General features: G+C 34.5%; 2 protein-coding genes across 3 annotated transcripts; one reads left to right on the top strand and one right to left on the bottom strand.

The window, feature by feature from the left end:
- Window positions 1–8,745: 8,745 nt before the first annotated feature.
- Window positions 8,746–57,383, top strand: LOC105214260 (protein kibra). Its single transcript, XM_011187586.3, has 9 exons — window positions 8,746–11,721; window positions 51,097–51,398; window positions 51,469–53,173; window positions 53,237–53,417; window positions 53,486–53,912; window positions 53,984–54,316; window positions 54,383–54,503; window positions 54,575–54,784; window positions 55,130–57,383. The coding sequence occupies exons 1-9, from the start codon at window positions 11,486–11,488 to the stop codon at window positions 55,545–55,547; spliced, it is 3,933 nt and encodes a 1,310-aa protein (XP_011185888.2). The 5' UTR covers window positions 8,746–11,485; the 3' UTR covers window positions 55,548–57,383.
- Window positions 57,384–61,054: 3,671 nt separating this feature from the next.
- LOC105214248 (putative mediator of RNA polymerase II transcription subunit 26) lies at window positions 61,055–84,637 on the bottom strand. 2 transcript variants are annotated; one of them, XR_008472549.1, is made up of 5 exons: window positions 83,984–84,637; window positions 64,157–65,311; window positions 62,406–63,528; window positions 61,983–62,135; window positions 61,055–61,909 (listed from the first exon to the last, which is right to left on the bottom strand). XR_008472549.1 is itself a non-coding variant. In XM_011187574.3 (4 exons), the coding sequence occupies exons 1-4, from the start codon at window positions 83,990–83,992 to the stop codon at window positions 62,065–62,067; spliced, it is 2,358 nt and encodes a 785-aa protein (XP_011185876.2). In that variant the 5' UTR covers window positions 83,993–84,637; the 3' UTR covers window positions 61,055–62,064. The 2 variants fall into 2 exon arrangements, 1 of the variants encoding a protein (XP_011185876.2); XM_011187574.3 differs by having other exon boundaries at window positions 61,055–62,135.
- Window positions 84,638–104,035: the final 19,398 nt, after the last annotated feature.

The raw sequence follows: 104,035 nt of genomic DNA, 5'->3' as shown, positions 1-104,035 counted from the left end.
AGTCCAAAAATGGAGGAAATCGGATTATAACCACGCCCTCCTCCCATACCAAGGTTATGTTGAAAACTACCAAAAACGTTTTAATTCAGTTAGGGAAAACACTAGATATCTTAAATTTCATTTCGGAAGAGCTGCACTCAAATTGATTTCCACAATTTTTAATGGGTTAGGCTCTGCTCACTTATGGGTCAAAAACCATATCTCCAAAACTGCTCGACCACTTTTAATGAAATGAAAAATTAAAATAGGTCAAATCAGTTCACAACCACGCCTACTTCCTATAGACCAGAACTTTGATGTCGATATGAATCGTTTACTTTACATGATATAAAGTAGGCACTAATGAACATATCGGAATATTAGGGTTTCCAACTTTCAATGGACTTTATATAAATAAAATTAAATAAATAAATTGCGAGAGTATAAGACGTTCGGTGACACCCTAACCTTACTTGTTTTACATTATCATTAAACGATTTTATTCAATAGTGTATAAAAAACTTACGTGTTTTTACAGGGCAAAATAATTTATCATAACAGTTTGATAGCATTTGCTTAGATACTACAGTGCCCGTAAAACTGTATTTACAGCACCACTTCATCTACAGCACATTAGATGTCGCAAGGAGAACGCAAGTTATTGCAGAAACACACCAACAGTAAAAAAAAAACATCCGTGAAAATATAATTCACAATATTTGATTGAAGTAAAATATTAAGTTTTCGTGATTGCTTCAAATTTGTTTAAAATGTTTACACTTTTCGAGAACATTTTAAATATTGGAGACGTATATAAACTACCTTAAGTATCTACTGACGCTTTCGTTTCAATATGGTTCCGCGCTATCCAGTGCGCAGCTGCAATAAGTGCCAGTGTTGCTTGTTACAATTTTCATATTTTTGGTCCAATTTTATGGCCAACTTACAGTAACGTTTTGTCATTTGAAAGTGTCAAAAGCAGTTGAGTGTCGCTTCAAATAAATATAAATAATTAATAATATTGAAAGTGTGTTTATTCATTAAATAAATTATTAAAAAATTTATTCGTTACTAAATGTTTTTAAATAGTAAATCATGTGAGAAATATATGAAATGTTTTAACAACGAATTATTCGCAATTACGTTACGTATAATTAACAAGTGCTGTGAATCCATAGAAATGCTTATACGGTCAAATTTATAAGTGTAATGTTGAAATTGTTTTCAAATGAAAGTTGTGACATTTGTTTAAAAAACATAATTTTGCACAGTAAAACCGTGAAACTCTTCCTCGAATAAATTAATATTCAAAACGAGATATTTCAATATTCATTCCATGATTAATTAACGATGTTGGAAAACAAAATTTTATATAAAATTCGAAATTGATTTGTGAACTAATAAATAGCCGCAATTATATTCTTAAACGGAAACTAAAAATAAATAAAATTCTGAAACATATTTCGGATGTTAATACTATCTTTAGCGGGTATTTGCTGGCGGCAAGTCACACTCGAAGCTGTAAATAGGTGTAACTTAAGAAATCCTTAAGTATGGCAACTTTTAAAGACATTTTTATTGAAATTAAAATATTTAGGGAGAAATACGATGTCTACTATTCAAGGATACCTGATTTAAAAAAATAAGGTTGAGACTTCCTTAAGAGTTATAAAATCAAAGACTAGTAATTATTTACTAAGCAAAAACGTTCAAAACGCCTATGAGTTGTAATCTTTGCTAAACTTAAAGAAGTTCGGATGAAATTTGTTAATTTAATTGTTAGAGGTCAGAAGTCTAATTCAACATAATGGAACCAAGATATTAAAATTCAATTATAATACGACTTCACTAGTCACTCCAGTATAAAATAATGTTTGGAAATTATGTCTGACTCTCATGCGACAAATATAACTTGATTTTATAGCAGATCATGTTAGATAAATAATTTAGTTCATTGGGTTTCTTAGGTAATATTTTAAAGATCTATATGGTCTATGTATATACTAGCATTCGAACATGTTTTCCAATTCTTTTTCAAAAGACTTTTTATGGTATATATATAAGTATTTTTACGAGTATAAAATATCAGATGTTTTATAAACATTAAATGAAAAATTGTGATCAGTTTAAAAATAATGCCCCCACTGAACATGAATGCCTGGAATGTAGGAAAATAATTATAATCTTTCAATAGGTAGTAAAAACTTCAGTTCTTTTTTGTATTCGAATGAGTTTTAGGGGTTTATAATTGTGGAATTGTAATGAGACCATGATGAAATTCAAGTAGCAATTGCCCTCTTGAAGAACAACAAAGCGGCGGGGTCGATGGATTGCCGGCCGATACGGCGGCGAAGTACTGATAAGGTGCATGCATCAGCTTCTTTGCGATATATGGTCGGAAGAAAGCACGACGACGATTGGAATCTAAGTGTACTCTGCCCCCTCTGTATTCTACTGGCGTACGTCGATTATATTGATAGCATTGGAAGCAACACCCGCGCCGTTAGTTCTGCTTTTTCCCGCCTGGATAAGGTAGCGAAACGAATTGGTCTGGCGGTGAACGAGGAAAGACGAAATATCTCCTGTCATCAAACAAACAGTAAGCGCATTCGCGTCTTGGTTCCCATGTCACTGTTGACAGTCATAACTCTGAAGTTGTAGTTAATTTCGTATACCTAGGCACCAGCATCAACACCGATAACAATGTCAGCCTTGAAATCCAACGCAGAATCACTCTTGCCAACATGTGCTACTTTGGACTGAGTAGACAATTGAAAAGTAAAGTCCCCTCTCGACGAACAAAATCTAAACTCAACAAGTCCCTCATCATTCCCGTACTACTTTATGGTGCAGAAGCGTGGACGATGTCAACATCCGATGAGACGGCACTAGGAGTTTTCGAGAGAAAGGTTTTGCGGAAGATTTATGGTCCCTTAAACATTGGCAACGGCGAATACCGCAGACGATGGAACGATGAGCTGTACGAGTTATACGACGACATTGACATAGTTCAGCGAATAAAAAGACAGCGGCTACGCTGGCTAGGTCATGTTGTTCGAATAGATGAAAGTGCTCCAGCTCTGAAAGTTTTCGATGCAGTACCCGCTGGTGGAAGCCGAGGAAAAGGGACCTGTCTTCACTTGGTATTACCAATTGGCGCCAAACTGCCAAAAGGAGAGATGCGTGGCGCGCTGTTGTGGACTCGGCTATAACCACGTAAGTGGTGCCTACGCCATTCAAGAAGAAGAATGAGAACTAGGAAGGCATTGAGTTATTGCTTAATCCTATGGTTTTACGTTATTGCGCCAAAATGCCAAGGCAACATGTACTGGATAACATTAGATTTGACTTTGGACATGAAAAAAAATAGTTCTCTACTTTCAAAATGTACATCTATACATATAAGTATAGTCAAGTAACCCATCAGAAAATCATTTATGTGATCTTAATCGATACGTCTATAGTTTATTAGGACAACACTTAAAGGACAAAAGAATGTGTCACTCAATCGATAAAAGCCCAGTACAAAACTTAAATCTTGTCTCACAAGTGTCAATATTGAAGTCATAACTACCACCTTCAACTCCATGTATAGAACTATGTATAAGCGTTGCCTTCGACATGAATATTACCGATGTAAGGAGTGAGGTTTGGGGGATTTCAAATCATAATTTTTCGATATCATAACACATGTTTATCCATGTGTACATAGAAAAAATAAAAAGTAAAGATAAAAAGATAAAATAAAAATAAAAAAATAGAAAACAGTAAAAATACTATTCTAAAATATTAGAATAGTAAATTTTAATTCAATCAAATATTTTCTTAAAAAAATATAAAAAAATAGTATATGTTGAACTGTATACATATCCCACGCTTTAAGATCTTGTATCCAAAATAACTTCGAATTAATTAAAATCTCTTTTCCTGCTCTCTACATAATTTTTTGTTCTTTCTTATCTTTTAATTTTCTTACGTAATTGTATTTAAACTACGCTGTTGGTCCGTTAACGTAAAGGTTACCGAGTAACCTCTGAGGGGTGATTAACACAACGGCACTAAATTTACTAAAGAACATAGAAGTACTTAATTAAGCATAACATATACATATGTGTGCCTGCAGATGTTAGTAAGTAGGAATGCATATACTTATGTATGTATATATAAATATACATTTGTATATATAAATGTGTGTGTGGATTAATGCTTTTACTGCATGTCTTGGGGTTATTAGCCTCCCTTCGCGCTAGAGTCATACGCCGATATGCATGCATTTTTACAACAACAAATACGCAGATATTAATTTGCTAGTTTTTTTATACATATACACTTAACTGTATATGTATATATGTTTCTATGTATGTATGTGTATGTGTCTGCGTAAGCGCAAGTTCGTCTTGGAGTGAACCGCATTAAATGCAATGACTGCGTTGACTTCTTCCGGCGCAAATTTGACACTGAGTAGGCAAATATCTTCGAGCGCACAAACACATGCAGTTATATGTAGATATATATGTATGTATGTTTGTGTAGGCAATTGTGTGCGCACACATGTGCTGTAAATGTGCAGTTGACTTTTTCTCGGGTTTCAATTGCAACATTTCTTATATAGAATTGCATACAAAAACGCTGCATTGTTCGTATTTGCCAAATGCTGTCCGGTCAGCCAACCAGTCAGACGATTGCCCCCGTCGATGAGCAAACGGCTGGCGGAATGGTTGGCTAGAGCTGCGCCGCTCGGCCGTCGCAGTCGAAATGCCGCATATTACGTATAAATTTCGAATCAGTATGAGCGAGCAACAACAACAAAAACAGTAAAAATACCAAGTTACAACAATTACAACAAATACTATAAGTAGTGAGCAAAAGAGAAAAAACCGTAATAGCAACAGCAACAATATAAACAGCAAGTCAAGCCAAATGCAACAACAACAACGTTGAAGACGACGAATAAGAAGAAGAAGCAGCAGCAGCAGCAGCAAAAAAGCAAAGCAATTCAACTAAGGAATGCGGGGCCACATAAATGTCAGATAAAATGTTGATTGTTTTGTTTACAAAGATACTTTACGCTTCTGTTTACTGCTGACTGCCTGACAGCGCGCTACGGCATTCATTTACACATACGTATGTATGTATATATGCGGGTATACATTACATACAGTTCTACATATGCGCGCTGGCAGCCAGCTACATTGCAGCGCTTGAGTGCGAGTTAAATAAGAATATTGCCTGATTAAGTCGACCAACAAGAGGTGTATTAAATAAATGAGCGCTCACACACAAACACACATACATACAAACAACCGCCGATACACATATGTCGACACACACAAACTCACAGCCAATAAAGACAAAAAGTTAACTGCGAGAAATAAATACAAAAAACCCTGAGTAAAAATATTTTCAACAGATACACCGAACAACCACACACACGCTCATGTTAAACTAAATACACACACACAAACACACGAACACTTTATAAACACTGTCGCTCAGTGCAAAGCCAGTGCATTTTGTTGTTGGCGATTGGAATGTGGCCGCACGGGCATACACACATCCAGACAGCCATACACATGCACACACACACACGTACACTTCCTCGCATACAACGGCAACAACAATAAGAATTCGTACAAAAAACATTACAGCTATATAGTACAGCGCAAACGACAGTAGCGACAGCAATAGTCAACGTCACTCAGTGGAGTCGTCGGTCGCTCGTTCGACGGCGCACACCTGCGTCCTACGCCCGCAACGCCAGTCGACAGTAGACAATCTTAAAATACATATTTAGCTGCTTAGTAAGTGATCGTAGTGAATGCGCGATCTGCAAGCGATTCGCTACTCAGGCGCTGTTACCACATACCTATGTGGCCTGTAGGAAATCAATTATTTGATGTTGTGCAGCTGCAAACTGTTGTATGTAATATTAGCCGTTTTCGATATGGCATACCTCAAAAGCAACAACAGAAGGCAAGATGAATTCGATGCAAGAGAATATATCCATATATACATTATTAAAGGGGTAAACCCGTGGTCTTCAATACTACCAAGTTTTAAATTAATTCTTCTTTATTATTTTAATAGGATTAAATGTCTTTAATCAAAATTAATTATTATTTTTGAATGAATTTGACCATTTTTTTACCTTGAAATAAATTATATTTCTTTAAGGAACTAGGAAAATTTACAACACAATTAAGCATGCCTCAGAGAATGCACTGCCACTCTATTTGAATAGATAGTATGGTTCAGGGATGTCCAACTTATTCCAGTGTGAGAGCGCCTCAAAATTTGAGTTTTTTATAACACTTTCCATTATTACCAGATCAGACAAAATACAAATTTTTGGGCATTTAAATTAAAATATCCAACATTTATTATGGTTAAAAATTAGTATGTACTGAATGTTTAATATAAAAATAACTTATTTAAATTTCATTAAGCGATATAATGGTATATTAAATTAGCCGGCTTTCGAACTTTCAGTAATATTATAAATAAGGTCAATTATTAAGTGCAAACTGAAAATTAGTCAATTTCTTTTATAATTTTCGTTGAAAAATTAGTTTCTTCATGCTGCAATTCACAAGAATATTCTTAAACCACTTTTAAATTTCACGTTTTCATTTATATTTATTGTTTTCTCTTATTAGTGATCTTGCAAGGCGGTTAAAAATGTCTCCGACGCATTATTTTTTGGCAACATTTCAATCTGGCCTTTCCAGTTTCCCAATTGCGAAACGTCAAAACCTCCTCCATCCAGGCAACTGTCAAAGTCGAAGAGGTTTTGACGTTTAATATTGCGCTCTCACTTCCAGGAAGATGAGAGTTGTACATCTCTTTATCTCTGGTATGGATCGTTCGTTTTGCTACTTTCTAACGTCTGTTGAAATAAGAGAGAAAATAGTCTCTGCCATTCGTCGTAAAAGCATTATGTTATTGATATTTCTTAGAGTTCTTTCAATAGAAAGTAGTCCCCCACATAATTATAGGGGATTCACCATATTGAGCTTGTTATAACTTGCAACGATTTGAATCTGGTAATATTTATGTACTGTACTACTTTATGTACCGCTGCATCTAAAGCAATTCCTACCGGGTAAGCAACTGCTGATTGCATACACCTACATAACTACAGCCGGTCAGGCCAATAAATAGTATCTCATAGATAGTTTTTGTTTTTACAACCAACTCTCTCTCTCTCTCTCGGCTACTCAAACGCTCATTCCAGCACCATTCGGCACTCTTGCTGCAGCAGCGCCACCAAGTGACCTCTATGTGCAACTGGATTGGAATGCTGAAATGAGTAAATAAATTGATGATTGTATTATCGTTATTCAGCGACTGAAATGGGCTAATTTAAATATTGCAATTGCTGCCCCTTATTTGTATAGAATAAGTACTTAAGATAATGGAATATATAACTTTATTACAGTGGGGGTGAATAGCATTTCAACTACTTCAAATACGATTACTTGCGTGTTGTGTTGAATTCCTAAAATATGTGAGGAAAATTTTGCAAATTCAGTGAGTAGACGGGTTCAAATAAACAATGTACACACATAAATGCAAAATCTACATTTGTGTATAATTTGTTTATCTATTGAGTTAAAGGTTAAAAAGAAGCGTACTCTTTTGTGTTAGACTATGCTATTGCTATATTTATGTTAGACTGTCTTTATTGAGTGAGAGTCAGGAGAGTATATGAAGATGTTGCCATATATATTAAAATGAACACACGTTGTGCGGTTACAAAGAGACTGTACCGGGCTGATATTTTTGATCTTACTTGTTAGGAATTGATGAAAGATTAGGAGGCGGAGAAATGAGAATCCCAGTTTTTTAAATTTCAGATGAAGAACAAAAATTAGTTAAACAGCAAAAATTATTGGTCTGGATTGATTTACCTTATAGTATAAGATTAGCTTTTTTTCTTTTTTGTTTTGAGCTCAGCTAAGAAAAACATATCACTATTTTTTTGTTATTCTAATGTTTTGAGAAATATAGTGGAACTTCCATAACTCGAACTTCTATAAGTTGAAGATCGCCATAACTCGAACTTTTGAAGTTAAATAGTCTCGTAGATTATACTGTATAAACCCATTAGACATACAATGTTTTCATTAAATGAGAAATATGAGGAATTTTTATTCAAAAATGATGTCCCTTGAAGAAGTGAAGATTCTCAAACTGCGTTGATTGAATTTTGGTAGTAAAACAATTCTACTAAAGTGAAAAACGCATTTCGCCTCAGAACAGCTTCTTAAGAGTAACCACCAAAGAATCCAATTTATTTAACTCGAGTTTCTTATAAAATAGTCATGTACGTAGGTATAGGAAGAGTACAATGCTATGCTCTACTATAGAACAATATAGCACAGTATCGTCAATTCAAAGGGCTCACACTAGTGCGACATTGAACGGCATTGACAGTTACAAATCATAGAACAAAAAGGTAAGAATATAACGAACTATGAATTCTTTTCTGCTTTTTCACAAAATTACTAGACAAATTGTCTATAAATTACCGATGTAGTCAACATTTTTAGACATTGAAGTTTTCATATTGTGGCTCACTGAACAGCATACTCATACTTGAGTAATTTCCTATGAAAGCTGGTAACCTCACATTTTATTGTGAGTATTTGGCCGTTCACTCTCAACTACCGCAAGTGCAAATACTCACTAACACACTCAAAACGACTAGAGCTCCAGCATAACGCAACGGAATACGTTGCCTCCAAAGCAAATGGGCACGATCAATGCGATCATACCGTGTTCGTAGCTCGTAACATTAACGACTCGTTTTTCAAATTGTAGCTTCGTTGCGGAAAGTGATCGCGGACTACAGATACAACAAAAAGAAATAGATATCTGTAAGATTTACTATTAACAGCAACAATACGAAGGGAGATATAGATACGAGAAGAAAGTGAATAAAATAACATAAATACAGTTTAGTTTAGAAATTCAACAAACAAGTGAACTGCAGAAAATCGCAAAGCAAAAAAAAACAACAAAGTTGTATACTAAATTAAATAAATACAAATAAATTATAACCAACAACAGTCCTAACTGAAACAGTGAATTTTTAAATACATATTGAGTAATCACAGTAAAAATAAATTTCTCAATAAAATCACGCGAAAGTGTATACAAATCCGAATTGGAAAATTAAAAAAAAAAAAAAAAAATATTGTAATCATTTGTATAAAAGCGCGCAGCAAAAATTATATACAACTGTTAAAGAAAAATACCAGAGCAACAGGAATTTGCCCTCAAACAAACATATACAGCAGCGCGAGAAAACGTACCGACACACACACACATGCATATTTCTGAAATGAAAAAATAATAAATAATTAATTTTTTATGGAATGGAATGCAGCAACAGAGATAGCGCTAGCTGCCGACGCCTGGGGGCCGTGCGCGTAAACGAGACGCCGACAAGTTGGAGCAGCGCACGAATTCAATTTTGAAACGATCCAACAGCGAACAGCATATAACAAGCAACAGCGCAAGCACGCGCGCGCGCAGTGGGGGAGAACGAAAGTATGGTGTCCATGCCTACCACATACATATGTATGTACAACTGAAAGAGGGAGCACGCCAGAGAGACTCTAAGTAATGCGAAATCGACGCGATCAACGTGCAGCGCCAACGACTAGTGACTAACTTCAGCGCGTTAGTGTGCGAGAGAGCGCGCATTAAATATTGCGAGTGCAGAGTGCGCCACCAAAACAACGCCCCAACCGCCCGCGCCTACCGCAAACACAAACACATGCATAGCCGCGCGCTATTGGCACCAAACAGCCAACAGCAGCAAGCAGCAAGTAGTCAGCGGTGAGCAGCCATCGTGGCCAAGTTACACACGTATCTAACTAAACTAGCAGCCCATAGACAGCCATAGCTATAGCTAGCTAGCGCGCTAACGCCCGCAAAACGATCGCATTGACACACACACATACACACATGCACCGCAGCAAGTAGCGCGAACGCGCGTTTATACACTTATTAGTAGTAGCGCGTTTGTGGCGAGCGCGTCGTGTACAAGGCAAGGAATTTTTGTGCGCGACTCACGTACTTAAATAAATTAATATAAATCTATCTAGTGTGCCGTACATATTTACATGTAAAGCGCTTTGTTTTGGTTATGTAGACCTGTGTATCTCATGGTTGATGTGTTGTTACAATTCGCAATTTGCATATCTACCATACATACAAATACAAATACAAATATACAAGTGTACATGTCAGCTAACAAAACGCGCGTGTGTCTGAAGTGAACGAATCATACATATAAATATATGCATATATAATATTATTATAATAACCGATTTGTCGTAAATCACAAGTGAATTGAGTGCAAAGTGTGAGAAAAAATAAGTAAAAAATTGTTTCAAATTGTTTGAAAACAACTGTGCTGAATATGAAATAAAGTGCCAGCCAGCCAGTCAGCCATTATAAAGTGAAAACAGTGCAAGCAAACGAAAAATTTGTGAAAATTAATTGAAAGTTTGAGAAGAAAAAAAAATTGTAGTGTGATACTCTGCATAAGAAAAAATATAAAGCAAGCGGTTGCCGCCCCACAGCTTAATTGCCCATTCATCAAATAGCATACAGTGCGCCGCACAGCACGCTGATTAGCGCTTGCGATTGCAAATTGCAGTAGCGCAGCAGCAACGACCCACAAACAACAACAACAAACACACTCTTGCAAAAATACAGTGCATTTCACCAAATTAAACGTCGCTGCCCTACATATGCACATAAATACTAGCTTAGCAGCCAGGAGTTATGCGCCAGCAAGCAAGTGTTTGCGTCTAACAACAATAATAGCAACAACAACAACAGCAGCAGATAAAAAGATAACAGTGCCAGTGCAAGCAAAAAAATAAAGGCAACAACAGCGAAATTATTAGCGCGGCGAATATGTTGTCGCCAGCGCAAACGCCATCACAAACAACAACAACAGCAACAATAAAAATAAACACATGCTCAACGTCATCAGCGTCATCGTCGCCGCCAACATCAACGTCAGCGAGTGAATTGCTGTTGTGCTAGTCTACGGAGTCTTGTCGTAAATTGCCTGCATTTGACAAGCATTTCCAACGTTAGTAACGTTAATAATAGCAACAACAAAAACAACAATAACACGAGTAGCGGTAACGCGCTTAGTGACAATATTCAGACAGCATTTGCAACGAAAATAACCGCTTACAAGCGAGCAACAACAATTTTTGCACACGACAACAAACGACTTGTTGTTGTTGTTATTGTCGCCATTTATGCATTTTAGCGCAACATTTATATATAGTATATAGATTGTTGTTGCTGCTATTGCATATACAGACATATCCACGACGTTTACGGTTTAAGTGACGCCGCCGCGCGCCCAGTTGCCAACGTGCAGAACCGCTTCAGCAGCCGGTGCCACCGTTTTTCTTGGCAATCATAAAAATATTTTCTCGTCGACAACGTGCAGGAATTTCAAATTGAAATTATGCCAAAACAACAGCCACAATACCACCACCACCATCAGCTCCAACAACAGCAACAGCATAACCAACAGCAACAACACCACATTCACCAACAGCAACAACAGCACAATCACACAACGACACATCATGGCGAATACCCGCTGCCAGATGGCTGGGATATCGCCACCGATTTCGATGGGAAAACCTACTACATCGATCATAATACGAAGAAGACAACGTGGCTGGATCCGCGCGATCGGTATGTAGCCCCAAATTGACACCAAAAGTAAACACTCACTATATATACAGGCACATGTATATTATATACATATATCCAAATGTATCTGCTTAGTTGCATATAATCACTTGCTCTGTGAGTTGAGACACCTGAAAATACATACATATATGTAGATGGATATTTAATCGAGTTTATTTGCGATTTTGCAAAACTAATTGCATACAGACAGACATATATGTATGTATATAAGTATGGATATTTCTTTAGCAACAGCGATTTTCTGTCTTCAATCTTTTTGCATCACTTTTACCATCAAGTATTTTTAGTTTATTTACGATTTCTCAAAAAATCATTAAATTGTTCGCCATATTTACACTATTTAAACAAATATTTATACTAGTTCGTCCATACAAAGCTTCCTAATCTTTTTTCCGACATCAGTTGTTTGATTGGTATAAACAAGCTTTTAGACGTTCAATCGATCGATCATTGCAATTTCAGTTTTCGCAAGGAAACCACCTGAACTGTTTGAATTACTACTCAAAGGAAAAGTGGGCTTATTTCTGACAGCTTTAGTTATTAGAAATTCCCCACTGTAGTCGTTTAGTTTTAATTAACTTTTATACATGTGTTATGGTTTTATAGAAAAGCTTTTGCATTGAGCTTTCATTTAGAATACCCATATTTAATTTTAAATTAATACTTAAGTTTTAGAAACATCATCACCTGAGCTTTTCATAAGCTTTTTTATTAATTGATAAACTCAATAAGAATTTTTTGCTTGCAAAATTTCTAAATCTCAGGGTTTTAACTTAAATTTTAGTCATTATATCTGAAATTAGAAAATGCATACCTTCTATTCTATACCTCTCTGCTCGCTAGGTTTAAGCATTACTGTCTTGTCAGACATTTTCGATTTATTCGATTCGAATCCATGTTTACAATTGACTCGGAAGGGGTAAATTCTTCTATATTGGATATTTCAACAAAGTCAGAGAGCAATGAACCCCTTTTTTGAACCCCGGTTTGAAACAAAGAGATTGAATATCCGATTTGCGTTTGAAATTACCAGAAAGGAAAATATTAATTATTTAATAATTTAATTTCGATATATTGGCATTAATATCCGGATGTATGGGGTTCTTTCAAAAAAGTGACGTAAGTTTTTTTATAATATCTCCTGTATTGACTTTAGGCTATGCTTTGTACTTTCTTTGAGCACTTCCTGCAGCAAAAGTATGTCAACCTATCAATTCCGAGCACTTAGTTTATTTGGCGTTAAAAAATTTCGAAAGAAATTTTAAAAAAGTCATACTTTCGCATAAGCGTGTGAAAATATGTAAAAAGTAAATATTTATGAAACCGTTTAAGCAACTCACACACGCCGCATATATTTATGAGGCAATTTAAATTTCTACAATTAGGCTAGTTATATGAATTGCCCGCAAATATGCGTGTAAAAAGCGAACGTCTCTTTCCACATTTTCAGCGAAACTAAAAAAAAAATTAAATTTCGCAAGTGCGCGCATTTTCAACACAAAAGTGTTATGTACAAGAAAGTATAAAGTTTTTTTTCGAAAATCGGAAACAAAACGAGCGCACGCACAATTTACATAACGCACTTTAGATATGTATAGTCTAGTTTCATATTTACATGCTGGCGTTGGAGAAAATCGCTTTAGCCTGTGCGTACTTACAATTTAAAAGTAACAACACATAGCATAAATATTCGCAATTGTTTATAATTAACTTGGGCATGCGCTTACACATATACATACTTATGTATATGGTTATATAGTATATACATCTATGTATATGTATATGTACAAATATGTTGCATACGCGCCATTGTTGCAAAATGCGTGCATTCATGAGTTCATGCGTATTAGAGGGGGCATAAGATATTTGTATTTGGAAAAAAATAAAAAAAATTAAAAATATGAAATATTTTTTTTTTAATTAAAAACACTGCTCATTTGCAACTGCGCCAACAGCCTCTACTTATATACATAAATACCCAAAGTTGTTGTTGTTGTTAAAGGCATACATTCTCACACATTTTTTCAAAATTTCAGTTTTCACGATTTTCTTGCAAATTTTTCTCCACTTGTTTGCCGCTCCAATGGAAACATATCTACACAAGTGTATCGCTATGTGTTCATGTACACTGCCGCCACACGCGTGTGCTCATTGCCTGCAACAACTGTTTAAAATTGCTGCTTGTACTTGTTACTGTTGCTTGCTGTTGTTGTTTTTGTTTTTGTTTCAGTTGTTGTAAATGCCTCCACACGAATCCACATTCGAGTTCAACTATACTTGGACTCTTAATCATCGCATTGGAATGTTTTGCTTAGTTCTCTGCTTCTTGCGCGTTGTTGTTGCTGTTGTTATTTTTCCTTTTTATTCATTTATTTATTATATTTGTTTTCGTTTTCGTTTTTGCCTCATTTCATTTTCATTTATTTCAATTTTTCCAACATGCTGTTAGCCGTCAGTCGGCACAAACACGCACACACACACTGACTTGTGACTAATTGCGCGTGTATGCGATTTCCAAGCACACATTCATGCCTACACACACTGCCTTTAAACATAATACATATTACTACATACATATTTACACATGAGCGTACAACAGCAAATACAATTATATATGAATATATTAGTTTGAAAATTTGTAACCCCATACAAGTTGGTGTACATTCCACAGCCAACACACACAAAGTCACTCAGTCAAACACACACACATACACATGCCTTGAGACTGCCTCACCGCCTAAACGCGCGTCTGTCTTGTCTGTCAAACTGCCTACGAGTTTTCTTCAGCGCATGAATCGAAATCGCTTTTTGCCTTCGCTCTACACTCTTCACGCCTCTCCTATATATGAAGCGGTTGCCACTTTTTATGTGTGTGTGTACGCGTTGTGTTGTTCGTGGAAGCAGTAGTACTTGTAAATAGATTGGAATGTGCACTCATGCATTGAAAAATTTTAGTTTTTGGAATTTAGAATTTTTCCGCTGCTTGTAGTGCACTTTGATGTCGAGTTCAAAGGGGGTTAAAGCAAAAATTAGAATCAAATTGAATTTTTTCCTCTTAGTAAAAATATGTGCGAACAATTGTTCGTTAATTAAGTATGAAATATTTGTTGGCAATTTGTAGCTTTATTTAGAAGTCGATGAGTTTAGTAAGGTTATTCAACTAACTCGTAACAAATCCTGAAAATTAATGCTTTACTGCTGAAAAATAAATTTTTGATTAGACCCTAAATTATCAACAATTTTTAGTTTCGTTCGTTATTTTTCGTCGTTTACTATATATTTCTGCTTAAAATTCACAGATAGTGTTTTCAATCCAATATTTTATATTCAGTATTTTTTTATAGTTTAATGGTTCATATTTATGAACATTTCATTTGTTGGCGATTGTGAAATTGTCAGTTCTTGTATGGGATTTTTAACGTCATATTTCATTAGTTTATGTCTCGAGGAAGATAACAGTATAACTTTTAATATCTTTTGTGGCGGTTTTCACATTTTACATGGAGTCAAAAATTTATGTAAAATGTATATGAAAATAATTTTGGTATGCCATAAAAATGGTTAAATATCAAAATAAAACTAAATTTTAGCTAGTTTTTAAGTTCTTAAAATAAGTTTCAGAAGAGTCTCACTTAAGAATCATGATTAATATAAGATTATTAAAAAATGTGGGAAGGCAGATTATAAGTTTCGCTATTCTACCAACTTAATATGCCAAAACATCGTACTTCCCACCATTTTTCAGCATTATAGTATATTTAAAGATCGTTTTCCTTTCTTTCAACTTTGAGGAATGACAGCAAAGAAAGGAGCAAGAAACCTTATCTTAATAAGAACACCTCTCTTCATAAACTAAATTATATACAATGAAATGCTTTGCGCATGAAACACTGCAAGGCTTCTGTGAATAACAAACCGGGAAATGAGCGCTTACTCACTGATTGCTGGTGAAAGACTTTTTGAGGAAAAGTACATTTCAAAGTGTAAAATATATTTATTTACGAATATGTATATACAAACAACTGCATTTACAAATATACGTGTAAGTATGTATGTGCGCTTAATCTCGAAACTCGAGAGAAAGCAAATTGATAAGCGCACACTTTCGGTTTTATTCACTAATTATACACTCGAGTGAGTAATTCTTCATTTTCACACCTCAAACACACTTTGGACACACTTTCGAACGCACTGACGTGGTGCACACATACACTGTGCACAAGTGCATATAAACAACGCCATCATCAATATTGTGGGCTTAATTTTTGTCATAATGCAACGCATTCTAGCCAAAATCAATTTCACTTTTAAAAAATTTACGAAAAAATAATCAATTTTAAAGCTCAAACAATCAATAACAAAAGTTATTTCCCCTACGAAAATCTCAATTTCTTGCTTTACGCTTTACTTATTGTGTGCCTTTCGGTGTGTTAATTGACACTCATGGCATAACTAAATCAATTTCATGCGAAGATAGCACAACAAAAGCACAAAATACAATCAAACAGAAAATAATAACAATAAATTAGACGCCCAGCTGCAGCGACAAAGGCCAAAGCAATGCAGTCGTCTGCGTTATCAGCGCACTCTAAACATACATACATACAAATATATGTAGATATCTCGATGGTATATATATATATATATATGTATATATGTATATAGTATAGTTTATAGTATATACAAATAGTTTAGCTTTTTCCAAGCATTAACGCCCTTGTGCGGCAATCAATCGTGCATAATCGTAGGCAGTGTCGTCCATTGTCGTCTAACTGATTGTTGATAACCGCTTTGCGCGCTGCTGCTGTTGTTGCCAATTGGCTTTTGTCAATTGTGTGCAAGACTTTATGGATCATCGAAAATGCCATAAAAATTCCTTTAGCATTTATAACGCTGACGCGCAAAAATAAAAAAAAAAACACAAAAACAAAAAAGTTACTGAAAACAAGAAATACAAAAACAAAATGTATAATAAGTGAATTATTTTATTTATTTGCTTATCTGCGATAACCACACATACACACACAAACGCAAGTGCTTTGTAATGTGTACTCATATTTGCCGCTCTTCAGGTTCGCCAGTGCGCATGAGTGTCATCATCAGCATTTTTACGAAGATCGTCAGGTTTTTATACACGCCTGCGTTTGAAGTTTCATTTCATTTATTGCTTTATGAATTTTTATAAATTCGCAATTGTTTACCTCACCACTTGCTGTATTTACTTGCGGTTTATTTGTAATAAAGTTTCTTGTTTATTTACTTCGTATACTTCATATTGCGTTGATATTTAGTGCAAGTAAAGGGTATTTATTTGCATAAGGCTGGTATAAATACAATTTTAAGTGAGCGTTCGCATTAAATTTGAGCGCTCACTTCACTTTGCCAGGCGATAATGTGTCAGCTTTCGCTGACGCAGTCAAATTAATATAATTTTACTGTTTTCAATATTTTTGCAGGCAAATGGATTTGTCATTTATCATAGAGGGAGTAAGGTTTTTAAGTAAAACATTTAAATTCAATTTATGGATTTTTATATATTTTTTTAAATTTATATGCCAACAATTAATGACGCCATTCAGTAAGCTATGATGCATACTTTTTGTAGCAACTATACTCCTCTACTCCCCTAAACTACTTACAAAACTGCTGACATTTATTTCCTCCTAATTAAATCATGATATAATAATTGTTAAATACTTATGCAAAAACAAAAAATAGTCGCATATGAGATATACAGCTGTATGTGACGCCAATAGCATTCGTGTCTGTTTACAAGTTTACAAATATTTCATGTCTCGTCAGTTGTCGGACGTGCAATTTGCTTTTGCCAACCATCGCCACTCACCGTCATTTCTCTTTTATTATTTTTTACTATTAACTGACATTTCAGTGGCAAAATATTTGCACGACATATTTGTATTATCTGTGATTGGCGTTAAGCGCTATTGAAAACTACAAAAACACTAATAATAATGTCATAAAATGACAAGAAAAGAAAATAAAATGAGATAAAATAAAATAAAATAAAATAAAATAAAATAAAATAAAATAAAGTAAAGTAAAATAAAATAAAATAAAATAAAATAAAATAAAATAAAATAAAATAAAATAAAATAAAATAAAATAAAATAAAATAAAATAAAATAAAATAAAATAAAATAAAATAAAATAAAATAAAATAAAATAAAATAAAATAAAATAAAATAAAATAAAATAAAATAAAATAAAATAAAATAAAATAAAATAAAATAAAATAAAATAAAATAAAATAAAATAAAATAAAATAAAATAAAATAAAATAAAATAAAATAAAATAAAATAAAATAAAATAAAATAAAATAAAATAAAATAAAATAAAATAAAATAAAATAAAATAAAATAAAATAAAATAAAATAAAATAAAATAAAATAAAATAAAATAAAATAAAATAAAATAAAATAAAATAAAATAAAATAAAATAAAATAAAATAAAATAAAATAAAATAAAATAAAATAAAATAAAATAAAATAAAATAAAATAAAATAAAATAAAATAAAATAAAATGAGATAAAATAAAATAAAATAAAATAAAATAAAATAAAATAAAATAAAATAAAATAAAATAAAATAAAATAAAATAAAATAAAATAAAATAAAGTAAAATAAAATAAAAATAAAGTAAACTTTCCTTAGTCCGTTCAAGCCCACCACTGCTTTAGGGACATACATATATAATACACAATAAACTTGCATAAACTAAGTTTCAATTTGTTAACAACTATTTGCTGGCAAAATATTTGCGCAAACGCTACCAATAGCATTTCATACGCAAACCAGTTCAAACTAGTGAAGCCATTATTTGTGCGACTTAGTGATATGAGCCACAAGTGATACACTACGCCGCATGCGCTGCTACATTCTCAGGCTTTAGGAAGCCATTTCCTAGCAAGTGTGTACAGACACATATCTTAAAGTTTTCCTGTTGATCTGCTCGGTTTTCACATGCACACGCGTATATTCCTACATATATGTATAAGCATTTATCTCACTACATGTATGTATGTATGCTTGTGTGGAAATATAAAATTGTAAATGCAGCAAGATTGCATTGCATTACATTGCCACACAGTTGCAATTGTAGACTTGCATGAATGCAAGTTTGTTTAATTGAAGCACTGCGGCTGCTACACTCACTCGCTTATTCGCTTTTCTTTGCCTTTTTCGCTAGCTTGCATTTCCTTTTTGGCTCCCTCTTTCTGCAGCTAGTCATTTATATGCGCGCGTATATGTTTGTTTGTGTGTGTGCGCATTACGTTTTCAATTGCACTTTAGGTCATTTTGCCATTTCATTTTGTGCTATGTTTTATGCTGGCAATGAGGGGGAAACATGTAAAAATAAAAAAAGAATAAAACTAAAGCAAAGTAGCAACAACAACGACAACCGTAATGTGGATAAGAAATGGAGCAGCGATAAAATGGTGCAACAGCGAGTAATAAGAACTTGCCAATATCAACTATTGTGTGGCAATCAGCATTGTCGCGGCGGGAGCAATGCATCCGTTCGACGTTGATATGAAAGTAGCTGCAGATATGTACTGCCACGCACAGATAGGCGAACAGAATATTTTCATGTACGTGGAAAGAATATTCTCATGTTGTTATGTAGCTGTAGTGTGAAGGCATATAAGCTAGATAGTTATAAGACTGGGCATTTGTGTAATATTACTACTATTTTCTTAATCCTTAAGTGATTTTCTGAAATTTTAAGTTTTCTATTTCTATTTTAATTTTCTGCTTAAAAAATAATTTTTGATAGTTTTAAAGAAAATTATTTTTTTTTTCTAATTTGGATTCTTATGAAATGTTTATTATTATTTATTTTCATTGCATTTTTTTTTTAATTTCAATATTTATTTTTTTTTTTAATATTTAATTATTTTTTTCAAATAATAAAATTAATTTTCCATTTTCATCGCCTCATCACAAAGACTTGGCAAATTTTTATTCGTGGCATTTGTGGCTGCTGACGGTCAATTCGCAAAAGCAAGAGGCACAAATACTCGTACATAGTTATATATAATATATATGTATGTAAAATGAAGTATATATGTGCATACATTTGAACAATCACTGCAGACTTTCATATGCGCCACACATGTACGAACATCGGTCGTGTGACTAGCCGTCTTGGTTGTAGGAAGACCCAGCAGGAAATGTTCTAATTGTGGGTTTAAGCGGAAAAAAGGCGGCTATGATTACTCAAGGCGAAGTCAATTAATTGAGCGCTTCTGAGAAATTATCAAGAGTGAAGGCATTTTGTTTATATAACCGCAAGCAGATGCATACATACATACATATCTACTTGTGTCTATATGTAAGTACATTTTATAAACATGTGCTCATCACAATACTTGGTTATTTATAAGTTGGAATATATATGTTTTGTCGGGCATGGGGCCTCATTGCGCCATTTTATTGCGTTTAACTTTTGATTTCGCAAAAATAAACAAAACAGAATTGTTAAGAAAAAAATTTGTTCACACTGTGAGGTGTGCTAGTAAGGAGCAAAGAGCTATTGAGTTCAAATATATCATTTATGTAATAGAGCGGGTTTCAACAAGAATTTTAGCCAATAATTTTAAGCAGAAATGAAATATATTTGTAATGTATATATTTGCCTCACTACTTTGGCGTATTCCATGAGTTTACTGCTATTTTTTAGCAGCAAAAGATCTTTTCATAAGAAACGCATAGCAATAATATTGCTAAAAATGCTTACTCGCATATATAAATATCTGCAAGAGTTGCGACTCTCTCATTTTTCTACACTTGTTCAGCTGCCACACTTTGCTATACTCGTACTTACTGGTGTATGCCTCATCTCGCTTGCCACTCGACAAGTTTTCTCAGTTGCGGAAAATCTCCACGTGGCAATCGCTAAGTTTGAGTCTCGCAAAATTTTCCGCCAACTAGCCGGGTGCTATACATACATACATACATATGTGTATAGTAAACGGGGCCATTTATACATTTTTTTTGTAGTTTTATATACAATTCTGCTAGCGCGTGGCACTTTTGACTCAAACAAACATACAAACAAAGCTGTGATTGAGTGTTTAGCGCTTTTTTTAAATACAAACAGTTAGTTGCATTTGTTGTAAGCACTTGTTGCATGCACATACATCTTTAGATATGCAATCTCGTAGTTGCTTGATAGAAAACCAGTAATTTCCCGTTTTTAGCTTTTGCGCTCAATCTTTTTATTCTCCTCCATGAGTCTGTGTTTCTTTCGCTCACTTTTTGCGATGACTTGCAATCATAAACTTGCAACATGAAATTCACTTAATAAATTTAAAATAATATGCAAAAATTTGCGAGTATTTTGATCTAAAATCAATTAGTTAGTAGTAGTAGTAGTTAGTAGAATTTTCTCGCGGAAAAGTACAGAAATAATGTTCCTGTGTGACAGTCGTTGCAAATAATATGTGCACAAAATTAGTTAAAGCTTTAAGTATGTTAATTAATTACAAAAATGTATTCATGAATATCAAAGGATGTTGATATAATATACATATAAACAAAAATATCAAAAAAAAAATCTTTAAATTATTTTTAATCACTGTATACTAGATACAATTGTAAAAAAAAAAAATATAAAAAAAAATTTGGAACTCATCTCTAAAATGTTTTTTTTTGTTTTGTTTATCTGTTGGGTATTTTGTAACAAAAAATTTTCAATTTTTTTTTAAATATTATTTAAATTTTTTTACTCTATTTTTTTGTTTTTTGAAATATTTTTTTTTTAAATAAAATATCAAAAAAATACTTGGAAATCGTCTCTAAAATTTTTATATATTTTTTTTTGTTTATTTGTTAGTTATTTTGTAACAAAAATTGTTTCAATTTTTTTAATATTATTTAAATTTTTTTTTTAAATTTTTTTAAACTTTTTGAAATATTTTTTTTATTTGTGTTTTTTTTTTCAAAATGTAACTTGATTTAATTTAATTTTATAAAAATTTATTATTAAAACTTGATTCTGTTCATTAAATAACATTTTTTATAACTGAATATTCAGTACTAAAAAATTATATGAGCTCAAAAGTTAGAATTTTTTAAATTTATTTGTCTTTCAAAATCATAAAAAATTAGGATTTAAACGTAATTGCTAGATAATCATTAGAACCATCGATAATTATATACTTCCTCTTCCCAAAATCCTTACCCAATCTAATTGGGTCAAAAGCTTTAAGCATTCAATTCCACAGAAACCCCCGATTTTCGCCCACAAGGAGTCAGCAAATTTCCAAGAATTTATTCAAATTATTTATTTATCTAAATCCAGTGTGAATTCTAGCACTCATACGCGTCTAAATAATTATTGATAGCCACGCATTCCAGCGATTGAATGCTATTTCACCATTTAAGCTATTTGTTTACAGTGTGAATGGGTGCTGCAACTACTTTATAGCGCCGAAAAATCCCCCACATTAAAATGCCTTCGTTGCTACAATAAGCTAAGGAATTTAGTTATTTGTAAAAGAAAGCAAGCAATTATTGCTTACATAAACGGAAAGAGAAAAACCCAAAGGCACATAAAATACAAAGAACAGCAACAACGGCAGCAGAAGAAAGCAGTTAATGCCGCAGGAATGCCATAAATCGAAAAGAATTTCAATTTTTATCAGTACTTTTTCATTGAACTTTGTGCAGCAGTGTATTCAAATGGCTTTTTCGGTAATCTTTATAGGTGTCTTATCATTTAATTGTTTATGATGCATGTGTGTGAGTGTGCGCATAAGTGAACAAAAAAAAAAGACATGAAAAATTCTATTTAAAACCGTGAAGAATTTCAGCTATAAAATAATATTTTCGTAAGTTAAGCAGCTGGACGCAAGCAAACAACAAAATTCCAAAATATATGCGTGTATTTTTTCTTGAAATTCCACTGCCCCGCTGCTGCAAAGTGTTCTTCAACAGCAACAGACACACACATTTCAGTATATATTTAAATGGGATGCATTAAGTGGCAGCGCCAGAATATTTCTGAAAACACATGGCAATAAATTATCGAAAAGAATATGTCTGCTACCGATTGTGGTGAGTCTGCTGTCATTACAAATACACAATCACACACAACAGCTACCAATAACTGTGCTTGCCTTGCCATGAATTGCGGGCTTATTGGCTGAAGTCGTGATGCTCAACTGACCGCAGAGAGACGAGTGTGTGCAAGAGGCTTTGCGTTGGCTGACCTGCCAGACAGACAGACTGCAGCAGGAGGCAATCAGATGAGTGTGCCGCACGCTACTAGATGACACATGCAAATGCACACACACACACTTACAAAAATATAGAAATGTATGTGGGTATCCACATACTTGCACACTTGACAAATTGACGACTGGCGAGTAGCACGGTGCAGCAGAATTTGTGGAATTAAAGACAAAGCGAAAATGGCAACAATAAATCGCATGCAAAAATCATTTAAAAAAATATTTCAAAACTAAATGTGCAAAACGAGAAGAAAAAAATGAAAAAACAACAACAGCGAATGAGTGAAAATTAAAGTGGCAGCATGTCAGGCAACCGCCATTCATTTTGCATTGCAAAGAAATTGCAACAAGTAACGTGTTGCAAGTTGTCTTTTCAGTGTTTTGATTGCAGCTGTTGATGTTGTTGGCAGCAGTCAACCAGCATACATAGAGTACATATAAACACAAAAAAACGACAAAAATATCGCCACTTAAGTCTGCAAATGCAGCGGTGGCATGCAACAGCGCGGCAACTGCAATTTGCTGCCGCTTTTGTTTTGCATTTTTACGTTTCCCCTTATGGATTTTTATTCATTTCGTTGTTATTTTTTTTTTTCTTTTGCATTTTCGTATTTTTGGCTTCGTTGCTGGCATTTTTATGGCATGATGTTGCCACTATGGAATGCAGCTGCAGCGGAATATCGAGACAAAATGGCATTTAGCTAGCAAGAAAAACAAAACGGGGAGAGTTGCGTAAAATTTAACTCGGCAAATGTGCTTATATTTTAACACAAAATGGCTTAAGTCGGCTTAAGCTAAACTGCATATTTTGATTTTTGTTGGAAATCTGTGAAAATTCTTAATTTGGATTTTAATTTTTTTGTTCTTAATTTAGTTGTATCAGTAAAAAATAAGGTAAAAATAAATACTTTCCATAAAAAATAGTTAAAATATATTTTTTTAGAAATAGTAATAATTATCAAAATAGAAAATAGGAATATTTGAATGAAAAAATAGTTGAATATTTTTTTTACAAAGCTATTTACATAAAAAAAATAAATATAAATAAAATTTAAATAACAAAATGTTAATTTTTTGATTTAAAACAAAAATTGTTTAAAAATAAAATTTATATAACAAAATATTAATTTTTTTGTTTAACATTATTTTTGTTAATTTTTTTTGTTTACCATTTTGTTATTTAAATTTTATTTTTATTTTCGTTTTAATTTTAATTAATTTAATTTTTTTGCTTTTTTATATATATTTTTTATTTATTTTTTTATATTTTTTTTATATATTTTTTTCATTTTATTTTAATTTAAATTTTTAATTTATTATGAAAAAACATGTATAATTTTTGATATTTTTAATATTTTTTATTTCTTGACCGCAAATTTAAAGAGCCATTATCAACACAATTTACCCCAACTTTTTTAACAATTTATACACACATATTTTTCATACAAACACTCTTTTAAAAGCAATTGGTGAGCTTATGTGTAATATTTTGACCAACCGCACTTTATAGATTTATTTAAAAAAAATTAATTTTAATGATGTCATTTCAATTTCTCTTGAAAATTGATTCACTCCACTTAAGTTACAATGCTCTGCATACAAACAAGAGAATTATAATGCAGTATTGAGTTCAACATTTGACGCCTGGCGAAGAAATATCGCAATCAGCCGTGGCGAAATATTTTTTTAAATAATAGATATAATTGAAACGCATAAATCGCAATTTTCACATAACTTGCATATGTAATCAGTGCGAATTTAAGCAAAAAACTAGCGTTTATACAAAAAATAGTTGAACTCTGCGCTCAAGCCATATCACAGCGCAGAGCTTATGCGCAGCAGCGTTTGATAGCGACACGCAGGCGCGGTTATAGCGACCACCCTGCCGACCGCCACCCGCCCATACCACTATCAAACATACACACTTACAAACATGCATATGTATCTAGTTATGTGTGGTCAAGCCGGGCTTTGCGGACCGACCACAAATCTTATGCGGACGTGCACATATGCCGAGAGCCATGGCCGAGAATGTGAATGACTCGATTATACGCGCGCTTACTATAAGCATAAATAATGTTATATACATAACTTATATGCCTACATAACCACATGTACATATGTACATATATGATATACTATGCGAATGTCTTCATATGTGTGTAAGTATGTAAGCGCATTTATAATGCACTCTACGTAGACTGCTATCAGCGCTTATAAGCATTAATGCTGCACTTAAGTATGTGCGGTAAGTATGTAAGTGGGTATGTGTGTTGGAATGGCATGCAAGTTCTAGTAGTGGATACCCACATGAGTGCGATGGCCAAGCGAAAAAGTTGCTTTATTCTTGCTGTTGTTGTCGATGTTGTTGTTGTGGCTTTTCTGCCGCTTGCCCAGCGTAAACTTAATTTTCTGCTCACGTTTGCTGGAAAAAATGCCAAAAGTATGACAGCAGAGTTATTATAAATCGATACTCAAGACAAGCGTTATTTTTCATAAGCTGAACGCGTTGCGATAATGCTTACAACGCTTGCTTGTTGTTGTTGTTGAGTGGCCATATACGAGTGTTGTTATGTACATATGTGTGTGTGTGCATGCCCTTACCAAAGAATGTATGCTTGAGCAATATTTTTTAGTGTTAAAAGAGTCTCAAGTGACAATGAAATATGACAGTTTCCAATTTGAAGTTATGAGTATTTCGAAATCGCCATAAATTTTAATTACTTGCGTTGAGTGGTGGTAAGTGTTGTAATGGTATAGAAATGGTATGTTATAATATTGACAACTTTTCTAGCGATGTGCTTATTTTCAGATTGTTGTTTACAACTTTTTTTTGACAAAATTGTATATGAGACTATTTGGTAACTAGTTGGTAACTAGTTGAGAAGTAGTTTTGAACCAATTACTCATAACAGTGAAAAATGCATTTAGTTGCTAAATTTTTTTATTTAAATGCAGTTTGGTCATGATACAGGTTTGGTTAAGATGGTAACTAGTTGCGGCCTAGTTTGAAAAAATTTTTCTCATTTAATTGAAAATGAATTAAAACCATAGTTTTGAATTCAAATACATATTTTTTGTGATTTTTTAAGCATTTTTTCAAACAATTTTTTTTGAAAATATGAATGAAATATCTTCTCAATCAACTAAAAAAGGAAAAAAAATTAATACGCAATGAAAACTATGTTTGTCACTAAAAAAACTCTCGCCTTTCAATTATCATAGAGAAATATTATTTTTTATTCAAAACATTGTCTTCTACCTTTACACCCTGTACCTGCACTGCCAGCCACATGACAGACACGCTCGCATCGACCATTCGCTCCAATCAAAATGGCATTAAGTAAGCCCACACGTTTACAGCACGGAGCATGCGGTGAACCCATAGAATGGGTTATGTGTAAAAAAAACTACAACAACAGCATTACACATACATACATATAGATTTTTCGCAACTAACTGCCGCGCCAGTCCGACAACTATGACAGCAATGCCTGCCGGGTTATAGAATCGCATTGTACAAAAATAAAAAAAACCAACAACATAACAGCAAAATAGAAGTTGAAGTTGAAAAGGAAAAACAAAAAAAAAAAACAAAATTCGATGATATCAAGTCGCAAAGAACATGCAATGCAATATATTGCAACTGTAAAAAATAAGCACGGCAAGCAAATGTTGGCAATAAGAATCGAACTGCCAGCAAACACAACTAGCATGTGCCTGTTGTTGGTAGTAGGTAGTTGGTAGCTCTTGTTGCTGATGTTGTTTTTGGTATTGCCATTGCTTTGGTTGTTGCTATTGCTAAATGTGACAACAACGCCGTGAAACCGGCTTCAACGCTAGTTTATGGGCTACTAAAGGCGCATTAGCTAGCTGCAATGGCAACAATAGCAATAAATACAACAACAACAACAACAACCAAAATAACAGTGATAGCACATTGCAATAAACAGAATAAAATGCAAGCAATAAGTATTTACTGCAATTACAACAATAAAAGATGGCAGAAGCCACAAAAACAAAAGCAACATGAGTTAAGAAATATAATAAAAATGTTAGTTATGTTAGAAATTTTTTTCTAAAAATTGCTAGAATTACAAAATAATTTCTTCACAAAAGGCGTGATTAACCCATACGCGTCTAAGCGAAAGCGGAAAGTACAAAAAATAAATATTTTATGGAATTATAAAAGTATACCAAAGGAAAAAAACACAAGCGTTCCAATTGCCTGTCGAACGCACCAGCCCACTTCAGATTGTGCATGCGTCGGCCCACGGTTGCATTTGCAGCTTTGTTGCCACATCACACGCGCTCGCTTCAACCGCGCTGCAGTCTACACATGCATTTCATTGCACTTTTGTGGCTATGCTGCTGGTTGTTGCTTAGAATGATGCTGCAACAACGAAGCAAAGCAGCAACATAGCAATTTTATGGAGAATGCCAATTGGCACAACAAGCACACTACACATACATACATACATACTTCTTCTGTATATACATATGTATATTTCTATATATGCATGGTTACAGAGCTCGCGAGAAGTGAAGGCGTCTTGTGGCATAGAATCGTTACGGACTTTTCTCTATGCACTGCATGCGCTCGCATAGCTTGCATGAAGAATCTGCGATTGAAGTCAAGAAAAAAGCGCAGTGTTGAATGCTTTGGAAACAAACGAGGGGATTCGATATATTTATGTATATAAATGTACATTGTGTATAAATACACATACTCCCATACATATATATGTGGACTTGTAGCTCAAGAGGACTCTTTAAATCCCTGTTGGAACTGCAGTTTCCTAAGGCCTCATATTTAATGAAGGTTTTTAGTAAATATATATTTAATTCCAAATATTTGCAAGTATTTTCTTACTTCATATTATGAGCTATAAAATATCATATGTTTCAATGATAAAAACTTCAGCTCAAAATTATAGTTCTTATATTTCTATTGATGATTTTTGAGGAATAAATAATTTGTAAAAATATGTTTGTTAATAAATTATAAGAGCTTATTTCCACAACGATTATTATTATTTTACAATGAGCCTGCAGTGAAATCAACTAGCTATAAACTACCCCTCAACTAGTCCGAACTGCTGAATCAACTTATCAGCTGACTCTCATTTTTCTAAAGAAAAAATGGAATTTCTGAACAATTGGTCTTATACTAGTTTAAAATAGTCTAACTCGGTTTATATACTCGCGGATAAATTTTGGATTTGATTTTGTTCAGGTCTTTTGGGGATTTATAAAATGTACCAATCAATAGACGAAACAATACTCTCTTTCCAAACAAATTTTCCAAAATAAAATATATGGGACTATTGGTCATGAATTGTTAGTTTTATATTACTGAACCAGAACAATTAGAATTTGCTTCTAGTGATTGCGATTATGTTAAGTTTTTCAAATTTTATTGAAATATTATTTTTCGAATAATTTATTGTTTTATTTTTATCATAGACGAGTCTAGGAAATAATAAAAATAAATTTTTATTTTTGTTTTGTATACTTGTGAGTTTTTAAGAAAATTATTATATATCCACGCCTTCGTTATTTTTTTTTTTTCAATAATCTAATAAATTTTCTAATTATCTAACATTATTTCACCTGCTGTTTTCAATTGCCGCGAAGTCACTGCAACACCCTGTAGACCGTATTGCATTTTCACATTCCTTATAAACATACCGACACACTGACTTCGCTGCATTGCACATTTGTAACGACAAATATGTGCATACCGTTGTGCATATACGAACACACGACGGCGCGCCGCTCGGCAGCGCAATGCCCAACAAACGCCAAATGCTACATATGAAAATATTTCTAGATTTTTTTTGTTGTATTTTATATTTTCTATCAAATACTTTTATCTTTTATACAATAAATAAATGTTGTTTGTTGTTATTGCAGCTGCTGCACCCATTGCGAGCTACTTACAAGCACACATACTTGCATGCTCACACACATTCTAAAGTTGGCAGTATTGGTATTTGGCCAGCCTCCAATTGAGTTATGTAGCCACTGCATGTGTGTGTGTGTGTGTAGAGTTGCTTGTATGTGTGTAGGTGAGTGCCTGCTGCCTATTTCCAATTCATTTACCTCTTTCGAGCTGGCGGAAGGTGCGTGCATGCAGCTGCATTTATACTAGACAACAACACGCTCGCTCACTGGCGGGGCCACTCTAGCTGTGCGCGTATGCAACTATACATATCCACATATTATCTATATATATGTATGCATAAGTATGTGTGTGCTGACAAACATGGATTGCATTGCGGCAGGCAAAGAGTTGTTGGCCTGTACAATTTAGTAGAACTTGTCAAAACCGCATTCCACAGTCGCAGTTGCAGTCGCTGTCGTTATCTGTATAGTTGTTGTTATTATTGCTATTGCACTTTGTTGCGTTGCAGTTGACGTTTGTAATTGCTTACGTTGGCGTTGGAAAATGTAGCGCATTTTGATTTGTTGGTGTGTTTATTGTAATGCCAATCTACTTACATATACATATATTTATGTAAATGTATATATATATATGTATATGTATTTAATGCGAATTTTTATACATACATCCATACATACATAAATTTAATTATGCATTTTACATTTGTATGCTTGTCGCGTTTGCGGCATTACGGTTGCATTATTTATCTCTTTTCTGCTTTGTGTTTGAAGGTGTAGGTGTAGGGAATTTGTCTGTGTTGTTGCACGATTCGACTTTTAATTGCAATTGGGCGTACTTACAAGTTCAATAATGCATTTACGTTGAAAAATGTTCGCACTTTTCGAGGTGAATAACCAATTTCGCAATTTGAGTAGGTAAATACAAATATATACATATGTAGAAGCATAGCTAGAGTTTAAGTAATGCTATGAAGCGTGGAATTTATTGGAGGTGTTGCATGTATTAAGCACATTGCTTGCTGTTCGAGTATTTATTTAATTTTTCATTTTATTATTTTTTTCCTGAGTGTTAAACCGGAGTAGGTGTATTGCGATATGAAAAAAAAATTAAAACAATAATAATAAACAGAAGGGAAATTTATAAAAATTATTAATAAATTTAATTTTTCAATTAAAAGTCGAGTGCGTAGTAACGAATTACTTCAGTGAATATTTCATTCAAAAAACATAAAAGTAAAATGATATGAACAAAGCATTCAATTAGCTCACATAATTAAGTGCTTAATTGAGTCATAATTTGGTGTTCACATACACATACAAATTAAGTTAGACAATTAATATTTTAGGAATGACAAAAGTAAATATAAATTTTATTTTTATTTACTTTTACGTTTATAATCATTGAAATGCAATTATATATAAGAAATTAAATACATTTAATTGTTATGAAATTAATACTTTTTAAAAGCTATTTAACGGAAGGGATTTTTTTCCACGTTTAGTGAAATTACTTTAGATATAGAACAACTTTCTTTTATAAATAATTGCGAAACTAATTTATTATGCTCAAATCACTCAATTATCTAACGTAATTGAGCTGTTTATTGAGTCATTGAGTTAATTTGCATTTCTCATCTCTCAAACAGTTATTAGTTTGTAAGTTAAACAGATTTAAACTTAGTTTTGAAATGTCCTTATAATACAATATAGTAAATGAAGTTATTACTTGATAGTTATTCAATATCTGTATGTCTTTGATTAACTATTTGAAGTTAAGCCTAAATATTGTAGAAAATGGATGAAAAAATATGTCAAAGAACAAATTTACGTCTCTTAGCATACTATTCTGTTAACTATTCAGGAAATTTCAGCTCCTTGTTGAACCTTCTTCACAGAGCAATTAAGCTATAATTGTCAATTAGTTAATTAATATTGTAAATTGGGTGACAATTAAGAATTAATTAAGAATTAAAATAACAATTTCAGTAGCTAGAGAGAGTTCTACCGAACTAGTCTTCAGATTTAATGCTAATGAATTTAAATGGAAAGAAATTTGATAGCAATTCGAAGAGTTTGGAAAAATTAAAAAAAAAAATATTTTTCAATAAATATTTTCAATGTATGTACATACAAATTTACTCATAAAATATATTTCGAAACTCACGTACGGTTCGCAAAGTTTCTCAAAACCATTGCACTAAGGTACATGTGACCCCAACAAAGCACAAACCACCAACGTTATCACTCAACGACAGCGTTTTTACTGTCAATAATAATACTATTATGTACATACACATGCATATTTACACATGTATATATTTATACGAAAATGTATAATTTTTGATATTTTCAAATCGTAGTGCTTTGATGTTATTGCTAAATATTTCAACTTTATCATTGTTGTTGTTGCATATTCGTCATTGTCACGCTATTGTTTACTTTACTTTATTTTATTTGATTTGATTTCGTTTTTTTCTACGTTTTATTTTTGTTTGTTTGACGTTCGTATGTATAAATAGTAACTCATTGTTCGTTATCAACGCTTTAACTTTATCAACAGATTCTGTTATTAAACGACGTCGAAACTTCAATATTTATGTAGTTAATGATATTATGCATAAGGCATACAAACACACGCACATGAATACATACATATTATGTGTGATAACACACACACATACAAACAAAGGTAAATATGAAATATGAAAATATTTACTTTTCTACATATTGACGGCGCGTCATTTATATCAGTCATGTTGTCATCTATAATACATTCATATACATACATACACATAAAAGTAAATGTGTGTGCGTTTGTAGTTATGTTCAAGTTTGTGCGTCTCGAGGCGTCACTTACTCAGCCATCGTAGCGAATTCGCTTGGTCGCGGTGTGCGCCTCCAACAACTTTTGACTGGCTAACAACAACAATAACAACACTAACAACGCCAAGCGTCAACCATAAACCGTCAACAGTCACAATCAACGGCCAACAGCCGTGTCTGTCTGCTCTGGTATGTGAAGGTCGCAACAGTTGTTTTGTTAATGACAGCCCAGCGCACAAAAGCAACGGCAACAACAACAACACTAACAATGTGTATAAGCAACATTGGCTCGAAAATGATGGCGGCAGCAGCGAGCAGCATTGTTAACAACAACACCAACAACAAAAACACCAACAACAAAAACAACAACAACAGTGATAATACTTAAATACTCTTCAACTTGGCTTTACTGGATTTTTTCGTGCTTCGCAACGGAAAGCTGAAAATTTTAGTGTATTCAGAACAACAAACCCAACAAAAACACAATGTTGTTGAAAAAAAAATTGCATTACGTTTGCGGTATACCAGCTGAAAAGTCTTCCTCATCATCTGCCATAAAAGTAAAGGGCGCTGTAAGAAATATTTTTGCAGCAAATTTTTTATCTGAGCAGTGCTTTAAGTTGAAAATTTTAAGTATAAGTATTTTAAGTATAAGTTAGTGTTGAAAATGTTAAATATTTTATTTTTTAATTTTTAAAATCACTAATCAACTTCCCAAACTTCAAATCTCCAAAATGGGATCAGCTGACTGAGATAGAGTGGAGAGTATCATTAAGAACTTTTGAACTAATCTTCCATAAAATATAATTAAGTATTTTCTACAGTGAATTCATAGTAATTCAACCTACTGGACCTATCCTAATTTATTTAATTTCTAACCTCAAGTAGTCACACATACTCAATTGAGCTTTATCGGTCTGGTTACTGAAAAACTTATTAACCTATTGTGTATCAACACTGATTAGACTGCAGAACTGATAATTAAAATATACGATTTCAATATTGCTATAAGAAAAACACTACATACATATATAACTTCAGCAAAATAGATAAATTCTTAATGAAATTTCCAATCACTTGCTCATGAAAATTATGAGTCAGTACAAGATTTATTTACCCAAAACATTGGTGTATGCAAAACTGACTCGCGAATTTGTAGAACTGGAACGATTTGTAATACCAAAGTGGTGAATCAGTTTGCTTTTTGCTTTCAAAGAAGCTTTCATGAGCTTATTTCGTACTTAGAGCTTTGGAGCAATAAGGAATATAACAGAAATAATCTTGGAACATGAGTTTTGATATTGCTTTTTAAGCCATACGCATGTGACTAATAAGCTTTTATTTTAAGCTTGCGTTAGAAAGCTTTCAGATCAACGTTTGCTTACATTTCAAAACAAATATTTTCTAAGTAGTTTTGTATAATTTTGTAGATTCGTTTATTATCCTTTTTTTGAATATATCGAAATCTAGGATAACCAAAATCAGTCCAGCTTCTTGTTTCATTTATGTTGATGTGAAGAGCTTTATTACATTGAACTTTGAAATTGTCTTATCAATATAAAAAAACTCATTAAAAAACACGCGCATTTAAAATATTATAACCTAAATTTAGTACACGATAGATAGAAGCGTCTATAATTTACGCTAACTAAGCACATGTGCGTATAAAAATATTTTTCTATTTTCGTAAAATCCACAATTTCCTTGAGTTATTTCGCCAAAACGACGTATGAATGCTTCGCACATTTTTGTTGTTAGCTTTTTTCATAATATTTATTTTTTCAATATTTTTTTTTTTGAATTTTTCTGTTGGCTAGTGGCGGTTAGCGCGCTTGCTGGGTAGACTGGCAGCCGCACAGGTGGACAATTTTATTGAATACATTTTTCACAACATAATTTGCTCAGTGACGCTATGTGAAACCGCTTTTATTATTGTATATTGTTGTTGTTGTAGCTGCGAATGTTGCTGTCGTTGAATGCGCGGAATGTGGCAAGGTTTCAATGCGCGTCGTACACGTACACATGGTTGCTTATTGTTATTGCTGTTGTTGGCGGCTATTTTAATTTTAGTTTCTTACGTCGGTTGTTGAAATATTTTCGAATATCTCAAAGCTCATGCCAGGAGTAAGCCCACATACATATGTATGTGGTATGTATGTGTGTGTTTTTGTAAAGCAAAAAGCTATGAAAATAATTCTATATTATTATTAATATGAGAATTATTATTATTGTTGCTGAAGTGATTTCTGGTTTTTGCGAAAATATTTAAACGTATAAAGAATTTCAAGTGGGCGAAACGTGAAGCAACAACACCACACAAAGCGGGTCAATCAGCAGTGGCAAACACTTGGCAGCCTGGCCGGGCTGTGAGCATATGTGCCCAATATAAGTGTCTAAAAATGCGAAAAAAAAATAAAATCGGAATGTAAAAATGAAATGAAAGAAAAAATATGGCACATTAACATACCAGAAATTCTTGTGAAAATTATTAAATATTTATTTTTGCCTTGTGATTTTCATTTTTTTTTTGTTTTTGCGGCCACGCCAACAAAATTTGTATGAAATTCTTTGGCTACAAATGTGAAAATATTTTCTGCGCTATTAAAATTTCACATAAGCGGTTTTTTAGGTTGACTTTAAATAGAGCTAAGGTGTATAATTGCAGGAATTTGGTGGAAAAAACAGAAAAAAATAAAATTTTCGAAAATATTTTTTTTTTTTGATTATTTTATTGGTGATTTCTCTTTCATTTCAAATGCTTATTTCGAGTATAAATAAATATATTTACTCACTTATAAAAACATAAAAATACCTAAAGTCATATTTTCATTGACATTTGCACACAAGGACGTCCTCCCACGTAAACGTAAAGTGTGCACACTACGTATAACGTAGCCTTCTCAATGGCGTACATTGATTTCGGTTGTTTTTTGTTTTGTTTGCATGCAATAATTATATGAGAACAGACATACAAACAAATATGAATTTTTTTTAATTTTTGGCATATAAATCACAAAAGCACTCGAAATCACAGATATTATTTACATACGTATGCATGGCATGGCTGTTTGGCCACTACTTTCATGCCTACTGAAATATTGCACGAGTGCGTCCTCAAAGATGAATTTAATTTTACTCAATGCTAAGTAGCCTACAGATATGTCAAGTGTGTAGCGCGCATATTTACATACATATTTGGGCCAGTGTGTGAAAATATTATTAAAGCAAAATATTTGTATACACACACGCACTGACATTTCGCGCCTTCCAAAAAGGCAATTCCGACCAAGCGATCACGTCGCAGCAATTGAAGCCGCAAAGCGACATTTCGGCGAAAATGGATAACAAATTGAAATATGAAAAAATAAAAATGAAAACATATTCAAAACATAACATATTTTGCATGCAAATGCGATGCGCGCAAAACAAACAAAAAAAGTTTTCAAAATATTGAAAGCGAGTAAGTGAAGACTAGCATCAAATATGAAGTCCTCTGTTTGCTGGCGCATATATAAATGTGTTCGATTCAGCTGAAATCATATGCACTTTTAGGTAAGCTTTCAACTTAGTATACAGCTGCAGGAAATGCCTAAAAGCTTTTAGAAGCTTTTTAAAAATTATTAGTATAATGTTGGAGTAAAAAGTTGCCAAAAGTCATCCAATAAATTATTTTTAAATCCAGAGCTTTAAAGTCACTCAAAGAATGGAATTAATTACATAGCAAACTGCTTAAGTTTATTCTTTGACAAAGTCTCTTCGGTTCACCCAAAGCAATAAGCTACAAAAAATATCCTTAAAGTGTTTCTTTGACATTATCTCTTTAATAATCAATTAAAGTAAACATAATCTCACAGATTTTCTCCCAATAATTCCTTTTGTTTCCAAGATTCTGGTGCTTTATATAAATACAATTTTCACTACTGTATATTACAGTGTTTTTGTGCTGTACAATAAAGGTCGCGACCTATCCGAAAGTTTGGCTAGTTTTGATTTATTTCTCTATCAACTTTGATTTAGTAAAAAATTATCTCTTATCTCATTAAGTACAGGATAGATAGCTATAGCTATTCCCGTTGAACATATCTGCAACCGATACATGGATCATCATAAGTTCTGATGATGGAACCCGGGATTAAATCAAAGGTCATAGCAAACTATAGTTTATAATATATTTGCATTTTTATCCGCATAATGTCTCTTCACTTTGGAGATTGTTAAGTCCGTTGGTATTTTAAGAACTGTTTTCTTCGTCAGCTGGGTAAAATGTTACCTCTGTACTATATTTTTCTTCCGACTTTTTCTTTCTACTTTCTCCGAACAGTTCTATTATGAGTATGTTAAAAGAAGTAAGACTTTTTATAAGAAGAGACTCTGACTTAAGAAGTGATCATTTTCCAGCGTCCATATATGCCTTTGAACGCATATATTCTAAAACTTTTTAATGCTGTAACTGTTTTTTTTTTTCAAAAAAGCTGTCTAGACTCAGACATACTGATAAAAGCAGAGAAAATTTCAGAAATATCTCGAATTTTTATAATACATATAAAAGCGTAAATACCCAACCGCAGTCAAACGAAAAATGCTGTATGAAAGAGTTTCAAGTAAATATAAAAATAAACTGCAAAAACAACAGCAACAACGAAAACAACAAACAATGGCTACAGCCTGCCAAAACAACATTTACTTAATTTAACCGGCATTTTTTTTTTTGCTTTGACTACGCTCTTCCTGTTTGCCATTTTTAGACAACAATTCACATATTGCACTTGTATGTGTATGTGTTTGTGTCCGCCTGTCACAAAATTACTGCTGCTGCAGCTAATCTCGAACATGCTTGGCGCATTTTTTGAATTTCGAAATTTTTTTTTGAATTTTTTTTTGATTTTTTTTAAATATTCATTATTTTTTTATTTTAAATCTTTTTCAATTTTTCTAATTTTTCTCAATAAAAAATAATATAATTTTTTTATATTTTTTTTATTTTTTTATTTTATTTCTAAAAATGTTAATTGTTCATGCACATCTGCTAGCATTAAACTGTCTAATACTTCAAAGCTACTAAAATTTAAATCATGTTTTTGTATGCAAGTGTGTGCGTGTAGTTTTAAACCATTTTGATAGCTTTTGTTAGGAAAACACATACTAACTCTGAACGCTGCGGCTGGTCAATTGACGTTTTGGCTAATTCAGCTGGTTGTTTGTTCCGTTCACGCGGTGCCGGCATCTGCCAGTCGCCAAAACACACACACACACACATATGCATGTTTAGATTTATTTATTTATTGTCTTTTTTATTTTGACCATTTTTGTTTTTTACTTTTGCATAGCATTTGTGTGTCTTCAGCTGGTTAAAGTCAACTTGTATGCTAATTTCGAAGACACCAGCGATTCTCTGCTTTTCTGCTTCTCTACTAGTCCAACGGCCACATTTCACTGTGCTTGTTTGCATTCATTTACTTTTGTTTTTTCGACTTTGTTAATGTGTTTGAATTTTTTTGTTTTCATTTCTTTCGAGCAATTTTTCAGCAATGACACCTTTCGACTATTGTCTCCATTGTGACTTGTTTTCGACACCGAACTCACGCAGCAGCAACTACTTTGCGTTTGGTGCGGATTAAAGCCGCTGCTTGGCTGGCGGCTCTGTCCGGCCGCAATCAAATATGGACAGACAACTCGCAAGTTATGCATGCACATACCTATATTTGTGTGTGTGTTTCTTTTTTTGTTTGTATGTATATGTGTGTGTGTAAACATTTTATAAAGCACCGATTAACGCGCTTCGTGTTCGCTGTGTGTACTTTTTGTTTTGGGCAAAATAGTGACGAAGAAAAAATGTTAAATACATTTTTATGCAAAATAAATACAGAAAATGTATAAACTGTGCAAAGAAAGACAGCGACAATGTCGAAGAAATTTACAAAAATGTATTTTATTATGCCAATTTCTGGTCGCTGAAGCTTCAGTGTACGCAGCTAAAGGTGTATGGCGAGTTCTTTTGTTTTGCCACTTTGTTTGTCTCTGCTACCCAACAGCACCACCGGCAAAACATCGATCAATGACCACAACTGTCAGTTGCCGTCAGTTGGACACAACCGACTGACTGACTGTCGGTCAATTAGCCAGCTCGTTATTAGTTGTTCGTTATTATGTAGCCAGTATGTCGGTCATTAGCTGCTTATATTTCTATATGTGTGTGTGTGTGTGTTTGGTATAATCATATGCAAAACTCACTCATACATAACTCTTTAAATATATGCATACGAAAATAGAAAATTTGTAGTTGTGTTTGTCTTGTTTTCATAGATCGGCTGATTGGCTACATTAGGCGTTTGAAATTTGTGGAATTTTTCAAAGACAAATTATTTTTGACAGTATGTCAACAAGCGCGCTTCACTTATGTATATCTACATAACTTCGAATTCTTTTATATTATATGTATGTGTATGTAAGTGTGTTGTTTTTCGAGGAAATGAAGCGTCAAATGACGGTTGAAGCAATTTTGAAGGTGACAATCCCAAAATTTTTTGTATTTTTTGATAATTTAACATGTGTAGGCGCATAGAAACTGTCTTAAGTTAATAATATTTTGAGGAATTTGTGTACAAACATACATGTGTACAGTTTTACTAAATACGTTTAAGCACATTATTCACATACATTTTTGGTTTAATTAGCTTTTGGCTAGTGCAAATTATTTTGAAAAAAATATATTATATTTTACGAAATAATAAAATAACTTTGGTTTTATAAAAACTTATGTTTACATAAAAATGAATTTATTTAAAAAATTTTAAACTAAAAATATTTAACTTAAAAACATTTTATAATTCAAAAATTTAAAAATAAACATTAAAAATTTTAATTTCTTAAAAATAAAATTTGTACATTTTGATTAAAAAATTTTAATAAAATAGTTATAAAAAGATTTTCAATTTATTTTATTATTAAAAATATATTTTTTATATATTTTGGAAAAAAAAAATAATTTTTATATTTTTGAAAATCAAAGTTTAATTAAACGAATTATAACATATTTCAAGTTTTAAAAGTTAATATACTATATTATAATTTTGAAAAAAAAAACTAGATTAAAAAATTTTAAGGTTTAAATTTTTTTATAATATTTTAATTTTTTTATTTATAATATTTTGTTTTTTTTTTTATTGTTTCTCTTATAAATATTTTGAATTTATGTATTTCTATGAATTAAAACTTTTATGGCAAAACAATTAAAATTATGCAATTAAATACAACATTTTTTTCGAACAATAACCGTAATTTCGAAAGTTTATATAATATCTTACAAGCAAATCAGTTAATTACATTTCTAAAAATTAATTTGCCAATTAGCATATGTATATCTAACTCTATATCACCACTTATGTAAATGCATATTTGGACAAATTTTAAATTTCCATGTTGAGTGCAACCATATTTGGTTTGAAAAAATTTAACACTTTTGCAAGCCTTCAACGGCTACAACACCCACGTAGACCAAAGCACACAAAAAAACTTTTGGTATTTTCTAGCTCATTAATATATATATGTATAAGAGTGTATCTGCGCGCTTTCATAAACTTAAAAAATGCCAGATAAACGCATTTTATGAGTGTCTCTTTTGTTTTCGAATTTCTACGCCCACCGCTGATAGCAGCTACAACGCCAAATTAGGCCATAATCCATAGTGAACTTAATTGATACGAAATATTAGGCATATGTGGTGAAATACTTACCAAAAAAAAATAATAAAAAAATATGAAATAATAAAAATTTTCAAGATTAGCGAGCACAAAGACACGCACTCAGCGAAATTGTACTCAATGCTTTAACGTGAAAATGTAGCAGAAATGGAAGACAATAAAAAGAGTTCGCTTATCTTGCGCGTAAAAAGCTTTTATGAGCGCCTATGCGCTGCTACATATGTATGTGTATGTTGTGTGCTTATTTAGTTCACACTCGCATACATACATTGATATGCGCATATTAAAGTGCATTGTGGTTCAATGACATCGCGTCACAAGTCATTAAACAAAATAAAAATACAAAAAAATATTTCATGAAAAATTTTCAACGAAATGCGCCGGCAAAAACAACAATAATTACAATAAATCGGAAATTCATTCTATTTGACGCAAAGCAATGAACTGCGCGCCAACGGGAAATGTCGAAAACAATAACAACAACAAAAAAGCATTCATATATGCTAGAAAAGATGAGCTCAATGAAATTTCAATCAAACGCTGGCATGCTTTTAAAAGCCTTTAAGAAAGTTCAAAAAGACACACAGCCCACAGCGTTGTCTATGCGTCAAGCAGAGCAGCAGAGGAAGCATTTCCGTTTCCACAGATTTACATATGCGCATATGCTTAAATGTGACCAAAGCAAATGCTGCTCTTGCTGCTCATTCATACAATTTACATAAATACAACTATGTATGTGAGTATTGGTGTTTGTGTGTGTTCATCATTAGTGGAATTTCGTCGCACAAATTTCATGCAAAGCTATGCGCATATGTAAGTGTTGTGTCTGCGCATGCTTGCCAGCTTGCTGCTAATGCTCAATTTTAAAAATCACAAAAATTTACGTGGGAGTTTTGGGTGTAGTTGTCACACATACTTAAGCTACATGCATACATACATATATGCATATGTATATATCTATATGCTTTTTTATGATTTTTCGTTTTAAAATGTCATAGTCAATGCCAATATTTACAAATAGACTGTAGTTTCTGGAAAAATAGTCATGAGCATAACTGTCATAAACTCATAAAATTGTGATTTACATGTGTCCGTACATAAATATAGATGTGTGTGTGTGTGCCAGCGCAGGAAGTACTCTGTACTTTTACCATTTCCTTCGTGCTCATCCAAAACGCTTTGTAAATATTTTGCTTCATATTTTTGGTGCGTTTGAAATTTTATTTTATTTTTTCATTTTTATAGCAAGAGATAGACTTAGTTAGAACTGTAAAAGCTGTAAAAAATATGCGATAAGATTAAATGCGTAAGCTATCTGTGGTCATAAATTGTGGCTACGCACCTTAATTCGCAAACAACAGCAAACCGCAACACTAGTCAAGGCATGTGCGGATTTTTTATTTACATATTTACTTTGATATATGTATATGATTTTTTTTTTGTTTTAAAGATCTGGAAAAATGTATCTTACTTTGTCTTAAATTTCAGTGAATATTATTCTGCTTGTCAGCAGTCTTAGAAGTTCTAATTAAAGATAAAAATAATCTTAATTTGGGATATATAGTACGAATATATGTATGTATGTATATGTATACAACTAAGTCTATAAATAAATTAAAAATCTTTTTTTCCGTTTTCTTTAAAAACAAGTTTTAAAAAATTTAAAAAAATATATGTATATTAAAAATTTTTTAAAATTATTTTTCAATAAAATTATCAATAAAAGAATTATTTCCCGCTCAACAGTCAGCCAGCTGTGCTGCCATCCCCTCCAATATAATTTCGCAAACAACTCTCCAAAAATATTTTCTACGCACTTAATGCACAAGGTCGCATGTGCCAAGAAATTGTAATATTTTTTTTGAAGTGCTAAAAACGCTCAATAATTTCATTGCCACTGTAAAATTCACCAGAAAAATTAAAACAAAAATACAAAAATTTTTATCTTGCACTTGAGTTTGAAAATCCCTGATGGGCCACAATAAACACTTGTTCTCCTAAAATAAAACAAAAATCAACAAAATAAATTCTTATAATTCTTCTTAAGTTTTTTTAATTTCTAAGGTCACAAGTACTTAAAGCGATTAATGCACAAGCCATATGTTACAATATATTTTTATACACAAGAATCTTTCGAGGGTGTGTTGCCCTCCATCTAAATTTATTTCAATTGGTGTGTCAAGGTGAATGATTTTTGTTTCTCGTTTTCTGTATGCTATAAATTCCAGCTAGATTTATTTTTGCTTATCTAGTTAACTGATAAGTTGCTTGCTGTTATCTGAAATTTTTAAAGAAAATAAATTTTTTTTTTAATAAATACCAATTTAGATTGTTGCACTGCTCCGGAATTGCTTGCAACATAGAATTAGTAGGCATTATTTGCAAGAAATGATAAAATAAGCAGATTGGGTGTGTAGACCTGAAGTGGATTCATAATAATTTAAGTAAAAACAAAAAGTATTTGTTGTAATTCTAAAATGCAACAACAAGCATTTAGTACCGTAGTTTAATAAATTTTCTAATATCTATAATAACTTTCTCCCTCAAATAGGGTTCACTTCCATGATTTTCTTAATAAGATTTCGTCAAAATACGTACTATAAACTCATTGTATATGCGCCTAATTGTAGGCCACGATTATCCTACTTGGTCTACATTTAGGAGCGTATTATATAAAAAAAGTATTGAATAGCGTGAAAAAGCACGTTTTTCAATTCACTTACGTATATAATTCTGTTTTAAAAAATAATTTTTATAACGTCGTAATCGTCGTAATCGCGACTGCTGATTCCTGACCTTTAGTTAAAGCAATAGTACCCGATAACAAAAAACCAAAACAAAAGGCAAATTAAAAAGTTTCTAAACCATACTTAATTTTGCATACCTCTTCTAAATTATTAAAATGACAACCCAACACCCAACAGCCAAAAGCATTTAATCGACAAATAAACTTTGACTTTATGAGCACACGCGCACAAGCCACTGCGTATAATTCCATGAAATCACACTTACCTACAAGCATACAAACAGAATTATGAAATAAATTGAGAAAAAAATTAAATACCAAAAACTTGCATATAAACAATTGGTCAAAAATCAACACTCACACACACACACACACAAGAAGATAAACAAATAAACAGACACTAGTACATACCTACATGAACGGATATTTGCGCAAATATGGCTAAATACCGTAAAGAATATGTCTGCGTTCACGTTGATATTCATATAGATAGCGTTTCAATAAAAAAATCAAAATTGAATAATGGCATAAAAAGGTGGTCCGGGCTTAGCTTATAGTAAGAAAGTCATAAATGGAAAAAAAATCATAACTTTAAAATTTCTGCAATTATACTCGACTTAGCACATTTTAAAACATATTTTTTTTTTATAAAACTGTATTTCCATTCAAAAGACACCACACCCTAATGCACATACATAACTCGGCACATACCAACAGTAGGTGTATTGTATGTCCCCATATGTGTGCTAACGCTCAGGAATTTGTACACTGACTCGCATTATGTGCCAATGTGAATTTTTTTCTACGCTTTTTATTATTTATTTATTTCTTCTGCTTCTTCTTCTTACCGCGTGGTGGCGTGTTTTCCAGCACTGACGGCTTTTAAATAGTTTTTTAGCGCGGCAGTTTGTATGTGTGTTGTACTCATATTCTTTCATATTATTTTTAGACGTGATTAGAATCGACGAATCAAGCAGACTGGACAACAAAGCGGGCTGTGTGTTTTCGACTGAGCGCGCCTTTATTTATGTGTGTTGTTGTTTTTTTGTATTATTTACAAAGTTATTTTTGAGTATTTTTCTTGCGGATTTACGCTTACTGGTATTATTGACATAGACAACTGGTATTTTGACTTGACAGCGCTAACCGCACGCGGCAAAGAATTGAGAATTTCGTTTTTTTTTTATTTATTCAGTTAAATACATGCTTGCACATATGCTGTGTATTTGTGGGTCTCCAGGTGGTCAAAATATTTGATTAAAATGATTTATGACATTTTAAGCTTAAGCGATGTAATTTGTTAATAATTCGATATTTTTCGTTTAAAAGAATTTAAGAAAGATTTTATCTTGTTACTGAATTTTGAACGCCCTGTGTGGTTTGACACATATTTTATATATAAATTAAGTATTTCTCATAATACTCTAGTTTAATTTATGAGCAAATTGACACATAAAATTTGTAATTGGCTAAATTTGAGGGCTACTGCAACGGGGTCTTATATAATCGATTGGTTGAATATCTCTCTAACGCTTTTAAAACCCTTTATTTTATCATTTCTCTTCGGTTTTTTGTATATTCGCCTAAAAGTAGGAATTACGCCAGTTCTATTCAGAAGGTATATGAGAAATGTTGCCTACTTTCAGGTAAATTCTACAACTATTTGCTAGAATGCTAAAATACATAAATATATTAAAGCTAAAAAATATGAAGTATTGTAATAAAAAATAAATAAATTAAATTTTCCGAAAACTATCTCAATATGAACTCAAAACTCGAAATATATTTAAAAAAAAATTATTAAAAAAATTCCAATGCAAAAATAATTAACTGAAACTATTTATTATTATTCATTATTATATATTATTTTCGTTTTTCTATGAGCTTAATGAACTTTGATAAAAAAAAAAAAAAATTTAAATTGACTTGCCTACCTAATTAAGCTGCTATATAAATACCTTAAGAAACGCTTACAAAGCGCTTTAATTCAAAAATTTACATTTTTACATATCTCAAAACAACCGAACACATTCTAAAAACGTAGACTTATAAAAAATATTTATTACCCCAAATTAGCATAAATTGTTAGCGGCGTCAAAATGGCAATGGCGGCAACAGCTAATGGCCAACTAAAAATTACAATAACAGCAATAATAACTTTCTTCAACGTCAACAGCAAATGCCACCAGTTGAATAATACGACCATATATGAGTTAAAACCAACAACAACAATAAATACATTTACAACAATAATCCCTGCTATCAACTGGCGCGTCAGACGCCAACGGCTCAGACTAACTTTTACATAAACTCCCATATATATTTATTATATGACGAGCATATGAAATGTATAACAGTGTAAACGCTTTGTCATATTTGTACAAAACACACACACACACACTCATACTCAGGTATGGTACAGCCGCCTTTGTATTTGTGCGGAATTTGTTGAAAAAACTCGTTTTCCGCCACTTACCCCTGCCCGCTACGCAAATATTTCGTATGTGATTTAATTACAAACACACGCGGACATTTTTGCCGCTACACAAAATCTGCATTTTTATTGTTGTTTGCTCTTCTTCCATTGTACTTTGTTTATATTATAATTTGCGGTGATTTGTGTCGTTCTAATTGCTGTTTCTCTGTCCGAGGCGCTAAGGTAATAAAATTTGAAAAAGTGTGCTACAATCATTTTTTTTTAATTTTCAAATCATATGTGGTCGAAAGAGGTTATGGAATTGAAAATAAAACTCAAAAAAATAAAATAAATTTTAAGAAAAAATTGCTGGATTATGTTAGGTTATGTTGGGTTGAAGAACATGTCAAAAACTCATCAACTGATGTTGCTCTCTGAGAGTTGTTAAAAGAGAAAATTCTTCTTTTTTCTCCAATAAGTATAAAGATTATAACACCTTGTCCGATTGGTTTTTTTCTGGGCGCATTTGACAGGAAAATTCAATAGTTTGTGACGTCATGAGGGATAGAAAGAGAAACTCTTACCTACAATGTCTATGAAAATTAGACAGTTCTCTTCATTGGCCTATATTTTATTTCACTTGTTTTGTTTATAAACTTTTAAGAATAAATTATGACAATTCAAAAAGTGAAATAAGTTAAAAATAAATCAATTCAGCATTCTAAAGACTTAGTGAGAGCTCAGACTTCAAAATTAAAGCAGATTCTTTAACGAAATTTAAATTCAGCCTACAGCCGAGTAAGTGTTCAAATTCATTACTTTCGTTGACAGTTCGCTCTCAATAACCCAATTTAGCAATTGTATACACCCTAAATTGATACAGCTGAGAAGCAAAAAATCACTTTTGAGCCATTGCACTAATTCGCCCAAGCCAATTTGTGGAAGAAAAAAATTCACTCGCTGAAAAAATAAAAAAAAACGCTGAAGTGACACTTTATTTTGTAAGAAGACTACTGACAATTTGACTGATTACTACTAATTAACTGCCATTCAAGTTAAATTTGCGCAAACAACCCGCACACAAGCACATTGATATATACATATATATGTATATATATACTTAAGTCTGTATGTACCTATTTACATACATACATCATTTGAGTGGTGCATTGTAAGCATTATAAAGTGTACAAGTGCTTGTTGACAAGCAACGAGGAAGAAGAAAATCAATAAGAATTAATTTAAGTTTGAGTGTTGCATTACAACATAAGGAAGCCTTATTACTACTGTGACAACAAAATAAAGGTAAAAATTGAAAATGAAAAAAAAAAAAAATCAAAAGTCAAGTAGCGTAACTGAGTCGTTTGCGGTTTTCATGCACAGTTCGTGTGACTGGGTGTGCTTGTGCATTTACGGTTTTACTGCAGTCTTAGTTATTTGTTTCAGCATTTTTTGTAATACTTGAGTTCAGGTGTTTGTGGGGACAAACTTGAAGATAGATAGTACCTGCAATTGGTGAAGTAAAGGGTGTGATTGTAGATTGCGGGTGTCTGTCAAACATAGTGGGTGGCTCACGTCCATAAAAAAACATATAAACGTAATATATGTATATAAGGTAGATATAAATATATATGGAAAAATATCTTGCATATCGAATTACCGCGCCTCATCAAGCAGAACCTCATCCTTTGTGCAGGCAATTGAACTGTGTTTGCAGATTTAGACTACAAGTTTGTAGATTGAGAATTCTTTTTGAGTGGCTTAAGATAGTAAATTTAACATTAATATTATATATGTAGATATAAAAAACTTCGATTTGTTACCATTCGCTCTCACACCAAGTTCGCTATGCTTAAGCTCTACTCTCTTCTCCGAAAATTCTCACTGTTACATTAAATACTAATAAAGAGTGTTAGAGACCGCATTTAGATTGTATAAACCGCTTACTATTCTATGTCTATTTGCTATTTCTCTGCTCTCTAAATTGGTATAACTGGTTTACAAGTTTTATCTTACAGAGTTTACACCACTTTTACTATTGTGCAGGGCTCCCATTGCTTCAGCAAAGATAGAAAGAAACTCAAGAAAATTGTTAGTTCCGTTCGCTGCTCTCTAACGTTTGGCGAGTCGCCTATTACATTTATACCAGTTATTTGATCGTTTCGCCACTCACTGCTATTTTAATTATATCGCTTCTGATTTTCAGTTTTCCATATATAGATGAGACTCCTATGCATTTAGTCATATACATATATTTCGTCTAAAAGAAGAATTCTTAAATGCAAAATTATTTTTGAAATTTTTTTATATTTGTGTTCTTTATTGTCCAAAAAGATTTTGTGCTATTTTCCTCACTTTTTGTGATTTAATTTTATTTTTGCATTCACCACTTGTAACGGTTGTATGAGACCAGAAAATGTTTATCTTGCGCGCTGGATATACGCGAAAAATGAGAACAAAAACTTATACAAAATACAAAAATAAAATAAGAAAACAACAAATAGCTAAATAACAACAACAACGCCAGGCAAGCTCATAAAAGCTTAAGGAATGCGATGTGGGTATTTAAAGCGATTCGCAGAACTGCTTTATCTTGCAAATTTTATTTGTCTATTTCTACACTTATAAAATACACAAATGCATGCCAAACACACACACACACATATGCTTTTCTATATATGTATATATAGAAGTGTGTTTGGTTTTATTGATGTCTGATGAATAAGGAATGTCGTTGATAAACATGCGCCATGCATACATATAATATGTGTATACAAAAACTGTTTTGATTGCTAACAGCTGCCAGAGCTTTAGGGAATTTTTCGCTAGAAAAATTAGCAAATATAAGAGCAACAGTTAATTGGCTGTGGAGTGGTGAGCGGGTGGCGATTATAGTGCACAAAGTCTAAAAGCGGAGGCAAAGCGCTACAAACACACACAAACTCACTTAAATAATTATAACTGCTGATAGTTTGCCGCTCGCGCTGCCTAGTGATTGACTAGCCACAACGGCTAGCAGCCAAAATTGTTGCCTGATATACACACACACTCATACAAATGCAGCACTGTGATCCGTTGGCGATTGCGGAGACTTTGTGGCTACACCGACCGAAATCAATTAATCTTGAGCGTGGCGCATCCCCGCATGCCACAACACCGCGCCACTCACCACCGACTGCCACCACCCGCCTGCCGGTGCGACAAACCGCATCGCTGCCGCTGCCGTTGAGGCTGTGGGTGAACGTGCCCGCATACATGACAGCCAGCAACGCGCTGCGGTTAGCGTTATGCAGTGACGTAAATAATTGTGCTGATTGCTTAAAATGACAAGCGCGAAATAAGTCACTAAGGCGACCAAAAGTGTCAAAGTGTGAACAATAAATAACAAATAATAATGAATAAAGTGTGCAATAAAAATAAGCAATTAAATTTCAACGTATTGAGAGGCTATTAAGTGCTCGTGAGGAAGGCAAAAAAAAAATCGTTTCAAGTATGCAGAGATTAGCGCTTAAGTTAAGTGCTTAGCGCAAATATTTTAGTTATCTGTGTGATTGTGTGTGTGGATAACACACCCTCTGCTTTTGAAGCCAATTAAGTAATTGCTCATTCATATGCAAGTTGTTGCAACAATTCTAATAGCTTGGCATTACTAGAACTTTATATTAACAATTAGCACATTTCTCAAATATTTCCATATTTTTATTTTTATTATTTGCTTGTTAATTCTGAAAATAAATATTAAGTAATCCTTACATGTAATTGTCAAATGGAATAAAGAAAACTGCTTAATTGCGCAATATTCGCGCATATATTTTCCATGTAAGCAGCAATGAATGCATATTTCCATCGAAGCTTGCGCAAAAATGCTGACCAATTTATTCTTGTATTACACATACAAAGCGGTTTACCAAATTCTAGTTCATTGACGAGGCAACTCATCGCGCTGTTGTTATGTAAAAGTCATAATGGCCGCAGCTTTACATGCTGAAATGTTCGTGGAAGTAGAGATACCTATGTACATATATGAATGCACAAATATGGGCGCAGAAAGTGTTAGAACAAGCAAGTAAATATGTACGAGCACATAATTCTAATTTTGTAATTAATTTCTGGCGAATTATTGTGACTTTCTGGGAGATAATTTTTTTTGCTCCTTCAAACATTTTTTATTTATTTTTATTTTGTCTATTGTTATTTTACTTCATTTATATTTTGACTTTTACTTTTTCAACAAAATATTACCGCAATCACAAGCATTACATACATACTCATGCTTATGACTGTCGCTAAGCGAAGCATAAGGTAAATAAATCAACGCTTATACATACAAATGTAGATATGTAGTTATATGCACAATATATGCCTATACACTTGTATACCTATATATCAGCGAATTATTCTTCGAAAGCTCAACTTGTTAATCGATGACAGTCCGTCATAAAGTTGTCAGCATATCAAAATTGAACAAAGTTTTTTTGACATAATTAAGTAATGGTACTTATAATTTATAAAGAATTGAAAGGCCAACTTACGCTGTCAATGAGCATAACTTGTTTATGCAGCGAAATAGAAGGAAAAGTATAAAGGAGAAATAATTTAAATGCCTTTAAGGTAAATATAATTGAGTTAAAATTTTAAGAAGAAGAAAAGAATATAAAAAAATGATAAAAAGTATTGATAAACTAAAAAAAATTATATAAAAATTAAAATAAAATAAAATAAAATAAAATGAAATAAAATAAAATAAAATAAAATAAAATAAAATAAAATAAAATAAAATAAAATAAAATAAAATAAAATAAAATAAAATAAAATAAAATAAAATAAAATAAAATAAAATAAAATAAAATAAAATAAAATAAAATAAAATAAAATAAAATAAAATAAAATAAAATAAAATAAAATAAAATAAAATAAAATAAAATAAAATAAAATAAAATAATATAAAATAAAATAAAATAAAATAATATAAAATAAAATATAATAAAATAAAATAAAATAAAATATAATAAAATAAAATAAAATAAAATATAATATAATAAAAAAAAATAAAATAAAATAAAATAAAATAAAATAAAATAAAATAAAATAAAATAAAATAAAATAAAATAAAATAAAATAAAATAAAATAAAATAAAATAAAATAAAATAAAATAAAATAAAATAAAATAAAATAAAATAAAATAAAATAAAATAAAATAAAATAAAATAAAATAAAATAAAATAAAATAAAATAAAACAAAATAAAATATAATATAATAAAATATCGATTTTTCGTCCAACTCTCATATTTTACCGAACTATCTTTTGCGGTTTTAGGTGCTAGATGACCTATAGACTAACCAATGTTGATGTATGACGATTTCAACTGTGACTATATTGTCTATATAAGCTAGTTTACTGAAGTAATACTTTTGATAGTATTTGTGAAAATATTTTTGAGTTATTTAGATATACAAGTACATAAGTATCACCTTAAACGCATTCCTTAGGCGTATTACGCAAATGAATGTGAATACTTCAGATGTGAGTATGTAAATGTAAATATTTGCGCATTCTTGAAACATACTTGCTTGATAATATAATATGTAAGCATATTTAATACCGTGCAAAATTGCTGCTTATGACTTTATTCTGATACATACTCACATAACTCGCCAGACACTTGTGAAAATTACATATTTGTATATTCAACTCATTATCGAATAAATATTTGTTTGAATTAAAAATGCCGAACGAGAAGCTAAAGGTGTTGCCAAACCGCCCCTAAGTTTAACATACATATGTATTGACAAAAAGTATAAAAAATAGTTTAAATGGCGCTAGCAGCTGTGCTTTATTAGTTATTATTATTGACTTATGAGGGTTCTCGAAATTTTTGTTCACACATACATACCTACATACAAATATACATACATTTTTGTATAAATATCATTATAATAGATAAATATTATATACATATGTGCTTATACAATTGTTGCTCTATTGGCTTGCATTGATTTGCATGATTAAACAGTTTCAAGCAATCTTTAGAGCAACAAATTCCATTTAGCCATACACAAACACACAAATTTCTATATATTTGTTGTGGTATGTAAAACTGTGTGTACTTGAAATAGCGTGGGAAATGGGTGATTATGAGTCAAGCGTTTAATGGTAAACTTGTTTCCCCACGCGCAACTACAACGCGCTGTCGTCGCCGCCAATAGCTAATCAAGTATGCTGGCGCACAAGTAGCCAGCCACTTAACGGCTTGATTACTGGTATCGTCCGTCGAGAGTTTGTCACATCGTCGAAGCATTTCCGAAGACCAACAAAGCACACTCATCACTATGGCGCGCTTTGAACAGGAAGTTGGTGATTATTATATAGATACTAGGCCATAGATTAGAAAAGCAAGCAAATATTTACATACTCACAAAGCAACACACACACACCATTTAAAGCATAAATATCACCTTTTATTTCTATGTATTTATGTGGTATTTCCGTTTTCCTCTACTTCCAGTTATACCAAACCACAGTCGTTCGAAGATTGTGTCGGCGATGAGCTGCCGCATGGCTGGGAGGAAGCTTACGATCCACATATAGGACGCTACTATATCAATCACATAGAACAGTCGACGCAGCTGGAGGATCCGCGGCAGGAATGGAAGAGCGTGCAAGAGCAGATGCTGAGCGATTACTTGTCGGCCGCACAAGATCAGTTGGAGAACAAGCGTGAACTGTATGATATTAAGAAGCAGCGCTTACAGATAGCGCAGGAGGAGTATAATCAGCTGAACAAATTGGCGACCAGCAGAAGTAGTTGTAAGTATCTTTGGCTTAGTGTAACCCAATTTACTAATTTGTTTGCTAACACCCACTTTTTCAATTACAGTGTGTTCCTCTTCGAGCTCAATGAGTCGACACGATCCCGATTTGTTGCGCGCCGAGGTCGCCACGTCGTGGGAGCGTGTACGTCTGCTGCGGCAGGAACTGAAGCACATCACACACGATATTACACACACGCAGCGCGGCATGAATACGCTGTATTCGGTGGGCGAGAAGATCAATGCACGCCAGAATGGCTGCTATGACATCGCCGAAGTGCAGGCCATACGCGAGGAGATGCTTAAGGTGCACAAGTCCCTAGTGTCCGGTGAGAAGGTGCGCGAAGAGCTGATGCGCAGTTTGGTGGAGATTAAGAATGAGCTGAGTCGCCAACAGATCAACGATGAGAATGCTGAGCTGATGAATGCCGCCTCACCGTTCGATCGAGTTTGTGTCGCTTCGCAAACCGATCTGTGTGGCGCTGGCGATATGAATAGTGGCGCACGTTTTGCCGAGATGGCGAAGACGAAGTTGCAGTACTCAGAGTGGCGTAAACATATCAAGAAACTGCAACAGCAGTTGGTGGATCATGTGGAGCGTATCGATCCCGGCCAATTGGAGTCGGATAAGGATCGCATTCTGTTGATACAGGAAAAAGAAAAACTACTGAACGATTTGAATAGCATTTCGACGGAGTCACGCCCACATGAGGAGGTGCACGTCATACAGCAAACACGCCGTAAGCTGGAGGAAGATCTGAAAGAGGCGTATGAGGCTACAAATCAATGCATAGCGAAACGTTTGCGTTTCCACGAGGAGAAGCAGTTGCTGGTTGGTGAACTGCAGGAAGCGCTCAAATCTACAAAGAAACTGGAGGAACGTCTCAAGTCATTCTCATCGGAGAGCACATTCTCCATTAGCAGTGGTTCTAGTCTGGGTTCATTGTCGACGGCGAGCAGCAAGAGCGCGCTCAGCTTCACCGACATCTATATCGATCCATTCGCAGTGGATTCACAAATCGATGTGATCGATCTGCAGCGTCGCTCACAGCGTTTCTATCAACAGCAACAACTGCAAGCCGCGCAGGCACAGTTACAGCTGCAACACCAACACCAACAACAACAACACCAGTCACAAATGCATGCGCATCCACAGTTACAGCAGCAGCCCTCGTCGGAGTTGTCGCTTTCGCCGCGTAGCAGCCTCTCAATGGAAACACCACCCGCCTCGCCCATGAAATACAATGCCAATGCCGATCAAGTGGCGATCACCAGCCAAAGGCTCAAGGAGGAGCCAACCTATGCCAACACACCTGCAGGAGCCGCTTTGCCACCACTCTATCAGCCAAATCCTGCTTTGGCCGCTGCAATGGTACGTACACATGCACAGGATTTGGACTCAACACTGCTGGACTGCATGGTGTTGGAGGCCAAACTGCAAAAACTCAATTTATCCGCGCCACTTAACCTGCCCGCTGCGCCGTTGTCGCCAATTTCGGAGAAGCCATCATTGCTGGATCTGCCGCAAGAGATGCTCAGCCGTTCGTCATCCTCCTCGAATACACGTTCCGTGTCCGCGGCGGTAAGCAATGAATCAGTCGCTGGTGACTCTGGCGTTTTTGAAGCTTCACGCGCACATTTCCCGCGCAAGGAGCTGGCGCAAGTGCAGATCGGGCTGAAGTATCTGAAGGATAAGGGTGTACTAGTCGTATCGCTAGAACGTGCGAACAATCTCTCAGCGCTATGGACTGCGACCGCGGACAATTCACAAGTGTAAGTTAAATGTACTAATTTTATGGAAATACCTATTTAACACATATTCTTACATTACAACAGTTATTTACGCGCCGCTTTGTTGCCCAACTCGCTTACATCGATTCGCACAAAAGCCATGTCGGACTTCCAGAAACCTGTCTTCAGCGACACCTTTGCCGTGCCTATAACGCTCAGCAAGCTGCAGGCGAAGAGTTTACAGGTTACTGTGGTCAGCATGACCGGACAGAAGGAGGAGATTATCGTAAGTTAACAAGCACCACTAATCAATGTATAGTTGTTATAACTATTTCCATCATTTTTCTCATACAGGGCACGGTACAGATCAGTATGGCCGAATTCAACGCCGACGATTCCACACTCAAGTGGTACAACGTGCTCAGTTCTAAGTTTATGCCAACGTTTGAGCCATTAGATATGCCCTCAACAAGTGCGGCTGCCGCTGCCAAAGCTGCTGCTGCAGCAGCTGCGTCTACGGCTGCAACACCACATGCGTCCGCATCCAATGTTGCCGCCACAAATGCACCAAATGTCGTCAAGGAAGAGTCATCTGATGAATCGACCATTACCTCGTCACAAACCTCAACGCTGACACGCAATCAAGTGCCGCCCTTCGAGATGCAGGCGCAAATCACTGAAGAAATAGAACAACTGAGTGTAAACGATGAAGATGATGAAGACGAGGAGGACGATGATGTGGACGACGATGACGACAATGAGTTGGAGGAACTGTCACCTGGTAAGTGGAAGCAAAAAAATAGGTAACTTGGAGACTTTAACTAACATAATTCTTCTCTCACACTTTTCCAGACTTCACAAAGAAAATGCTGGAGGCCTACAATTGCATCGATCTGATTAAGCAGGAATATGCGGACAAGGAGACGAACACCGAGTGCGCATTTCCACCCGAAAAATTACGCGCTTCACAGCAGCAACAGCAAATGGCCGACGACAGACCGGTCAAACGTTCGCAGACATTCACGCCCTCAGCGGCAGTCAATAAGAATCGCTACATCTGCCGACTTAATCGCTCCGACTCGGATTCGGCAATGCATTTCGGCGTGACGCCACATCCCTTCCATCGCGGTGCTGTCGAGCGACGTTCACTGCGCTTCCACACCAAAGCGCCCAAACAAGTGACGAGTAAGTAGCACATAGCGCGCTCCAACTACAGTTCATCAAATTTTTAATGAAACTTTTACATTGCAGAACTTCGTCATACACACATACCAAGAACCAGTTTGGATTTGGAACTGGATCTGCAAGCGCAGCATAGCAAATTAGATTTCCTAAATGATCAAATTGCCAAATTGCAGAACTTGAAGCTAGTGTAAGTATAAGTTAACGCCAATTGAGAGCGAGACAGTGTACTTATTTATTTTCTTTCTTCCACTACTTTAGTCTGGAGAAGGGTCGTGATAATCGCGATCCCTTAATTGCCGCCTGGGCTATTGAGAATGAAGAGTTCCAACGCTTGGTCGAGCGTGCTGATCCGGCCAAATGTCCGGAGGAAAAGCAATTGAATAAACTGTTGGTGAAAACGGCAAAAGAAATGCACAAGTTGCGCAAAACCAAAGTGCCGAAGGGATCACCCGATTTGTTGTCGTTCAAGTGAGTATATCATTCAGTTAAATATTAGCTGAGACATTAGCAATTGATAGTCCATTATGAACTAATTGGACAATTACTTAATCAACTGCTAGGTTGGGTTGAATCATTGAATTTGTCTCAGTTAATTAGATTTCTAATTTAAATTCAATATCTTAGTATTTGAAAGCGGTCACAAAATCTATGAACACAAATATTAAGGATTTTGCACTAACTGCTAATTGATCAATTTCCATTTTAATTTTCCGCTAAATTGAGAATAATTAGGTGTAAATTGTTTTTCTTCATTACTCAAATACTGTTTGAACATAATATTAAATTACACTTACAATTATTTTCTTCTCGCAGAGAGAAAATGACCTTCTTCACACGCAAGGGCCTACCAGTGCCAGACTTGCCAGATCGCGCCGACTACGTGTTGCCCGACGCCGATCTGATCGAGGAGGAAGACGAAGAGGAGGACGACGAGGAGGATAAGGCACGCGAAACAGCGATCGCTATCAATACAGCGCTCGTGGCTAGCAGTAATCGAAACAAGAATCTCAGTGAGAATCATTTGGGCATCGTCGTCAGTCGTAGGGAGTTGAACGCAGCCAAGAGTAGCGCAGCTGCGGCCGCAGCAGCAGCGGCATCGGCAAAAGTGAATGCGGACGCAACAATGCCGAACACAAGTGCGGCGGCTGTGAATAACCAAAACAGCAATGGCGAACAGAAGGACGAGCGCTACGACTATGTGGTCGATCGTAATTACGGTGTCGAAGTTTGAAGCCGCTAAGCGTTGCTTAACTGTATATTTTGTAGTTGTACATATTATTATTTAGTTTGTCTATGTAAGTATATTTATGCCTTGTATATTGAATATCCGCTAAAGGATAACATATAACGACAGAAACAAAAATTGTGCCTTACTCGTAGTTTTATCAAAGTTCGAAAGATATCACGAAATTAGCAAAGATATCTTTTGAATTTATGAGATTTAGTTGTTACATTAATTTGCTGTACAAAAATTGAGTATTTGCAGACTTGCAAAAGAAAATAGATATTATATAAAGAATATAGTTTTAAAACAATGAAATAGCGCGCAGCTGGCACTCGCACGCTGCCCGTTTAAGCAAAAATTTTATAAAAAATATTTTTTTTTTTAAATTGAATTTGGACCTGAAAGGGTTATTGCATACCCAAGACTTTAATGTTTGAATTGTAAACAAACTGTAATAGATTTTTCGATAAACCTGCTAAAAAAGCAAAAGCAAAAACACAAACAAACACACCCAAAGGAGACGCTACATGTCGCAGCGTGTTTATTTAGAATTTAATTTCTTTTTATTGTTGTTAAAAACATAACTCAATGAAATGTAGTTAAGCTGTAACTCGTGTAAATTTTAACAGCAGAAAATTTATCGCATGCGATTTTTTTGCAAAATTATCTGAAATATTTACATAAAAAATTCTTATTTATTTAATTTTTTTATACATTATTATTATATTTTAATATATTGGAAGGCTTGCGTTTTTGTTGAGCTCGATTTTATAATGTTTTGTTGTAATTTATATTGAATGATGGCAATCCACACATAATTATTACTAGTAGTTACTATAACAATATTACATATTAGCATACTATTTACATACATACATTTAAAATTTATTTATACACTATATCGCTACTTATTTAAATAATTATAATAAATACATACATATATATAGAATATTACAAATTTTTGCGAAAATGAATTCACTTGAAAATGCAAAAAAAAAAATATTAGAATCTGTATAAAAGAAAGTGGAAAACATATTATTCTTGTTAAGTCTGCCACAATTAGTTAGCGTTTGTGTTTGCAAGCAATCAAGCAATGGAGCAAATATTTTGTTGTTTTAGTTTTAGCGTATATAAATAATAACTGTAAATATAAATGTAAAAAATGCAAGTGAAATGCATACAAAATTTTTGAAAAATCGCAACTTTCTAATAGTCAAAAATGTAATGATTTCCAAATTCGTGTTGAGTTGTTGTGTTTGATTTGCTCTTTGCCTGATTTGAGTTTGCATAATTTTTTTAATTACTTGTGAAATTGTAAATCTTAGCTTAAGTGTATTGTATGTATAAAAGTTGTCTTTTAATTTATTTTTTTTTAGTTTTTGGTGGAACTTATGCTTGTGTTTGCGTGTTAAAAAAGAATATTTACCAATGTATGTATATTGTTTGATTTATATGCTATTTTATCTATAGTGGGTTTATAATTTAAGTGCAGTTGTATGTATGTTTGTAATTTAGCGAATGAAAAATTGAAAAAAAAACAGCAAAAATAAGTTTAACCATTGAAAAAATGAAAAAAATATGTGACTAATATATGTATATGTAATGGGAGTGCTTTTGTAAAGTGTAAAGTGTCGAACGGCACTTTATATTTATAACTAAATTTAGCTTAATCATAAACTGTAATTCTAACTAATGCTATTAAACTCTCTCATTTACTAGATTAACTACCCCCACAAATTACTACTCAAATAATTAAACAACAAAATAAACAAATTTAGTAATGTACATTGTACGAGTATTTGTGCAATAAACCAAAATGAAATTGAAAAAAATCAAAATAAATACGCCTTTTTGTTTTATTTCCTTCTAAGTAGACTACATATAAAGGCCTTAAATATGCTGAATATATATCAAGATAAATCGTCATGCACTTCAATTTCAATCTATTCAGAATCGGCTTTACTCTCAAGTGCTGATGTTCAAATCAAAACAAAGGTAGCGCAGCGCTTTCTTCTATATTTTGATATGTTAGGAATAGGATGTCGATCATTACATAATTGAAACCTCATTGTACCAATGTTCATGGAAAATACAATTCCTTTTTCAATTACACAATCATACAACATTTTGATTAAGTCAATTACAGCAGAATCGCTTTTTATATTAGGCTGGCGAATATCTTCTTTCCGCCTTTTTATCTTTCGTATCTGGCGATAAAATAAATCTTTGAAAGGTCTTGACATAACCTACAAAACGTCGCTGGGCATGATTAGTTTGGATATTGCGTTCAATAGTTATAGACGTGTAAACATGGAGTTCACTAACGCGAAATTCGCGCTATTTTAACGTTTACCTTCGTTAAAGGAATGTCCCGCCTTTGCGAAATCAAGAAAGAGATTTCTTGGATCTCACTTTTTAGAGCAGGCTCGCGAAATAACGAATATAGAAGTTAAAAATCTCTGCAGAGTTGTTGTAGGTTCAGGGCGCTTTGTCGACTCCTAATTGTTAATATAGGGGGGATCCAGGCTTCACAAAGGACTATATTTTAAAGTCTACGTCTGTTTCCCTTTGGGAAAGAGCCTTACAACCTAACCTAACCTAACTCTATCACTTCGACCTGCGGAGAAATGGTTTCGACGATTCAGACCGGTTGAAAACGACATCATGGACAAGCCAGCCGGCGGAAGACCTGTGACGATGAATACCGATCAAATCATGGAAAACATGGAGTAGACCGGCATGTGGCATCTCGTGACATCGCCCAGGAGATGGGAGTTAGTCACCAAACCATTTTAAGCCATGTGCAGAAAGTTGGATACACAAAAAAGCTTGATGTTTGGGTGCCGCATGATTTGATGAAAAAACCGTCTGAACCGAATAAACGCCTGCGATATGCTGCTGAAACGGGTGACTGACGACGAAAAATGGTTCATATACGACAATATCAAGTGAAACGGTCGTGGTTGAAGGTGAATCGTCCCAAACAGTGGCCAAGCCGGGATTGACGGCCAGGAAGGTTTTGTTGTGTGTATGGTGGGATTGGAAGTGCATCATCCACTATGAGCTGCTCCCATATGGCGCTTTATTCTACTATCTACTGCGAACAACTGGACCGCTTGAAGCAGGCTATCGACCAGAAGCGTCCTAAATTAGCCAACAGAACAACGCCAGACCACACACTTCGTTAATGACTCCTCAGAAGCTACTGGAGCTCGGATGGGAGGTTTTATCGCATCCACCATATAGCCCGGACATAGCGCCAAGTGATTACCACCTGTTGAACTCAAAAGAGGTTTCAAAAATTTCGTATCGTTAATGTAAAACATATTCTTTGTATTCTGTTGATTTGAATTTTATTTTTGGAGCTAAAACTATGTCAATATATAATAATTCATTTATATGAAATAACAATAATACTTATTTGGAGAAGAAAATCGTATTCACATAAAAGCTAGTGCCTGAAAGTATGCTACTTTTAAATTATATGCATATCCATAAAATATTGAATATTATTGAACACCATAATCTCCATTTTGTTCTGCAGGTGAACCCAATGAGCCATTGTAATTAATCTGAGATAATAATGTGACTTCCAAATCTTAAGTATGATATTTAATTCTTCATTAAACTCTTCATTCAGCTATATGTATTTTATATTTTCGTAATATCTCACATATAAACCGATATATACTGTATAAAATCCACCGGAAGTTTAAAAATCCGTATATGAGGTATGTGTACAGGGCTAGTGGAAGCATTAACCAGGTTTTGTCTATTTATGAAACACATCTCCATTGAATTTCTTTAGAATATCTGAGAAATTTACCTAAATTTTCGGTAAAAAAATTAGCCATAAGCACTAGGGTTCATATTAATGATACCTGGGGCGTTGAAAAATCATGGTCCGATTTTAACGATTTTTAGACCAGCAATTACCCATTAGAAATACAGCATTTATGCAGTGACCCTCTGTACCAATAATACAATTCTCACAACTTTATTATTATTATTTATGTCTTAGTTATAGGCCTTTATAAGTTTTCGGTTATCGCCATTTTGCGGGCTTTGCAATGGTCTGATTTTGCCTTCTTACAATACCAACCATCCTATGGTTCCAACGAACATATGTACCAAAATTTCATCAAGATATAAACTCTGCAGTTTATTTATTTGTATTCAAGTTATCGTTTGCACGGACAGACGGAGAGACAGAGAAACATCTGCATTTTAGATCTACTTGTCGGCTGATCACTTTGGTATGTATGTACTCTAACTCTAGTTAACGTTGCGGGAGTATAAACTAACTAATAAACTAACCATTTGTTTTTTGAAACTATAGCAGTAAACCCTTATAAAAGAAAGCCAACAACTTCTAAATTGAATTCGTAATTATAATATATTTTTAAAAATACATACTTACTGTATATTTCATTTATTAAGCATTAAATCGGATACACATTTTTTTATTTTTTATTAACTAACGATTTATTTATATAAAATAAATACATATCTCCTTCAAATTTATATGGTTCTTATGGACATGGCCGATAGAACACTTTCCTTTGCTTTGACATTTCAAACTTTGACAACTGAATTGAGAGCATGTAGATCTATGATAATAATAATGTTTCTTCTTTCATCTCTATTGTTTATATTAATTGAGCCATTAAAGTCAATTTGGAAATATTGATTAACAATTTGAGTATTTATATTTTATAAAATTCAAAAGTTGATGAGAAAGTATTCCCAAGTTTTTATTATAGTATAAGTTTTAACTTTTCTTTCGTAATATGAAATGTCTCGTAAAATCGAAGTGTTCTATCTGACTTAGTCATTATTTAACAAAACAAAACAATTATCGGCAATTTTTAATTATTTCGTTGTAGTCATAATTGTACAATGTTTGTTGATTACTTATAAAGTAGAAATATATTTTACAAACAAAACTTAAAACTAAATGAACAACATACAATAATAACAAAGTTACACTTAATTTTAAAATGGTTTAGGAAGTAATTACAAAAGTTATGAAATGTTAAAGACTTTATGTTGTTTTGATTTTGTAATGTTACCAAATGCTGACTTATCAAAACAAAATAAAATTTTCTTGTGTTTAAAAAATATTGTGAGATAGATGGAAAGACTTACACACTGAACTTCATTTATATAAAAAAAACTAACTTATATAATTCTTTTATAACGGCAATTTGATTCGATGATGCGTAGCTTTAAAATCTACTAGTATGAAATGACAATGAATAATGCTTAAGAGTTTAATTCGGGATATACTCGTAATCCTACATCTTCAAATATACAATTTTTGAGAATTTTGTAGCGGATGGTTTCATTTGAAATTAATAAAAAAATTTAAAACATGGAACACGTGTTATTTACCAATAGGTTGGGAGAATTATGTGAATAATACACTATATATGGGGGGAACTGCACTATTGATACAATAAAGAACAATAGGTTTACGAACAAAAATGTTATTTTGATGAAACATTTTATGATTCAGAATAAAACGTGTGAAAATCTGCTTATTTGGAAATCGCTTTGACATTTGCTTCCGAGATAAAATTATACCTTTTAACTAATATATTTCTGGTTTGATGTTGTGGAAATTTTGGTTTACGTATTAGAACTCATGAACTTCTTCTCAATTTATCCCGAAAATATATGATTATTTTCTACGAATATCGGATCTGATATAACATCTACTTTATTGGTGATTTCTATATTTTATTTCTTTTCTTTTCTTTATAGTTAGTAATATGGTATATATTTGATGATTAATTCTGTCGGGTAGTGTATTATAGGTAATATCATTAGAACGGCATATGCCAGGTATTTTATACTTTGTTGAAAAAAAAGTATATTTTAAATCCTAACTATACATGATCTGGTTTGAGATTAGAATGTGTTCTCATTTTTGTCTAATATTTTTCGGATACATTTAAAATTTTAAACATATGACTCAACTAAGCGAGTCGTAAAAGTCAGGTTATGTAATTATATTAGAATTAAATTAAATTTCAATCAAACTAAGGGTCAGAAAACTGGTAACAACTCGTATAAATAATCATTAAGTAATCAAGGAATATCAGATTTTGTCATTGCCCTTGACCTTTGGCGAATTATAAAATTAACCAAATTTTTTTAGTATTATACATACATACATCCATATATCGAATTGTTTACAAGTGTTTCACAAGTTCATTACAGTGCATTTATGATGTTAATAACAATTGTTAGTTTTGAAATTTTGCTGATATTAAACAGGTGCATTTTACTTTTCTATTGAAGCCATTGAGTTGTTATTGCGTTGCTTTCGTGATGTGCCGGCTGCGCCAAGGACTGGATTGTGTCTTATAAAGAGAAGGACATCATCATCTGGTTGACTGGTGTGGCAAGTTAAGAGAACGGTGCATTACTACATACCGATATGGTGATTGTGGAAGTGCATCTACTCGTAGATTGACGCGGCGCTCATGCTTTACTAGACTACGGCTAGGTGCCACACTTAGAAGCGTCCAGCGAAGTTTAGGTTTTGTGAAGTTGGCGGTGCAAAGTTGTTAATGCCACGGTTTAGTGCTAGAACATTACCAATTAATTTTAGTTCTTCGAAATTTGTATAGTGAAACTTATCTCTACTACTTAAGCTACGTGTGGAGGAACTATGCTGCGGCGACTTATTGCCACTGAGGTTACTGAGGGAGTTACTTAAAGTGCTAAAACTAGATTGCGTAGAGCCTCTGTTACTGTTATTTAAGCGATTACTTGTGATAATGTTAGTACTAAGGTTACTACTACTCGTGCTAAGGCTGGTGCTAGTGCTACTACTCACTGAGTTTGCTACTTTACCTGGTGGTTGTTGCAGTTGTTGTTGTTGGTAAAATTGTGCATTCTGCTGCAGTTGATTGCTAATTTGCGGATCCAAATGTTGCCGATAGAAATTTTGATTATCCAGCGTTTGTTGCTGTTGTTGTTGCTGCTGCTGCTGCTGCTGTTGGCCCAGTATGGACGCGGGTATGACAGATTGGACCGAGGGAAATTGTGTAATTGACTGCTTTTGGCCGAAATTAGATGTGCCTGCCTCCTGGCGGAATAAACGTGAGCGATGTTGTTGCTGCTGCTGTTGTTGTTGTTGCTGTTCCAACAGCGCCTGACTCAAAAAGCCCGGCACTAGCGGCGCTTGTTGTTGCTGTTGCTGCGGCTGCTGCGCGTGGAAGTGCTGATGATTGTGCTGCGGCAACGCCTGGAACAGTGACACCTCTAACGGTGTCTGCACCGTCGGAAAGGTGGGTGCGAACTTAAATTGATTTGATGCTTGTATTTGCACTGAGGTGCCGGCATTTGTCGCTTGCGGCTGCGTCGGATTCACCTTCTGGCTCTGCAGGTTTTGTATATTTTGAAAGACTTTTTGCACCGGGTCATTGATGGGCAATTGTTGTTGCGTCACCGGCAATATATTCGGCGTGTAATTGTTGCGCTGCTCGCCATGTGCAAAGCTATTAACACGCTCGCGTAACGGTAATTGCTGATCGACAGGGAAAGTGTTGAAAAATGACGTGCTACTTTGGGTGACCGTGTTCGGTATGAATTCCACGGAGGGTCGTATGGTGAAGCTGACGACTTGTGATTGTTGTTGTTGCACTGCGGGTGGTGTAAGTGCTGCAGATTGCGTTGGTTGTACCGCTAATTGTTGATGCTGTTGTGCTTGCTGTTGTTGTTGTTGTATGGGTTGTAAGAAACTCTGTGTAGTTGTGATTGGCAATGTTTGCACAGTGGGGTGCGGCACGCCATTAAATTTCGTTTGCTCCTCCAGCAATTTCAGTTGACGCAAAATTAAATCTTGTTGTTGTTGTGCTTGTAGTTTCAGTTGATAGATTTGTTGTTCGAGTTGTCGTTGTCGTTCGATTAGGTAATTGCTTACACCTTCTTGGTGCGGATTATCGTTCACCGCCGCGAGGGTTTGCGTAGAAGGCTACGATACGAAAGAAAATGTTTAAGGGAATTATTAGAAGAAGTTATTGGAGAGGAAGATGTTAGACAGAAGCAGGCTCTCTTGGGATCAATGCACAGATCGAGAGACCTAACTGGACATTACTAGATTTAGTATTTTTAGAGAGCTTGTAAGAACCACATTTAGTACTTGGAGCCTGGGGGACTCCATTTGATTTAGTGACTGAACTTTTAGAGGTATGGAGATCTTCTAGTTACGGCCATGAACGTCAAGAACCACATATCCCCAAGAGCATGGGTTTCTCATAAGCTCTTTTGAAATCCTGAGTTCTCAACTGAGATAAAATAAGAAGAGAATAACCAACTCTCAACGGCTTACTGTCGGCGAAGAAATTCCGTTGGAAAACTTAACTAGTTACGGTAACAGAAGAACCTCTTACACACACTCCCTCATTTTCTATTCTGATCTTTACTTGATCCTTACTGGGAAGTTCTAAAATATTTACTGTTTCAAAATGTGGATGTCTTCCTGTGGAACTATTCGCAGCTAGAAATTAATACCACGAAGAGCGGATTTTTACTATAATTTTCGAACTGTCATAAAGCAAGGCTGAAATGAAATATGTGCTTTGAAACGCAATCATACTTACGGTAATAAAACTCTCCGCTGGCAGAATATTAGTAAATGGCGTAGTGGATGCTGCTAAAATGTTGGTTGCTTGTGTAGGTGCCACCAACCCAATATTACTGTACACGGCCTTACTTTGCGGCACACCAGACAGCGAATTTGAGGGAAGAACATTTAGCTTCGATATAGTTGGACCAGCAGCGAATGACTGATGGGCATTGTTTGTGCCCAGTGGGCGCTGTACCTTCGGTGGATCGACAATGGGTATAACATTCTTGGCTGCACCGCGTTCATCCAGATCGACGGTAAATGCGGTCACCAGCGGCGCCTTTTGTATGCGTATATCGTCTTTCTCCACCACTTCGATATTTTCGCCGTCTTCATTGTGTGTGGGACGTGGTGTGGTTGTCGTTGTTGTAGTGGTGGTGGTTGGTCGTGGACGACGAGTTGTACGTGGGCGCGCGGTTGTTGTAGTTGTCGTCGTCGTAGTGCTTGTTGTTGTTGTAGTTGAAGTTGTCGGCACTGAAAGTGAGTGCGTTTTACGTATCTCAAATTTCACTTCATCCGAATTCTCACCAGAGATTTCATTCAAACGCGCTGCGGTATTTGAGTTGGGTCCATTGGCAACACTGCGCGTGCTCTGTCGGCTACTTTCGAAAGTGCTGGAGGCGTGCGCCACGGTGTCCTCGTTGACACTCACCGCTGTATCTGAGTTACCCTTTTTGTTTGTCTTCTTCCAGAAGCGCGAACGATCGATAAACGATGCCAATGGTTGCTCGTGTGCATGTTTCTCATCGAAAATGGCTGTGTAAAACTGTACAGTTGGATGCACGTCGGCCTTATTCGTGCTCTCTTCGAGTATTTCATCCTTCGAAGTGGTGGTAGAAACACTGCTGCTGTTGTTCGTGCTAAGAATGGTCGCATCGATAGCTGTCGGCGCTTCTTCGGCAGTGGGATTCTGATCTTCCGTATCTTCCTCATCGTAGTCTTCATTTGCTGCTTCTCGCTCTAACTTGTCTATGGCACGTAACAAAGCTTGTCTTACGGAGTAATCTAACTTGCCGATTGCTTCTCGTGGAATTATTTCATTCGTCTCTGTGGAGTTTTCATCCTCTGCACACGAAGCAATGCGCAATAATGTGGCGAGTGAGAGCAATATAAGACAGGTCACAATTTTCTAAAATGGTTTGGGAAATATAGTTTTATTTCTAAGTTTATTGAGTTATATCACAAAAATAGTTGGATTGGTTTTTCTAACTAACACTTTTCATTTAGCTTACATCTTAAATTCTATTATCGATGAATCGGTGCCGGGAAAGACGGAAAGTCTGGATACTAATCTCTATTAATGATCTCATATATTGAGCAGTATATAATTTAAGAAATCGATACCTCTATATTACTAACTCTCTCATATAATTGGTTCCAAAAGTTAAACAATTTCTGCAAGAACCGAAAGCTTATAGGAAAACTTTGGAAAAACTTTATAAAGCATATATTCCAAATCTTAAGCTTGATTTTATCGACAAATTTCACGACATTTTTCCTTAAGCTTAGCCAGTTTGCAAATGTTCATAAACAACTGATGCAAAATTACATAATTAACTTCAGTCAATTAAAATTCCATTTAATAGTCTTTGCGCATGCGAAAGACAACGAAGTTAATGTGTAAGTGTTAAATTGCAATAGGTTTCGCACGGATATGTTAAATTATACGTATATACATATACAGGAATAAATATGATTACCAAGCAACAACTATATGTGCTAATGAGTAAAAACGAGCAGACAAATTACATAGCAAATATCAGATCATTTAAATCTTTACGCTAAATTCCTGCGCAATTACCAGACGCTCATATTACTCATTCGTGCATTTTCACGTTTATATTGATGTATATCCACCATAACACTCGCTAATGTACGAACATACCACTTATATGCAAATGGCAATATGAATATGGCATAGATATGCTCGATGTAGCAACACCAGTTGTGGCGAGGTGTTGGCAACAATTGCATGCTCTACAAATTTCTATGCAAAACACCCGTGTATTATATCATTTATTAGATAAAAAATTGCTTGCTTTCCTTTACAGTCTTTCTCTTCGCAGCAATTTGTAATTTGAGCGCATGATTTGCTCATTTGAACACCAGATTTTGTTTTGTGAATAATGATTTGTTATCCCCATTTAATGCAGAGGAACTATGTACTGGATTCAATTCGAGTCACCGCCAATTACGTATATCTCTTGGCCTTACACCAGTCTGTGTTAGTTTGCTTGAGTAATTTTGATTTGATGCGGTAAAATAAATTGCAATCGCTACGACCACCTAATTGTGTTATTGGAAAATATACAAATTGCTGTAACTTACGTGATTGTAAAAAGTTTTAAAGGGAAACTGGAGCTGTTCTCCATTGGATTGATTGTTGACAGGCAGTAGAAAATCGACTACTGAGCGATTATCTACTATCGGTTCTATTGTAAGTGTCCGATCAATCTCATTTGTCAACAGAAAATTTTCAGTCGGTAGAAATTTTTGCATTTTGTCGATAAAGTTACACAATTGCAAATTGAAATATAACCACTGAAATATAATAATTGAAATTACTCTTAAACTTAATCGACTGGAGCTATTCTACTGGCAGTCGACACTCCCAATAGGGGGTAGGAAATACATATCTTATTCTTCTTGATTGGCCGAGTCCACAACAGCGCGCCACGCATCTCTCCGTTTGGCAGTTTGGCGCCATTTGGTAGTACCAAGTGAAGACATGTCCTTCTCCACCTGGTCCTTCCATCGGAGTGGAGGCCTCCCTCTTCCTCAGCTTCCACCAGCGGCTACTGCATCGAACACTTTCTTTCGAAAAACATGAGCTGGCCAGCGTAGCCGCTGTCTTTTCATTCGCTGGACTATGAACATGTCGTCGAATAACACATGTGTTGCTCAACGTCAGCTTACACAGCCGTATTCATTTTGCGGGGATACCAAATTCAGACATCGCGACATAAAGGCAGCTCCTTTTCGTGCTGTCGAAAGCAGCTTTAAAATCGCCAAAAAAGTGATGTGTGTCGATGCCCTTTTCACGGGTCTTTTCCACGATTTGGCGCATGGTGAATATTTGGTCAGATGTAGATTTTCCAGGTATAAAACCACACAATGTGACTCGCTATCGTGTGACTTCTTTAACCTGATGCTGGAAAAAATAGTTCGAGCCGCAGAGCTAAACAGAAAAGAAACAATTTTTTATAAGAGTGTACAGCTACTGGCGTACGCCGATGATATCGATATCATTGGAAACAACACCCGCGCCGTTAGTTCTGCTTTTTCCCGCCTGGATAAGGAAGCGATGCGAATGGGTCTGGTGGTGAACGAGGACAAGACGAAATATCTCCTGTCATCAAACAAACAGTCAGCGCAATCGCGTCTTGGCTCCCACGTCACTGTTGACAGTCATAACTTTGAAGTTGTAGATAATTTCGTATACCTAGGAACCAGCATTAACACCGATAATAATGTCAGCCTTGAAATCCAACGCAGAATCACTCTAGCCAACAGGTGCTACTATGGACTGAGTAGGCAATTGAAAAGTAAAGTCCTCTCTCGACGCACAAAAACTAAACTCTACAAGTCCCTCATCATTCCCGTACTACTTTACGGTGCAGAAGCGTGGACGATGTCAACATGAGGCGGCAGTAATAGTTTTCGAGAGAATGGTTTTGCGGAAGATTTATGGTCCCTTAAACATTGGCAACGGCGAATACCGCAGAAGATGGAATGATGAACTGTATGTGTTGTTCGACGACATAGACATAGTCCAGCGAATAAAAAGACAGCGGCTACGCTGGCTGGGTCATGTTGTTCGAATGGATGAAAGTGCCCCTGTTCTGAAAGTTTTCGATGCAGTACCCGCTGGTGGAAGCAGAGGAAGAGGGAGACCTCCACTCCGATGGAAGGACCAGGTGGAGAAGGACCTGTCTTACTTGGTATTACCAATTGGCGCCAAACTGCCAAAAGGAGAGATGCGTGGCGCGCTGTTGTGGACTCGGCTATAACCACGTAAGCGGTTTCTATGCCAGTCAAGAAGAAGAAGAAGAAGCCACACTTATAAGGTCCAATCAGTTTGTTAATGGTGGGCTTTAGCTTTTCACGCAGTACGCTCGATAGAACCTTATAAACGATGTTAAGGAGGCTTATCCCAAGATAATTGGCGCAGATTGGGGGATCTGCCTTTTTGTTGATTGGGCAGAGTACACTGAGATTCCAATCGTTGGGCATGCTTTCTTCCGACTATATTCCAGGTAATACATATGTATATCAAATCAAAACACTGCACCTCACTTAACAAAGAAATAGGATTAACCTAGGTTCCATAAAACGGTATTTTTAGTCTACCTTAGCACGAAAATGCATAAAACTCTAAAGTTTTTTTCATCTCTATGATTAATTCGAAGTGTTCAGAGTTCTCCAAATTTCTGAAAATCATAAGACACGTATCATGAAGTATGTATATGAAGTACTATATGTTGATATCGACTGAATATATTTATATAACTCTACTCCTTATTTGTATGCGAATATTTTCTGTTCACAATTCATATTATGATGAAAGAGTGGAACTGAAAAGTTTTATAAAAATTCATACATTCATATGCGAGTTATTGTATGTATGTATGTGATTGGCGTTGCAACCGTTTAGCCGGTTATAGCCGAATCGACGATAGTGCGCCACCTCTCTCTCTCCTTTGCAGTTCGGCGCCAGTTGGAGATCCCAAGTGTAACCAGGTCGCTCTCCACCTGGTCCCTCCAACGGAGTGGAGGCCTTCCCCTTCCTCGGCTTCCTCCGGCGGGTACTGCATCGAACACTTTCAGGGCTGGAGTGTTTTCGTCCATTCGGACAACATGACCTAGCCAGCGTAGCCGCTGTCTTTTTATTCGCTGAACTATGTCAATGTCGTCGTATAACTCGTACAGCTCATCGTTCCATCGTCTGCGGTATTCGCCGTTGCCAATGTTCTGAGGACCATAAATCTTGCGCAAAATTTTCCTCTCGAAAACTCCTAGTGTCGTCTCATCTGATGTTGACATCGTCCACGCTTCTGCACCGTAAAGCAGGACGGGAATGATAAGCGACTTGTAGAGCTTGATTTTGGTTCGTCGAGAGAGGACTTTACTGTTCAATTGCCTACTCAGTCCAAAGTAGCACCTGTTGGCAAGAGTTATTCTGCGCTGGATTTCGAGGCTGACATTGTTCGCGTTGTTGATGCTGGATCCCAGGTATACGAAATTATCTACGACCTCGAAGTTATGACTGTCAACAGTGACGTGGGAGCCAAGACGCGAATGCGCCGACTGTTTGTTTGATGACAGGAGATATTTCGTCTTGTCCTCATTCACCTCCAGACCCATTCGCTTCGCCTCCTTATCCATGCGGGAAAAAGCAGAACAAACGGCGCGGTTGTTGCTTCCGATGATATCAATATCATCGGCGTACGCCAGGAGCTGTACACTCTTGTAGAAGATTGTACCTTCTCGGTTTAGTTCTGCAGCTCTTATAATTTTCTCCAGCATCAGGTTAAAGAAGTCGCACGATAGGGAGTCACCTTGTCTGAAACCTCGTTTGGTATCGAACGGCTTGGAGAGGTCCTTCCCAATCATGACGGAGCTTTTGGTGTTGCTCAACGTCAATTTACACAGCCGTATTAGTTTAGCGGGGATACCAAATTCAGACATCGCGGCATAAAGGCAGCTCCTTTTCGTGCTGTCGAAAGCAGCTTTAAAATCGACAAAAAGGTGGTGTGTGTCGATCCTCTTTTCACGGGTCTTCTCCAAGATTTGGCGCATGGTGAATATCTGGTCAGTTGTCGATTTTCCAGGTCTAAAGCCACACTGATAAGGTCCAATCAGTTTGTTGAGGGTGGGCTTTAGTCTTTCACACAGTACGCTCGATAGAACCTTGTATGCGATATTTAGAAGGCTGATCCCACGGTAATTGGCGCAGATTGTGGGATCTCCCTTTTTATGGATTGGGCAGAGCACACTGAGATTCCAATCGTCAGGCATGCTTTCTTCCGACCATATTCTGCAAAGAAGCTGATGCATGCACCTTATCAGTTCTTCGCCGCCGTATTTGAATAGTTCTGCCGGTAATCTATCGGCCCCCGCTGCTTTGTTGTTCTTCAAGCGGGTAATTGCTATTCGAATTTCTTCATGGTCGGGTAATGGAACATCTGTTCCATCGTCATCGATTTGGGGATCGGGTTCGCCATCTCCTGGTGTTGTACTCTCACTGCCATTCAGCAGGTCGGAGAAGTAAGCGAGTTATTATGTATATAAAATAACTAAAATTTCGATGAACAAAAATGCGAAACGTATTTTGGATATGTTAATTAAGTTATTTTTTTCTTTTTATTATTGGCATGGTACGCACTATGGCACACGTATGGACTGACGAGTACTTTTAGTGATGCTCACTGGCTTTAAAATCACTTATCTACTGCCGCAAGCCGACACGTAAAGCGCCTCAAAACTGCCTTTAGTTGAACGGACGAGTGCACACAGAAAGTGCAGTACTCGCTCCAAAGTCAGGTTAAATGATCAAACACTTATATACCGACAGGCGGTTAAATTTGTGTGAGTACCATATGATATGCCCAGTGTTCGAATAACGGTGAGGCTACTAACACTTTTTATTTCCGCAATAATTCATACATTATTCACATTCAAAGCGAGTTAAAGTATGAAAAAACGAAAAGAAATAAAAAATTGAAGAAAGTTGAATGAAAAGAAAAAAAAATAAAAAAATGGGAGTCATTTGAAAGAAAGGAGATTTCCTTTGTCGTGTGATGTCCAAATGGAATACAATTTATTTCATTAAATATACAAACAAAATTGTTTTGAATTTGATTTTCTAGAGTAATAATAGTTCATAAAGATTCACACAGTGAACAGTGAAAGAAAATAATGATTTTTTATTAGCCCAGCTTACATAACTCAGACCTGTGGTCTAGTTGCATCCAATTTTGATTACATGTTACCCACATATATTATATTAATCCCAAGGTGCTGATTACCATGAAGTCAAACATGCACAAATAAATGTCATTCATCTTAATTTGAAAGTATAAAAGAATGGTTTGAATTTGCCTATGAAACATCTCATGTTAGCTGCTTATAATAAAACATAACAATACAACATATTATCACTTGTATAGCTACATCAATGACTTGATTTATTCAACAAATTTATTTTAAATTTTTTGTTGTTTTTCTTTAGTTATGCAAAAAACATTTTCCATTGTCTAAGAAACTCGGGTATCAAGTTCAAAAACAAAACATATTTGCAAATTTCGAAGCCTGCCTATTATTGCTCACTGTATCCCAATGACGAAGGAGGTCACAACTTCTATTCATAAAGGTGGCGTTAATAAAAATATCAATGGATAGCTAAATAAACATCATACTTCATAAATGATAACAGAATTAATGGTGTGTGGTCAAGGTCACACCAGGGTTAAGCTTAAACAATAAAATTCACGAATTTTGAAATAAATTAATCTTCATCAAATATTATGAAAAACTCGCCAGTCATAAAATCCAAGTTGACCAGAGAATAATAGTAGCGATTATTTTGAACTTATCCTTAAACAGTCTTTCTCTCGATGCACATAAAGTATTGCACCACTCTTGTTGTTTTGATTTTGATTGATTTTACGATACAAGTTCGAATTTCCTCGAAAGTGTCACTATCCTGTTTTGAAGATATCAATTCTGCATAAAAACGATGATGCCAAATATTAGTTTTCGCACTTCGCACTTCATTAAAATATCACGACAAAAGTGAAAATTTGCATTTCCCGAATGGCAATGAGATACGGAATATGTGGGAACACGACCAGTGACATAAGTTTGTATCGAATAGAGGTGCGCTCACAGCCGCCGCCCTCACGCATGCGTCGCTAATCATGCTATTGACGGCGTAAATAAAAAACTGACAATGAAGCAGATTATGTTTATTTGCGTGACAGAAGCAATTAATCGCGTGGACCCACATTGAATACTTCAATCAGCGACTGTTGGGGATCGATCTATCACTCTTCGACTTTCTTTGAGATGTTTGGCTATATGAAGTATTTTAGTGCGTTATGCAAGGTGTTGAATATTTTATTGATTAATAATGGATTAAAAAATGTTTCTTGTAATTGACTGCCACTACGCATTTATCGTTTCAATTAAATAAAAACAACAAGGGAAAAACGCATGTTATTCAGCGTTGTATCGGGTTTGTTGGTAAATTACATTAACAATAAATCTATTTACAAGTTCGAAATTACATCTGCCATAGTCGTTCCAAAACTTCTCGAGACTATATTACATTTTTAATAATTTAGTAATTTCATATGTCACTATATCGATATCCCCGTCCTTATTGGCCAAAAAACTAGGACAGTCGATTTTCATAAATTTATCCTTACTGTAGGTCTCTACTATAAGGTTGATGTAAGAGAACCACCCACCCAAGCTCCCGCAGTTACTGCGAAACAGTAGTGGTCAGACTCGACGATTTCCATAATTTTATCGTTATTTTTGAAAATTGGCCTTCCAGAGCGTGGCGTATATTTAACATCAAAAATACCGGTACGGTATCGACGAAACAAGAATCGCGCTTGATTAACCCTTACAGTATTACGACATTATACCTTAAATTCTCTTCAAATATAATATAGTGTTAGCATATGAGGTAAAATATCACCAATATAATGAAAATAAGTCAAATTTTTCTTCGGTTTGCTAAAATATAAAATGAAGTGTTTGAAATACAATAAGATTCACCACTTGAAAAAGTTAAAAAAAAAACATGAATTGAATGTACAAACAAAAGTATCATTCAGATGCAGAGCTCACTAAATAAATAAAGAAGAAAATTGCCACTCTAATAAGCGAAGGGACTACACCATTAGGCCTCCAAATACCAATGTAAATGTTTGTTAAATTTTGATTGTGAAGTGCGGCCAAAACTTAAAGAGTTACATGTACGGTGACATTGAAATAGTATTTACAAGTGTTTTTGGTGGCAACAATTTATTTAAACGGCGGAATACACACACTACTTGCATGTGTATTATTTATTATGTATATAAGGTGAATTTGGGTACTTATGCGCGTAAGTTGTGGTACTTTACATTGCAACACGGCAAATAATTTACAAAAATCTTAAAAAAAAAATCAAAAAACCACCAACACCTTGAAACAAATCTCGCAAACTCTTGTAGGTATCTCATTTTTCTATTATAAGACAACTTTATCTATGGTAATATTTTCCATAAAGAGAGAAAAATATAAACAACAAGAATACTACCACTGCCATTTGAAGTATGAGGCGCGTCTTTATGTACATATGTATGTCGAGGCAGTCACGGCGCAATGCATTTAGCCCACTTTATATTTTCCTTTCCGCATTTTTTTTCATTGCAAAAATGTACTGCTCTCAATTATAAGTCCAAGTATACAGTCAGTTGCAGCTAGCAATAAAATGAACAGCAAAGTATGGAAGAAACTTAGCAATATTAGTTAGTAGGAATATTTACAGAACCGAATCTCGAAATATGCAACTAGTTGTGTTGCAAATAAGTGCAACGCTCGAAAACAAATTACTGATTACAAAAATAAAGCTTTGCAGCTGCCTTACTGCCTACCACACTGCAACTAACTAAATTTTCGCTTCTGTAGCAGTTACGCAGAGATACCAATCCTCATAAAATTTTGACAAATATTTAATTTAAATATTTAATATTTATGACAAAATGATGCACAGTTAGGCAATTGTACATAATGGTAATACACTGGCCAATTACGCGTGCGAAAAAGAAATTACATCAGTTAAGTAATTTTCCCAAAAAAAGCTCTCGCACACACATACACATAAATGTATAAAACTATATGTAAATTCAGACCGATCATCGGACGTCACGGTCAAATATTTTTTTTTTATCTCTGACTGATGCTGTTGCTGCAGCGACTCATCAAATTTTTTGCTTGTGTTATTTGTTTTATTTATATCTGAATGGTAAAAAAGCATCACTGAAGGCATGCCTATTGGGGAATACATGTACTTGTAAATGTATGTAGAAAAGCTTACCAATGTTGTAGGTTTTTTATTGTAATATGTGTAGTTTGTTTCTTTTTCCTTAATTTTTTATAACTTTTTTTCTTACGTTTTCTCTTTGGCGGGATTTTCTGCATTGTCTTCAATATTATTTGGTTAGTTGCCGTTCATTGTTTGGCATCGTCAATGGACTACCAAGTTTTATTATCCACACATATGTACACAAAAGCAAGAAGAAAGACCAAATCAGAAGCGTGCAGCTTGTAAATATTCATATAAGCATTAAAAGTGCCTGTGTGCTTATGCATGTTTATGCAACCAATTGATGCAACCCAATGTCAATGGCATCCGCCACAAAAATGAAATAATTACAACAGAAACTACAACACTGTATGCATATTCTCTTTCATCCGTGTGGCAGCATCTTCAGCGGAGATTTTAGTTAATTTTTTATTTTCACACAATTTACTATATTTTTTAGGACTCGGTGACTATATTTTATTAACTTTTTTTTTAATTTTTGATGTGGAAATTGGTTTTACCGGTATTGCAGCTTCTTCTTTGCTGGTGAGATTACGTTGTTATGCAATATGTTTACATACATATATGTGCAAAGGTATGGTCACGTAAGTACTTGCAAGCAAGCTATTTCTTTATTGGCTGTTTGCACACTTCACCATTCATCAGTTTGTTTAAAGCGTTTTGTTTCCTTGCGGCATGCGTCACTAATAGTTGACTGTCTGCTTGTCAGTTCATCTGCCACCGATGTGTGTGCGGATGCAAGTCTGGCTGCCCGTTCGTCAACATTAATATCTTTTTTCACAGCTTCTGCCAGCTATGGACAGACCAGACATATTTAATTTCTTCCTTATGCAATTTGTCCTCGTATGCATCTCATAACTTGGTTACGGTACTAAAGACCGTCCACATTGCAATGTTCATCTGTATTCTGCTAGCGATTCGTTTTTAATTTTGAACTCTTTTATTGCACGAACGAGTTTCCTTGCCTGCCTTTATGCTTATTAATTTTGATTGGGCATCGAATTTCACAAAAGTAAAAGTACACTGGAATATTTATCAACGAAGCTTCAGAAAAGTAGTTTGATGGGCTTTTAAGGTGTCTCTGACTACACTGTTAAGCAGCTGTACTTTAAAAGAAGAAAATTATATTTGCACCATATTTTTCTTTGTATCATATACTTCTTTATATTATATTATATTATTTATAACAAAAAAATGGCCTTGGTGTGATATACAACTCATGCTCGTAAGATAAATTATGTGTTTTTACATTAGCTCAAGCTCAAATCCATTTCCATTTGTATTAAGTTGCGCAAGCGCATCTTCCTCTAAAATGAAAGACTTAAGCAACGAACTTGTTGCTTGGGGTTGGTCTTAGCTGTGCCTTGGAAATAATAACAATATATTTAAATTTGATTTATATGAATTTTATTAAGCAAGCTCATAAGCCCTCAACTATACTTTTGTAAACCCACGCAAATTTTTTTTTGTGTAAATATATTTACATTATAAATACACTCGTGTTGACCTTTACGTGTCCAAACATAATTTAATTTTTGTTTTTCACACGCCTCACACTATTTTCTATAAACTGCCTAAAACTTGTACGAAAACTAATAGGATTTGAGTGATTTGCAAGTATTTGCGGCAGAGAGAGATTTTAAATTTTGTGTGCGCGGACTCTACTGCGGCTTGTGTGAAGGCATCGCAGAGACGTTGTGCTTTTCCGATTAACATTTACAAGTCATATTAATGTAACAATATACAAATATGCAATTGGCGTGTATTTTAAATGTGTAACGTATAATTTTAATATTAAAGCCGAGTTAAGAAGTGCTCATAGCTCAGCTTGTATAATATTTATATTTGATTATAGGACGTAATTGGTGTTGATCTAAAGTGCAATACAAAAAAAAATAATTATTAAGCACCAAATTCATTTGTTAATGAGTGCAGACAAATTAGGTTGCAAATATCAGGCAAATTAAATCTTTACGCTAAATTCCTGCGCAATTACCAGACGCACAAATTACTCATTCGCCCAGTCAGACGTTTATATTGATGTATATCCACCATAACAATCGCTTATGTACAAATACTATATGCAAATAAAAATATGAATGTGGCATGGATATGCACGATGTGGCAAGAGCAGTGTTGGCGAGGTGTCTGCAACGCTTGCATACTCCACAAATTTGCATGCAAAACGCTCGTGTATTATTTCATTTATTAGAGAAAAAAATTACTTGCTTTCCTTTGAAGTCTTTCTCTTTATGCTGCTTGTGCTTTTACCACATTTTGCAGACAAATCAGCAATTTGTAATTTGAACGCACGATTTGCTCATTTGAACACCATGCATTGGTTTCGAATAGTGATTTGTTATCCTTAGGTAATTCAGTGAAAATATGTACTGGTTTCGAATCAGTGCTGATTTTATTTCTTGGCTTTATACCACCCTGTTACATAGCTTAAGTAATTTTGAGTTTATGCAGTAAATTAGTACCGAAACAAAGTGCAATGTGGACACACAGTCACGTTCTTGGTACTTTGCACTATCCACTTGTTTTTAACTTTTTCAATATCATACACTGAAGTGTGGCAAATACAAAAATACTACATATATAAGAAATGTGTTTATGGCAAAAACTTGACTTTTGCTGCTGTTATAGCTCGCTAAATTTACAGTAGCACCGATTAGCGCAACCAATAATCGCTTTTGCTGCATTAAAACTATGTTTCACTTATTTTTCATGGAGAAGGATATAACTTTACTTTTGAATACAGCGATATATGTATTTGTAGATTCGCGAAAGCGTAAAACTAAAATTTCATACAAATATATACATACACACGTATTCATATTATGTTTATAACGGGTGATTTTTTTGAGGTTAGGATTTTCATGCATTAGTATTTGACAGATCACGTGGGATTTCAGACATGGTGTCAAAGAGAAAGATGCTCAGTATGCTTTGACATTTCATCATGAATAGACTTACTAACGAGCAACGCTTGCAAATCATTGAATTTTATTACCAAAATCAGTGTTCGGTTCGAAATGTGAAAATCCGCTTTTTTATCGACAAATTTTGTTCAGCGATGAGGCTCATTTCTGGTTGAATGGCTACGTAAATAAGCAAAATTGCCGCATTTGGGGTGAAGAGCAACCAGAAGCCGTTCAAGAACTGCCCATGCATCCCGAAAAATGCACTGTTTGGTGTGGTTTGTACGCTGGTGGAATCATTGGACCGTATTTTTTCAAAGATGCTGTTGGACGCAACGTTACGGTGAATGGCGATCGCTATCGTTCGATGCTAACAAACTTTTTGTTGCCAAAAATGGAAGAACTGAACTTGGTTGACATGTGGTTTCAACAAGATGGCGCTACATGCCACACAGCTCGCGATTCTATGGCCATTTTGAGGGAAAACTTCGGAGAACAATTCATCTCAAGAAATGGACCCGTAAGTTGGCCACCAAGATCATGCGATTTAACGCCTTTAGACTATTTTTTGTGGGGCTACGTCAAGTCTAAAGTCTACAGAAATAAGCCAGCAACTATTCCAGCTTTGGAAGACAACATTTCCGAAGAAATTCGGGCTATTCCGGCCGAAATGCTCGAAAAAGTTGCCCAAAATTGGACTTTCCGAATGGACCACCTAAGACGCAGCCGCGGTCAACATTTAAATGAAATTATCTTCAAAAAGTAAATGTCATGAACCAATCTAACGTTTCAAATAAAGAACCGATGAGATTTTGCAAATTTTATGCGTTTTTTTTTTTTTAAAAAGTTATCAAGCTCTTAAAAAATCACCCTTTATGTATACGTACAGTGTAAGCAACTAAAATTTTAAAGAGCAATAATGCGAAACGTATTTTAAATATGTTAATTACGAAATTTTCTTTGGCATGTGCATCTAAGTATGGAGTCACGAGTCTTTTTCGCGTGTGTTCACTGGCTTTAAAGTCACTTATCGACTGCCGTAAGCCGACACGTTAAGCGCCTAAAAGCTGCCGCCAGTTCAACGAATAAGCACACACAGACAGTGTCCAAAGCCAGGTTAAATGGCCAAACACTCATATATCGACAGGTGCTTAAATTTGTGTGAGTACCATATTGTTTGCCACTTCTTCGAATAACGATGAGGCTACTAACACTTTTCATTTTCGCAATAATTCACATTTTATTCATATTTAAAGCGAACCAAAGTATGAAAAATTAAGGAAAACAAAAACATTTTCTTTATGGAATTGGCAAAATCAACAAGTTGTGTGTTATTAAAACTAGAATAAAATTTAAATTTTAAATAAACTGAAAATCTTTTGGAGGGATGTAAGGAAACCTCAAAAAAGGGTAGGGATTACTCCAAATTGTTGTGTGATGTGACACTTAAAAGTGTTGGGACTCATGAGTAATGGTGATGCGCTTCTTTCATATTGGAAATAATATTATTTTAGCGCAAAACATAGCGAATAAGTTTTGAATAAGTTTTAAGTGAAAATCAATAAAAATAATATTTTTATTCAGTTTATACAATAATATGTATTTTGATCGCTCACAACTAAGTTTTAAGTGTATTTTGTATTTGAATTTTTTGGCTTGTGGAGTCGCTTTTTAAAAACCCACATATATTAATCCCAAGGTGTTAATTTCCATAAATTCAAACATGCGTAAATCAAAATCAGTCATATCTATTTTAGGTATAAAGAAATGTTTTAAATTTGTCTATGAAACAACTAATCTTAACTAACCAAAATCAAACATAAAAATTCAATACATTAAAACTTGTATAGCTACTTCAATGACTTAATTTATTCAATAAATTTATCCCAAAATGTTTTATATGATTTTCTTTAGTTATGCTAATGTTTTGCTAAAAACACTTTCCATTGTCTACCAAACTCGAGTATCAAAAATAAAAAATATGTGCAAATTCCAAATCGATTCCCTACTTTATCTCAACGCTGCGGGGTGTCACAGCTTCTATTCATCGAGTTTGCGCTGACAAAGTTGACAATTAAAAACCAAATTATCTTCATATTTCATGTGGTGATGCCGCATTTAATGGTATATGGTCAAGTTCACTCGAGGGTTAAACCGTGTCTATAAAATTTATGCGTTTTGAAATAAATTAATCACAATTTGTTTGATTACAAAATATTATTATAACTAAAAGGAACCGAAAATGTATCGGTGAAGAATAAAGGCGAATATTGAGCGCTACATATTCCAGCTGTCCTTGAAGTATCTCTAGTCTTTTTTGTGGAATAAAAATTATGTTCTTAATTAAAAATGTGATTACTTAGTTGTATGTTCGCTTTTACGAGAGCAGTTCGAAATAAATCTTACTCCTCTCTCAAGTGAAGTTCCATTGAAACTTTCGTTGATGAAATTTTTCTTTGAGTGAAGTTCATCGACAATACATTGCAATTATCGTTGTTCTTTATGTTGAGAGTGTAACAAGGAAAACACAAATTATAACGAAAGGCAAAATATTAAAAAAATTTCGCCGTTAATTAAAATTTTCCAAAAAAAATAAATTTCGTAGAAAATTTCATATCCTGAAAACCGATGGTAAAAGATGTGCCGCACGGGTTTCGATTTCGTGCATGTGCTGCTAATAATATTGCTAATGGGGAAAATAAAAATTTGCAATTAAGCAAATAATGCTTATAACTTTTCTATGAGTATTGACTTGTGCGTGTCGACAAAAATCAATCGCGTGAGCCCGCTTTGGGTGCCCAAATCAACAGCTATCGGTCTTCAGATTACATTAGGTTTGATTTTATTAAAAAAATATTTATATAACCTTCTGCAAAGCATAAAGGCAGCTTAACTCCTACAATATGGTATGTATAATATGGTACGAGCATTTGAGGTAAAATATCACCTTAAATATGTAAATAAAAAGCCATTTAGATTCAGTGATCACTAAAAAAATAAAAAGAAAATTGCCACTCTAATATGCCAGCATATATGTAAGTCTATACAATTAGGCCTCCAAATGTGTATGTAAATATTTGTTGAATTTTAATTGTAAAATGCGGTCATAACTTAAAATGTAACATGTATGATGACATTGAAACCGCATTCACAAGTGTTTTAGGTGGCACTACTTGCAGCTATATTATTATAAATTTTCGTATATAGTTATAAAGTGTTTTAAATATATAAGTGTATGTTGTGAATGAATTAAAAAAAAATGAAAAATAATTAATAGCAATATAAAATATAAAAATAACAAAAAATAACTGAAAATTCCTCGAAATAAATATTTGCAGACTCTTGTAGGTTAAGGTTCGTTAAATTTTTTGTATCGTAAAACAATGATAACTAGGGCGATAATTCTCTTAAAGAGAGAATAATATATAAATTAGAAGAACACTGCTACTTCTATACCACAAAGAAAGTGTATTAAAAAGTATTGAAACTGTGTCTTCATATCCACATGTGTATTGCTGCAGTTACGGTGCAATGCATTTACCCAGCTAAATTTTTCCTTTCCGCAATTTTTCTTCTTTATTGAACGTGCAACAATGTGTTACTTTAAATCTTCAGCATACTGTGTGGCCAGTCCAATTAGTTTCACATGATAATGCAAAATAAAAAAAAATAACGAAAAATAAATCTCAGCAATATTAACTGTTATGAAGATATTCGAAATGCTAGAATTGTTGCTGTTTTTGTAAATATGTATATATGTATGTGTGTTGATATATCGGTCAAATAAAGAACTTTTATCTTTGGCTGATGCTGTTGTTGCAGCCACTCTTCCAATTCGAACTCTTCAATGCTTCTAGTGTTGTAATATTATATTTATTTGTGAGTGATAAAAAACCAACAACGAAGTCATGTCTTTTACGGAATGTATGTACTTATAATTATTGTACAGATGTGGGAAAACTTAATTATGTTTCATGTGCTTTATTGTAACATCTGTCGTTTTTTTCTTTTCCTTAAACTTTTCCATTAAAAATGTGCTTTTGCTGTTTTGTCTTGATTATTGTTCAGTTAGTTGCCGTTCATTGTTTGGCATCGTCAATGGACTACCAAGTTTTATTACCCACACATATGTACACAAAAGAAAGAAGAAACCCCAAATCGGAGGCGTGCAGCTTGTAAATATTCGTATAAGCATTAAAAGTGGCCGTGTGCATATGCATGTTTATGCAACCAATTGATGCAACCCAATGTCAATGGCATCCGCCACAAAAAAGAAATAATATCAACAACAAACATAATTTGTGCATATACATACACTTTCTTCCGTGTGGCAGCATCTGCAGCGGTAATTTTAGTTAATCTTTGGTTTGATTGAATTTTTCAAAATATTTTATTTGTGGGACTAAGTAGCTGGGCTTTGACTGATTTCACTTCATATTACTTTTTTACATGTTTTTGGAGTGAAAATTGGCAGTGCCAGTACTGTAGCTTGCTTGCGATATTATCTTATTATGCAATATGTGTGCAAAAGTATGGTCTCGTAAGTACTCGAAATTTCTTTATTGGCTGTTTGCACACTTCACTGTTCATCAGTTTGTTTAAGGCATCTTCATCACTAATAGTTGACTGACTGCTTGTCAGTTCATCTGCCACCGATGAGTATGCGGCTGCACGTCTGGCTGTCCGCTTGTCAACATTAATATCTTTTTTCACAGCTTCTGCCAGTTATGGACAGGCCAGACATGTTTAATTTCTTCCTTAAGCAATTGATCCTCGCATGCATCTCATAACTCGATTACGGTATTAAAGACCGTCTACAGTGTTACTACATTCGTCTGTATTTTGTTCTCGACATTTTTTACTCTTATTACTTGCCGAAACACAAGATTTTTGATTTTGGCTTGGCTTTGAATTTTAAAAAAGGAAAAGTAAATGAAACATTAATCACGAAGCTTCAGAATAGCAGTTTGATAGGCCTTTAAAGGTGTCTCCGACTTCAACGAACAACTCTACTATCACATTTTTAACAAAACCATCAATTTATTGTAAAAGAAATAGAAAGTTTAGTATTTCTAGTATTTCATAATAATTTCATGTAAAAGTTGCGCTTCCATAATTATTAAGATATATAGGTTAATTAATTTTTGAGAAGTATTAAATTTGGACAAAAATCTTCATAATAATTAAAGAAAATCACTAAATAAATGTCGAATAAATTGTGGTTTTAAGGCATTATTTGTAGTGAACTGTGAAACAAAGTGTTTTTCTCACAATATTTTATTTATATTTATATGCCTCATCTTTATTTCTTCTATAAAATGACCTTAGTAAGATGTATGACTTATTTACTATTTATTTATTTATTTTCACAGTAATTCAAGTCAAATCCACTTGAATTTGTATTGGTATGGAGTTATGTAAGCGCATCACTCTTTAATACTAAAGACTTAAGCAACGAACTTGTTGGGGGTTGGCCACAGCAATGCCTTGGAAATAACAACAACAAGTTTGAAATCAATTTATACGAACTTTGTTAAGCAAACTCATAAGCCCTCAACAATAATTTTAGACATTCACGCAAAGATTTTTTTCATAAATACAAACACACTTCTATTATAAATGCACTGTCCCTGGCCTTTGCGTGCTTAAGCATAATTTAATTTTGGTTTTACTCACGCCTCACATAATTTCCTTTGTACTGCCTAAAAATGAAACAAAAACTAATAGGATTTAAGTAATGTGCACGTATTTTCAACAGAGAAATATTAGTCAGTTTGTCTGTCAGTGTCAATAGGCATAACAGTGAGGTCAATGGGAAGAAAATTTAGTAAATTTGATTTACGAGACAGACAGAAATTAAAAATGTGATTTTCGCTAAACATTTACAAATTCCATTAAAATTACTGATGTATAATCTGAATGGAGCGAAAATTGCTGTTGCCATTTTTTCCCATGGGTCGCAAGAGCTAATCTTGAATACACAAAAAAAAACTAAAGCTGCGTTTGCATTAATAACATTAATTGTACAAAGAAATTACACACTGGCCAATTTTAATTTGCCTCATGCTTATAATATACCCATTGACATAATTCATTTAATTGGTAAGTAAAACAAGTGTTTGCATTAGCTCTTTAAGTCTTTGTGTTTTTCAAAGCTTGTAGCAATCTTCAATTGCTTTTGAGTGTTTATTGAGTCTGCGATTTTAATTAGACTTGAGCAAAAGCTTTCTGTCCATTAAGGGTAGGGAATAAATATGAATAAATATTTGCTTTGTATTTAAATTTAAAAAATAAATATTTAGTTTATCCATTCATTTTTACTACATCGATTATAATTTGTATTAATCGTATCACATAAGTTATTTTTATATGGTTTTCCATTGTTTAATATTTTACAACAAAACTAAAAAGTTTTTTAAGTGTTACCATATTTACAAAATCCATATTATTGTATTACAATTGAAAAATTAATTGTCCGGAATAACGAAATCAGGAAAATATATTATTCTGATATGGTGCTTTCGTTTTCATTAGCTCTTTAAGTCTTTGTGTTGTTCAAAGTTTAAAAAAATTTTCAATTGCTTTTGTGTAATATTATATTTCTTAAAGAGTTTGGCTTCTTTGAGTGTTTGTTGAGTTTTTGATTTTAATTGGTATTCAGGCATGAATGATACGGTATAATCCAAATATTTGATGTAGCTTTTCATTGTATAATATTTTATAATAAAACTAAAATTATTTTACACATCGAGTTTTACGGTGTTGCCATACTTACAATATTCATATTGTTGTATTCCAATCGAAAAATGGATTACCCGCAATAAAGAAATCAGGAAATTATATTTTTCTGAAATGCCGTTTTTGTTATTTATTTGTAAACTTTTTACTGCGAGTCCTTAAAATAATATTTTGATTTTATATATAAAATTAAATTTAGAGATGCTTTTGTATTTTACAAGTTGACTTGAAACAAATGTATTTTGTACACAAAAAATAAATTTCATTATCTTTTCCCCTCATAAACTTTATTGATTTGTAATTAACACATTTACAACTTTCTTTTCAATACGATGTTATATAAAATTTTTCATTTAAACACGCTTGCACTCGTTTATAATTAACAGTTATACCATAATTATGGCAATAGCAATGTCCACATTTTTACATATAATTTTAGTATATTTTTCTTGGAACTTTCTTTTTGCTGCTTATTTTAATTCGATTTAATTTTTGAGCACGACTTTCAATTCAGTGCAACCGTTGGTTAGTCGTGGGATACAAATAATTTTTTTTGTTTTTTATTAATGCCTCTATCGCACTAAACAAACCGTTAGGCTTGAACAAAATCGCATCGAAGACACATTATACCGAAAGAAACGTCTTAACCAAATGAATTCCCGTTGCAAACTGACTGGGCGTCGACAAGCGCATCCCTGAAAACGTCACGCAAAACAGCCGCAAGCGCTTAGCAGAGGGTACGCTGCAGCGACACAGCTGTCAAAGGTTTGCAAGCAACACGAAAGAGTTGAGCGATCGTCTAGCAACATAGAGCGCAAAAAGTTGCAAGAGCTCGGACTAAAGCAACAAAGTTGCAAAGATTTGATAAAATGTTGCCGAAACAAAAGTTGAGAATACAAATGTTTATAAAGTAGATGTTTACAGGTGAAATGTTGCTGTATACGAAGATAAAACAAATACTGCAACATTTTTTAAACGCATTGATGAAACAAATGATAAGTTAAATGTTAATTTAAAGCATGGACTAACGCCGATAAAGGCGGAATTCCGTGCATAATTTTAAACTCTCGCAACATGTTGCACAGAAGCTTGGAAGCCCTGATGTCCTCATGTTCGATATATGGGGCCTTGAAAATTTATGATCCGATTTCGACGATTTTTAGAAGGACGATAAATGTAGTGGGCGTGGTTATAATCCGATTTCCTCCATTTTTGGACTATATAAGGTAGTACCTAAAGAGAAACGACCCTAGAAAATTTTTTTGATATAGCTTTAGTAGTTTACGAGATATGTGCAAAAAACTTAGAGGCGGGGCCACGCCCACTTTCCCAAACAAATTACATCCAAATATAGTTATAATAATACTCGTAGTTATAGCTCTTTATGTGTTTTCGGTTATCGCCATTTTGTGGGCGTGGCAGTGGTCCGATTCCTTCCATCTTCAAACTTAACCTTCTTATGGTACCAAGGAACACGTGTTCCAAGTTTCATTAAGATATCTCATATTTTTACTTAAGTTACAGCTTGTACCGATGGACAGACGGACGGACAGACAGACATCCGGATTGAACTTTCCTCGTCACCCTGATCACTGATTGGTATATATAACGTTATATCTAACCCGTTCAGTTTTAGGTGTTACAAACAACCGTTATGTTTAGCAACTTTGTAGCGAGAGTATAAAAATGGAATACTTAGCGTTAAATCAAAATTGATAACGCTGGTTACTCACTTTTTCTTCCTTTTTCTGCAGCTACATATCAGTCACACCGGATCATAAATAATAAAAGATATTCATTAACTTTTATCTACTATAAAAATCAAGTTTTTGTTTATTCCTCTTATTTATTTTCCGGTCTCCATACTTTTTGTCTTACTAAATGACAAAATTACGTCGGCTCATTCAAGAGGATGCTCAAAACACTTGAAAGGCGGCATAGTAATAGCTAGAGTCATCAGTCGCTTTGTGGCAACTTTTTTGTTCGTACTTCATAAGCATCACTTTCCCTAAAAGGTATAACCGGTATAGCGGTATTTGTCATGAAATTAAACAATAATAATAAATGTATGTGATAATTGCCACTATGGATGCTCAGGTTCCACAAGTTTGTATTTCCTTTTTGTTTAATGGTGAAGGCGATGTTAGTATGAGATTTACAGTAAATAATAAGAGCACCATAGTGAGAACCTGGATTTATTCTAGAACATTTTTGCCTTATGCTTAATGTTTAATATTCATATAAATTATATTACAATGTTAATATTAAATTTTTTCGTAGGCGAATCTTTAATAACATTCTGGAATTTCTTCTGCATCAACAAAAATTAATACTCTAAAGAATAAATATGGAAACATTCGATTGGATTTTAAACATGAAATACATAATCTAATGCTAACTGAGCGAATTTTTGGATTTATGGATGTCTTGTTATATACACGTATGACTTCCTCAGTTTTTCACACGATCTTGTGAGGCTTGGAGAATCACAATGGTCACGAATTTGTAGCATGTTAACAGGGGAAATAAGTTATATTTGATGATTAACGGTTAGCTGCATGAGGTGCTCATATTCGCAAAAAGCATATGCAACCCTTTCAACAGTGATGTCAGTATGTGTGATTATAAAAATAAGTACAATTATGTTATGTACAATATATGTTATATTATAAATGTATAAAAAAAACCAATGTACCAAAGACGTTGACCGATTTCAAACACAACAAAGCCAAGCCCAATTGAAGCGCAATTTCCTATTGCATTAGCATTAGCTTGGCGAAAGCCCACAACGAGTTTGGTTGAATAGGTAAAACAAATATTGGCAAAAAACAGCACCGACACGACATACCAATGAGCAAATGTAGCCGCTGAAAATGCTGTCATTGCACGCATCACAAAGCAAAAAAGAATATACAAATGAAGAAGTCAAAAAGGTCGTTGGCGGCAACAACACAGCACTGAACACAATGAGCCACACAAAAAATAAGTGAAATCGCACACACAAAGCTAGATAGGAAAATATGTACTAACTTGAAAGCAGGCTGCACTTCGTTTACAGCAGTTTGCCGCATCCAACTCGACAGGTTGATGCTTTGACTATGCAACATGTGGCACGTTGAGCGCATCCCCACGAACTCGGTAATGTACGTGCGGAAGATGAATTCAGAAACGGTACGTTACCGGTGCAGCGGCTATTGGCTTTAACGTGTTGGTTTCACGAGGTGTGTTGTGAAATTTTTAATTTTACAATTCCCGTTTTTATTTGAACACACCACCTTTGTCTAAATATGCATAAAAAAAATTTGAGCTTCTAAGTTTCTTTTCAATATAGATGGTACTTTTAGCCTTAAATATAAAATTAAAAAAGTGGGCCCTTATATGTGGACCTATCTTTCGAAGATTGTTAAATGACCACATACCTATGTATATGCTTCACATTCCGAAAGGACCAATCCGGTATTCAGCAAGTTAGAAGTAGTTTAGTTTCATATATTTTTGTTACTATTGAACTTCAATATAGCTTCAAAAACTCTTATATCATACAACAGAACAATAATCTCTCAGCCAGTATTACATACATATGCATATACACATCCGCTTTATAAAAGATTGATATTGATAAATTGCTTTATTCATATGGGCAAAAAGGCGTGAAGATGCATCAGAGACTTGTTTGAAATTGTAATATAATAACCAAACAAGCATAAAATATTTGAAAAATGTTGTTTTCATTGACAGCAGTCGTGTTGAATTGTTAGATGACCATTTTTTACACGGGATATGTGATAATAATTGCGTATACGCAAATTTCACATCTCCTGTTGTTGAACAATTAAAACTTTCGATATGCAAGTAATTTTTTCTCACTTCGTTTCGTTTGTTTCTTAAGGGAAAGTGCGTAAAGTATAAAAAACGGAAATATTACAAACTCGGAGTAGTATGTGATAAATAGCATTTTACTAACCGGGCCAGACTTACAAACAGATATGGACGCCAGTTCCTACTTATTAATCATAAATTATTTGTAAAACAAAGGAGGATGGAGTCATATGTAGAAGTTCACGTAAGTGAGGAAAGTTTCTGACTGCCATTCACTTGGGAGTGGCCAGGAACGATTCTTTTACATGTGGCTCAAGCAGCTCACAACTTCCGGTCTTAGACCAAGTATCCTCTGCCCAGCTGGTTGATGTCCTCATACAACTTAAGGCTGACATCACCGCCATCCAAGAAGTGCGATGGACGGGACAAGGACGGAAGAAGGTGGGTCCTTGTGACATCTACTACAGCGGCCATATAAAGGAGCGCAAATTCGGTGTGGGATTCGTGGTGGGAGAGAGACTCCGTCGTCGAGTCCTGGCATTCACTCCGGTGGATGAACGTCTAGCCACAATCCGCATCAAAGCGAGGTTCTTCAACATATCGCTGATTTGCGCCCACGCCCCGACGGAAGAGAAGGACGAAGTGATCAAAGATACCTTCTATGAGCGCCTAGAACGTACCTATGAGCGCTGCCCCCGCCACGATGTAAAAGTCGTGCTTGGCGATTTTAACGCCAGGGTGGGCAAAGAAGGTGTCTTTGGCACAACAGTCGGAAAATTCAGCCTCCATGACGAAACATCACCAAACGGTCTGAGGCTGATCGACTTCGCCGGGGCCCGAAATATGGTCATCTGTAGTACTAAATTCCAGCATAAGAAAATCCATCAAGCTACTTGGCTGTCCCCGAATCGAATCACTCGCAACCAGATCGATCATGTTGTGATAGATGGACGACATGTCTCCAGTGTTTTTGATGTGCGTACGCTTCGTGGTCCCAACATCGACTCGGACCACTATCTTGTAGCAGCTAAGATACGCACCCGCCTCTGTGTAGAAAAGCGCACACGTCAACAAACACAAGGAAGGTTCGACATCGAGAAGCTGCAATCACAACCGACAGCCGAACGATTTTCTACTCGACTTGCGCTCCTGCTCTCTGAGAGCACTCATCAGCATCTCGGTATAAGGGAGCTGTGGGACGGCATATCAAACTCCTTACGTACAGCTGCAACCGAAACCATTGGCTTTCGGAAAAGCCAAAAAAACAGCTGGTATGATGAGGGTTGTCGTCTCGCAGTGGAGAGAAAACAGACTGCCTACCTCGCAATGTTGCGATCGACCGCAACACGAGCGGGATGGGAAAGATACCGAGAGCTGAAGAGGGAAGCGAGACGCATTTGCAGAAAAAGAAAGAAAGAGGCAGAAATGCGTGAGTATGAAGAGCTTGACAAGCTGGCCGACAGGGGTAATGCTCGAAAATTTTACGAAAAGATCCGGCGACTAACTGAAGGTTTCAAGACCGGAGCACTCTCCTGTAGGACCCCCAGCGGTGATCTAGTGGTTGATGACCAGAGTATACTGTGTTTGTGGAGGGAACACTTCTCCAACCTGCTGAATGGCAGTGAAAGTACAACACCAGGAGATGGCGAACCCGATTCCCCAATCGACGACGATGGAACAGATGTTCCATTGCCCGACCGTGAAGAAATTAGAATAGCAATTACCCGCTTGAAGAACAACAAGGCGGCGGGGGCCGATGGATTGCCGGCCGAGCTATTCAAATACGGCGGCGAAGAGCTGATAAGGTGCATGCATCAGCTTCTTTGCGAAATATGGTCGGAGGAAGGCATGCCCGACGATTGGAATCTCAGTGTACTCTGCCCAATCCACAAAAAGGGAGACCCCACAATCTGCGCCAACTATCGTGGGATAAGCCTCCTTAACATCGCTTATAAGGTTCTATCGAGCGTACTGTGTGAAAGACTAAAGCCCACCGTCAACAAACTGATTGGACCTTATCAGTGTGGCTTTAGACCTGGAAAATCAACAACTGACCAGATATTCACCATGCGCCAAATCTTGGAGAAGACCCGTGAAAAAAGGATCGACACACACCATCTATTTGTCGACTTTAAAGCTGCTTTCGACAGCACGAAAAGGAGCTGCCTTTATGCCGCGATGTCTGAATTTGGTATCCCCGCAAAACTAATACGGCTGTGTAAGTTGACGTTGAGCAACACCAGAAGCTCCGTCAGGATCGGGAAGGACCTCTCCGAGCCGTTCGATACCAAACGAGGTTTCAGACAAGGTGACTCGCTATCGTGCGACTTCTTTAACTTCATGCTGGAGAAAATTATGAGAGCTACAGAGCTAAATAGAGAAGGTACAATCTTCTACAAGAGTGTACAGCTACTGGCGTACGCCGATGATATCGATATCATTGGAAACAACACCCGCGCCGTTAGTTCTGCTTTTTCCCGCCTGGATAAGGAAGCGAAGCGAATGGGTCTGGTGGTGAACGAGGACAAGACGAAATATCTCCTGTCATCAAACAAACAGTCAGCGCATTCGCGTCTTGGCTCCCACGTCACTGTTGACAGTCATAACTTTGAAGTTGTAGATAATTTCGTATACCTAGGAACCAACATTAACACCGATAATAATGTCAGCCTCGAAATCCAACGCAGAATCACTCTTGCCAACAGGTGCTACTATGGACTAAGTAGGCAATTGAAAAGTAAAGTCCTCTCTCGACGAACAAAAACTAAACTCTACAAGTCCCTCATCATTCCCGTCCTACTTTATGGTGCAGAAGCGTGGACGGTGTCAACATCCGATGAGACGGCACTAGGAGTTTTCGAGAGAAAGGTTTTGCGGAAGATTTACGGTCCGTTAAACATTGGCAACGGCGAATACCGCAGAAGATGGAATGATGAGCTGTATGTGTTATTCGACGACATAGACATAGTCCAGCGAATAAAAAGACAGCGGCTACGCTGGCTGGGTCATGTTGTTCGAATGGATGAAAGTGCCCCAGCTCTGAAAGTTTTCGATGCAGTACCCGCTGGTGGAAGCCGAGGAAGAGGGAGACCTCCACTCCGGTGGAAGGACCAGGTGGAGAAGGACCTGTCTTCACTTGGTATTACCAATTGGCGCCAAACCGCCAAAAGGAGAGATGCGAGGCGCACTGTTGTGGACTCGGCTATAACCGCGTAAGCGGTTTCTACGCCAGTTAAGAAGAAGGATTTGTAAAACAGTAGATATTTGTTTGAGCTTGACTTAAAACGGTCCAATGATGGAAAATCAAAAGAATGATTTGAGTATTGCATTGCTAGTTAGCTTTATTTACAACTTTTATTGATACTTTTTCGTTTAACTTTACTAGTGCCGTCTAGTTATAAATAAATTTAGAAACTTTATCTATTTAATGGAATCATAACTAAACCTTGTGAGAACATATTTATAATTTAAAGGGTACGAAAACTATTTATTTTTTCGAAGACCTGTTGTGACTAGACTTACTTGGTCCTTGGAGAACAAATACAATTTGTGGCGGATTTGCTCGGTTAACCATAATTGATAATACTAAAACGTGTTTTTTCCCCTTTATTGTCAAAAACTCATTATATATGGTATATGAGGGCTGGGGTAATTCGCGGATATCAGAAATGTTGAAGAAAAGCGAGTTGGTACATATTTCCAGGAACTTCCTCAGCCCTCAAACTTTATGTCTAATATATGGGTAAAATTGTGTGTTCTCATAATAAAACTACATAAATTAATTGCGAGAGTATAATATCATCTTTTGAGCTAAGTGTTTCCTTACTATTATACTATTACTTAAAACGTTTTTTTCTAAAAAATAAATGTATGTATGTATGTGATTGGCGTTGCAACCGTTTAGCCGGTTATAGCCGAATCGACGATAGTGCGCCACCTGTCTCTCTCCTTCGCAGTTCGGCGCCAGTTGGAGATCCCAAGTGTAACCAGGTCGCTCTCCACCTGGTCCCTCCAACGGAGTGGAGGCCTTCCCCTTCCTCGGCTTCCTCCGGCGGGTACTGCATCGAACACTTTCAGGGCTGGAGTGTTTTCGTCCATTCGGACAACATGACCTAGCCAGCGTAGCCGCTGTCTTTTTATTCGCTGAACTATGTCAATGTCGTCGTATAACTCGTACAGCTCATCGTTCCATCGTCTGCGGTATTCGCCGTTGCCAATGTTCTGAGGACCATAAATCTTGCGCAAAATTTTCCTCTCGAAAACTCCTAGTGTCGTCTCATCTGATGTTGACATCGTCCAAGCTTCTGCACCGTAAAGCAGGACGGGAATGATAAGCGACTTGTAGAGCTTGATTTTGGTTCGTCGAGAGAGGACTTTACTGTTCAATTGCCTACTCAGTCCAAAGTAGCACCTGTTGGCAAGAGTTTTTTCTAAAAAATAAATAATGTTGCATTTATTCTGCCCTGTACTCGGGTTTTCAAATTGACAATTTTTTGTTATTTTTTTCATGTAAAAAATTGAACACATTCAGAAAGGTAATACAGCATGTGTATAATGTTGAAATATAACGAGGCAGTATTTTCATCAATAAAAGAAAACGCGCTTTGTGATATAATCTGTTTCGAACCCTATTCTGATAATTTTCGTATATCTGGTTGACTTTTTCATTATATACCCTGTATTACTTGCGTCCCTTTGATTGAGTTCAAATCGCATATGGGGCATTCTCTGGAAAAAAAGCCGCTTGAAAAAAAAAGTTCTTTATTTTCTTAGGCAATTATATATCTTATAGTACATGTAAAACCTAAAATAAAACATATAACTAACCGCCATAACTTTAAAACTAATGAACAGATTTTAAAACAACATGTGACTTTTTTGTACAGAATTTCTCAAACTTTGAAACTGTATATCGTAAAAATTTTTAAAATTAATATTTCATAGCAAAAAATGAAAAAAAAATTTTGGAATTTTTAACAACTTATGCCCCCTTCGATTTTTTTCGAAAATATCTTAAAATGTTCCTTATTTCATCACCTTTTCACCCCCCAAAGGGAATTTTGGGACAGCAATATTTGTATGAGCTACAAATAAAAAACCAAGTCAGAACATGATGAAAAATCATTGATTTACGCACTATTATTATCAGAATTTAGCGTAACCCATGATTAACGACGTGGACGTAGCAGACATTTAATCCCTTTTGTTTTTTTATTTTTTAATATTTTTTTTTTAATTTTTTTGTATTTTTAAAATTTTTAATTTTTTTTCATTTTTTGCTATGAAATATTAATTTTAAAAAATTTTACGATATACAGTTTCAAAGTTTGAGAAATTCTGTACAAAAAAGTCACATGGTGTTTTAAAATCTGTTCATTAGTTTTAAAGTTATGGCGGTTCGAAAATTTTTTTACAAAAAACTTTGGCCCCTTATAATATGGCAACCCCGCGTTACACAGACCTAAAACCATATGTTTTATTTTAGGTTTTACATGTACTATAAGATATATATTTGCCAAAGAAAATAAAGAACTTTTTTTTTCAAGTGGCTTTTTTTCCAGAGAATGCCCCATATATTAAAATAACTATTAGATAATTTTTAGACATTTATTACTCATTTATTTCTTTTTGTCATATACTTTGTAATAAATATAATAATTATTATTTTTTTATTTCACTGTTGATATCTTTCTTAGATTACGTCCCACACAACCCAACAAATGGTTAATCAAGGAAAACTCTGTTTTCTTTCGGACCTGCATAATCGCCACTTGGGATTTACACAATGACTTATTTTGTGGACTCCTTGTTAAAACGCGCCCAAAAGGTTACCTTGATAGCCTTGCCTATCACTTTCATTGTGGATGGTGATTCTTTGTGTGGCGCGACAAATATTTTTATTTTAGTCTTGGCATTGTAAACAAAGCGCTGCCGTATGTCTTATGTAGCTCTATCTTCATATGATACGGAATAATTGAAAAGATTTCCAACTTTGCGCACCATTTGTTAGCTATTTTCGAAACTGTTGTACACATGTCCATTGGGGTCACTTGCCCCGATATTTTGTCCTCTTTCATATGTATTCGTGAACAATGGAATAACGAGACCGCTGGGTGGATGTTGGTGTAAAACTAAACACCTTAATAGATGTCTAACGCTAGAGTTTTCCCTCAGTATTTTTTTCTTAGAAGTCGGAGAAGTATGGAATGTATTGCCGGTAAACATTTTCTGAAAAGAAAAGATTAGAAATAATTAAGATTAACAATTGAAAACTTGGTAAAAATATTAAAAAATCAATAAACTGGCTTCCACCTTCTCATGAGTTTATAGAAACTAAATTAATAAAATAACTATCTATTACTTTTACTTATGTCTAGTCTTCCTACTCATAAATAATTGAACATCTAATATTCAAATATAAATACAACTTTTATGTTACAACTCCCTGCTCAATTACCAGGCGCTCATATTACTACTCGCGCAAACACACATTGGAAATTGGATAAAAACGATAAAATTGATAGCCATTAGAAGCTTCAATAATCTAGTGAACAATGAATGGAATGAATGATCATCATTTTATTTATTCCAAAATAAGGTACTAAGAAGTATAGTTAATGCTCCTTGGTATCTTAGATCTGTTGACCTTCACCGTGATCTTGGTGTGAATTCAGTAGTGAACGAAATAACCAAACTTGCAAAGGCTCATGAAATGAGACTTATACAGCATGTAAATGAAGAGGCATCCAGACTCATCGGTACTGCTGAACGAGAAAACCGACTGAAACGTAAGAGGCCTTCAGACTTACCAAGGCAACTGTAGCAGAAAATGAATTTCTTTAACATTTAGCTTTTAATTATTATTTTTAAGTTAATAGATTTGGATTGTTGTTAGTATTTAATCATTGTATACTAGGTACAATTGTAAAAAAAAAATATATATATTAAACCAGCTTGCTTAACCTGTAGGTTGGCGATATTAAACTTTAATGATTTGCTTTTATTACTAACCTACATATTTATATTAATCTCAAGGTGTTAATTCCCATAAAATCAAACATGCATAAATCAAAATCATTCGCCATTATTTGGAATTATAAAGAAAACGTTTAGCAGCTCTTCCATCAAGTTCAAAAGTAAAACATATAATATTTGCAAATTTCAAAGCCTATCTAATATTGATGACTTTATACGAATGACGACGGCAAAAACAGCTTCTATTCAACAAGTTGGCGCTTATAAAAATATCAATGCGTAGCTAAATTATTATAAAATTTCATAAGTGATAACGTCGTTGTAAAATATACATATTACGGAGTAAAAACCCACGTAGATATCAAGGTCGGTCAAGATCACTCGAGGTTCACCCTTATCAATAAAAGTAATGAATAATTTTTAGGAAATTAGTTGTCGTTTGTTTCATTATAATATATTCTTTTTAGGTCGCCAGTTATAAAGTCTAAGGCGATAAGAAATTGGTCGGTTTTCATAAAACGAGTAAAATTTATGGTTATTAATTATATTTTCTCCTATAAAAAAAGCGATGTTGATCTATTCATCAATGGTCTTTTTGGTTAGGTTAATTTATCAAAACCGAAAACTTGAAATACATTGACAATGAAAATATTTTTTTTTATAATTCACGAAGACTCACCACTTAAAAAATTTTAAAAGCAGGCATTGAAGATGCAAACAAAAATTCATTCATATTCAGTGAACTTTAAATAAATAAATATGAAAATTGCCATTGATTCAATTGTTTGGCATCGTCAATGGGGTACCAAGTTTTATTACCCCCACATTTTCTGATGTGTATCCGCTAGTCTGGCTGTCCACTTGTCAGTATTGCTTTCTATTTTCACAGCTTCTGCCAGTTATGGGCCTCATGCAATTTGTCCTCGAACGCATCTCATAACTCGGTTGCGGCACCATCTACATTGCTTTCTTGTTCATCTACCATTATGTTTTTCAATTTTGATTGGGTATCGAGTTTCACGTATATACATCCGTAAATAAATTTATAATATATTGTCGTTTTGAGGCATTATTTGTATTAAACTGTGAGCAGACCATTTTCTCATCGTATTTTATTTTTACTCATTTCTTTATTTCTTTCATAAAATAACCTTACTGAGATGTACGATTAATATAAGAAAGATAAATTATTCTCACTAGCCCATTTCCTCTTGTATTCGTATTGATATATGGTCACGCAAGCGCATCTCCCTCTAAAACTAAAGACTTAAGCAACGAACTTGTTTGGGGTTGGCTACAGCAATGCCTTGGAAATAAGACTAAATAATATGAATTTGATTTATATGAACTTTGTTAAGCAAACTCATAAGCCCTCAGCAATAAATTAGTTTATTTAAATATGGACCCACTACTATTATGAATACATACACATCATACACATTTTGTATATGAGCGTATCGGCGTGGTTATCGAAAAGATAAATTAGTAAATTTGATTCACTAGCCAGAGAATATTGTGAAATTATTATCGTAATTTTTCGCTAAACACATACAAAGTGCAGTAACCTTACTGACGCATTTGGTGAATGGAGTGAGAATTGCTTATGCCATTTTTTCCCATGAGTTACTACCATAATTAATTATGTAATATTTCTTACGCACCAAATGGGCAACAATCCTTAGCTCTTGAATATAAAAACACTTAAACTGGGTTTGCATTAATAAAATTAATTGTACAAAGAAATTACACGCTGCCTCCTGTATATAATATACCCATTGACATAATTCATTTAATTGGTAAGTAAAACAAGTTTGTGCATAAGCTCTTTAAGTCTTTGTGTTTTTCAAAACTTGTAGCAATCTTCAATTGCTTTTGAGTGCTTATTGAGTCTGCGATTTTAATTCGAATTGAGCAATTAATTTCTGTCCTTTAAGGGTAGGGAATAAATATGAATAAATATTTGCTTTGTATTTAAATTTAAAAAATAAATATTTAGTTTATCCATTCATTTTTACTACATCGATTATAATTTGTATTAATCGTATCACATAAGTTATTTTTATATGGTTTTCCATTGTTTAATATTTTGCAACAAAAATAAAATTATTTTAAGTGTTGCCATATTTACGAAATTCATTTTATTGTCCGAAATGAAGAAATCAGGGAAATATATTATTCTGATGTGGTGTTTTCGTTATTTTTTTTCAAGACTTTTTAGTTCGAATAAGATGCCTTTTTCCCGTCATAACCTTTATTGATATTTAATAAACATATTCAGAACTTTCTTTTCAATACGCAATTATATAAAATTTTTTATTAATTATGACAGAAGCAATGTCTATATTTCCACAAAGTACATATTTTGATTGATTTGCCAGTTCTTTGTTGTTTATTTTAATTTGAAATAATTAATGAGCGTGATTTAATTGGACCCGACGGTTGGTAGTGAAAATACATAGTACTTTCTTTGTTCTTTGTCATTGTCTCTTACTCACTAAATAATTCGTTAATCTTGACTAAAAACACTCCGAATATTCGTTATACCGAAAGAAACGTCTTAACTAAATGAATTACCGTTGCAAACTGTTTGAGTGTCCACGAACGTACCCCTGAAAACAACAAGCGATAACTGCAAAACAGCCGCAAGCACTTAGCAGAGGGTACGCTGCAGCGATACAGCTGTCCTGGTTTGCAAGCAACACGAAAGAGTTGAGCGAACGCTCTGCAACATAGAGCTCAAGATGTTGTTAGAGCCGCCGAAGCTAGAGCGACTAGAGCAACAAAAGTTGTAAACATATTTGCTGATACAAATGTTTCTGTATCAGATGTTGCTAATAGAAAAGTTGCAGTATGTGAAGAGAAAACCAGCAACCCATTCAGTTACAACAAAAGAAGAGTTAACCGCTTATTAAAGCATAACCGTGACTAACGCCAATAATATATAGATATTGTCTATAGAAGTGCTTTGTTATGCGCTTTTGTTGAAGATGCGTGTTGTTGGCACATGTGCCAAAATCACCAAAAATATGTTTAGATGAGAGGTAGTATGAAAGAGAAGCAAAATTATAAATAATAGTGGAAAACAATACCTACTGTTAAATCAAATTTGATAATACCGGTTACTGACTTTTTTCCTTTTTGTGCAGCTGATCGTCTGTCACTTCGGATCGTAAATAATAAAAACAAAATTCATTACTTTTTATTTAGTATTCTCATTTATGACCATCACATTATTTGTTGACTTTTATTTGGTAAAAAAATTGTCGGCGCAGTCAACAGGATGTGCAAAATACTTGAATCACGTTAAAGTACAAGCGAGAGTCAACAACACTTTTGTGATAACTTTTTTATTGTATTTCATGCAGATGATGAGGATGATAAATAGATATTAGAAATGCCGCTAAATAAGTCATCATAGGTTATATGTGCTTTAAACATTAATGTAGTTTTTGACGAATTAAATACTAATAAAATCGAAGCGTTGAGCATATTCTTATTATAATAATTAATTTTAAGTAAGTGAACCGTTAAAGATTTACTGATGTTATGACATATTCGTATGAGAAAAACTCCAACTATTTTTCCCATGAGTTTGTGAGCTTTAGGTAACTTTGGATGCTTCAGGCATAACTTGAGGACAATTTCGGAAAACCACAATGGTCACGAATTTGTGAAATGTTAACAAGGGAAATAAGTTATGTATGATGAATAACCGTTACATGAGTACTGACAAGCAAATTGACAAAAAAAAATTGGAAAAAATATCGGTGAATATAAAAATACATACAATTTATTTATTATAAACAATGATGTGCACCAAAGACGTTGACCGATTTCGAACACTACAATGCCAAGCCCAATTGAAGCGCAGTTTCCTATTGCATTAACCTGGCAAAAAACAACAACGAGATGGGTTGAATGTGTAAAGCAAATGTTGGCAAAAACAGCACCAATGAATAAATGAAGCCGTTGACTATACCGTCATTGCACGCGTCACAAAGCATAAAAATATATAAATGAAAAAGTCAAAAAGGTCGTCGGCGGAAACAATACAGCACTGAACACAATGAGCCACACAAAAAACTTTTCGCAGTGAAAAACTTAACTATGCAACATGTGGCACGTTGAAAGCATCCTCGTGAACATGGTAATGTACGCGCGGAAGATGCATGAAGAAGCGGTACATTACCGGTGAAGCGGCTGTTGGCTCTTACACCTTGGTTTAATGCACCCAAACAAATATATATATATCCGTGAGCGATGCCTGGTGTTTGGACGAAAGTGCAAACACTGACAGAAATTGATTCAATAATTGAAATTTGTCGGCATTATGACACTTACGCACATTATAAGCATATTTATCTATAATATAAAAATGAATCGCTGAATCGTGTTGCTAGGCGCGCTCGAGAACAGCTGAACCGATTTTGCTTATTAATTTTTTAAAATATCCCTTGAAGTACAAGGATGGTTCTTACGGAGAGAAAAACTTAAAAAGTTTTTTGTAAAATTCTAAAATCCACACTTTTCTAATTTTCCATAAAATGTGTATTCTATGAATATAAAAATGAATTGCTGTTCGTTAGACTCGCAAAAAGTCGAGAACGGCTAAACCGATCTCGCTAATTGTAGTCTTGAAATATTCTAGGAAGGCCAGGAAATGTTTAGAAATAGAGTAAATATGGGAAAATTGCGAGGAAGATAATAATAAGAAAATTTTATTTGAAAATAAAAAAGAAAACAAACAAATAAGGAAGGGCTAAGTTCGGGTGTAACCGAACATTTTATACTCTCGCAATTTATTTATTGAACTTTATTTATATTATAAAGGGTGAGAGAGCTTGATAACTTTTTTTAAAAAAAAAACGCATAAAATTTGCAAAATCTCATCGGTTCTTTATTTGAAACGTTAGATTGGTTCATGACATTTACTTTTTGAAGATAATTTCATTTAAATGTTGACCGCGGCTGCGTCTTAGGTGGTCCATTCGGAAAGTCCAATTTTGGGCAACTTTTTCGAGCATTTCGGCCGGAATAGCCCGAATTTCTTCGGAAATGTTGTCTTCCAAAGCTGGAATAGTTGCTGGCTTATTTCTGTAGACTTTAGACTTGACGTAGCCCCACAAAAAATAGTCTAAAGGCGTTAAATCGCATGATCTTGGTGGCCAACTTACGGGTCCATTTCTTGAGATGAATTGTTCTCCGAAGTTTTCCCTCAAAATGGCCATAGAATCGCGAGCTGTGTGGCATGTAGCGCCATCTTGTTGAAACCACATGTCAACCAAGTTCAGTTCTTCCATTTTTGGCAACAAAAAGTTTGTTAGCATCGAACGATAGCGATCGCCATTCACCGTAACGTTGCGTCCAACAGCATCTTTGAAAAAATACGGTCCAATGATTCCACCAGCGTACAAACCACACCAAACAGTGCATTTTTCGGGATGCATGGGCAGTTCTTGAACGGCTTCTGGTTGCTCTTCACCCCAAATGCGGCAATTTTGCTTATTTACGTAGCCATTCAACCAGAAATGAGCCTCATCGCTGAACAAAATTTGTCGGACGTAAAGCGCGAAACACATTTCGAACCGAACACTGATTTTGGTAATAAAATTCAATGATTTGCAAGCGTTGCTCGTTAGTAAGTCTATTCATGATGAAATGTCAAAGCATACTGAGCATCTTTCTCTTTGACACCATGTCTGAAATCCCACGTGATCTGTCAAATACTAATGCATGAAAATCCTAACCTCAAAAAAATCACCCGTTATAATACACAATTTGACCACATATTCGTATATAGTGTAAAGTCCATTGAAAGTTAATAATATTAGGTTAGAAACAACGAGGTCCTCATGTTCGATATATGGGGCCTTGACAACCTATGGTCCGATTTCGGCGATTTTTAGAATGTGGCTGCCACACTTAAACATAGTATTTGTGCAAAGTTCTGCACCGATATCTTCACTAGTGTTTACTTTATATATTGTAAAGTAAACGATTCAGATCGTCTTCCAAGTTCTGGTATATAGGAAGTAGGCGTGGTTGTGAAGCGATTTGGCCTTGTTCCACAACATATCATTGCGATGTAAGGAAACTATTACAAACCAAGTTTCATTGAAATCGGTCGAGTAGTTCCTGAGATATGGTTTTTGACCCATAACTGGGCGACGCCACGCCTATTTTCCTTTTTGTAAAAAAATCTGAGTGCAGCTTCCATCTGCTATTTCTTATGTGAAATTTTGTGTTTCTGACGTTTTTCATTAGTGATATAACCAACTTTTAGTAATTTTCAACCTAACCTTTGTATTTGAGGTGGGCGTGGTTATTATCCAATTTCTTTCATTTTTGGACTGTATTAAGAAGAGGCTAAAAAAACGACTGCAGAAAATTTGGTTTATATATCTCTATTGGTTTGCGAGATATGTACAAAAAACCAATTTGGGGGCGGGGCCACGCCCACTTCCCCAAAAAAATTACATCCACATATGCCCCTTCATAATATGATTCTTTGTACCGAATTTTATTTCCATAGCTTTATTTATGGCTTAGTTATGAAGCTTTATGTGTTTTCGCCATTTTGTGGGCGTGGTAGTGGTCCGATTACGCCCATTTTCGATCTTAACCTTCCTATGGTGCCAAGGAATACGTCTTCCAAGTTTCATTAAGATATCTCAATTTTTACTCAAGTTACAGCTTGCACGGACGGACGGACAGACGGACGGACAGACGGACGGACAGACATACGGATTTGAACTCCACTCTTCACCCTGATCACTTTGGTATATATAACCCTATATCTAACTCGTTTAGTTTTGGGTGTTACAAACAACCGTTATGTGAACAAAACTATGATACTCTCTAGCAACTTTGTTGCGAGAGTATAAAAACAATACTATGTTGAAGGTTGTCATTGTTGCTTTATTAAAATATTTTTGTCATTGTTCAATTGTATAAGGTTGTGTCGATAGCTCAAAACAATTTGTAACAAGTAAGGAAAGGCTAAGTTCGGCTGCAACCGAACATTTTATAATCTCGCAATTTCTTGATGTAATTTTATCAAGATTACACACAATTTGATCCATATATTCGGCATAAAGTCAAAAAGAATAACGAAAATCATCATCTATAGTATATGAGGGCTGATGTAATTCCTGAACCAATTTCACTAATTGCCAACATTACCGTATTCCCATAGGGGCAACTTGGCACCTGTTAGTAGATAGATAAACGGTAGAATGTACTGCATTACATTGTACTACATTTCCAAGAGATTTCTGTCACTTCATGGACTCGAAAGAGGAGCTTATTCATTGTGTTTTTCCTGACAATGAAACCACAATATAATAACCATAAATGGATGATTGTTTGACCTATATGGTGGTAAAAACAAAGATATCCATGATCTTAATGCGACAATTAAGAATTTCGCTCCAGGATACAGCTACAAACCAGGATGACGTATTCAATTATCGAACAGATTATTTAAAATTGCCTGGACTATCCCCACTCACATGCAATTAAAAATTGTGTAAGTTGTCAACATGCTGCGTAACATAAATCAACCTCGACTTTGCAATAGAAAAAGACTGTTAACGTTTTTGTTTTTGCCGTTTATAAGAAGTTAGTAAGTTTCATTAGCTGACTGCTATTTTAGCAATAAACACATCCAAATTAACAGCATGGACAAGCAGACTTGCATTCAATTTCCAACTCGATTTGTATTCGATTAAATATTAATACAGAAAATTTAGACTTTTATTTTTTTGAAAGGCTATAAGATATTCAAATAATATAAATTTTTTTAAATTGATTGACAAGATTATATTTCAAGTACCGTATTGAGGATGGTCATAAAAAAGATAAAGTTCACAACAATTATTTGATAATCGACTCAAAGTTTCTCTTAATCTTTAATTCTTCATCTTTAACAAATTAAGCCCTTAAGCTGCGTCAAGTTCATCCGCAGAATTGACTGTAATTTTAATTCGCGTCAAACATCCAATCAAATAATAATGTGATAAATAAGCTATTTGTTGGAATTCTTTCGTAGTTGGTTTGATTAATTTTTGAGTGCGTTATCATACAAATTGCAAATAGCCAAACTGGGAACTCCTCTGGTAAGTAAATATGTATGATTATGACGACAATTGTTACCAAACAATATTCATTAATTGGCCGTTGAATGCGTTGAAATTTGTCATTTCGCGTTTATATTGGAGTTTAGGTTTTGAACATTTTAGTTACAAGTGACCTTCTATATGACTTCTAAAATCTTTATTATATGACAAAACGACATTGAAATATATACTATACAAATATATGCCACATTTTTTGTTTTGGAGTGACTCTCAAATAAACGAAGGTGATATAAAAGATTTCAGTGCAGCAACACTCGTTATACTCTCAGATATATCCAATTCAATCTAAATATTTTATTAAATTTCAAATTAGTCAAATTTGTCCCTAGAGACTCTCCTACGAATTCACGAAAACTCATCTAGTATTACATAACACATAATTTTTTTTATAATATCTGGCGTGAATATACATCAGAGGCTTGTTGGAATTTCAAAATAATAACCATACAAACATAAAAGATTTGGAAAATGTTATTTTGATTGACAGCGGGCGTGTCAAATTGTTAGATGACCATTTTTTTACTACGGATATATGTATGTTGATGAATACCGGTACGCCCATTTCACCACTTCTTTGTTGGAACAGTTAAACAAGTATGCAAGTAATGTTTTCTCACTTCGTTTCTTAAGAGAAAGTGCGTGAATGAATTGGATAACTGTTGACCATAAAAACGTATGTACGAACGTTTTAATATGCATGTATATGAGCTTAGTCACAACGAAATCCATTGAACAGGGCTTCCTTTGTTTAAAGAGAAGTCTGTAGTTGTTCATCGCCTCTAGTTATTAAATAACATTCACCTAATTTTGTTTTTGTTATTTTACATATTGATATCGACGCTTAAAGCCAAGTGGAAGTCCGAAAATCTTTATACTAGGTATATGGGAGTTAGAGGAAGTAATCATTAGAATAAAAAGTATAATTCTCAACTGAATTATGATTCCTCGGAGTTTTACCGATATTTTCGTAAAAAAACTACAGGAATATAAGAAAGTTTAAATTAAAATGCCAAGAACTAATTATTGACTGCGAAATCAGTCAGAGTAATAACAGACGGCGGTGTATTGCTGACGTCTGTCACCTACAAATTTGGATCTGATAAAATGCGGAGTTAATCGGGATTAACGCTGCCGTCTGTAAGGCGATAAGGATGTTT

Source organism: Zeugodacus cucurbitae, chromosome 2, assembly GCF_028554725.1.
Source record: "Zeugodacus cucurbitae isolate PBARC_wt_2022May chromosome 2, idZeuCucr1.2, whole genome shotgun sequence".
Classification (NCBI taxonomy): domain Eukaryota; kingdom Metazoa; phylum Arthropoda; class Insecta; order Diptera; family Tephritidae; genus Zeugodacus; species Zeugodacus cucurbitae.
Note: the sequence above shows the minus strand (reverse complement) of the source record. Positions and strands in the feature narration are given on the sequence as shown.

Bases quoted from the DNA above. Each gene is read 5' to 3' on its own strand.
- LOC105214260 (XM_011187586.3), top strand. From the start codon at position 11,486: ATGCCAAAACAACAGCCACAATACCACCACCACCATCAGCTCCAACAA. The intron at 53,418-53,485 runs GTAAGTTAACAA...TTTCTCATACAG, and splicing joins GACAGAAGGAGGAGATTATC to GGCACGGTACAGATCAGTAT. The intron at 54,504-54,574 runs GTAAGTATAAGT...CCACTACTTTAG, and splicing joins TTGCAGAACTTGAAGCTAGT to TCTGGAGAAGGGTCGTGATA.
- LOC105214248 (XM_011187574.3), bottom strand. The intron at 63,529-64,156 runs GTAAGTATGATT...TTCGTATCGTAG, and splicing joins CAGCGGAGAGTTTTATTACC to CCTTCTACGCAAACCCTCGC. The intron at 62,136-62,405 runs GTAAAGTAGCAA...GTAATGTTCTAG, and splicing joins ACAACTGCAACAACCACCAG to CACTAAACCGTGGCATTAAC.